This window comes from Dromaius novaehollandiae, chromosome 11 (genome assembly GCF_036370855.1).
Source record: "Dromaius novaehollandiae isolate bDroNov1 chromosome 11, bDroNov1.hap1, whole genome shotgun sequence".
Taxonomy (NCBI): domain Eukaryota; kingdom Metazoa; phylum Chordata; class Aves; order Casuariiformes; family Dromaiidae; genus Dromaius; species Dromaius novaehollandiae.
Window position 1 is genome coordinate 14,696,977 of NC_088108.1, and position 139,400 is coordinate 14,836,376.

Here is a 139,400-nt window from a genome sequence, read left to right on the forward strand (position 1 = left end):
TGCTTTTTTCACCCCAAAACGTCCCAGCCCGAACTCTGCAAGGCAATGTTCACACCACGGCCAAGAGGAGAGGGTTTCCGCTTGGAGACGAAGCAGAGGGGAGCAGGCATGCAGCGAAACCGGACTGCACTCCCGCCTGTGCAGAGAAGGTTCGATGCTTGCTGCAGCAGAGACGGGACATTTGGCCCCACGGTCCGTGCTGGGCCCTGAGCGTCGGGGTACCTGAGCCCCCAAATTCAACAGAGCTCCTCAGGGAGATGCGAGGTGCCTGCCGCCCCTGGGGCGGTGCTCCCTGCCCCACTGGCTCTCCTAGGCTTTCCGTGGCCGGGAGTAGAAAAAAAGCTTCCCCTGCGGCCAGCGAGGCTGCCCCTGGCAGGCCCCACGCTCGGGGTGCTGCGGGCAGGCAGCTCAGCCCCCCGGTCCCTGAGCTAGAGCGGCAGCTGGGGATGCAAAAGGAAGGAAAATAGCAAATGGTCCCTGCCGAAGCTGCGTCGTCGGCGACTCAATGCCCCGTCCAAACGCAGGCCAGGCCGGCGCGGCTCCGGGCGCAATTTGTCGGTGGAGGCCCTGCCTGCCCCTCTCCATCTGCGGCAGCCGCGGCGCTGGAGGGGGCACGGCGCGAGCCCGGCCCTCATTACCGTCCCCATTTGCTCCTCATTTGGGCCGGGAGTCTTACAACAACAAACCCCGCGGCGGGCGAGCGGGGGGGACGGGGGCACTTCCCTGCCTGCCAAGCCCCACGGTCCGCAGTGGGTTCCCGTGCTCGGCGCTGCTCTGCTTCGCTCCAGCCCACCTCCTCTGCCCGTCGTCCCCCCACACTGCACAGGCCCCCCAGCCTCCTCCCCAAGCCCCGCAAGCACACACCTGGCTGGGGCATTAATGCAAAACAGGGCATTGCAGCTCCTCAGTCCCTCCCGACCCCGAAAGGGTTTAATTCTGCTCCGCGATAAGCCTCTGATCCAGGCTAAGATTTGTGCATGGATTTTGCAAAGCTGCAGCCAGCAGTTCGCAGCCCTTCCTCCCTCGGGCCGGGCCCCCTCGCCGCCTCCCTGGCCGGAACGGCCCATGTCGGCGACTCGGGCACCCCTCGGCCGCCCTCAGCCCGGCGCCGCATCTCCGGCCACCGCCGTAAGTACAGCAAAGCACAGGGCACCTCCGCATGTCACCCCGAGCGGCGCCCGCCGCGTGCAGCTTTGCACCCGTAGCAGCGCCACAGGACGGGGCAGCAGGGCCCCGGTCCCGGCTGGGGTTTGGGGAAGGAGAGGAAAAGTCGGGAGAGTTGGGCACCAAGCGAGTGAGGTGCCGTGGCAGGGGCAGGAGAGGGGGCAGAGCCCGGGGAGGCGCAGCTGGTGCTTTCCCGGGGAGCGAGCCCGGCGGCCTGGCGCTGCCAGCGTTAATGTGGGCCGGTTTCGCAAGACACTGCGGGATGGGAAATTTTGAAACAAGGGGATGGGAAAAGCAAACCGCCCTGCTCAGCAGCGCATGCCAAAGCTCGGCCGCCCGGGGCAGCGGGGCCCAAGTGCGGCGGGGGAGCTGGGCCCCGCATGCCCACTTGGACATAGCTCTGCCCCCCGCAGACCTCCGGGCTTTCCTGGAGAAGCGGCCATGGCTGGCACGTGCCGTCCCTGCCGACATCGTCCCCAGTGGCACAGGCAGGGCGACGGCTACGTCCCGTCTCAGGCAGGCGCCTCCCTTTCCAGCAGCCCAGCGGGATCCCCTGCAGCTTGTGGGGCAGGTTGGGTGGCAATGCAACGTCCTGGGTGAGCCCAGCACGGGGACGGGGAGCAATCGTCCTCCTCCAGCTCTCCGGGGAAGCTCTGGGGCCACCACCCACAATTACCTCCAGCCAGTTCTGCACGAGCAGCACACAGCAGTAATTTCGCCTCTCCTGCCAGAGGGCATAGCGGAAAATGCGAGGTTAGCTGGCTTCTCAAAGGCAGCCTGATGAAATCACAGCAGTGAAGGAGCATTTCCACGAAACGCAGCGCTACAACGCGCGGGTGCTGCTAACACCCAGCCGCCGGCGCTGGGCACAGTGACGTCCCGCGGCTCCCCGTGTGCCAGGGCGGCAGCGGGCCCCTCCACGGCGCGGGGGCTGCCGGCGCTTGGCTAGCGGGGCCGGCTCAGCCCCTTCCCGCGCCCGGCAGCGGCCCGGCGCAGAGGAGGGCCCTGGCGGTCTGGCACCCTTCCCGGGCAGCGCCGCACTGCCTCTGAAGTGCAGCGGGAAGATAGCGGAGGTGAAAGGGCGCTTGGCATTTCTCCGGAGGCTCGGGTCAATCGTTAATCAGGGAGGGATCGCTTTTCACTCTTCCAGGTAACCTCTCCTCCCCCGGCTCCCACCCACGCGCCGCTGCCCGCACAAAAGCAGCGCCCCCGGGAGCGGGGTGCAGAGGAGCCGCCGGCCGGGCCATGGGAAGGTAGGCGCGCGCGGGAGAGCTGCCAGCGAGCCGGGCGAGAGGCAGTGGCACCGCGAGCCCCGGGGAGGTGACACGTGCGCCGACATGGTCTCCACGGGGCTCCAGCTGGTGGGCTACACCGTGGCCTTCCTGGGCTACGTCGGCACGCTGACGACCACGCTGCTGCCCACCTGGAAGATCAGCTCCTACATCGGCTCCAGCATCGTGACGGCCGTGGGCTTCACCAAGGGGCTGTGGATGGAGTGCGCCACGTACAGCACGGGCATCACCCAGTGCGACATCTACAGCTCCCTGCTCAACCTGCCCGCCGACGTCCAGGCGGCCCAGGCCCTGATGGTGAGCTCCAGCGCCGTCTCCTCCCTCGCCTGCCTCATCGCCATCATGGGCATGAGGTGCACCATCTTCATGCAAGGCTCGCCAGCCAAGGACAGGGTGGCAGTGACGGGCGGCGCGGTCTTTGTGCTCGGGGGGCTGCTCTGCTTCATCCCCGTGGTCTGGAACATCCACGTGGTGCTGCGGGATTTCTACAACCCCCTGCTCCCCGACAGCACCAAGTACGAGATGGGTGAGGCGCTCTACCTGGGCATCATCTCCTCGCTGCTCTCCCTCATCGGTGGCTTCATCCTCTGCGCCTCCTGCCCTCCCCGGGACTCGCCAGACACCTACCACAGCACCTACCAGCCCCGGCTGCTGGGGGGCAAGAGCCCCCAGCCCTCCACCAGCCAGACGCAGAAGACCAAGAGCGAGTTCGGCTCCTACAAACTGACGGGATACGTGTAGGGGGGCCCCGCAGCTGCCCCAACGGCAAGGTGGGAACCTGGCCAGCAGCTGCCCTGGCTCTGCAAAACTTCTGGGCTGGTGCAAAGGGCAGCCAGTAAGAGGAGAGGCCACAGCAGTGTCTCTCCTGCTCAGCCCTCTTGCTCGCGCACATGCGTTTGGGGGGGGGGGGGTTCAATCCGCCCTCCCTGCCATTCCCCTGAGAGCCTTGCTACTGTTTTAGAGATCCCAGCTGATTACCCAAGGTGGTGAAAGTCCCCAGATTCGACTACCGTTACGTGCTTTGGGCAGCGCAGCGCCGTCAGCTCACGGGGAGCACCACTCACCAGCCTCGACGGGAAGAGAAGCAGCAATGCCACAGCCCGGGCACGGCAGCCGCGCAGCACGGAGACCGCAGCCGCGCGGTGACAGCAGCCTCGGCAAGCGTGCCGGCCCCCGGCCACCTCCGGGGGTGCCCCCAGGGCTAACGCGCGGGGCCACCGTGTGTACCGCGTCGTGGGGCCGAGCGGAGGCATCGCGGGGCAGCGGGGCGTCCGCGCCGGCCCGCTGCAGGTCAGGAGGCACCAGCCCAGGGTCGGGTGCCGGTTTCAAACCAGTGTTGCAATAAAGCTGTGTTTCTAGCTGGGCTGTGTCTGAGCTTTCCTGCGGCACCGAGGGCCCGGGGGCCTCCCTGCACTGCAGGGGAGCCCGGCGGGGGGGAATGCTCCAGCGGGACAGGGCGACCACGTGCCCACGCACCGGCTGATCCCACCGCAGCCGCTGCTGCACCGGGGCACGATGGTGCTGGAGAAGGGAAGGGAGCAGGGCGAGGAGGCAGCACCGGTCCAATGTTGGCCCTGCCTATGCACTGGGCAGGTGAAGCAGGGGGGAGCGGGGCAGTCCTGCCTGCAGGGTACATGCCTGCGCAGAGGCTGGCATCACCGCGGCCGTGGTCCGGGGCTGCCTGCCCCCAGCAGCACTTCTCACTGGGGCCCCGGGGAGGACAGGCACGTGGGGGGCAGGGGCAGTCCCTGCCTGGCTGGTCCTGGGAGGCTGCTGGGTGGTGGCAAATGTGGCTCTCCCGGGCACTGGCAGCAGGGCGACGGTCCCCTTGTGCCCTCTCACTCCCCAAGCGCCTGCAAGGACCGGGCGAGCTCAGCTTCATCCTGCACCCGACCTGGCCCTCCCTCTGGAAACCCCGACGCCCCTTCACCAAACCCACCGTCTCCCCCCATCCCACCCCACGCTCGAATGCGCTGGCCACGTGCAGGTGCCCCGAGGCGCAGGGCAGAGGACCTGCCACCCCCAGGTCTCCGTGCTGCACGGCAAGGTCCCGGCCCCTGGCCCCCGCCCCGGGCTGGGCGCAGAGGCAGGCATAAAACGAGGGGAAAAAAAGAAAAGGAAAAACATTACCGAGGGAGCAGGGGCAGCTTCAGGTCGTGGTTGCAAAGGGCTCCTGGCTGCGGGGATAACGGGATGTGGGACCAACGAAACCTTCTCCCCTCGCCCCATGGCAGCCCCAGGCTGCTGCAGCGGGAGGGTGCTGCGGGCAGGCGGCAGCGGGCAGGACCCCAGCACCCAGTGTCCCCGTCCCAGCGGGGCCCGCGTCAGAGGGGTCCTGCCCTGCCCCGGGAGCAGCAGGGCCTCGGCCCCTCCGCCGGCCCCTCATAAAGCAATTTAGATTAGGTGCCGGAAAGGAGGGCATCAGGTTCCCGGGTCAGGCGTCACCGTTTCCATCATTAACCTTGCCCAGGTGAAATCATGCTTACTCGCTGTGCTAACGCTCCTGATAATGGTGTGAGTCACGCTTTCTCCCCTCTTTGCTGGGGGAGAGGCCACCCAGCCACCCCCCCCTCAACAACAGGGACACTCCTGAGCAGGGGCCACCAGGGACTTCCAGGCAAAGGCTGGCCACCCACCTTCTGCAGCGCCAGGCTGAAGCCCGATGCATCGCTGGGCATTGCTCCCGTGGGGAGACACCGGGCCAGCGAGGCCGGGACACGAGGAGGGCAACACCGCGGCACGGGCCGCCTGCCCCGGGAGCCGGGGCACGGCTTCAGACCCGGGCCCCGGAGGTCACTCCAGTCCTTCAGCTGTGAATGTTTTGCTTCTTGGCAGATGACGCAGAGAGGAGGCTTGAAAGTATTTGGCAACAGCCGTGCTGCCTCCGCGTGTCAGGAATGCCTGCGCCGGGCCCTCGCCCCTCGCCTCCCCCCGGGGCGCGGGCCGGCGGGGGCCGCGGGGCCGGCACAGCGCTGCCTGTGTCCGCGCGAGGCTTCCCGAATTGAACAAAGGGGCACTTGAAATGCGCCGTGCGGAGTTTTGCGGCTGCTGCTTTTATTAATGCTTTAATTCAAGCACCATGAAAATTCCCATTTTTAAGAGAGTCGGCACATACTGCCGTGGGGGGGGGGAGGCTGTGGCCAGGGTGAGAGGCACGGGTCAATGAAGCAAAAGCTCCCATGGGAGAAGGCCCTCGGTGCAGGACACGGCTGCGGGGCCGGGGAAAGCAGGGGGCTGGAGGCGTTGGGGAGCGTGCTGCCCCGGCGGAGGCTCTCCAAGGGGGGCGGGCGCCTTCGGGAGAAGCAGCCTCCGCAAGCACGCTCCTGCCCGCTCCGAGAGCTCGGCTCAGCCAAGCGTGCTTAGGGTCTCGCTCTGCCTTTAAACCAAACATTTGGCAAGAGCAGATGCCCCTGACCTCGGCAGCCGGCACGGGGCCGGCGTGCTGCACCTGCACCGCTGCTGCGACGGTGAAACCGGAGCCGGGGGAAAGGCAGCAATGAAATGCCCTGGGGGCAGCGCGGGCCCCGGGGGTGCGGGGTGCTGCAGCGAGGTGGGTGCTGGCACCTCTTGCTTAAAGGCAAGCCAGAGGCCAGGGAAAGGCACCGGGTGCATGAAAGCAGGTTATCCCCGCCTCTCGCCATCGCCCTGTTTCCTGTTACTGAGATAAACCAGGTCCTTGAGGGCAGGTCGGAGGGGGCCCAGCTGCAGGCTGGAGAGGACGGGAAGCCCAGGCTGACCCGGGAGCGGCTTCCCTCCCGCGGGGCTCCGGCTCCTCATTGCAGGTTGAACATCACCAGAGCCCCGCGTTTGGGTGGCCGTGCTGAGCCCGGCCAGAGCGATGGAGCTAGCCCCTCCGGGCAGCACCGGCCGCGGCCCCGTGCCGTGGGGAGACGCCGTCACGCTCCTTGCCGGCACCACGGGGAGGGCTGGCGCCCCTCGGCCCCCGCGCTTTCCTGGGGCCAGCTGGGCACGGGGGCAAACGGGTGCCCAGCACCTTCCCAGCAGGAGAGCCACGGCGGAGTGGGGTCCCAGGCGGGACATGCGGGATGCAAGCAGGACACGGGGAGGGAAGCAGAGCGGAGCCACCACCTTGCAGGGCAGCATCCTCGTAGCCGGGGAGTCTCAGCCCCGCTCAGGAGGGCCGGGGCCTCGCTCCAGTGACTAATTCCCTATCGTGGGGAACGAGTCCTTCCCCGTGCACCTCCTTGTGCCAAACTATGTCACAGATGAAAAGAGGGGGCAATAAAATATTAACATGTCCTTATCTTCAAAAGCAATAGAGGTACTATAAACTTGCCCAGCACACAGAAACCCGCGGCCGCACCTGGGCCAGGGGCTGCAACCTCATCGTACATCTGCGAGAGCTGCATTTCGGTCACGTCACCCCCTTTCAGCACCTACGCGCCAGGCTAAAATGTGCTGGTCTCCAAGCCTTTCGCAGCCAGCCCTGTTCCCCACTGCTGCCCCCGGGACCTCCCCAGCTCCTTGCTGCCTCCCCAGCCCAGCACTGTGGTGGCTGCCCACTCCCCTGCCCTGCCTCTCACAAGGGAGCACACGATGCCCATCTTCCGCAGGACACCCCACACCCCGGGACATCCCACGGAAGAGGGCAGAAGCTCAGCCTCAGCCCCAGCCCCAGCCCCAGCCCCAGCCCCAGCCCGACCATGCGCTTCCCTGCCAACCATACCAGGCCAGCGGAGTTCAGCCCTTTCGGCACGCTAGAGCTCTGCCTCCTTTCTCAGCCCAGGACCGCTGACCAGAGGCAGCGGTGACACAGCTGAGAGAGCTCTCACAGGAGGAGCAGGCGAGGCACTGGCAGGGACCATCTCTGCCCGCAGCCCTCAGTGCAGCCTGGGGGAGGCACTTGGGCGTGCAAGGCAGGAGGGGAAAGACAATTCAGGCCAAGTTCCTTGTGGACCAAGGCACTTGGAAACAGCCTCCGCATTCCTCCACCCTCTGCCTTTCTCCCAGCCACAGCCCAGAGCAAGCTCCCAGTTCCCTCCCTCGCTGCACCCAGGAGCTTCCCAGCCCCTTGGCAAACCAGGGCTGCCCTTTCAGAGGGGTCTGCGAGCAAGCAAGAAGGCAGCATCAGAAGGAGGTACATGAGTACCCTGGGAGCAAGGCATCGTCCCCTTCCCTGGACACAAACCAAAGCCAAAGATACAACCTTGCATCCTCCTCTCTAGGTGCTCTGAATCACCACTGGCCCATCCATAACTAGCACCCTCTGGAGACGTTGGGGAAGGACAACCTCCTCCTACCCCAGAGAGCTTCTAAAGCAGCTGCTTGCAGGAGCAGAGGATACTCAACAGGTCACACTATGGAGATGGGCTGCTCTCAAGCTCTTTAAATCATAACTCCCAAGCTGCAGTAGGCAATAATCCAAGTCATGTCCTGTGCCGGTGGGAAATGGAGGTATACCTCAACCCTAACCATGCCCCAGACCCCGATCTAACACCAGTCCTGGTGGCCATGCTCTAGCCCAGAAAACAGGAGCCACATGGTTTCATCTCAGGGTGTCTATGCATGCTGCTCGGTTGGCAACTACATTTATCCTTTATTTCCACAACTTTCCTGCTGTCACAGAAACCTGGGGACAATTTGTCTTGACTCACACAGCTGGGACACTGAGGCAAAACTGTCAGTGACCAATTATTCTGGTTTTAATGGGAGGCTTTGCGAAGGAGGTGAGGTAGCGAGAAAGCAGCAAAAGGGACCAGGGCTTGGAACCTGGAAAGAAATCATTGCCCTCTCCTACAAGTGGCAAGGAGGCGAGGAGCCAAGGGAGGACCCTGGGACAGGCTGGGGGATCTGGCAGTGATGCAGGAATATGAAGCCAAAAGACCGTGCTGCCAAGACTGCAGTAACCACAGCCACTGTACAACCAGAGCACCCTGCAGCTGGGGAAAGCAAGTTGCGGGAATGAAGACTTAAGATGCCAACAGCAAATAGCAGCAGCAGCAAAAGTCACCTGGTATTTGGGAGCACTGGGAATCCCACAGGACATCACACCGAATCACCAGCAACTCCTCTGTCCCCACGGTCAGGCATGAGAAGAAACAGCCATGGCACCTTCATCCAAGGGACCACTTGGAGCAGGGCTGCAGGAAAGAAAAAGCAGCAGCAGCTCAAGAACACAGAAAACAAGGAGGGAGGAAGATCTTTAAAGAAAAATATGAGGGAAATAGGGCAGAATGAACTGCACAGCGCAGCAGGGGAAAGGGACCTTTAGGTACAACAGAGGAGATTGCTAGAAAGTGCCTTCCTAGCTGGATTGGAACGACAGCTCAGAAAGCTATTGGGAGAATTACAAAAACTATTTGTCTTAGAAACCCACATGTTGTGCCTGTGAGGAAGACAGGGAGGTTTGATCTTCAAGGCAGCACATTAACTTCACAATCATATTTCCCTGTAATTTGAGTCTAATCTACACTAAAGGAGTTTCAGGTTAGAGATTTTGGCAAACCTAACACACACGCACTCTATGGCAGCAAGAACAGGCTTTATCAGTAGAGCCAACACCAATTCAGCAAGTAAAATAAGCTATATCAGCAAGAAACACTTTTGTAGTGGTGTAAAATAAGCTACACCATTGATTTTAGAAATATTCATAAAAGTGGACCATTCACCTCTAGTGAAAATCTGTCCTGCAGAACCAGGAAGAACAGAGAGAATGGAGGATTAATTGCACTGCACCCTCAACAACTCCACCATCAACCTCTGGTTAAACAGCAGTGCACCACAAGATAGAGGTCAAGACCAGAGAATCCTAAAGACAAATCCATGAACAAAATGAGCCACAACCACATTAAACAGTTCACAGAGTCACTCCAAGCAATCCAATTTACCTCCTCTTTTCTCTCCATGCTCAGGGTATGTGGGGACACTTGAGGGCTACAATCCAGGAGCACTAACTCTTTGGGAACTGCTAACCTAAATTCACATCTGCAAGATATTTAGGCCCAAGATAAAGCACGGCTCCGTAGAAGAGCTTGCCATTGCACATCTAGAAACTGCCAGTTGATTTCTTGGAGCTTATTCTGTTGAGCCAGATCTTTAGAGACTAGAGGACCCAGAGAAGGCACTACCGGGCACCTCCGCACAGGCCACGAGAGGATCCCATGGATGTGCTAGCAAAGTAGTTTTGGGTCTTTCATGTCTGGAAAGGACTAAAACCAGGCCAAGACACACATCGCAAATAGCGTGATTGCATTAAACTCGCTTCTTTGGAAAACCTATCTCTAGGTATCTCAGATCATCAGAGCAAAGTCCCAGAACTCATTATACCTGGATGGCTCCTAAGATGGCTTTGACAGATGTTTTTTCTTCACCCAAACTTTTAGCCCTTTCCTTTCCAGGGAGAGGAGAACGAGAATGCATCTTAGCACTGGGGCCAAAAGCAGCTCCACCCTTCGGTCTATTTTCCAAGCCATACAGAAGCTCAGGGAGTTTGTGGGCATTACAGACCAGGTCAGACCTTCGCCATTGCTGGCTCAATGGCCCTGGTGCCCCTGTGTCCTTTGAGCTATTCCTCTACAATATTACAAGCAAGACCATGGTGCTCTTACTTAGCCTTTGGATTTTCCCCTGGCCCTGGTGGAGGCAGAGCCCGAGTAGGAGACCAGGCAATTAATCCCTGCTCAGTCCTATCTTCCTTAAGATTGTGGGCTTCCTCATTGATGTTCTCCACTCCCCAACATACCTCATGTCAGCGCGGTTTCCAGATGGCAATCCAGCAAGTCAGGTCACCCGGGCCATGGCTGCTGGCCCATCCCCATCTCCACACAGGCAGAGGAGTCACAGCAGATAAGAGGCAGCATTTAGCAAAAAGCCCAGTTCCCTGTTATTGAGGCAAGGAGAGCGAACCCGTCAGGACTGGAGGCGTTCTTCAATGAGGGGAAGGACCTCGGCGCCCCAAGGCAAAGCGAAGGAAGAGGCAAGCGGCTCACAGCACAAAGCCCCTTCTCTCAGCACTACGGGACAAGGCAAAGAACTGCTTCGGGGGGGGGGGGGGTCTGTTAGCACAAATTAAGTCTCCCCAGGCAGAGCTGTCGATGTGAGGTCTTTGTGGGGCCATGCAGTCAACGGCCCAGGGCCTGCTCACATACAAGGGTCTTGCTGTGAATTATGGCCTGCTTCCTAAAACTGGAATATCACATCTCCCAGGAATGTTATAGTGGCTAGCATCACATATATGTCCCAGGCGCTGATTCTGGTTCACATATTTTAAATTTACAACTGAAAATAGGTTAGTGTTACTGTACAGACAAATCCAGCTAATTCTCCCAAATTCAGCATTGCTACCAAATAAAAGCCTCATTGAGGGAATAAACATGGCCACACACGCACACTAAAGGCAGCTCAGTCTTGCAGGAAGAGACAAGTTTATCCTCCACCGTCCCCAAGCACAGCTACCCTTTCCAGCAGAGGGCTGAGCTCCCACCTTTTCCTATGGGAAATCTCTGTAAAATGGGAACACCTGCCTGCAAAACACCATGCCGAAACTTCCAGCTCACCTGTGGGGAGGAAAAACCCACACTGCTTGCACTGCTCTCCTGGCTGAATTAGGCTCTTCCCCGGCTCCTCGTGCTGCCTGTCTGTGCTGAGGCTGCAACGGGACACTTGCATGCTTTGTGTGCAACATTGAGAAGCAGAAAATTGTAAACAGGTTTAAAAACAAACAAACAAAAACCCCACAAAACAAGCCAGGTTTCCCTCCCAAGCCAGGGCTGCCTGCTGCAGTCCCAAGCCTTTATGAGAGACAGCGTGGTACTGACTGCGGAGTAGCCGAGAGCTCCAGGAGGAAAAAGCTTTGCCAAACAGGGTTATCTTGGAGATCCTTTTCTGACTTCCTCATCTGCAGTAAGTATTTATCTTCGATATACAACTTAATCTGCCCAAACTACTATGATACCAGCCTGTCTTGGCATGGGCACTAGTGAGTAAGCTTTGCAAGATGTAGGAGAGAAGTGCCAAGTTTAAAAAACAGGTACTTTGATACCAGCTTATCTAAGGAAAATAAATAACTGTACTGTTTGCCAAGCTACATTCATTTAGGAAATGTTCCATCACACAACTGTTTCTGTTACTTCTTTATGCTGCCATTTCTTAAGCTGATTTATTTTTCTCAGGGACCCTGTATTAGTGTGGAGAGCATATATTTTGCCTTGTTGGTAATGCAAGACACAGAGGCGAGTATGAAACCTGCTAACTGCTCACAATCTGTTACACACTTGTGAAGGCTCCCGGATCAGCCCCTATCAATGCTTGCATCAAAGCTGCCCTTTGCTCGCCACCTCCTCACTCAGCACAGCTCATTCCTATCGCTAACATTGGCTTTTTCCTGTGCATCAGGCGAATGTGTCATCCTTTCCCCGGGGTGCAGGAATTAAAACAGGAGGAGCTTCGAGCTGCACAGCCCCTGCAGACGGTCCCCTCCGCGGCAGCCGGGTTGCTGGCAAGGGGCATGGCCCAGGGAGGCTGCAGCGACGCACCAGACCCCTGCCAGCCCCGCTGCTATTGGGTCTTGGAAGTGCTGCTGCGTTTTGGCTTCTGCTCCTTAGAGGATTGTTAATCCCCCCAATCTGGTTCCTCTTCCCTGGCAAGCACCCTACCTGCCATCGAAGACCACACGGTGACGTTTTGAAGGGTCCTGTGCAGACGCAAACGTGCTGCTCCCCGCGAGCGCTCACCTCCGTCCCTGCCCAAGAAAAACTGCAAATGTCCAGCAGAGCTGCGGCACAAACGCCTTTGCAGAGAAGCAGCAAAGAGGAACTTAACTCCTTGGATGCAAAGTCTACTCCAAAAGAAATTAACTACCTGGATGATACAGAGAAGCTGACAGAGGTCTCTGAGATCCCACCATGACAGCCACGCTGGCAAAGTATGAGGAAAGCAGCTTTTAGTTTCCATTTATAAAACAAAGCACAGGCTGATAAGATCAGTTACCAAAGCTATATAACTTTAACAACCTTTGCTAATTTTTCAAGCAATGACTCAAGAGTGTCGTGGTTGTGTTGAAAAACAGGCAGAGTGTGAAAAAATGAGAAACATTGGAAGTGTCTGGAAATAATCTTTCAAAAAATAAGGTCAAGAAGTATTAGGGATAAACTTCACATCTCAGAGCTCTAATGGGATGGAATAAACAAGATGCAAAGAAGAAAAGCAACAGCTGAGGTGACTAGCTTAACATATATGCGCTGAGAAGACCACTGAGACCGAGCCTGAAGGAGATGTGCACATTTCTTTCTTTAGCAGCAGCTTTAGAGAAGAAAATAAGGTTCTGTCTCTTCCCTTACCAAAGGTAGATGATTCAAAGGAGGACTGGCATACGGCATAAAAATCCCAGCACAGTCAGAATGGTGGCAGCACCCCACAATAGCTAGCTATTTTGCACCTTGGAAATTGTATTTCATGCAATTGTAAAATGAGTGTAGAAGTGTCCCAACCATTGTGAAAGGGAACTTCAACTCCTCAGCATTTTCCTGATGGAGATTCAATCTCCTCAACAGCTCTGTTGAAAATTAAATGCCATGAGGGCACAGTATAAACAGCCCCACAGTTTGAGGACCAGCTGGTGAACTGCCAAGGGGAGGGGGGGAAGCGTGAATGGAGATAGGAAGTGCTACCTTCAGACCATGAACGGAGATAAGGGAGCTAACTTTCAAACTCAAGTATTACCACATGTGATACTGACCTGAAAACACAATAAACAACATCTGAAAACATCAGGAGAGGCCACAGAAACAGCTCTGAGATCTAGAAATATGAACTGAAAACAAAATAGGATTCAACCAGAAAAACAGGAGGAACAGAAGTCAGAAACGGCAGACAGAGACAGCATCTACAGACTGCAGAAAAGCCACTGTTGTGGCTCAGCTCCTCTAAGCCAGTCATTCTATACCCGTAAGAAAGCGCATTTAATTTAAAAAGCTTCCAAGCTAGAGAAATAACTAAAGGCTTGAACGATATTGAGGATATATAATATTCACTTTTCCCGGTTCTTCAACTCCTTCCCATGAACCATGCTGGAGGCAGGACATGGAACTACAGCCCCCCTTGGTCTGAGCATGGCCATCCTTCTGGGTCATGTCCGGCTACTCTTGAGCTCCTCATCTGCCCCCAAACACCCCAAGTTCCTCTACATTCCCATTCCTGAGAGGGTGGCCGTGCTGCTGGCTATAAAGAAGCTAAGAAAATAAGCCTAACAAGAAAGTTGAATGGGAGAAGCTCCCACGCAGGACAGCACCTGCTCAACCACACTAGCCAGGGCCTTGCAGCAGAGCTGACTGCACACCCTGACGTCACTGTACCAACCAACGGTTCCCATAGCTACACGGGAAGATAAAATTAGCTCAAAGAACCTTCTCTCGCTCCATTATTTAACAAACAAACAAAGATGCACTTAAGAGTAAAATGCAGGCAGGGACCCAGTTTAGCTGCTGCCTAAGCTCATCAGGCCTGTAACTGGGGATGGCCACCTGGAAAACCAGGGTCCAGCTCCTGAGCCCCACCACTGTGCTGCTGTAAACGGGACAGAGCCAGCCAGCCATGCTAGTCACAAGAGAACTCTGCCCAGCGGCACAGCGTGTCCAGGCTGCGCTCCCCTGGGATGCTTCTTGTATCAGGTGCTGTACAGCCACTGCCAGGTTTCCCTGCCTCTCCACTACTCAGTCCAGAGCGCTGAGGAGCACAGAGGCCTTCAGCAGTGTCCGCTGGCCAGGCAGGACACAGGCCGGCTGCGCAGAGCCGTGCCCATGCTGCGGTCCCCACTGCTCCCATCACCACTGGATTTTCGCTGCCTGGGGAACCCCACCCCCCAGCCACGGAAGCAAAGAGCTGTGCCAGTCCTGCAGACCAGGGCAAGGCAAGAAAGGAAAACCCGTGCCCCACCAGAATGATGGCCTAGAGCACAAGTAAATAAACCAGGGGTTTATTAATGATACTGTACAAAAGGCACAGTGGCAGGAGAGAACAGACTACTCCAACATGCGGTTTGTCTCCAGTACGGTCTGCAAGATCTCATCCACCTGATCCGACTCAAAGTTAATCTCCTGGAGCTCCAAGTGGGGGAGGACCAATGAGAGAAGCCAACTCACATTCATACGCAGGTTCTTAAGTTTCTCCATAACTCTGTGGGCAAAAGAAAAGCCAAGAGACGAGTCAGTGGCATAAGCCTGGATCCGATACCTCCTGTCACACACTCAGCTGCTGTCCTCCTTCCTACCAGGAGTACCATGTGCCCCAGGGGGTTCCCTGCTCCACCCCGCTCGTCTCCACTACAGACCTGACACTGTGCGAGTGATTCAGCAAGAACATGTCACAGTGTAGGATAGACCAGAATAGACAAAGCACCTTTTTTGTATGGTGTTTTTGAAGCCTGATCAATTACTTGGATTCATCTGTTGATTCCACCCCCTCACAACAGCAAGATCTTCAGTTATAATCCAGTCACCAGGGTGATGGATACCAGGGTAGCGGTGTCCTATGGAAATGGCAGCCCACAGTTACTCCTGACCTCTCCCCCACTTGAGAGCCAACATGGACAGCCAACCCAAGTTCTGACCTCTTCACGTCTCCTCTCTCCGGACCCCTGCAGGAAACTTGTGCCTCCCTGAGCACCTCTAAGTGCATCTCTGTCGCCTTGAGTCTCTCCATCAGCTCAGCCTTCTCCTCTATGGACCTTTCCAGCTTTGCCTTCAGCTCCTGCACTTCAGCTTGGCGGTAACCCATATGTTTCTTGCTCCAGTACAAGCCTTCAGTCTCCTGAGCTCTGAGCACTGCCAGTTCCTGCTGGCTTTTCAAGAACTCTGTTTTCAGATAACACTTCTCATGCTCTATTTCCTCCACCTGAAATGGGAGAGGAAGGTACATGCACAGGAATGACACCAAACAGCAAAATAAAAAGAGCTTTGCCAGGCCTGAAGGAGAAATGAAGAGTCAGCAGATAAAGAAAGAAGCCTACTACCTTCTTTATGGAAACATCTCTCTTGCTCAACCCACTTTGACCAGCCCTCTCCAGTACCTTCCTAATCTGCTGGGATGCACAGCCACAAATTAGTTACCTTGCACCGGAGCAAATCCCGCTCTGCTGAAATAGTCTTCAGTTCCACAGAGATATTCTCCATTGCTCTTCTCATGTCCTCCTGCTCCGTTATATCCTCCTGCTCCCCTGTGTTCAAAACTTGTAATTCTCCTCCTCTGTCTCCAGTCCTGAGGCATGGGGCCTTCCCCATCTTTGGCCTGTCAAGTCTCTCCTTCCAGTCAAAAGGGAAGAGCTGAATAGGAGCTTCATCACCTGCAGCAGCCTTTGAAACACCAACCACTGCCACAAAGGGTCTCTTGTCCATGTCCTTTGTGCTCCTGTACGTGTTCACACAAACGCTCAAGTCTGCAGCCTGTCTTTCTGCTATTAAGTTTGGCATTTGGTCTTCCAACTCTTCCTGGACCATGCCAGTCTCCTTATGATCTCCTGCTGAGCTACTGGGCGATGCTGGAGTCTCCTCCCTGAGGCAGCATCCATCCCAGCGCAACGCACTGTTAGCATGGCTGGTGCTGCTGAGGGTGCCCGGCAGCCCTTTGAGCAGATAGGTGTGCAAGCTGCCACCTACATTTGTCTCCTGTTTTATGCACACAAGGTCTTCCCTGTTTCGGTAAGGTACTGCAAAACTCTTCTGAAGGGGAAAAGGAGGGAGGCTGGGACAAGTCAGATCTGGGGGTGAAACCTCCATCTGCTCCTCATGCTTTTCCAGTAGCTCTTTTACGGTCAAGCTGGGCTTGCTATAAAAAGAGAGAGAGGCGGGGTGAGCAGGCAGGAGTGCCCCAAATCCACAGCACAGACAACCTCATCTACCAGGCAATTTCTGTTCACTGCCTGCCGAGGGAGAGAAAAAACAGCAGTCTCCTAGGACCAGAGGGATTACAGTGGGACACAGCCTGCTGCGGGGGACAGCCCCTTGCCAAAGCTGCCATTGGGGTGGAGGGAAGAAAGAGTTTGTCACGGGGCTGGTACTGGCACTGACTGACAGAGAAAGGACACTGGCTGAGCTGAAACTGGGAGTACTTAAAAATACCAACTTGCAAGGGTTTCTGTTCCTCCCTCTCTCCCACCCTGCTCCACTTACCTGTCTGGATATGAGAGGGTGAAAGAGCATTTGAGTCCCACAAACCCCTCTCAAACAGAGAGGATGGGGAAAAAGACCAAAGACAGATCTACTGGCTTTGGTCAGTGCTCCTTCCACCAAACCGCATCTCACCAAGCCTTTCCACACTGGCCTTGTACAGACCCAGACACGGGGACAGAGCATGATAAAGGCACAGAACAGGAGCCTGCAACCTACCACCTACCCTGCTGTCAAGGGGGTGTTTGGTTCCTGAGGTCCAGTTCCTGTCTGGCTTGCAGTGATCTTTCTGAGAAGAGGGGGAGAGGCAGCAGTCCCATCAGCAATCTTTTCCTCAGGCTCCAGCTTCACAGTGCAGGTGAAACTGCTGGTCTGAGCAGGCCAGGGCACTGATGCAGGGGACGACGCCTGGGGAAGAAAGAAGCATTTAAAAAAGGTAAGACAACAGCCTACAATATGCCAGCTGCACCATGGGAAACCAAGCCTTAGCCAAGAGGAAAGAGGCACGAGAAGACAACTGAGCCCCTTTTGAGCAGGTTCCACCAGCCAGGTATTAAATCGAGATGCCCTAACCAATAAACATCCTTGGGAAGCAACCAGTTGAGATCAGTTCCCAGTCCCTCAGACCGTGCCCTCTAGCATCCATTTCACCAGCAGGGACTGGCCCCGGTCCCAGTTGCCACACTCCAGGGAGCTCTGCCACCTGCGAGCCCAGCACAGTCCTCCTTGAGATTAACCAGTTCACACCTAATATTCACTGATGCTGTCCCCAGAACAAACAGTGTTCCCTTCACACCCCACTATCTTATACCACAGGTGGCACAGTTCGTGTTTCAGGCTGCAAGTGTGTCTCCTTGATTTGGGGGATGGTGCTTTAGTTCCTCCGTGCTTCGACGAGGCACTTGTTGCTGTGCAGCAAGAGCTTTCATGCTTGTTATAGATAAACATGCAACAGACAAACCAACTCTCTTTCTACATACATGCACCTGGGATAACATGAGATGATCATGTCATGGAGGAAAAATGAGCAATGAAGAGGAGAGAAGAGACATTGATGCTACTACATCATGGAAGAGATGACAAACGTGAGCGAGGACAGAGTTACTCCCAGAGAGCCTCCAAGGCTCAAGCCAGAGCAGATTCTCTGTGACAGTTATCAAACTCTCATTTACTTACGTGCACTGCAATAGGCAGGTTTATTAGAGAGGGCTCATAGGAGAAAAAAGGTGTGCGTAGGGGGTGAGGAATCCCCTGTCCTTACCAGGTTTGTCCTTTCCAACGCGCTGAGAAAAAGACTAGTCTACCATGCGACATGAAGGTATCTTTGGGAAGAGGGCATGCAGAGAGACTAGGCTGGGGTTGGAGGGCCATGGGAAGACATCTGAACACCATGGTGAGTGTTGGGAGGGAACTGTCCCTAATGAACGGCCAACCTGATCACACGCTGCAGTGTCCAGAGCTGCCCGGAGAACTCATCCTGGGCAGCCGTGTCCGAAAGACATTCTCCTGAAAATTCAAAACATCAGAGTCTTTATACAACTGGTTAACCTGAAAAAGGGGAAGGAGGCCACACTGAATCAGCCCTGCAAACCCAGGAGAGGAAGCAGGGAGCTCGCCACATCCTCTTCCAGCTAGATGAGACGGTATTGAACTCACTGGGACTAAGCAGGACAGGGTCAGGATGTGCACAGGGGCTGGGACTGCCCTGATCCTTGCTACTGTTAAGATTTTGAAGCATGTTCAAGCTGTGCATAAACAAGAATTGTTGTCTCATTTTATGTGGTGCTCCATCATCGTCACATGTTGGCTTCTCTCTCAGCAGAAGGAGGGAAGGAGAACAACAGCGAGGCAAGGATGAGAATCTGCCAAGACCTGCAGCACCGAGCAGGCTCTCCCCATGCTGGCTCCCACCTGTCTCACCTGCTGTTCCATGCTCTCCCCTGACGACAAGGATGACGACCTCCTCCTCTCCCTCTCTGCACTCAGCTCCCTAGACCATGGAAGGGAGAAACAGAGCAAGTGTGCTGTCATACTGAGAGGTAAGACGTTCCCTCTGCCAGGAGATGGAGCCTGGGATGCAGGAGAAAAGCAGCAGACATCTTCTGCACCAGCAGTGACCATGCAGGAGGTGCCACTGCTTGGCAAGGAGATACCTGACTTCCCTCTTGCCTCCTCGCTCCAGGTAGCTGGACAGCAAGATGGAACTGGACATCCTCACCCTTTCCTGCATTTCTGGTTGTAGCTGGGGCTCTTCTCCTCACCACTGGCTTCCTGTTCCTCAGGTGCCAAGCAGCTTCTACAACAAGAGCAGTCCACCACATCTCAATATGTGAAAGAACAGTTTGGCCCCCCTTCCCACAAAAAATCTCCATGGTTTGGGCATCTGTCCAGTGTCTCTGCTCTCTTAGGATTTCAGATAAGGTAAGGCCACAGAAACAGCTGAAGAGTCAAACATTGCATTTAAGGGCAGAGGGAGAAAAAGAACCACTTGACTCTCAAAATAACATAGATGAAGAGCAATGAAGTACAAACCATAAGACCAGAATTCAGCACATAGCATGCCAGCCATTCCTGTTTCAGTTTTGAGTTGACTGAGAAATGCATCATAGCCAACGTGGAGAGCGCAGACCACTAATACCAGCTGCTTCAAAGAAAAGAAACTATCACAGTGATTAATTACATGGCAACAGCCTACAGGAGAAGTTCTCTCTTATATGTTTGCAGCCATGTCCTGAAGCACATGGTACAAATCCCTCACATAGGAGTTTAAAAATAAATGTAAGCATTACTGTGGATCTGTCTCAAGCTGCTAAGTCTCCATCACAACTGCTCATTCACAGTCACAGCTATCTTTACATCACATCCCACCTACTTGCACTTCCTCTCCTCTGCCAGAAGTGCTGCTCTACTTCTCAGGATTTGCACAGACCACCGTCACTCTTTTTAACCTGGCTGCCCACATCTGAGGAAAGCATTACAAGTATGGCTGTACCACGGACTCTGGATAGAAAGTTTCTAATATTCTCTAGCCTTTAAATAAACCTACTATCCTTACAAGTAACTTCTTGATGGGTTTATCTTTGCTTTTCTGACAGCCACAAGTACTGCACAAATTTCCACTGAAATGTCCAAAATATTCTTAGGCCTCCCTCCTCAGATGATACTGCTACCTTAGAAACTATCTGTATACCTAGGCAATCCCAATTATTCCTTTTAGAGTGCATTACTTGTCTACACTGCTCTTCCATTACCTTGCTGTCTGGTTGTTCAGTTGAAGCAGATCAGTCTGAAGATACTCACAAGTCCCACAGTCTGTTTGTCTGGCCTGACACAGAACTCTCTCTCATCTGTAGTTTCTTTTGCTTCCTCTTCCAGATCACTGACTTTTTAATGCATCAGATAACTTTAAATTCAGGCAGTCCTATATTAACTTCCTTCTCTGTTGAAAAGTGGCTTTATGATCTAGTTTCTAGGCCATACAAGCTTCCCCCTCTCACCCCAAAGCCAAATGATTTCCTTAATGGTTTGTTATGAAGAATGTTTTATTACAGACTTTGTGGAACTCCAAACTTTAGTGGATAAAGGCAATTCAGACATTTAAATTGTTTGCTGGAACTTGTTAAAAAGAGAAAAGGATTTTCAGTAAAATCTACCTGGTTGGTCTCAGTCACAAGTCCTTGTATCAGTTCTTTCCACTTAGCAGTTCAGTTGATGCTCTTGGTAGGGGAATTTTTTTTAAATTCTCCAACAGGTCAGCAGATTTCAACAAGAAATCATAGTTTGTTATTAGCAGTTTTGCCCCAGGACAGTTAGTCAATTGGCACATTTAACTAAAACCCATCAAATCCTTCATATATCCTATAATTTAAACGGCCAGTTTCTTCCAGCTCAGAGTCTGCTATTTTAAGTGTATGAGGAAAAAGAGGTCAGGCACGACCAAAGCAAGCACGTACTAAAGCAGTGCTATAAATGCTGGCTTCTGTTTAAGGGGGAGACAGAATGTGAACATACTAAGTACGAAGAAGAATGGGAACAAGCTAGCAACAACTTTTTCGGTAGGATACTTGTTTTCACTCCATACCTTTATCTTCCAAGGAGAGACTGGAGAAATGCCAGTAGAGACCTGGCTCGTACAATATCCTGTTTTAAGGAATCTCTGTACTCATAAGTGCATGGACAGTTAGCAGGAACCCACACATTTGACACAAACCATTTGTATTTCAAGGATGTGGGATGGCAGCGAGAAAAGTCACCCAGGACTCTATCCGTGAGTCCCTACCTGTATTTGGGGAGGGGATGGAGATAGCAAAACCACTTTTCTGGTAACGATGCGAGATCAACCTGGTCAGGGAGTTTCCTCCATTTCAGACACTCCTCACACTGCACCCATGTCTGGTCTGGTCTCTCTCTGCAAAAACCAACACACAGTCTAAATATCTCAGGTGCAGGGCAAATGCTGGGAAAGGCTGGTCAGTGCAAGCGCTGCCACCCAACCCCAAGGTGGTCCCAGCCCATTCAGCACAGCACGTGGGATAGTCTGGGGCACTGATGTCCATCTGCTCTCCCAGGAACACCCTGCCCATGGTGTGGCATCCCTCCCACTAATCATGGGGCCAAACTCCATGAGTTCAAAGCTTGGCTCCCAAAATGAAGGAGGGATACAGTCACCTGTTTGCTGCCTCTGACCCTCCAAGTGGCACATCCCTACCCCACCTTGGCTGAGGGAAATGCCCAGGCTGTTAGTGCTGACAAAGATCAGAGCTGGCTCTCACGCTACTATGCAGGCTGCATCCGCACTTCCCAAATTCATCTGGGCCATCTTCACCTTCCAGTAGGCATTGAGTTTCTGCCCCAGCACAGTGACTGTCCGTCTGGAAGGGAAAACACAGTGAGAAACCAGGCAAACCCCACCAAACACCACAAGGGGCAGCATGGGGAACAGCCAGGGCAAACAAACCTCTCCCCCAAGAGCTCAACTCAGACTTGCAATTGCAGGTTTTAGATTGGCACCTAAGCAGCCCCACCATAGCACCCACCCCACAGCGGCAAAAAACATGCCAATATCATCATAAAGCATTCAGACTGTCTCCTCCGCTCTCCAAGGGCAACTCTGCTGTCTCAGACGCTCCCTCACCTTTCTGGAGCGGCACTGCTTGGACGTTCAGAGTTACATACACCTCCCTTCCAAACCAGGGCAAACCCAAGGCCTCGCAGGGGATCCAAGGGCCAGCCAGCACACAGGAAACCACTCACCCTGGACACAAATGCAGGTGTAGCATGAAAATATGCTAGACTGCATCAAATGGCCACGTAGACTCAGATCAAACCTTTGTGGCTAACAAGCTGACTAGCCCTACCCCAATTAGCTCTGCACAGGCTCAAGCTCTCCTCCCCTCAGACCCCAAAGAGAGGCCATCAGCTCCTTGGGTATTCTGTTACTGAACACATATTACAGCACTAGGTCACACCAACGAGAGCCAGGGCAGCAGAGACCGCCCAGCCATGGCTCTGTGTTCAGAGAGACCCTGGCCACCCTCAGCACCAAACACGCAACCCAGACCTCACAACGCTCTCGCTGTGACTGTCTGTGGCAGAGCACAGGGTGCTGGAGGCAGGACCTCATGTCCTTCCCTTCATCAGTCCAGGGGGCATTTCCTTGTACATCCTTTTGCTTATCAGCAAATTCCTGGGGTTGGGCTGAGAAAGACCTCCACCAACCAGCAGCACAACCCTGCTACACCTCGAAAAGTCACAGATAACCACCAAACTCCAATGTTAGCAAAATCTGGCGGGGGGGGGGAGAAGAGATGTCCACAAATATCGCACCTCACGGCCCTCACTTCCTGCTGAGGAAAGGGCCCTGCAAACTCGGTCACTAAAGCTCTGTGTTATTTAGTCTAATTTAAGAATAGTTCTCTAGCAGCATAGCAAAAATCAATTGCTCTGATCTACTCTGTCCCAGGTAGAAACGGAACCCCCTCCCCGGGTTTCAGTTTGCCAGAATTAACTTTCCCAAGAGCAGCCTGCCCCAACATGTGGAGCACAGCACCCCGGGAGGCAGGGCTAGCACCCAGAAGGAGAGTACTGCTCGCTTCTGCTGTGCTCCTTAGCTGGAGGCTCCCTGAGAGCATTTGACCTTCCCTGCTGGCTTTGAGGGACTGTTCCCAGCTCGGACAGCTCTGCGTTGTCAGCACGTCGTGAAGCGTACACAAACGCAGACACCCTTTCATTTTGGAGGGGTTTCCTTAGGGCTGGATTCTTGTGGGGGGAACATGCCTGGATGCCAGGGCTGGATGAACACACAGACTGTGTCCACGCTTCAACTCAGAGCTCTAGGTTTGCACCCAGCTTCCCAAGCATGCAGTTCTCCTTGCTCTCTAAGGGCATCAGAGATGGAAGAAAATGGCCCGGTCTGGAGCTACTTCAGAATAAACAGAGCTAAGAACACATCAGAGCGAAGGCTGCATCATAGCAAACCCCCCCCCCCCCCCCCCAAGCAGCAGCCTGGGGCACAGGCCTCTCTTACCGGTACTCCTTGCTTTCTTCAAAGTCCTGTTTGTTCTGTGCTGGTTTCAAGAAGTTGCATTCAATTACCCCAACGACACCCACGCCTTCTCCCTGCATTGGGGGACAGCAGTGAAGGGAAAGATTGGCTGTTTTAGCCAATTCTGCTCACAACAGAAAAGAAAGCAGTCCTCTGGGGAGAGCTGGCACCCTCCTCACCCCCTAGTACAGATGTTGCAGGCAAACCCATGACTCGTGCCTTGCTCACCAACATATGAGCTGCACTTGGCTGGCAGCACTCGCTAGCCCCGCTGACAAAAATCCCTGCAGGGGTATTTTTGGTACGTACTGAAGCTTTCTCTTCCAGAACACAGAGCACTGGCTGGCTTAAGTAACAGGCCAGAATTATCTGTGGCTGAAGGTGTGCCACAGCTCCGAGATACTCCCACAAGATAATGGCTGGAAGCAACTGCTTCAGAGCCAGCTTCCCATCAGAGCCAAGGCTGTCTTGCCAGAGCAGATCCACCTGGATCACCCTGGGGGAGAGGCCAGCTGCCTGTCCTCTCACAGCTCCTCCAACCACAGCAGCATTACACACCAGCTGGACACCTCTAGTTCCCAAAAGCCAGATAGGAACCCACTGTGGAGATGTACACGCTGACCTGACCCTCGGGGCATAGCCTCAGAAACACCAGGTCTCCGGGCTCAACTCTGGCCACTGTGCAATAGGGAAGCAAAGACCTACAACAAGGTTGTTTTTTGCAAAGTCCTATTCTCTCCTCTCCCAAATAAAAAAGAGAGAGAGACCACTCCAGTCACTCACCTTCCTTTGGCAGCCCACTTTCTCATAGGACTTGATGAGCCGGTTGTTGTGGTACATCATGATCCCATAGTGGTTTTTCTTCTTGCAGTTGAATCCAAAGGTGATCTTCACTCTTTCGTTCTGCGGAAAAGCTCATCAAAGGAATAATAAACCAGGAGCTGGGGGGTAAAGGGGGGACGGAGCCCAACGTCTGGGGGAGGCCGCGGCACCAAGCGGTCCCCGCTGCCCTCCTCAGCAGAGAAATAGTGTGCAGCCTTGGCCCACTTTGAACAACCACCCCAGGCACGCAGCCAACAGTCACAGATAACGGCAAGCACAGCCGACTGGAAGTGAGCCGGACACAGCCCTACCGAGCGCAGCCAGCCTGCTACTGCCAAGTCAAAACACGCGTCGGTGAGATCTCCCATAAAGGCTCTGATCCTCATTTATATTACACTGATAACAGAAGAGTCACGATTTGGCCAAAGAAACAGCCTCAAAGCGTATCACAAACAAGATAACTAATGACTAAATATTGCTTGTGATTAAAAGATACAATGGCTAATGTTTACAAAACTAAAACAAACACAAGTCAAGGCTGAAGAAACCTTAACAACTAGTAATAACACCAAGGTCCAGCACAGAAGAACGAACTCGCTTCAGCACACTCCTGTTTCACAAATTCAGTTCTGGACAGACTGTTATTAGACGGGGAACTGCGGTTTTAGGATTAAAGTATTTAATTAATCACTTACTGTTTAAAGATATTTTTAATTTGCTTAATTTCTTAAAGTCAGAGCTCATGTATTTGCCATGTTCATAGACACTGCATGCCTTCCACTACATGCAACTGCATATAACAGACATTATCCTCCAGATCTCAAGGAGCTATTATTTCATGCACACTCACTATGAAAAGTCAAGGCATCTTTGACAGCAAATGGAAATCCACTGCCACTACAGTTTTCTAACCTCCAGCCTACTGCACTTCTGCAACTCATCTCAAAAAATAGTGGCTCAGCAGTTGCCCTGAAAAGGACAACTAGCGTGCAAAATCTTAACTACTGGTAAGCTACAAAAGCAGGAGAGGGCTTATGTTTTCATTCTCCAATTCCTGACTCAGTAAATAGGGATGGAATTTAAGCAAATAACATTTTTTCACATTTGATGCAGACACTGATATAAGCACAGAAACTTGGGACACAAAACTACCTTTAAGCATGTGAGAGGAGGGGGAAAAAGATGCTCAGATGTAGTTCAAAACAGCTTAAGCAAAGTTCTTTCTGGAAGCCACTTGAACAGATTTGATGGCCATATTGTTCTTTGCACTTGGCTTTGACCTGGAGACACTCCTCTCCAAAAGGATGTGTCAGCAGGTAAGCCAGGAAAGCCAATCTTATTCCCAAACACCCAGTGGGGGGTGGGGGGGAGAACATGAACAGGCTCTAAGAACTCAAATTAGCAACTTCTAGTCAGTCAGGAAAAGTAAGCTGTTGAGGAATGGGACAGAAAGGCAGAAAGGCTTTTCTGGTCTCTGCCCTCACTTTTGATAGTGTTTTTTTTCCACTGAAATGAAATAACATTGACGTTTAAAATACATTTCAGAAAGTATTTTCCCAAGCAAAACTGACCAGTCAGCAAAAGCCTTAAGTCCGTCTCCACCCCATCCTCCCTGGGCACAGCACATCAGTCTCAGGGCATGGCAAGAACTGGCTCAAGTTCAGCGTGAGCCATGGCACGCCCTGCTCCAGCAGGAGCAGCCTTGAGGGATCCTTTCTACCTTCACATCAAGACTTGGCTTCTCAAAGGTGACCAGAAGACAGGAAGGAGAAGATAATTCAGCCCGTATATTCATTTAAATCCTGTATTTCTCTATGCACCGAGAGCAGACCTAAACCTAGCCGCAAGGCTGACCTGGACCTTACAGAGTGCTGAGGCCGCTGTGGGAGCAGAGCACTGAGAGGCTGCCAGGAAGGATACGGCAAAGGTGGGCTTGTATACATCATATTCGATGTTGGCCAAGCTCTTGCAGATCAGCTGAGTGTTCACCTTCTTCTGTCGCAGGACGATCTGCATGCGAGGCTTCAGGTACAAGATACTGCAAAATGCCTGGGAAAGGGGACAGCACAACAGAACAGGAGGGAGAAATTCCAGATATGGGAAAGACATCAGACACTCAATCGGTCCCATGTAGTCATTTTCAGGACAACCCAAAATTTGCTTTGGATTCCACATCCTTCATCCACTACAAGGCACCAGAAGAGGGTGGTCCACCATAACATGACACTAGAGGGACAGGTCACCCACGCTGCCTGCCTGGGAAGCATGGAGCAAGCCTGGGGAAGGGCCACCCAGCTCCCTTTCAGCCTTCAGTAAACTCACCCGTAAAGAGTACTCTGTCTCCGGGGCAGGAAACTCTTGGACCACCTCCTGACAGGGCAGAAACTTTTTGCCAGGAATCTCCGCATCCTCTGCGAGGAAGTCCGCTAACCGAATATCATACTCATCCGTATCAAAATCCAGCTCTGGCTTTCCATCTTTATTTCTGAAAAACAACAGACACAAAAATAAGAACAACCTCTCCCATTCATCCCACACCAGGATCCAAAGTGGAAGCAGCTTTAATGCAATCACACAAGAGTCTCACACCTGGACAGACAACAACTTAGCGGGATTCCACTATCGGGAAATCAACGACTAAAACTGTCCCTTTGCTCTTGACCCTGGTGCCAGGAGACACAACTTCCCCTGAGCAGTCTGCTCTTCTGTATCAAGGTCCCAAGAGAATAGCAGATAAAGCAGTGTCTTCCACACAGCCCACAGATCTCATTAGTCAATCATTTAATTACAGGGGTTTCTATGCAGAACACCAAAGTAGTAGAACATTTCACAACTGTCTTGATACACAGAAATATGGAAGTTTTCTCTTGCATGGAGGGGAAAAAGGAACAAGTTTCTAACAGGCAGAAGAAGATCAAACTCTCCCAAGTCCCAGGGCAGCATCCCAAGCACTTGGTCACACAGGCTGGGGGGGGGGGGGGGGGAATCCCTGCGCTCATTCCTCCAGCACTTCCCACGGAGACATGCTGAAGGAGGTGGTGGCAATACCCCTGCCCATAGCATGAATGCTCCTACAACACAAGCAGTGCTCTGGTGGCTACAGTCACAGGAGGGGAAGGGAGGAAAACGAGCCAAACTCAACATAACATTGAGCCCCCTCTATCAGCAAAATCCCCTCGGCTCACAGCTACTCTCCACACACATTCTACAGCAAAAGACAGCTTCTTCTGGTGGTCCGAGATAATTAGGCCCTTGTGCAACCTCAGTGCCCACCGCACAAGTGCTGCCAGGGAAACCTCATGTGCTGAAAGACCCCAGCCCCCTTCCCACAAGCAGGCTGGCTGCAGAGCTCGGGCAGCGAGCAGCAACAGCACGCAGCCCATCCCCAGCCTGGTCTCCATCAGGAAGCAGGCAACTGTTTCACATAAGAAGTGGTTGCGCTGGATGAGATTGGGCTTCAACCCCCCCAGGCCAGGGACTGTGCTGAAGCTGCCTGTGCTACAAGCTCTGCCCACCTCGGTCGGGGCACAGCCGCCCCCCACCCGCCTGGCCGCCCCTCCTCCCCATACCTGCGGATGTTCCAGATGAGGATGCGCGTGCCCTTCTTGCCTGGGATAGCATCAAACTGTGCCAGCAGCTCCTCCGTGGTGTTGAAGAGGGTATGCTCCAGGATGGCCTCCAGGCTGGGCACAGAGTCTTCAGTAACAATTATCTTTTCTAGAAGCCACAGAGTCAAGGAGAACAGGGCTGCCCGGTCCCCCTTCAAAAAGGGGCAAAAAACCTACCCCAGCTACAAGGACCCAGCCCCAGGCCCAACATCCCGGAGAAGCACAACCCACTACAGTCCATCAGAGGATGGTCTCAAAGAAAGACTGAGCCAGGACAGGCATGACAACAGGGTGTTTTGCAGAAAAATACTCATTGAGCTAGGTAGGGAGAGCGGATGCAAGGCAGCAACGTCATGCCAGTCAATAACGAAAGGGGCTGTGCGAGCAGCGCTGTGGAGTGGCACGTCTTTGGCTCCCTTGGCACGATGGCAACACAGCCTGAAGGTATTCCAGCACGCTAGGGCAACACCGAGGGCTGTTCCTGGTGCAGAAAGGCAGCATAGAGCAGAGCTGCTGGGCTGGGGAGGCACACGTGAGCCTGCATGGGGAAAAAGGGACGGAAACAGGTAGCGCACAGGTCAGTGGCATGACTGCAGAGGCTTTCAGGATCCAGCCTGGCCTTGATCAGCAACAGATAGGCCCACCAGATGCACAAGTGACAGCAGCATGCTGAAAGCACGACCTGCTGCAGAGATGCTCCAGGTGCAGCACCAATTACAGTTATTCCCACTCTTTCCAAGTATCATGCTGTGTGCGGGGGCCTAGGGGCAGGCATTTACCCCTCAGCACCAGGCCCCCCAGGCCCTTTGGAGCTGGGCGGGCAGCTCAGCCGCTTGGCTGTTTAAGGATACTGTTCTGCTGGTTGAACGGCACCAGGGGGACAGTCGCTGCCTCCGCATGGACACGTTCCAGGTAGGTCTGGGAAAGCAACCCCACGCTGAGGGCCCCGCCATTCTTGGTGAAGACGATGGCATCCTTCCCCAGCCGCATGGAGCCAGACTTGAAGCCATTTCCGTACACCCCAATGCCTCGGTGGTTTCTCTTCAGAGCCTTCTCCGTGAAACCAAAGCTGAAAATAGGCAAAGTGGAAAGAGACTGGAAATGGGGAGAGCCTGCTGCACTCCAAGCCCAGGTCCGCATTTCTGCCCAAAGCACTTGGCAAAGGGAGCTCAACTCCCGTCCAGCAGGCAGAAAAGCAAAGACTTAGGCTGGAAAGAGGTTTCTCTGCTGCAATACCACCCACAGCATTGCAGCGCATGTAAAGGAGCCAGATCTCCTACCTGCCAGTCCTACACTCCCTCTACAATGCACTGAAAACCACACTGAGGGAGGGGATGTGCTATCCACAGTGAGGGAGCCCAGGCCCAAAGCACCTCTACAATGTTTTTATGTTAACAGACAAGGAAATCAAGAGGCAGAGGAGTAAGGAAACCTGCAGCTCTGCACACCCAGGCTGCCAGCCAGCCGGGGAGACCTCGTGTGCCTGTTCTTCCTAACCCTGCACCAAGCTCCATCTCTGGTCTCCTCTGTGAACGTCTGCACCAGTGTGGGGATGGCCTGCTCCCCCACTGCACACTAGCGTGGGAAGCGGCAATAGGGGAAAGAAGAAGCATTGTTTTGTGGTTTTGCTATGTTTCAGCCTAACCTGTTTTGAATTAGGCCCAGAGCAGCTTACAATGCATTGCATCCCTCCCCGCCACCTCCCCATCACCCTCTTCTTGTCCTCTCGTACCACCACAGGGGAAGGATTTTGCAGTGAGCTTCCAGCTGCCACTGCAGTATCGCACCGGGGCTTCCCTGAGCTCTCGGTCTGTCACCCTCCCACTTCGATCCACAGACGCGCTGGGGTCAGTAAGAGAACAAGTGCAAAGCCCAGGGCACCTCCTTCCTGTCGCAGCACAGGCAGGAAGGGGTCAGGGCTTCTGGTTTTCACTTCCTGAACCCCTCTCGCTTTTCTGAAGAGCTGTGGTTTTGCACTTGCTACAATTAAAGAAATTATAGTTTTTCTGCTTTTCTCCCCCACCTTTTCATTTCTATCAAATAAAACAGTCAGACAAGAACAAAACTAAGCCCCGAGCCCTTCACTTCCATTCTGGAAATGACTGGGCTTTGCAACAGCCAGCTAGAAAAGGATCAACTCATGAAGCAAAACTGAAGCCTGGACATTTCGCAGCAGCGGGAGTTCTGGAAGAGGAACAGCCAGGGTCGGAGCGAGGAGCAGCCCCAGCCAGGATCCATCCCTGCCCACACAGGCACTGCTGGTGGGAAGAGCGAGGCTGGCAACAGCAAGAAGGGAGACCTTGGCGGCAGGCTGCAAGCAGCTTAGCACCTGCAAGCAACAGAGTGGTCTCCTAGAAGCATGAAAGAGGCAGGTTACAGGAAGAAACACCTTTCTGCTCTGTTCTGTGACTTCAGAGAAATTTATCAGTCACTTGACAGTGTTTCCTCACTGAAAGTGGCACCTAATGTCCTGAAACTGAAATGTGTCACCACACAATGTCACACTTCAAATCTCTGCCATTAGCCTGTTTCATTCTCTCTCAGCGCTATCAGAAAAGCCTTCCTTACATCATAGAGAAAGATTAATGCGATATAAACACAGTCTCTAAAGCCACAACTCACTTCAGCATCCACGGGCGAGGGCAGATGAGAGGGGAAACTCCTCTCTAACATGAGTCTGCAGAAAAGGACTCCTGGTTTGATTTCAGGCACATATTCATTTTTAAACAGATCTTATCTGTGTCCCCGACTGAAAGCACCTTCTCTGCTCACCGCATGGTTTGCGCAACATGGCTCCAAATGGCTTACGGCAGGGTGTTTAACAAGCAGAAAGCTGGCTGCAAGTCCCTAGACTACCTGTTGCATGTTGAGGCAGACTGCACACGTGCATAAGAGTAGTTATCTTAAATCTCTGCATGCTGGGAGAATGAGGAAGGAGTAAGTAGGGAGAGATGTATGCATTAACATTGGATGCCCGTGATCTGGGGGCCAAAAGCGTCACCGCTTGCAGGTGCGAGGCGAGCCCAGGGTGGCCGTGGGGCACGGGCAGGCACGTAGCTCATACCTGAGCATGCGGTGCAGCTTGTGAGGGGTCATTCCTGCCCCGTTATCCGTAAAAGTTAAACAAAGGTGACCCTTGAGCTCCACGACGTCGATGCAGAAAAGCTTCGCCGTGACGCTGGGATCCGAAGCGTTGTCTGCAGGAGGAGTGAGACCGGGCAGTCAGAAACGCCCTGTCACCCTCAGTCCCCCCCCAGTCCCCTTTGCTCCATGCTCAATTCTGGGGAGCAAGAGCAGTTTCCCAAACCCTTTTTTCCCTCCAAACGCAAGGGCGCGCCTGGAGGAAGCAGTACCGGGCTTGCTCAGCCCGCTGGCGACGAGGCAAGGAGCGGGGACGCCGCCGGGATGCTCCGCGGCGCCGGCAGCAATCCCTGCGGGCGGCCGCCGACACGGCCGTGCGCGGACATGAAACCACCCCGGGGGCAGCCAGCCCTCCCGCCCGGCCCGGCCCCGCGGGCGGCGCCCCCCGCCGGGACACGGCGGGCAGCCGCGGCAGCGGCCCCGCCCGGCGCCCCGCGCTTACCGAGCAGCTCGGCCACGGCGCTGAAGGGCCGCGCGTGGCTGGTGCTGTTGCTCTGCAGGTAGCGGGGGCTCATCTGCAGGGACAGAGACAGCGGCGGTCAGGGCGGCACGGCGGCGGGGCGCGGCCGCCCGGCCCGGCCCGCACTTACGGCGCCGAGGCGGACGCCCTGCTCGCCGCCCGGCCGGCGGGACATAGCGGCGCCCTCCGCTGCCCGCCGCCTGCCACAAGATGGCAGCTCCCGCGCGGCGGCGGCGCTGCCGTACGGCACGATGGCGGCTCCCACGCGGCCGCTCGGCCTCACGCGGGGCGGCTTCGAGCGCTAACGCCCCTCCTCGCGGCGCGACACGGCGGCGCCTGGCGCCGTACAACATGGCCGCGCCCCGCAGCGCCCTCCCCCAGAGGCGCCCTTTCTGCGGCCCTCCCCGTCCCTCGCGGAGGTGCCCTGAGGCCCTCCGCGGCCTCCCGGCCCTCCGCCCCCCTCCACCGCTCCCTCCCGCCCCGTGCCCCTCGGGCAGGGCGATCCATCGAACCGTCCTTCCCCCCTTTTCCAAATTCGCCATTGACCCTCGTGGGCAATCCCCAACTTCCCACCTTGTTGGCAGGGGGCCCCTGAACCACAGGTCCCCGGCTTGGCCCTGGGCTCATCCCTCCATCCCCAGGCTGTCCCACTGCCACCTCTCTGCCCCAGCCCCACAGCCTGGGCCGCTCTCACTCCCACGTGCCCCAGGCAAGGGGCTCCCAGCTGGCAGGCGCACAGCGAGCGGGGCTGCCGCAGAGGGCCCCGCCCAAGGTAGCGGGCGATGCAGGCCCAGCCAAGCGCCCAGCTGGAGCCGGGAGGCACCACTGCAAGGCCACGGCCTCCCCACAAGCTGCAAGCTCGCCAAAAAGCAGATGCCGGTGCTCAAGGCCGGTGCTTTGCCCTCTGGAGATGGTGGGGTGACTTTCTGGGGGAAGGAAATGGAGGAGTCCCTCGGGACGTACCTGTGGCACAGGCCCTGTGCCTGCCTGCCAGGCCATGGTGGAAGGCGCTGTGTGCCACGGCTTCACGCTCCAGGTGCAGGGCCACAGAACCCTCCCCATGGAGACGCACAATGGTGTCTCCACAGGAACACCGGTCCTCCGGCCACAGCCACTCCGCAGCCCCCGCCACGGCTGCTGTCCCAAACCGCCTCCAGGCATTTTGCATGTTGCATGGCTCTTGGGCCTCCAAACTTTGAAAGGGCAAAGTGTGCCAGCACCAGGGCAAAGATGGTTTGCTCAGTGCCTGTCAGGGCTGGGCAAAGCTAACGCCTTTCTTCTCTGTTTTGATTTTTCAGTTTGCTCCAAAACTGAATGCTTTCCTCCCCACTAGATCAAGTCTTTGCACCGTGCAGCCTTGGCCAGCATCCAGATCCATATCTGTGCTTTTTACAACTTGCACATTTACAAGGACAACTGCAAAAGGAGTCAAGCACACTGGAAGGGGAGATGGCATCAGGGAGAAAAAAACAGCTATTCTTGGGAATGTTTCTCTCTTCTCTGCGTGGCTATATTTAAGATTGCAGAGAAAATCTGCAACTCAATTCTGTTGGGAAAGACTTGGTTCCCTGAATCGGCATCAACAAGAGCTTGAATGTTACTCTCCCAGGAATGGTAGAAAAATGTGGGAAGCATATGACATCAGCTTGCCTTGTTCACAAAGAGAGCTAAAACAGCTCATGAGATCAACCATGGCATCTGCTGCAATGGTTCCTTATGAGCGCTACCATCCTCCGAGCTACAGGGCTTTAAGAGGTCACTACTGAGAAGTCAACAAAAGAGGCATCATTTTCCCTTCTCTCAAAGCACTGTGTATCTGCTGCTGTCAGAGACAGGACAGCAGCCTCACCAGACACTGCACCAGTAAGGAACTCCAGCTCCCAACACAGAGGCCAGGAACTGAACTCTGCTGACACAATCCTGCATCACAGAAGTGCAGCACACTTGGCTCTAGAAGGACTTGCACTGGACAAAGGCAAATAAATACATACTAAGAAAATACCAAATAAGTGCATTTATTCATGTGGTTTCCTCTCTCCCTTCTTCCCACAAAGGGCTGAGAGGGCAGATACCAAAGTGTAGACCAGGAGGAAAAAGCCAGTAACTGTATACAGAAGGGCAAACACAGATCGCAGGTCCTCACATAACACTTAAAGATCCTCAGGTGCCCTCAAACCAGAGTCAAGCCACACTGCACTGGGAGAGGCCACATTTTCCCCATCACTCTGAGCTTCCCCACTGGCTCAGGCTAGGAAGGAGCTCTTTCTCCCACATCACTCAAAGAACCTAGTCCCTTGCTCTCTCCCTTCCCCACTTTGAGATTTATAGACCTGCATGTTAACTTCCAACAGTCCTTTACTGTCCCAGTTCTGACCAAGGAGTTCCCATGGCCCGTGCAAATCCGCAAAGTCCCCAGATTATCCATCCCTTACTTGGCAGGGGGGTTCTCTCCAGTACAGGAGGAGGGAGTGGCAGAGTCAGCCTCTGATGAATGCCCCTTGCTTTTCCCAAATTCGATAACCAGTGGCTTCCCCTGCAGATTGTACCCATTCACCAGCTGCATTGCGTTCTGTGCTGCCTGAGTATCTGCAACAAGAGAGTAAAATGGGCTCAGGTTATAGGTCACCAGCCTCAACACAAACTCAGCAAGTTCTGGCACAGACACATGTGATGTTGGCACAGACATTCCTGGCTCACAGACCCTCGATCAGCACCACGATCGAGTGCAGGGCTGCAATTGCCCAGCCAGAGTGACAGTGAATACAGCCTGTAACAGACTGCATGCCCTGTGTCTTGATGGACATCTCAGTCCAGGGGAAAGGTTGCTGGCATGATATAAAGGCAAGGGACTGAATTCAGCTCCTGCTCCGTGGAGCGTTGGCCTTGCACCAGCCCAGTGCCCTGTAGAGCAGAGGTGGCACTTTCCTGAGTCAGGAAATAACTGTGAGGCACGAAGGAGCAACTCACCAGGGAAGGTAATGAAAGCCTGACCCCTCATCCGGCCGCTCAGCAGGCGAAACTGGACTGGTGGACTGTTCTCCTTCTGGAACCGAGCAAACAAGGATACTAGGTCCTTCATTGTCACTCGAGGGCCCAAGTTCTTCAAATACAGCACCTATTCCCAAGAGAGAGGGTCAGCTGGCCTGTGCCATGCAAACGGATTGCCTTTCAGCTCAGTCCCAGCCAGCAAACCTCACATCGATGAATTAGTTCAGCCCCTCTGCCACCCCAGAGCCCATCCTTCCCCTTGACAGTGACAGTGGAGTTTGGAAGATAGAGGTGGGTGTGTAGAGACAGGCAGCACTGGACTCGAGGAATCATCATGCTATCTCTGTGCAAGTTGCTGATGGCTCCAGTTATTTATAAAACATCACAAGCTCCAGGTAGCAGTTAAACACAGTTTGAATAAAGTCATGGCTGGTCTCAGTAGAGGACATTTTGTCTAGAGATTCCCCAGAGCCAGGAAGGACTGGGGTCTAAAGTGCAGCTTATCTGCCACGCAGGGTGACTTCCTGCTGTGGTCAAAGGGCCCCTTCTCTCCCACAGCAGAGGCTGCTCCTTTTGGCAGAGAGGATCAGCCAGGCACCCTCCAGGCAACAGCAGATCAATACCAAAGAGGAATCTCTGCCTGCTGAAGGGGCTTTAGGACATGTTAGCTTAGGTTACATCTCAACATACCTTGCTGGGCTCCCCAGGATGGTAGGAGGCAAACCTGGGGATACTCCGGAGCTCTTCCTCTGAGAGCCGGTTCTTACAGATCTCCTCTTCTGGGACAAACTCCACAGGCTCTTTTATAGTCACAGGCCTTGGCGGGGACTGGTGGGGCTTTGTTAAAGGAAGGCTGGGACTTGTTTCCAGCTCTGCCTGCTCTGGAAGCGATGCCTCCTCTAACACAGGCCCCTCTGGGGCCACAGAAAGGGGCAAGCATGGATCACTCTTTGTAGGCTGGAGCTCCTCAGGCAACTGCTTGCTCAGCAACTCTTGATAAACAGTCTCCAGGTGAACCATGGGGTCCTTTTCATTTGCTGTCTTCTTCTGAGTGTCATCTAACCCGCCACAGAAAAATGTGATAAAGTTACTACCACCATCAACCTGGAAAATGAAGACTTCAGGAAGAAACAGGCAGGACCCCAAAACAAGAAAAGCCCTGTTCTAGGCAAACATCCATCCATCTGCCATCCAGGACCCACAGACTACTAAAAATAGGAAGAACAGCCCCAACAGCCAGCAAGTGTCAGTATACCAACTCAGGAGAGACCTGCAGCTCCACCAGTGCTTTTTACAGAGCTCATTTTTCTACAGATGATCTCATTAGCTTATCTGCAACCACATTTCAGCACAGTCTAGTAATTCCTTCTCCCTCCTCCTCCATGACCAGCATGTACCATGCTGATTTAACTTGGTATTTTGCTTCCAGGGACACCATCAGTTTAAACTAATTGATTTAAAGAAGGTCCATATCAGGGATGTACTAAAGACATGTCCTCTGCTGTATTTAATGGAAGCGAGGACAGAAAGGAAAGGGGCCTCCCTCAGCCTACCAGCCTCAACTTTGCTGCCTCTTGGTTTTCCTAATTGCAGCAACACTGATGTAGCACCAGAAGGGGGAGTAGGGACCAGAGGATGTTGGAGTCAGCTGTATGTTAAACCTGGAACAGCATCAACCCTAACCAGAGCAGTGTTCTTCCTCACCTTGTCATCTATTTAACCCTGTCTTATGCACAAAACCGGTCTGGGGCAGGAGCTTCACCTCTGCATGTTCTCCAGCTAAAGCAGAAGGAGCAGTTTATAACATCTCTGGGCAATACTAGACTGTCCATCCAAAAAGTCACATTAAACCAGAGGCTAGGGGAAAGCACCGCTGGGGTGAGAGGTGGTGTCATCCCATGGACAGTGCACTCATCCGGGAATCAGCAAGTAGGCTCTATTTCCACCTCTGCTACTGATTTACTGGGGGGGGCCTTTAACAAGTCATTATTTGCTTTGTGTCTTTGCTTCCCTCCCACTTTTGCCAGACTGCTGTTAAGCCACAGAAGGGACAATCTCTAGTCCTTCACGGCCCCCTTGTTTCACTCAGTGCGGCTCTGTTCTCAGTGAGGACCTCCAGGCTCTACAACACCAGAACACCGGCTATTATTCCAGGTACTGCGCTGGGCTCTGCAGTACTCACAGCACATCAACAAGATTCATGGCACAACTCTCCAACCATGCAGATGGCTATATTAAAGGGGGAGAGAGGGGGGTCTGAAGGGTTTGTCTCCTCCCACACAGCGCTAAAACAGAATGATGTCTACAGGGGCAGAAGGCCAGACAGAAATATGTTGGATTCCCACACACCTCAGCTCTCCCTGCTGGAGCAGAGGCAGGAACAGCTTCAGGACCACATACCTTGGTGGTAGAGTGCCCGGAGGAAAGAATGACGGTCTGTTCCCTGAAAGAGTGCATTTTCAATCTCCATCTCCCGCCGGCTCAGCTGCTTGCTGCCAGCAAACCTCTGCGGTAGGGAGAGTATGCGCTGACGCTCTTCCATCTTCTCCTGGATGGCATGGAGTCGGTCCTGTGTGGCCTCAGGGGCCGCTCCCAGCCCTGAGCCCTAGAAGACAGGCACAGCTCTGCTCAGATGCAGCACATGCCTCCCTTCAGAGGCTTGGCTAGCAGTCAAACTTCACATCCTCCAACTCTGAAGTGGGTGCACCCAGGAAGCATCTGAAGGGCGTTTGTTTTTCACCGTCAATCTTTTTCAGAATCCAGAGAACACATTGTTGTCTAGGGCTGTAGGTGGATTTTCTTTTCTCAGATGCAGTTCTTTCAGAATTACTGTGGCAGATCCCTCTGCCTCAGGCAAGAAATCAGGCTTTCTCTGGCCGCAGATCACAGTCTAACAGATTTTCCCAAGGGTATCTTTCCCTTCCCTCCTGACTGCATTGGCCTACATCTGCCCTGCTTCTATTCACCGTTTCACAGCTTCCCTGGAGCACAAAGGGCTGTTTATGCGGGAAAAGCAATTCTACGAAATCATTTGTAGCACCTTGTTTTCAAAAGAGCTGCAATTCAGCAGCTGAAAATAAGAAAAGCCTGCACTGATACCTTGCTGAGAGCTCCACAGGCAATCTGGAGTCCTCTTTGTCTCTGCTGATTCCTCTTTGATGGAATTTTTCACTTGGGGCCCTCCACATACAAAGTTGCACATCTCTGCTAGACTTGAGCTTTCTCTCTAAATATTATTCTCCTTTCGTGAGCTGCAGGAAATATACCCTAATGTCACTGACTCTTTCTATCAGAAAAGTGTTTGCCATTCTAATTTCTAAATATCTCTGGACTGATTTTGTACCAAATTTAACAGATTGTGCTGTTAGCATTAATTCTCACTTTAAAGGAACACCACCTCCCTCCTTAACCCAACCTGAATACAGGCTACACCAGGGCTGGGTTTGCATTTAAATACTGAAGTAACAATTTCAGTTGAAGAGAGGCAAACCCATGATTACCACTGACTTACTGCTTCCTTCCACACAAAGATCCTGCTCAGCAAGAGGAGGTGGAGTTGGAGGGAAGCCAAGTCTCAGCTCAAGGCCTGTTTTGTACCTTCTGCTTCACCAAATTAAGAGAAGGACGCTCCAGAGCACTTGACACAGACTGACCCCAACAGCCCCTTTTCTCTGAAATGTGAAAGAAATGGGAGGGAAAGGGGGAAGCTGCTTCCCCTGCCTACTTTGGCACTGCTCTGCTACAAACTGCACCCCAAGAGGAATATGTCACTGCAGTAGCATATTTGGTCAAACAGCTCTGCACTGCTATTTTTATTGTTCCCTGAAGAATCTGCAAGCCTCTGAGGAGCACGTACAAAACTCTCCTTACAAACAGCTATCCCAAGCCTGCCATGGGATCCAGGGAAGCGTCAGAACACAGAAAGGAGTTTTTGGTGCTTTGGAATGTTTCCTCCTTCTCCTCCTCCAGCTTTTAATACCTTCTTTCAAGGATATAAAGAGGTGAAATGATTTGCTCAAGGTCGTCAAGGTGCTCTGTGACAGAGGCAGGAATATAACCAGGTCCTCTTGTGCTCCCAAGGACCACCTTTCCTGTCCATCGTAGTTTTGGCACAGATCCTTTAACCAAAGAAAATAGGCCAGAAGAAATGTCTGACCTTGATGGTCTAAAGGCAAGAGATCACAAGGAGTGGCTACTCCTTACTTGAGGGATTACACAGCACTTGAATTTTCTACAAAGGTGCGGCAGGCTTTGATGTTGCAGAGACTTGTACACATACAGGTCACAGAGTAGAACACCTCTCACCTTCTCTGTTGAAGCCCGGTTCTTCCAGAGCAGGATCTCTGAGTCCGAGAGCCCCAGTTCCCGGAGAGAAGCAATTTCTTTGTCGCTCTCTTGCAGGGCCTGGAACTGTGACAAGGTCAAAGCCCCTGCAGCCTCCTCCCCAAAAGGCTTGTAAAAAGCTGCAGGGGCAAAGCATCTCCGCTTCGATTTGCACCTGTAACCCAAAGCAACATAACAGCAGAAACTCCTTTGTGCTGAGAAATAGCGGGGAGTGGGAAGGGGCTGGCCTCTCCCACCAGCCACCCTTTGCCCTGCCCCATCCAGGAGGAGACTGTGTTTCTGAAACGCAATCCAGCCACGTTCCCCGGACACCTGCCTGAGCTCCTGCCTCAACCTGTTTTTCTCTGAGGCAAGTGGCCTACTAGGTCAAAATAAATTGCTGATGGCATTTATCCCAGAAGATCAGGAGTGTTTATCTCCTGTTGGAAACATCTGGACAAGATATACTAGAGAGGAAGCAGGATTTGTGCAGCTGTTTTGGCTTACATGACTCACTGCACAAAACATCTTCCTGGTTAGGAGGCCCCAGGCCCAGGGCCCTAGGCTCTGCTGGCCAGATCACGACTTACTGTTCAATGGAGACACTGGTATCAAGCTGGTGGTGAAGGAGGCTCTTCAGCTGCCTCTCTCCTTCTGTCTCCAAGTCTTCCAGGAGGAGGTCATCACTGGACAGGCTGGTGTTGACTCTGGGGAACACAAAGGCAACACGGAGGTGGTCAGTAAGGCAACAGGAAAAAACACTTACAATCCATTACCATTAGAGTCTCTCCACCTCCTTGAGACTTGGAGGGGGGATTTAAAGTGCACAAAGAACCAAAACTAGCGTGACCAAAAAAACTCCCACTAATGTTAACTAAAAAAGTAAACAGATTTGGGACTATTTTGAGAACATACCTCAGAAAGGTGGGGTTTATTTATTTATTTAATTACACATACAATCTTGCCATTTTTATTCCTGGAAGGTTGGTTTTTATTATTTAAATAAATATTGCCTAGTTTCAAGTAACTCAAAAAAAAGAAACCGCAAAACTATGCGAGAGAAAAAAAAGAAACTGGGAATTTCAGCAGCATATGCACATATGCTAAGTTCAGTTTGCCCTTCCTAGGGACACCTAGTTCCACGCACAGACACCGCCTCCTGCTTGTCACCCGCTACAAAACAAACCCTGGCAGGAGCATTTTCGTGTCTCACCATGGGGCTTGAGGGACCTGCTGCTTCCTCTCTCGGACACCATCCTCCCACACTTCTGGAGGCACCGTGCGTTTCTGCCAAAACTTTCAGCAATGCAGAATCACGCTGTTAGCGAGATCTCCGATCAACCTTTTGTGGGAATGAAAGGGGAAACCCACACCTCTCCTGGGGAGCTATTTCAAGCTGTCTCAAAACTAGAAAGGGAAGCAGGTATCAGGCAAGACGTGGGCAAGCAGCCCAGTTTCAGGTAAAAGTTCTTGTTGCCACCTTCAGAACCAGAAACTTTTTTCAGTGAAAGCATGGGCTACACCTGCAGGTAGAGAAGCGCTCATCCAAGGCACCGATCCCATCTGAGCCTTCTATTAAGTAAGAGGCTTTGCTTTTCAGGCCTCTTCCTTGTCGTTTTCCAACGGCTTTGGGCAAGGAGCTACACAAACGCAGCGGATGGGGATGGCACAGAGCGTGGCCCAGGCAGGCAGTACCGCAGAAGCCCTCAGCTGCCTGCGCTCCCAGCAGCGAGCCTGAACTCCTGCACCGCTGGCAGATAAAACCTGCCCCTGAGGAAGGAGCTGCCTGGAAGGACCGACTGCAGCACACCTGAAGGGTTTTGTTTTTCAGCTCCTCCCCACAAAACACAGCTTTCAAATGTCAGGAAACCTGCAGAAACTGCACATGCCGTTAGGCACTTAGTGACTGCTCAGGCCATAGCAAGAGCTTCAGGCTAATAAAATGCAGTAGTTTTATCCTAGTTAGGTTTGGAAACAGCATCAGCTGTCAGAGCATCTGCCCCGGCCGGCGAGAGCGAGAGGCAGCGGGTTTGGCGCGACAGCCCCGCTCGTCCCGCGGGTGCCTCGCGCTCGCCAGGCGCCGAGCGAAGGCGCAGCGCGGGGGTGGGCTGGCGCCGCAGGAGCTGCTCCCTACTGAGCGTGGGGCACCCCCACGCTGTCTCCCCCACATGCAGGTCGCGCGCCCCACAGCATCCCCACAACCCCCACATACCTACCCCACAGCATCCCCACGACCTCACAGCACCTGCGTCCCCTACATACACACCCCGCGGCAACGCTGCAGCCCCACAGCACCCGCGTCCCCTACCTACACACCCCGCGGCAACCCTGCAGCCCCACAGCACCCGCGTCCCCTACATACACACCCCGCGGCAACGCTGCAGCCCCACAGCACCCGCGTCCCCCATGTACCCACCCCACAGCAACGCTGCAGCCCCACAGCACCCGCGTCCCCTACCTACACACCCCGCGGCAACCCTGCAGCCCCACAGCACCCGCGTCCCCCATGTACCCACCCCACGGCAACCCCAGAGCACCCCCATACGCGCCCCACACCACCCCCAACACACCCCCTCGGCCCCACACCCCCCGCCCGGGCCCCCCTCACCTCCGCATGGCCGCGGCCGCTCCCAGGCCCTCGGCTGCCGCCCGCCCGCGCCTCCAACTCCCAGCAGCGCCCGCGAGCGGCGCTCCGCCCGGCGGGGGGGGGGGGGGGGGGGGGGGGGGGCGGCCGCCGCGGGGGCTGCCGGGACGCGTAGTGCGGAAGGCCGCGGGGCCCGGGGGAGGCGCACCCCGGCACGGCGCGGCGGCGGGAGCCCGGCCCCCCTTGCAAGCCGCTGGTAAGGGCGAGCTACTGCTGCCAGTCACTGACGGAATGAAATAGCTCCAGTCGCGGTCAGGAGCGAGCATGGAGCCCTCGAGCATGGCTTCCCCCATCCACCTCCTCCGCCCTCGCCTCTCTCTGGAGCATATGAAGATGTGGAACACGCAAGACGACATTCCTCCTTTCCTGCAAGGGAGCAGCACTCCTTCCTGCATGCAAGTGTTAAAGAACTCACAAGAGGTCACACCATTAAAAAAATCAGTGAAGTATTACAATAATTGGGCCCTTTCCTTTTTCCAGGGGGACAGTACATAGAGAAATGGGGGCAGGGGGGTAAATGAAGAATAAAAGACATTATTTGTATCAGTTCATAGCATTCAGCAGAATCAGGCCTATATATGGAGTAAGTCAGAATCAAGGATTAGCACAGTTCTGCTAAAGAAAGTGGTTATTTTCCCATATTAGTAAAAATATACTAGAATGTGCATTAAAATAACAATCAAAAAACCAATGACATTACTATATCTCTTTAAAGTCTTCACAGACTGTTCAATACATTTTCCTATACCCTTATGACTGAACAAGCTCCACAACCCATCACAACAGAAATACCAGTTTTCTACTTGCACATCTAATATTTTTTAATCACAAATTCTGCTTACATCCACGTGCTTCAGAAACACTTGAAGGTACAAGCACAAAAGCAGTTTATTGCCAAAAGACACAGGAAACGAGCCCCACTTTCAGAATTGGAAGCGTACCCAATTTAAACATGTGTATGTCAGCTTATGACACTAGGCATCTGCATTTGTCCAACTTCTACAGTTCTTTGGAAGGACACCTGTTCATCAAGCCTTCTCATAAGAAGCTGAATAAAAGCTTATGAGGATTTGATTAAAAATATCTACGTTATTTAAGCATAACAGAGCTCAAGAGCTCAGCTGTGAAGTCACAGGTATTAAGTCCCTTAAAGTCAGCATTTTCATATCTACTCAGTTTGCATGCACTTACAAAGATTAGAGAACAAAAGCACATAATTTCAGCACAAATTTTATGCAGTCTCTCAGACTGGACTCACTGAATTCCAGTATGACACTGGAAAGACTAGCTTTGGAATAAAAAAACAAAGCAAACTTTTTGAAATAAAAAACAAAAATACAAATCCAGATCACAATTTTAAATCCAGGTCCCCACCAACCTCAGTTTTCTATGTAGATGAGACTTTAGCTTAATATTCTAACACCATTGAAGTCTTTCAATCAAATGTGATTCTAAAACTGCGCTCTTGCTCCTTGCGGCGGCTCTCACAAACCTTTGTCACCTCTTCTACCTTTCTCTGCAACAGGGCTGGGGGAGGAAAGAAAAAAAGTGACAAATCAGCCTAAAATACAATCTTGCAGAGTTTAGCCTGCAGAGGGAAATTTTCAACGCATTTTCAATTTTGACATTTGCTCAGGTTTGACATTGCACAGAAAAAGAGGAAAACCCAACAAAAAACACTGCTAGATCAAAAAGATTGTTCCAAAAAGTATTATGTGGCATTCAGGGACTAGCAAGCAGATTAAGAGCCCTGGAACATGCCATGACACTTCACCAAGCCAGTTTCAGGCTGTTGTAGTTTCAGCACACAGCATTAGATAGCAGAGCAAACCCTTCCTGAATAGTAACAGTAGCTGGCCTTCAACTTGAGAAAAATTGCTGTATTGAAGTTTTTCCTACCCAGCTAATGCTAAACTAGTTTTGAATTTTGCAAGTTACAGGTTAACTACAATTTGTTAGAACTATATATACTTTCTTGCAGAATATCAGTTAAACAAGCTTTTAACTGTAAATACATAAAAGTGCAATCACACCAAAAAGCTGCAGATCACTTGCAGTCACATTACTGATCATCTGTTACCTGCAGATCACTGATTTGGCAATATATAGGCAACTAAGTTATTACAACTTTAAATACTTTAACCATTGCAATACACAATATTTGGCATAAACTAGAATAATTTAATTTCATGGAACCTTATCAGATGTTATTCAACAGGTCTATGGCATCACGTCAGTTTGCAGCTTGGAGATATTTCACTTTTATTTGGTTTGGCACAAGAGAAGCTGAACAAATAAATTCACATCAATTTGATTAAAGTGCTAAAGTTGCATATAATTCTGAAGTCAGACACGTTAATAGCCAAATAGAAATGTATGCTTAGAAAAAGCTCATTTGCTTTTGTGAAACAGCCCTGGAGATGTCTCATAGGAAACAATTTGTAACATTATGTACAGTGCAGATATCTTACATCTTTTAAATCAAGAAGTATTAGAAATGCATCCTTCCCAGGCCTACTCCTAAATTACTAATGGCAAGGGCTATTTTGGTTACTGCAGAATCCCATATTCTTCTGCAATGTAGCATTTAAGTGCATATAGCAGGAATACTTCCTTGCCATAAACTCCATAGACACAATGAGTCACATGAATCATTACTTAAAAAAAATATATAGTTTGAGGTTTATTACTTCCTTCTTGTTTGAAGGACTTTCTCTAGAGACACTGAAGCTGAAGCATTTCTTTAAAAGATGCAGTTCCCAGTAAAGATAATGAGTAACTATTAGCTGACAAAAGAATTACTTCTAGCACAAGAGGACTGAAAAAAACTGCTCTCCTTTCCAGTAAGTTTTTAAAAGGAAAGAAGTTAACTTGTAAAGACTGCTATTTTCAAATTCATTCTGTAAGTAGAGTCAATTCCGATACCACAGGATACATACCAACACCTATCAATCTCAAGATGAAATGCATGCTTAGCATACAGAAGTCAGCACAGATCTTCTGGAACACCAAATTCAATCCTGACATAAGCCAATATTATTTAAAAATCAATGGAAGTGTGCCTGCTTTCATCCAAGATTGATTACATTGATGTGAGCACTTTGACAGTACTGAGCACTTTCTTAGTGCTGGTGAGAGCTGCACCACTTTAGTCAACAGTGCCTCCTTGTGGCTGCTAACATCAGTTAAAAATAGAAAAACAGGTAAAATTTGAATGCTTAACAAAGGGAGAGCTCCTAGGAGAATAGCAAAGAGTTCAGGGGATTTTTTTTTTTTGGTTAAGTGCTGAGCTCTGAAAGCACCCTGGTATAGCAGTGAATCCAGGATAAGAAACAACAGTAACTACACTATCAATTTTCCACCACGATGTGCAGGTTCTGGTCTGCATTACCTTTTCAAGTTATTACTGCTGTGACACTTTCACACCATTATACTCAGTAATTACTGCCCTTGCAGACAAACAAATGGTGTTCAGAATCTTACCTGAGCTTGGCTTTCCTACAGTTTGCAGTAGGAGGCTGATAGCATTAACACCCCCCACACCCAGAATCTAACTGTCATATGCCAAAGGGAAACACAGGAACATTTCAGAAGATTACATGTTTAATTGTATTCTGATAGAAGAAACAATAAGATTTAAGTCCTCAGCTTTGCACTGATGCATTTCAGGCAGCGCTTTTGGTGAAACATTAGCAGTGTACCAGGAATCACTTCTCGATAGCACTGTTTCATATAGCTCAGAAGGAGATTTCAAGCAAGGAAGTGAAAAGTGTACTTGGAGGCAAGATTCCTCAGTGATCCTAAGGAATTCATTTATGTTCAAGAAACACTTCCACACACATGCACACACAACATGCTTCCTATTTTATTCCTAGAAGGCTGCAAGACGACTCTCACCTGAGTTCTGGTCAATCCACTGCAATGAATCCATATGTGCATTCAAAATTTTACAGATCTGCTGAAGCTGAAGAGAAAGAGAAGGTGCAAGGTATTTGTTACAGTACATAAAAACCATGAACAGCAAAAGACAGCCTGTCCCTGCAACTTGAAACGGAAGCTGTCAAATTTCTCACATGTACAGCTTCACTAACAGTTATTTTCCCAAAGTCTGTGCAGCAACTATGTTACATTGCTGCTTTTCCAGCAAGACAACAGATGTGTCTGCAGTATATGCCTGTGCCTCGGTCTTACTCAAATTCAGACCTCAGATACATGGCAAATTAATCAGTCAACATGGCAAGAATAAATGAGAACAAAATTCAGTCTGCAAAACTACTGAAAAGGAAATTTTTACTAGGAAAAAAGAAAAACTTACCAGTAAAAATTCATAAGGAGTATTAATATGTAATAAAGAGCTTGTAATTCAGATCTCATTTTCTTCAGGACACAAATGTACTAGTAGGAAAGTAAAAAAAATGAGCAGCAACAGCTACTGCATTTTGTACAGAACTCAGATTTACCACAAGAAAGATGCAAGTGTCAGAGAAGGCAGCAACGTCAAAGCTCTGAACTGCCTCCAAAACAAGTTGCTATCTTATCTAGGCAAGAAGTAGACAAGAAAAAAATAACTGGACTTCATGCTAGAATGAGATATTCTGAAATATTCTGAAAATTCTTAACAGAGATTCCAAAGTAATCTCATGAGAGCCAGGCTGGCTTGCGCTGTGGTAAAATGACTTACTAGAAGAGAGCTGGCTTAAGGACAAAAACAAAAGACTCTTCCAAGGTTGAAATGCCAAGCAGCAGAGTATCCACAAATGGACAGGTGAAGAGTTAGAACTGTTAAAGTCTTCTGTTTCTCTTTACCAACATGCAAACGAAACTTGGACTTACCGGGTCACTAGTGTCTGCTGGGCCTCCTGATGTATTCAAGTGCTCAATGATGTCCTTGAGATCTTGTGCCATACGCTTTAACTGAGCATCTATGTTTTCAGCCAGTTTATATCTGCAAAATGCATGGGAACCAATGTCAGAGTATTTACAGTGAACCTCAGAAGACCTGCTCCCAGTTGCATTATCTTCAGGTAATCAAATTAGCACCCATACCTTTCAACCAAGACATGGCAGACACCTGGGAACTGCCCCATGACAGGCATTCTATTACACAGATTAGGTAACGCCTAATGTCTTTGCTCTCATGATAATCTATGGAAACAGATGGCCAATACTACCAAAGGCTTTCTAGGTTAACACCATGCTTACATGTAACATCCTTACTAGGATGCTTGAGCTGCACAGAGTACTTTCTGCTCTCATCACTTCTGCCATTAATCGCTTTCTTTAAAGGAATTATTTAAGAATTAGCAACCTTTTCTAAAACAGCTAGTTAGACCCACATCTAAAGAGCTTTTCATGCAGATTAAAGGGGCTTCCAGTTGCAATTCCCCCATTTCTAATGTGTAAAATGGGAACTGTAATGCATAAAACAAGATTACATATTTGAAAGGGGCTATTGATGCTTCAGTGTTGTCATGCATCCCAATTCTACTTCCAATTGAGCATCACCACGCTAGTCTGTTGATCAGACATTCAAAGCAAGTTTCTCACGTTCTCTCCCTTTCTTCATCTGCATGCTGCAAGTAGATAGTCCCGCTCTGTTCCTTCACAGACTCCTCCAGAGGAGTCAACAAGTCTTCCAGCTCTTTCTGTTGTGACAGAATAAAGTCTAGTTCCTGATCCAGTCTGAAAAGAAAAGAAACATTACCCACTGAACACAATTTAGATCAGGTTTAGATGTGGTATACATTCTAGGACTTCGACACAAGACCACAAAAAGATGCAAATAAAGCCATCTCAAGTGTGCATAGTTTCTTACCTCTTCTGATCAAGTTTCACCTTCTCTACTTCTCTGTGCAATGAAGTAATCTAGAAACAAAACACATTTAATAATGATAGTAGGAAAATTCAGAGATCACCTGGTAAAAGAGTGGAGGAACTGAGGAAACAAGCAAATACATATTACATGCAAATATATATTAGAAACGGGGAACAGACATGTTTATAGAGGGGAAAATATTTAATAAAGCTCTGGTTTTGAAAGCTTAGCTAAGATAACTTGTTCACATAACTCAAAACAGATTTTCAAGCTTTGATGCCTAAAAATCAAGACAGACATACAGTCAGGTTTTTCAAAGTATCCACACAAAACTGACATCCTATCTTTAAAAAAAAGGAGACCCTCTAGACGGCTGGCTGCATCTAACACTTAAAAATTTAAGTAAACAAAATCAGGTTATACCAGATGTCACCTTACCTTTTCTCCATTTTCTATCAATGTCCGATCCCAGGCATTAACTTGCGTAGCTTGATGAAGGAAGTGTTTCTCCTGATCTTCAAGTTCTAGACTCCACTTGTTTATCAAGCTCTCAAGCTGGGCATAAGTCATCACTGGAGGTGCGCTGAGAAGCATGAGACAGTACAGCACACAAGATCAAAAATCAAGGTATAAACATGACTAACAGCACCCATTTCCCCTTCCTCCAGACACTAACATTGCTATTGCCCAAATTAAAAATCGTTACAAAAACCCCACTCACCTGGCTGTTGCTGTGGTTACAGTAGCTGTAGAAGTCACAGCTCCAATGGTACCAGTGGTAGTTAATGGCTTAATATTCAAAGCAAAGCTAACACCAGGAGCAGAGGAAGAGCCTGGAAGAAAAGACTCATGTTAAACAACTGAAGAGGACACATCTAAGATCAAGAACAGATCCAATTTACAATTCTAACCCCAATGCTGTATGATGTCAAACGTGTCCCTTCTAACAAAAAGGGAACACCATTTGAGATAAGCAGGCAACGATGCACATCTTGACACTATTAATAGCAATGCACTATAAGTACCTGTAAATAGGTCTAGTAGAATGTGGGACTGACAGCCTGCACTTCTCCTGGGCATCATTCAAAGAAATACAACATTAGCATAGCCCACACCCCTCAGTCTCCAGTTATTTTAATACTAGACCTAATAACTCTACCAGCAGACCCAGTTCCTGCCTCGCATGATTGCTGCTACAGTGCATTTTGCAGAATGATTTCTGAATTTTTGCAAAGCTAAAGACGGTCAGTACTGTCAGACAGTTATACGGCACCATTAATCTCAAATCCTTCAGTCACCCCAGAAACAAGCTTTAAAAAGTTCCTGAAAGCTGAGCAGCATCCATGTTACAACACTGAAAACAGAAAACTGCAGCCAGAAAAGGATGCTCAGTCCTGAATCCCAACACTGTGCAACAGCAAAGTTCACTGTCAGTTTCCACATGAGAGTTGCCATTTAAATACAGCACTTCTCTGCATTTTTAGTGATATCCTACACTCAGACAACATGGAAGAAACAGAATGGAAACAGAGGAAACTAAGGAAAGACACAGCTCTCCCTAACCCTCCCACAAGTCTTTGGGAGGGACCTCCCACCTCTCCCTTCCATCATAAAGGCATCTCTCCCTAGCCTCTTAAATCAATTCCACAACTACACAGGAGGGCTATAGCAGCAACTAATCTATTTTACTTTACTTACTCCAAACTAGAACAAAGCCCTAAAGATCCCCACCCAAGGTCTCTTTACTATGGACATAGACTCTCAAAAGTTGTAACTGAATTTGGGGGATGGAAAAGGAAGATCAAAACCAAACAAATATTGTGCTATTTTCAGTTACTGGAAGGAATCAGAACTGCTGTGCTGCTACATCAGCATGGCCCTTTACTACCACAGAGCACTGAAGTCACTGTTTATTTACAGCACTTAGTTCTTACTAGTCACAGTGCTTGTTGCTGCAGCTGTTGTCCCAGGAACTTTTAATCCAAATCCAAGAGTTCCAAGAGTGGCTGTAGCAGTGGAAGTGGCACCAACTGTAAACAGAAAACAGGAAGAGTTTGAGTACCCCATTACATAAGGGTTCCCTTTGAAAAGTTATACTCTTCCCTGCCTGTCCACCCATCTCCCCTCAATCTTTATTTGCATTAGCAATGAGCACCATTTAGGTGAGGGAACATCCCAGCACTACAGGAAGAAAAGCAGACTGAAACTATAAAATAGCCAGAGTACTCGGTGATCCTTTCAGGAAATTGTTAACTCAGGTGCCAAGCTACCACCATTTCTCTTCACTTATTTTGAAATATCCAACAATTATTCTTCCAATATATAAATTCTGTATATTGTGACTTACGTGAGAGGCCTGTGGATGTGGAAGACGTTGGTGCTGAGGAACTTGCTATAGATGCAAACAGCGTAGGCCCAGTTGAACCAAGAAGGGAAGGTGTGGTGCTAGTAGCAGTTGTAGAAGCTGTGGATGTTACTAGAAACAGAACAGGCAAGTCTCATACAAGCAGATCCTTGTCAAGCTCTAACACATTTCAGAAGAGCCAAGTTGAGAATGCGATGCGAGTCTGCCAGTTTATACCAGGTTTTTTTAATGGGTGCAAGAGAATTCTGAACTTTTTCCTGTACTCTTCCTCTATTCTCTTTTCCTATGTACCCTTTGCACTTGCTTGTGCTTCTGTTCCATAACGCCCTGCAAAGAACTGCAGAACACAATTCCGCACACAGGACAGTACAAGATCTAGTATATTAGTAACACAGTTGAGTGAACTTTCACAGACTACTGATGCCACTGTAAATTCAGACTAACAAATACATCCAGCCCATTTCTAGACTCAGGCAGAGAAAACTAAATTGAGAAGGACAGGAGGTTCTCTATGCTTTTAATCATTATTTCCTAAATCATCTCCTACCTCCAAGTTTGGCTCCAAAAGAGAGAGCGGGCGCCTGGCTTGTACTAGTGGTCAACGTTCCTGTAGGTGCACTAGTGGCTGCTGTTGAAGTCAATGATCCAAAGTTTAGACCTGGAGCAAGTAGTAGCATAAGTAAAAAAAACAAGAAAAGATGAACCTGTTGCTATGGAGAAACTGATCACTGCATTATTCAAGTTAGTAGAGATAAGAATATCTATTAGGAAAACATTAATTTCAATCTAAGAAATACTCTGCACTATCAAGGAAATTAACTGGAGCTAACAAGATCCTTTGTTAGAATTGTTCTTTAAAGCTTTTTATGTAACACAGACTCACAGACTAATAACAATTCTAACTTCAGCCCTCACTGCAGACCACTGATTCTTCCTGAGGCCTGCACTATCACCAACACCGAAACTGAAAGTTGCAGTCTGAGTTCTTGCTGGACTCCATAGAAACAGACAGGTTTGTTGCCTGGGTTCAGCAACAGTTCAGCATCCTGGGCAGGGCACTCCCCTTCCTCACCACTCCCATCCCTGCCTCTATACCCCCACCCCAAATCCACCAAAGACACTCTCCAAGCACTTCAAATGCAACTCTGACACTTCTCTTCAGTGGCAGAATTATTTCAGCCTCAGCCTCCAAACCCCTTCAGTAATACTTCTCAAACACCACTCAGCTTAGGAATCCCCATCCCTAATGATGAAGACCCCCACCCCCACCAGCCCAAAAAGTACTGACAGCAAAGCCATTCAAAATCCTGCAAGGCACATTCAAACACGAGAGCATCCCACTGTTATCTCGGCAGTCACTTGCCTTCTGGGCCATTTTACACTGTACTTGTCTTCCTTTATCACCTCCGGTTTCAAATTCACACATACACAGTCACAAAATAAAGACTGGCCATTCAGAATGTAAGGAGGCAAGACTACAGGCTACTTCATCTCAGCATTAAGCTCAAATATCACAAGAAACAGCTAAGCCAAGAGATGCTGTTCTGAGAAACTTCCCCACATAAACAGATGCTTTGCTTCAGACTGACCTAGCCAGGTGGCAAACTCACTAATTCAGACACACATACAAGTTCTGCCAATTGCTGTAATGTTAAGAAACAAACGGATACATGCATATCCGCTTGGGCCCTAATGGGTGCACTTTTGTGTCTGTAACTAGAGACCCTGGATAAATAGGGAAAAAAAGAAAGCATGTATTACGACCACGAGTTTCACTTCACACCAGCAAAAGCTGAAGGAGGCTTCAGAACTTCACACACCACCCCCAGGTGCCCTCCATGTCGGCAGGCTTCCCAATTACAGCCCACATTCCCAGCCCAGGCACTCACCTGAGCACTGTCCCCCAAGGCTGAAGGCAGTTGCTGGCTGTGTTGTTGCTCCTAGGGTGGCAGCAGTGGTGGCAGCGGCAGCAGGCGCTGCTCCAAAGGTCAACCCCGCGGGCGCTGCTTGCGGGGCCGCACTGCTTACGGTGCTGATACTGAAGCTGGGTGTTGCTGCCTGGGTTGCACTACCACTGGAAAAAGTAAACCCTCCAGTTGTCCCAGACTGAGTGGTAGTGGCGGTGGTACCAGCAGAGCCAAAAACAAAGCCAGAGGGGGCTGCTGCTTGACTTGAGGGCGCACTAGCCGGTACAGAGCCGCCGAACCCAAAGCCTCCTGTGATACCTGCAGCTTGAGTTGTGCTACTGCCTCCCAAGTTTAATTTGGGTGCATTTCCCCTAGGAAAAAAAAAAAAAAAGTAAGGTAATCTGAGACATATATCCAGTGAACTACTAAGAATCAGCTTTCTTACAAAGTATTTACTGACAGCAGAGAACATCTTAATTTCAGAGATGTGCACTTCAGGTTCCTACTTCAAGCTAACCGCAGCCCAGTTTTGACACAGATCGCACTACAATTCCTGTCATACAGACTCCACCAAGTCCACTTTTACTGACTCCTCCTTAATTACCTCCTCCCACCAAGGTATTTACATCACCATGAATAAGTTTCAGAATAAGTTTCTTCTCTCAGACCTTACACATCCTTGTCACCTCCTCTGCTTCAAACTAACACAAGACTTTCTTCCAGCTGCCTTCCCACTGCTAGCCTCCATCCAACTCCCTTTCCACCGTTCTCAGGTGGAAAAGTTATTTTAAATTTAACAAACAAAAACAGTACGATGATGACAAAAGGCCTTCCTGAGCAGCAGCTGCATATTTGGAAGAAAGAAGGAAAGAACATAAGCTAAGAAGGAAAGAGTGTATTTTTTGAAAAAGTGAAGCCATTCTTTCGTATGATTTTCCACTAGTATAACTGCCCCAGGGACCCTCAGAAATGGCACTATTCTGTAAAGTAAAACTGAAAAGCAAAAATGCCAATAACCTCAATTACTTACCAGCTCCAGTCTCTCCCCTTTCCCAGCCACAAGGCAGATGACAAAGTAAAACTACAGCTCGCACCTGCCTAACACCTCTTTTCCATTGCTATCAATAAGATGCTGGTTCTTGGTAACCTTCATTCTACCTTACTAACATGACCTGAGGAGCACTGCTCGGGCAAAAGCTGAGCAAGCAGGATTTCCCTGGGCTGTTTCATCACATTTTTCCACTTCAGAAGTGGGACTATCTGGAAAGACAAATGATTCTACCAATTCCCATTCCAGGGTTTACAGTGTCTTAAAAGGACTGAAGTCCTGCTTGGGAAAGGACAGATTCTGAGCACCCCAAGTTTTAATCACAACAGAACAGGCGCACCATGCAAAAGCTCAAATTCTCCTTTTTCTTAACCAGCATGGACTCATGTCTCCAAAGCAGCAGCATAAACATACAACTTTCAGCAGTGGAATAAGTCACAGGATTGACTGGTCTTGATAGCCCGTGGAAAAGTGAATGGAGAGAAAGAACAGGCCCCAGTAAACACCTACGGATGTGCTGCACTGCAGCACAGGTTCACCCCGCAACAGCAGCGGCCTCGCTCTGTTCTGAGGTACTTTCCCAGGCGCCTCCAAAGCAGCAGGCCGCTCGGCAGCGCCGCCACCTCCCCCCCCGCCCCCCCGCGGCGGCGGGCGCTGGGCCGCGGGACTCACCCCAGCGAGAACACGGCCCCGGCCGGCGCCGCCGTGGCGGCGGGCTGCGTGCCGAAGCTGAAGCCGGCGGGCTGCGCGGTGCTGGCCGGCGTGCTGAGGGAGAAGAGCCCGGCCGGCTGGCTGCTGGCGGGCGTCTGCGCCGCCGTGCCGAAGCTGAAGCCTCCCGAGGCGGCGGAGGTGGAGAAGGAGAAGCCCGTCGCGGCCGTGGTGGCGGCGGCCGTCTTCGGCACGCCGAAGGTGAAGCCGCCTCCCGCCGCGCCCGACCCGAAGCTGAACTGGTTCATGGCTGCCGGCGGCCTGCGAGAGAAGGGGCGCGCCGCCGTCAGCCCTCGGGGGCGGGGGGGCGCCCCACGGCCCCGGCCCGCGGCTGAAGCGACGTGCGGGGGCGCGGCTCGCCGCCCACCGGGGCTGCGGCACCGGCCGAGGGCAGGGCAGGGCAGGGCAGGGCGACGGGGGCGGGGCGGCGGCCCCGAGCACCTACCGGACCGACGGCGACAGCCCCTCCCCGCCGCCAGCTCCCGCTCCCTGCACGGCGCGCGCGCCCGCTGAGGACGCTTTTTACGTTGCTTCCGGCCGGTAGACAGTGACGCAACTGCTCTGCGCCCGCCCCTCGCCCCGCCGCCCAGGCGCCGGCCGGGCTCTCACCGCTCCGAAAAACTATTGGCTCTCCCTGCCGCCGCTCATCGGACACCACGCCGCATTGGCTCACGGGGCGAGGCGGAGCGGCGGGCTCCTCGTTACTGTGGCAACGGAGGACGCGGCCGGTGCCGGGTGACGGTTGCAGGCGGCGGTTGCAGGCGGCGGTACGGCCGGGGCCGGGGCGCCCTGGCGCCCGCTGAGGCGGCTGCTCGCTGCGTGGCGTGGCGTGGCGTGGCGTGGCGTGGGCCGGGCGGCCGCGGGAGGCCGGGGCCTGGGGCGGGGTCTCCGGGGCGGTGTGCGGCTGGAAGCGGCCGGGGCACCGCGGGCTTCTGTCGACGCAGAGCGGTGCAGGCCGTGGCGCTTCCAGAACGTTCCGTGGAGGCGGGAGGCTGCACCGGGCACATGCTGCTGCGGGACCGCTGCTGCAGGGGAGGTGTTCGACCCGGAGCTGCTGGCAGCTCCCTGCGGTGGCCGGGGAGAGCTGTCCTTCCCTCGCCCCTCCTCCCTTTCTCTCCCGCCCCCGGCTTCCCCCTCTAGGCCCGTCGTTGGGTTTTGTGTTTTGCAGCAGGTTATTTGGTGGTTTCAGCGCTCTGTATGACGGGGATGGTTAAATTGCCCACTCTCAGAGTTGTCTGGTCGGGATGAGTGAAGCTGTGCTTTAAAGACGTTAAGATGCTACATGAATGGGACTATATGGTTATATGTAAATTCACTGAGTTAATTGCTAAGTCCAATCTCCGTTCCTGGATAGCGAGAACCTGGGCTAAAGGAGGAAGACAATGCTAGATAATACAGTACTACTGGTTACAAAGCAAAGCTGTTTTCCATGGGGGCAGCTTAGATCTCTCTGCACCTCACTTCCCTGTGCTTTAGGTTGTTGGAGGGCGTACCGACTTGCCTGGGGCACTGTGCAAAGGCCCAAGACAGCTTGGACCTAGAGCTGGGCCTCTCCTAAGCCTCCCTGGAACAAGGAGGCCAGAGAACCTGGCGTGGAGACCCCTGCCTGGCTCCTCAGGGAGACAAATATAGTCCAGAATGCCAAATCGAAACCTGCAACAAGAAATTCTGCTGCCCTCAACCTGGCCACAGGAGCAGAAAATCCATGTTTGGATGGAGCTGTGCCAGAGCTAATAAGCACTGTTAGACTTGAGCAGGCTCCACAACAAGTGCTTGTGGAGCAAAAGAGTCAATAACTTGGTTACGGACAGGGGAACATTGATTATATTCCACTGTACACGTTGGCATCTCATGTAAGTTTTTGGGCAAAGTTTATCCTTCTAGAGCACAGCAGGAAAATTGTTTGCATTTGAGGAAGGACAGTATAGAAAAGGTGGTGTTCTTTCTTCATCTGTCACTTGTTTTTTCTGCGCAGGTAAGCTATGGATATGGATATAGATAGTATTTCCTCAGTCTCTTCTCTGCAGTCCCTTGCCAAGCTACTTAGTGATGCTCAAGAAGAAGATGACGACGACGACGACGGGGTGAGTCTTCCACAAGAAATGCTGCTGCTTCTACATGTTGTACCACAGTCTCACCTTGTTAACTAAGAAGCAAATTTGGCTTTTCCCAGGGTGAGTAAAGAAAGCCTTATGCAGCTTTGGACTGACTGAAACAGCTAGAAGGTATTTGTAGGGTAAGAAGCTCCTGAGGGAGAAAGTAAGGAAGATGCCCCAGGAATAGGAGGCGAGATTGTGAGCATGGAATGGGAGGAAGATTTATTTTCTCAGCCTAAAGGAAATGAGAACATGCAGTTGAAAGAGTGTTAGATACTTCAGACTTCCCCCTACTTTTCCCTGAAGTCTGCCAGAGATGAAGGCAATTACAACTAGATACAAAGGACTTCATATGAAGGAAAAAGTTGCTGCTTAACTTCTGAGTAGAGACTAAAATATCCAGAGGCAACTGAGTGTGCTAATTCTGCATGTCAGACACTGAAGAACTGTAGAGATAATTGATCACTGAAGTACAATATTATCCCTTATCCCTTCTTCTTTATGTCATTTCTTTTACAGACGCTTACTGTAGAAACAGTTGTCAGACAGGAAAGAATAGAAGAGCTGAAAGGCTCGGTATCACATTGCAAGTCCCTGGATACCTCATTTTAATTTCTGGCAATGGTTTCCTTCAGGTTTGAGTAGATCCAGAAAGTTTTGTTTACCTAACACATACACATGCTTGTTCTCCAGCGGCTTAGCAAAAAACTAAGTATTGAAACTCTTCAGATATTGTTCCAAAAATTCTATTCAGTTATTACTTCTATACAACACCTAACTAAAAAAAAAAAAAAACAAAGAAAAAAAAGAAAAAGTTTAAGTAGAACTGATTCAGTTGTTTTAAAGTACTGGGTTTTGTGCAGAGAAACATCAAATCAACCCCGAGGGCACAGCTATACTAGGATCATTTTGACACTATTTCTACAGCAGCATTTTCTTCCCCAAAGTAAACTATACAAGAGAGAAAACGTTGCACACAGGTCTCCCCAATAGACGTGGCCAGCAGGGCTGAATTAATCAAGGCAGGAAGACTGCAACGTCCAATGTCACTAGCCCAGAAAAAGCCCTCAGAAGAAAGGCCAAAAGTTGAATAAAACGGAGCTTTGAACGATAGGCAGGCTCTTTCAGATTCGACGCCGACAAACAATAATCAAAACCCAGTCTGCAAATTGTTTCACGACATCACCTTGACAGCTAAACATCTGTCCAAAGGGTCATTCAAATGACAGAAACTCCCATGCGAGCTTCAGGAAAACATCCTCTTGCTGTAAGAGAACTGTTCAGTCTAATCTCAATGTCCTGATTTCCAAACATCTCATTCCTGAGTTTAAATATTAAATATTTCATTTAATTGAAAATAGTTGCTCATTCTAACATACCAAGAGTGTGAGGACATTTTTCAGGCAATGTTTTTTTCAATTCTGTATTGTGAATTCTTTGCCACCAGGCGGAAGTGCAGCAACATAGCTCATCACAGGTCGGATTTTTCTTTCCCCAAGACATCCAGTTTCAGAGCACCTTCAAAACTGTTACTAAATATTTAGTGTCAGGTGTATTTCTTTATTTGTCCACTTTTCAGTTTGTCTCAGTTCAGGTTTCGCAACCTTGCCTTCTAAATCCTATCCATCTAACCATGCAAGTGCATCTAGAGACTGATACTTGAGTATGTAAGACTCTACTACTATGGCTTTCTATGAAGATTTCCTCTGTGCAAGGAAATGATTGCTGCCATATGCCTATCCGATGATGCCAAAATCTCTTGTCGTAATTCACCATTTCCAGTGTTGGCTTCCAGCCTCATCGGCTTTCTTAGTAATAAGGTGTGTACATAGTCGTAGTTTAAGAGAGAAGAATCAGGTGGGTCTGTGCGCGTCTAGATGAAAAAGTACGTATGTATGTATGCAGCTATACTGCCATCTGGCAGTATTTGGGAATGATGACACACAGGCAACTGTGGGACTCAGGATGGCGCGGCCCATGGAAGAGGGGTTTGCGCTGGGGTGCTCCCCAAGAGTTAAGGAACCCCGGTGCACCACGGCCGGAGTCACCACACTGTGGGGTTGCTGTAGCCCTCCAGCGACCCCTGAGTGCTGAGCAAACCTAGTCAGCAAAGGAGAAGTGACACTGCGGACTCGCCCTGTAAGCCTCTGGGTAGCGTGGAACTGGGTTATCTGTTGAGTACGCATACTGTTGGGTGTTGAACATGCGTACTGTTATCTGTTGCCCAGCCTCTTGACCACACTGTTATTGGCTGAGGCCGTCGGTTCTGCTGTGTGACTGTGGTCTGGCACTGTTCGAATGGGCAAGGAACTAAGCCCGGGAAGGATAAAAGAGAGTAAGCTACCTACCTCTGTGTGGACTCAGACTCGCCCTCAGTTGGCCTGCAGACCAGACAACCCACCGATCAGCGGGGACGCCACTGATGGCGACCGCCAGGGAGAACCTGAATCATCCCGGCACAGCCCGAGCGTGGTGAGAAGAGTCTGGGGAAAACTGTACCGGAGGGGTGGCCCGTAAGTACAAGGAAAGGGTGAGAATGGTCACTGTACCGCGCATCCGAGAAAAGTCACTGTACTGAGCATCCGTGGCTTAACCAGGGAGCTCTAATATGTGTATTCTATTTTCAGTTCTATTGTATTTCTAGCTTTACTATACTTTTCAGCTTTGTTATACTTGTAGATGGTTTGGTGTTAATTGTTTAGTGTTGTCATATGTAACTTCTTATACCTGCCAAATGATGATCTCTGAAGTTCAGCGCGCTAACCCAGGAATCTGACAGAATCTCAGCTGCTCCCCTGTTGGCGCATCACAGTTGTGCAGGAGCTGGTAGGCTTCGAGTCTGGATTTGCTGGGAGCTGAATCAGGTCACAGCTGTGCGGGAAAGGGGCTTTGCAGCAGTTGCCACCGCTTGCGCCTGTCAGGGTGCGCGGAGCAGCAGAGGAGGGCAGCAGGCTGCCCGAGCACCGCTGGGGCGCAGGCAGTGGCTGTGGCGGGGAGGGGGCTTTGCTGCACGGGGCAGCGGGACAGAGCGCCCGCCGCCTCCAGCCCCGGCGCCGCAGCCGGGCTCCGGCTGTGCCCGCACGGCTGCTGCCGAGGCCCCGAGGCCTGGCCACCGGGACACTCTGCAGCCCCGCATTGGAAAGCCCCATTACTTGGATTTAGAAATCCTAGTTAGTGGGATTTAACCCATTCAAGAGTGCCACCGGCACAGCCGCGGAGCGCAGACAGGCCGCGAGCCGCCGGCAGGGTGGCAGCGCTTCCCGGCCCTGGTGGGTGGGCACGAGTGCGGCGTGCCCGGGAGCCAGCGTGAAAGCGCGGGGAGCGAGCGCGGGGCTGCCGGCCTGCGGGGCTGTGAGGGGCTCTCGTAGCCGGCGTCCCCCGCGCTGCCGCTCGCCCAGGAGCGCTCCTGGCCAAAGCCCTCGGGCCCGGCCATGTTGGCACTGGAGCGCGTGCGAGTGGAGGAGCTCTGTGCCCCAAGGCCTGTGGGTGGGAGAGATCCCCCCCACCCCCGGCCCCCGCGAGCTGCTCTAAGGAAACACCACTCTGGCGCTGCGTGAGCTCTGCCTCCTCTCCGTCTTTATTGCCCAGGGGCCTCCTCGTGCAGGTGGCCGGGCGCGATGATGGCACCGGCCCGAGACGGAGGAGCACGGTGCGGGCAGGCTGGGCGGAGGGACGGTGCCGTGGCCTGGTGTCGGTGCCCAGCCCGAGATGCCACCCGTTCAGGCCTTGTCGCCGGTTGGTGCTTCGAGCCTGCCCGTGCCAGGCGCGCCTGCGTCTGCGGTGTTCTCCTCCTGCGTGGTGGCACTGAAATGGAAGCCGGGGTTGTGTGCAGTAGCTCTCTGAAGGGCACACTGGCCAGCCCCAAGGGAAAGGGAGCAGGAGAATACGCCCTTAAGCTGCCCCCAGAGGCCCCAAAGCAAGCCCGCCCTTGAAAGGGGCGCAGCGTAGCCTGAGCAAGGTGTCTTCTGCTTTTGTGGTGGCGATTACCTGTCACTGGAAGAGCTTCTGCTGAACTCTCCCATGCCCGGTGTAGGAGGCAGGGATGGGAGAAGGCCGCCATACGGATTGTCGTCTTCATTGCCCCAGATGTTGCAGAGCTCTAGGCTTGCTGCGCTCGGAGAAGCACACCTGGAGCAGGTACACTGCAGGCTGCTGTGAAGCTGGAAATAACACATTAGCAGATGAGCTTTGTGTTGGTGCGAGTTTGAAGAGGGGAAGGTTTGAAGGGACTTGCTCGGATGGAGCTTTTTGTCCTGGAGGCAGGACAGAACTCACCTCTCCGCAGTGGCAGCGGTAGTGGCAAGCGGATGCCTCGGCATCGTCCTCTGGAGACCTAGGAATCGTACCGAGAGGTATGGTAAAGGATTTTTAGTTGTCCTTTTGAAAGGAAGCGCGCTCCCTAGGAGGGAACTTGTGCTCTGTTCCATTTGCCAGGGAAAGGGTTAAAATGCCGGCCTGGGAGCTTTCTGGGAAGCCTTGAGAGTACCTGTGGGCTTCAGGTAAGCACTTTGTGCAGCTGTGTAATGGCTGCCTTGCAGGTGTGCTGTTCTTGTTGCCATGCCCACATTGGGAGCTGCTGTGCAAGGTGTATCACTTTGCAAGGGGTGTGAATTTCAAACATTACCTTTCTTTCCTGGTCTTGAGTCGGTAGTAGAGCCAAACGCAGAACGCAAAGAACAACGTCAAGATGACGAGCGTCAAAGTGTTGGCGACGATGACGACAACAGTTCTGCGTTTTGGAGGGCTGGGGTCAGCCTCTGCAGAACCCTTGGGGGAGAGTACTGCAAAACAGTGGCCAGAGATCAGCGTTTAATATAAACGTGCATGCTGTGGTAGGTGAAAGGTAGGAAGGGGAGGGCTGAAGCGTGAAGAGCCCAAGCGCAGCGGCACACGCATCACAGCCGTGGGGACGTGGCATCCCAGCACGTGCGGGATGCCATGTGGTATCCTAGTTTGGTGCCGTGCATTGAGAAAACGCCCCATTCTTCTCTTCTCCCCCCTGCTCCTTTTGGTGCGTTTTGCTCCTCCTCTCTCCCTCCTTCCTGCGCTGGGAGAAAGGGAAGCAGGAGCCTGCTGTCACGAGCGAGACCCACTTCTGTGCTGGGCCGAGGCTCGGCAGATGCTTGTGTGTGCCCAGGGTGGGCAGCGCAGGAGGGCGGCGCAGAAGGCTGTGGAAAGCCGCGTCTCTGCAGAAAAGCTCCTCCTCAAGTGTTCTCAGCTTTGGAAGGGAGCCCCCTATTCTGCCTGTGCCCCCAGGTGCTGGTAGGGGCCCGTGGGAGCGCTGCCTTGCCCCTGGAGATTCACCCTTAGACAATGTTAGTGGGGGAGAGGAGGTCTTGCGTCGGAGTACGTACCTTCAGACAGCACCGAAGCCTCTCTTTCCCCAGGTATGGGGACCCCGTGTACAAGGAGAGTACACAGGAGAAGGCACACCAAGGCAGAGCAGCCAGCCATGTCTGCTGGTACTCCCAAAGCTGTGTGCGCAAATGAGGCCTGCCCGGCAACGGGGCCCTGGGTTGCCCTGGCGGTGCTGTGACATCGCCGGCGGGCGTGCAGACCTTGTGAAGGTGTCAGGAGCTCCTCACAATGGGCCGCTGAGCGTGCGCGCGGCCTGCCAGCTCCTTCCCAGTCACCCTGCACAGGCGTGACCTCAGTGCCACCGGCTGTTTGTTGTAGGCCGTGCTTCTCCTGAGCGCCGTTTGGCGGGGAGGCGGTCTTTCACGGAGCCGGGCAGGCTGTGCAGACGAGCCTCTGCAGGGCCTGACGAAAGCTAGGGAGGATGCGCAGGAGCAGGCTGGGAGACTGTCTGGCTCCGTGCATTTCCCCACAGTAAAACAGTAGCCACAGGAAAACACTAGGCACGTTAAGGGAGTGTTTAAATGGGTACGTCTGCTTTAGACCCCACGACAGGCAGGGGCTTTCCTTTCCCCGAAGAAAGGAAGGCGGCTGTGACCCCCCCCCCCCCCCCCTTGCTCTCGGGCTGACACACTGCCCCGGCAAGGCAGCAAAAGCCACATTCCAAAATTCATTTTCGGGGTGCCGTGCTCCCTGGTATTGCTACCTTAGTATAATCCTTGCACTCCAGTTGGAAATAGCGTGTGGGCTGTGGCCCCATAATGCTGATATACAAGCCATGGAAGCAGTTACCCAGCGAGGGCAGTTGACCTGGAAAAAACAATAGTGAATCTGTAACCACAGAAGTGATAGAAAACACACCCATCGATGCCTTAACGCTTTTAAATGAAGACATACACAATATTGGCCAAACTACTGTACAGAATCATTTCACACTTGACTGTTTGCTAGCCTCTCAAGGAGCAGTGTGTGCCTTAACTAATGACAGTTGCTGTTTTTATGTTAACCATTTCCATCAGATTACTACTGATGTATATCAGATAGCCAACCGCACTAAAGTTTTGCATATCGTTGGGGAGGACCTCCAGTGACCCCTGAGTGCTGAGCAAACCTAGTCAGCAAAGGAGAAGTGACACTGCAGACTCGCCCTGTAAGCCTCTGGGTAGCGTGGAACTGGGTTGTCTGTTGACCACCCTGTTGGTATCCATCCTGTTACCGGCTGAGGCCATCGCTTCTGTTGTGTAACCGTGGTCTGGCACTGTTTGATTGGATGAAAAACCCTAAGCCTCTGAAGGACAGAAGAAAGCCACATACCTCTGTGTGGACTCAGTCTCACCCTCACTTGGCCTGCACACCCAGCAACCCACCCATCAGCAGGGACACCCCGATGGCAACTGCCAGGGAGAACCTGAATCATCCCAGCATAGCTTGAGCACGCTGAGAACAATCTGGGGAAAACCGTACTGGAGAGGTGGTCCATAAGGACAAGGAAAGGCTGAGAACGGTCACTGTACCGTGCATCTGTGGCTTAACCACAGAGCTCTGATATGTGCATTCTGTTTTCAGTTCTTTACTTTTTAGCTTTGTTAGACTTGTAGATGGTCTGGTGTAAGTTGTTCAGTGTTGTCCAGTGTCCGTCGTATGTGTGTAACTGCTTAGCTCTAGTAAATTCTTACACTTGACAAATGATGATCTCTTGAGTTCAGTGCAACTAACCCGAATCTGAAAGAATCTCCGACGCCCCTCTATTGGCGCGTCACAGTCAACAAAACCACCTTGGATAAAACAGTGAGTAGGCTACACCCTGCTTACGGAATATAGTCCTTGTCTCAAACAGGCCCGCAAGTTTCACTGTTAAAGTGAAACAGGTTTGTTGCCTGGGTTCAGCAACAGTTCAGCATCCTGGGCAGGGCACTCCCCTTCCTCACCACTCCCATCCCTGCCTCTATACCCCCACCCCAAATCCACCAAAGACACTCTCCAAGCACTTCAAATGCAACTCTGACACTTCTCTTCAGTGGCAGAATTATTTCAGCCTCAGCCTCCAAACCCCTTCAGTAATACTTCTCAAACACCACTCAGCTTAGGAATCCCCATCCCTAATGATGAAGACCCCCACCCCCACCAGCCCAAAAAGTACTGACAGCAAAGCCATTCAAAATCCTGCAAGGCACATTCAAACACGAGAGCATCCCACTGTTATCTCGGCAGTCACTTGCCTTCTGGGCCATTTTACACTGTACTTGTCTTCCTTTATCACCTCCGGTTTCAAATTCACACATACACAGTCACAAAATAAAGACTGGCCATTCAGAATGTAAGGAGGCAAGACTACAGGCTACTTCATCTCAGCATTAAGCTCAAATATCACAAGAAACAGCTAAGCCAAGAGATGCTGTTCTGAGAAACTTCCCCACATAAACAGATGCTTTGCTTCAGACTGACCTAGCCAGGTGGCAAACTCACTAATTCAGACACACATACAAGTTCTGCCAATTGCTGTAATGTTAAGAAACAAACGGATACATGCATATCCGCTTGGGCCCTAATGGGTGCACTTTTGCGTCTGTAACTAGAGACCCTGGATAAATAGGGAAAAAAAGAAAGCATGTATTACGACCACGAGTTTCACTTCACACCAGCAAAAGCTGAAGGAGGCTTCAGAACTTCACACACCACCCCCAGGTGCCCTCCATGTCGGCAGGCTTCCCAATTACAGCCCACATTCCCAGCCCAGGCACTCACCTGAGCACTGTCCCCCAAGGCTGAAGGCAGTTGCTGGCTGTGTTGTTTGTTGCTCCTAGGGTGGCAGCAGCGGTGGCAGCGGCAGCAGGCGCTGCTCCAAAGGTCAGCCCCGCGGGCGCTGCTTGCGGGGCCGCACTGCTTACGGTGCTGATACTGAAGCTGGGTGTTGCTGCCTGGGTTGCACTACCACTGGAAAAAGTAAACCCTCCAGTTGTCCCAGACCGAGTGGTAGTGGCGGTGGTACCAGCAGAGCCAAAAACAAAGCCAGAGGGGGCTGCTGCTTGCCTTGAGGGCGCACTAGCCGGTACAGAGCCGCCGAACCCAAAGCCTCCTGTGATACCTGCAGCTTGAGTTGTGCTACTGCCTCCCAAGTGTAATTTGGGTGCCTTTCCCCTAGGAAAAAAAAAAAAAAAAAAAAAGTAAGGTAATCTGAGACATATATCCAGTGAACTACTAAGAATCAGCTTTCTTACAAAGTATTTACTGACAGCAGAGAACATCTTAATTTCAGAGATGTGCACTTCAGGTTCCTACTTCAAGCTAACCGCAGCCCAGTTTTGACACAGATCGCACTACAATTCCTGTCATATAGACTCCACCAAGTCCACTTTTACTGACTCCTCCTTAATTACCTCCTCCCACCAAGGTATTTACATCACCATGAATGTTTCAGAATAAGTTTCTTCTCTCAGACCTTACACATCCTTGTCACCTCCTCTGCTTCAAACTAACACAAGACTTTCTTCCAGCTGCCTTCCCACTGCTAGCCTCCATCCAACTCCCTTTCCACCGTTCTCGGGTGGAAAAGTTATTTTAAATTTAACAAACAAAAACAGTACGATGATGACAAAAGGCCTTCCTGAGCAGCAGCTGCATATTTGGAAGAAAGAAGGAAAGAACATAAGCTAAGAAGGAAAGAGTGTATTTTTTGAAAAAGTGAAGCCATTCTTTCGTATGATTTTCCACTAGTATAACTGCCCCAGGGACCCTCAGAAATGGCACTATTCTGTAAAGTAAAACTGAAAAGCAAAAATGCCAATAACCTCAATTACTTACCAGCTCCAGTCTCTCCCCTTTCCCAGCCACAAGGCAGATGACAAAGTAAAACTACAGCTCGCACCTGCCTAACACCTCTTTTCCATTGCTATCAATAAGATGCTGGTTCTTGGTAACCTTCATTCTACCTTACTAACATGACCTGAGGAGCACTGCTCGGGCAAAAGCTGAGCAAGCAGGATTTCCCTGGGCTGTTTCATCACATTTTTCCACTTCAGAAGTGGGACTATCTGGAAAGACAAATGATTCTACCAATTCCCATTCCAGGGTTTACAGTGTCTTAAAAGGACTGAAGTCCTGCTTGGGAAAGGACAGATTCTGAGCACCCCAAGTTTTAATCACAACAGAACAGGCGCACCATGCAAAAGCTCAAATTCTCCTTTTTCTTAACCAGCATGGACTCATGTCTCCAAAGCAGCAGCATAAACATACAACTTTCAGCAGTGGAATAAGTCACAGGATTGACTGGTCTTGATAGCCCGTGGAAAAGTGAATGGAGAGAAAGAACAGGCCCCAGTAAACACCTACGGATGTGCTGCACTGCAGCACAGGCTCACCCCGCAACAGCAGCGGCCTCGCTCTGTTCTGAGGTACTTTCCCAGGCGCCTCCAAAGCAGCAGGCCGCTCGGCAGCGCCGCCACCTCCCCCCCCGCCCCCCCGCGGCGGCGGGCGCTGGGCCGCGGGACTCACCCCAGCGAGAACACGGCCCCGGCCGGCGCCGCCGTGGCGGCGGGCTGCGTGCCGAAGCTGAAGCCGGCGGGCTGCGCGGTGCTGGCCGGCGTGCTGAGGGAGAAGAGCCCGGCCGGCTGGCTGCTGGCGGGCGTCTGCGCCGCCGTGCCGAAGCTGAAGCCTCCCGAGGCGGCGGAGGTGGAGAAGGAGAAGCCCGTCGCGGCCGTGGTGGCGGCGGCCGTCTTCGGCACGCCGAAGGTGAAGCCGCCTCCCGCCGCGCCCGACCCGAAGCTGAACTGGTTCATGGCTGCCGGCGGCCTGCGAGAGAAGGGGCGCGCCGCCGTCAGCCCTCGGGGGCGGGGGGGCGCCCCACGGCCCCGGCCCGCGGCTGAAGCGACGTGCGGGGGCGCGGCTCGCCGCCCACCGGGGCTGCGGCACCGGCCGAGGGCAGGGCAGGGCAGGGCAGGGCGACGGGGGCGGGGCGGCGGCCCCGAGCACCTACCGGACCGACGGCGACGGCGACAGCCCCTCCCCGCCGCCAGCTCCCGCTCCCTGCACGGCGCGCGCGCCCGCTGAGGACGCTTTTTACGTTGCTTCCGGCCGGTAGACAGTGACGCAACTGCTCTGCGCCCGCCCCTCGCCCCGCCGCCCAGGCGCCGGCCGGGCTCTCACCGCTCCGAAAAACTATTGGCTCTCCCTGCCGCCGCTCATCGGACACCACGCCGCATTGGCTCACGGGGCGAGGCGGAGCGGCGGGCTCCTCGTTACTGTGGCAACGGAGGACGCGGCCGGTGCCGGGTGACGGTTGCAGGCGGCGGTTGCAGGCGGCGGTACGGCCGGGGCCGGGGCGCCCTGGCGCCCGCTGAGGCGGCTGCTCGCTGCGTGGCGTGGCGTGGCGTGGCGTGGCGTGGGCCGGGCGGCCGCGGGAGGCCGGGGCCTGGGGCGGGGTCTCCGGGGCGGTGTGCGGCTGGAAGCGGCCGGGGCACGGCGGGCTTCTGTCGACGCAGAGCGGTGCAGGCCGTGGCGCTTCCAGAACGTTCCGTGGAGGCGGGAGGCTGCACCGGGCACATGCTGCTGCGGGACCGCTGCTGCAGGGGAGGTGTTCGACCCGGAGCTGCTGGCAGCTCCCTGCGGTGGCCGGGGAGAGCTGTCCTTCCCTCGCCCCTCCTCCCTTTCTCTCCCGCCCCCGGCTTCCCCCTCTAGGCCCGTCGTTGGGTTTTGTGTTTTGCAGCAGGTTATTTGGTGGTTTCAGCGCTCTGTATGACGGGGATGGTTAAATTGCCCACTCTCAGAGTTGTCTGGTCGGGATGAGTGAAGCTGTGCTTTAAAGACGTTAAGATGCTACATGAATGGGACTATATGGTTATATGTAAATTCACTGAGTTAATTGCTAAGTCCAATCTCCGTTCCTGGATAGCGAGAACCTGGGCTAAAGGAGGAAGACAATGCTAGATAATACAGTACTACTGGTTACAAAGCAAAGCTGTTTTCCATGGGGGCAGCTTAGATCTCTCTGCACCTCACTTCCCTGTGCTTTAGGTTGTTGGAGGGCGTACCGACTTGCCTGGGGCACTGTGCAAAGGCCCAAGACAGCTTGGACCTAGAGCTGGGCCTCTCCTAAGCCTCCCTGGAACAAGGAGGCCAGAGAACCTGGCGTGGAGACCCCTGCCTGGCTCCTCAGGGAGACAAATATAGTCCAGAATGCCAAATCGAAACCTGCAACAAGAAATTCTGCTGCCCTCAACCTGGCCACAGGAGCAGAAAATCCATGTTTGGATGGAGCTGTGCCAGAGCTAATAAGCACTGTTAGACTTGAGCAGGCTCCACAACAAGTGCTTGTGGAGCAAAAGAGTCAATAACTTGGTTACGGACAGGGGAACATTGATTATATTCCACTGTACACGTTGGCATCTCATGTAAGTTTTTGGGCAAAGTTTATCCTTCTAGAGCACAGCAGGAAAATTGTTTGCATTTGAGGAAGGACAGTATAGAAAAGGTGGTGTTCTTTCTTCATCTGTCACTTGTTTTTTCTGCGCAGGTAAGCTATGGATATGGATATAGATAGTATTTCCTCAGTCTCTTCTCTGCAGTCCCTTGCCAAGCTACTCAGTGATGCTCAAGAAGAAGATGACGACGACGACGACGACGACGGGGTGAGTCTTCCACAAGAAATGCTGCTGCTTCTACATGTTGTACCACAGTCTCACCTTGTTAACTAAGAAGCAAATTTGGCTTTTCCCAGGGTGAGTAAAGAAAGCCTTATGCAGCTTTGGACTGACTGAAACAGCTAGAAGGTATTTGTAGGGTAAGAAGCTCCTGAGGGAGAAAGTAAGGAAGATGCCCCAGGAATAGGAGGCGAGATTGTGAGCATGGAATGGGAGGAAGATTTATTTTCTCAGCCTAAAGGAAATGAGAACATGCAGTTGAAAGAGTGTTAGATACTTCAGACTTCCCCCTACTTTTCCCTGAAGTCTGCCAGAGATGAAGGCAATTACAACTAGATACAAAGGACTTCATATGAAGGAAAAAGTTGCTGCTGTGCTAATTCTGCATGTCAGACACTGAAGAACTGTAGAGATAATTGATCACTGAAGTACAATATTATCCCTTATCCCTTCTTCTTTATGTCATTTCTTTTACAGACGCTTACTGTAGAAACAGTTGTCAGACAGGAAAGAATAGAAGAGCTGAAAGGCTCGGTATCACATTGCAAGTCCCTGGATACCTCATTTTAATTTCTGGCAATGGTTTCCTTCAGGTTTGAGTAGATCCAGAAAGTTTTGTTTACCTAACACATACACATGCTTGTTCTCCAGCGGCTTAGCAAAAAACTAAGTATTGAAACTCTTCAGATATTGTTCCAAAAATTCTATTCAGTTATTACTTCTATACAACACCTAACTAAAAAAAAAAAAAAAAAGAAAAAGAAAAAAAAGAAAAAGTTTAAGTAGAACTGATTCAGTTGTTTTAAAGTACTGGGTTTTGTGCAGAGAAACATCAAATCAACCCCGAGGGCACAGCTATACTAGGATCATTTTGACACTATTTCTACAGCAGCATTTTCTTCCCCAAAGTAAACTATACAAGAGAGAAAACGTTGCACACAGGTCTCCCCAATAGACGTGGCCAGCAGGGCTGAATTAATCAAGGCAGGAAGACTGCAACGTCCAATGTCACTAGCCCAGAAAAAGCCCTCAGAAGAAAGGCCAAAAGTTGAATAAAACGGAGCTTTGAACGATAGGCAGGCTCTTTCAGATTCGACGCCGACAAACAATAATCAAAACCCAGTCTGCAAATTGTTTCACGACATCACCTTGACAGCTAAACATCTGTCCAAAGGGTCATTCAAATGACAGAAACTCCCATGCGAGCTTCAGGAAAACATCCTCTTGCTGTAAGAGAACTGTTCAGTCTAATCTCAATGTCCTGATTTCCAAACATCTCATTCCTGAGTTTAAATATTAAATATTTCATTTAATTGAAAATAGTTGCTCATTCTAACATACCAAGAGTGTGAGGACATTTTTCAGGCAATGTTTTTTTCAATTCTGTATTGTGAATTCTTTGCCACCAGGCGGAAGTGCAGCAACATAGCTCATCACAGGTCGGATTTTTCTTTCCCCAAGACATCCAGTTTCAGAGCACCTTCAAAACTGTTACTAAATATTTAGTGTCAGGTGTATTTCTTTATTTGTCCACTTTTCAGTTTGTCTCAGTTCAGGTTTCGCAACCTTGCCTTCTAAATCCTATCCATCTAACCATGCAAGTGCATCTAGAGACTGATACTTGAGTATGTAAGACTCTACTACTATGGCTTTCTATGAAGATTTCCTCTGTGCAAGGAAATGATTGCTGCCATATGCCTATCCGATGATGCCAAAATCTCTTGTCGTAATTCACCATTTCCAGTGTTGGCTTCCAGCCTCATCGGCTTTCTTAGTAATAAGGTGTGTACATAGTCGTAGTTTAAGAGAGAAGAATCAGGTGGGTCTGTGCGTGTCTAGATGAAAAAGTACGTATGTATGTATGCAGCTATACTGCCATCTGGCAGTATTTGGGAATGATGACACACAGGCAACTGTGGGACTCAGGATGGCGCGGCCCATGGAAGAGGGGTTTGCGCTGGGGTGCTCCCCAAGAGTTAAGGAACCCCGGTGCACCACGGCCGGAGTCACCACACTGTGGGGTTGCTGTAGCCCTCCAGCGACCCCTGAGTGCTGAGCAAACCTAGTCAGCAAAGGAGAAGTGACACTGCGGACTCGCCCTGTAAGCCTCTGGGTAGCGTGGAACTGGGTTATCTGTTGAGTACGCATACTGTTGGGTGTTGAACATGCGTACTGTTATCTGTTGCCCAGCCTCTTGACCACACTGTTATTGGCTGAGGCCGTCGGTTCTGCTGTGTGACTGTGGTCTGGCACTGTTCGAATGGGCAAGGAACTAAGCCCGGGAAGGATAAAAGAGAGTAAGCTACCTACCTCTGTGTGGACTCAGACTCGCCCTCAGTTGGCCTGCAGACCAGACAACCCACCGATCAGCGGGGACGCCACTGATGGCGACCGCCAGGGAGAACCTGAATCATCCCGGCACAGCCCGAGCGTGGTGAGAAGAGTCTGGGGAAAACTGTACCGGAGGGGTGGCCCGTAAGTACAAGGAAAGGGTGAGAATGGTCACTGTACCGCGCATCCGAGAAAAGTCACTGTACTGAGCATCCGTGGCTTAACCAGGGAGCTCTAATATGTGTATTCTATTTTCAGTTCTATTGTATTTCTAGCTTTACTATACTTTTCAGCTTTGTTATACTTGTAGATGGTTTGGTGTTAATTGTTTAGTGTTGTCATATGTAACTTCTTATACCTGCCAAATGATGATCTCTGAAGTTCAGCGCGCTAACCCAGGAATCTGACAGAATCTCAGCTGCTCCCCTGTTGGCGCATCACAGTTGTGCAGGAGCTGGTAGGCTTCGAGTCTGGATTTGCTGGGAGCTGAATCAGGTCACAGCTGTGCGGGAAAGGGGCTTTGCAGCAGTTGCCACCACTTGCGCCTGTCAGGGCGCGCGGAGCAGCAGAGGAGGGCAGCAGGCTGCCCGAGCACCGCTGGGGCGCAGGCAGTGGCTGTGGCGGGGAGGGGGCTTTGCTGCACGGGGCAGCGGGACAGAGCGCCCGCCGCCTCCAGCCCCGGCGCCGCAGCCGGGCTCCGGCTGTGCCCGCACGGCTGCTGCCGAGGCCCCGAGGCCTGGCCACCGGGACACTCTGCAGCCCCGCATTGGAAAGCCCCATTACTTGGATTTAGAAATCCTAGTTAGTGGGATTTAACCCATTCAAGAGTGCCACCGGCACAGCCGCGGAGCGCAGACAGGCCGCGAGCCGCCGGCAGGGTGGCAGCGCTTCCCGGCCCTGGTGGGTGGGCACGAGTGCGGCGTGCCCGGGAGCCAGCGTGAAAGCGCGGGGAGCGAGCGCGGGGCTGCCGGCCTGCGGGGCTGTGAGGGGCTCTCGTAGCCGGCGTCCCCCGCGCTGCCGCTCGCCCAGGAGCGCTCCTGGCCAAAGCCCTCGGGCCCGGCCATGTTGGCACTGGAGCGCGTGCGAGTGGAGGAGCTCTGTGCCCCAAGGCCTGTGGGTGGGAGAGATCCCCCCCACCCCCGGCCCCCGCGAGCTGCTCTAAGGAAACACCACTCTGGCGCTGCGTGAGCTCTGCCTCCTCTCCGTCTTTATTGCCCAGGGGCCTCCTCGTGCAGGTGGCCGGGCGCGATGATGGCACCGGCCCGAGACGGAGGAGCACGGTGCGGGCAGGCTGGGCGGAGGGACGGTGCCGTGGCCTGGTGTCGGTGCCCAGCCCGAGATGCCACCCGTTCAGGCCTTGTCGCCGGTTGGTGCTTCGAGCCTGCCCGTGCCAGGCGCGCCTGCGTCTGCGGTGTTCTCCTCCTGCGTGGTGGCACTGAAATGGAAGCCGGGGTTGTGTGCAGTAGCTCTCTGAAGGGCACACTGGCCAGCCCCAAGGGAAAGGGAGCAGGAGAATACGCCCTTAAGCTGCCCCCAGAGGCCCCAAAGCAAGCCCGCCCTTGAAAGGGGCGCAGCGTAGCCTGAGCAAGGTGTCTTCTGCTTTTGTGGTGGCGATTACCTGTCACTGGAAGAGCTTCTGCTGAACTCTCCCATGCCCGGTGTAGGAGGCAGGGATGGGAGAAGGCCGCCATACGGATTGTCGTCTTCATTGCCCCAGATGTTGCAGAGCTCTAGGCTTGCTGCGCTCGGAGAAGCACACCTGGAGCAGGTACACTGCAGGCTGCTGTGAAGCTGGAAATAACACATTAGCAGATGAGCTTTGTGTTGGTGCGAGTTTGAAGAGGGGAAGGTTTGAAGGGACTTGCTCGGATGGAGCTTTTTGTCCTGGAGGCAGGACAGAACTCACCTCTCCGCAGTGGCAGCGGTAGTGGCAAGCGGATGCCTCGGCATCGTCCTCTGGAGACCTAGGAATCGTACCGAGAGGTATGGTAAAGGATTTTTAGTTGTCCTTTTGAAAGGAAGCGCGCTCCCTAGGAGGGAACTTGTGCTCTGTTCCATTTGCCAGGGAAAGGGTTAAAATGCCGGCCTGGGAGCTTTCTGGGAAGCCTTGAGAGTACCTGTGGGCTTCAGGTAAGCACTTTGTGCAGCTGTGTAATGGCTGCCTTGCAGGTGTGCTGTTCTTGTTGCCATGCCCACATTGGAAGCTGCTGTGCAAGGTGTATCACTTTGCAAGGGGTGTGAATTTCAAACATTACCTTTCTTTCCTGGTCTTGAGTCGGTAGTAGAGCCAAACGCAGAACGCAAAGAACAACGTCAAGATGACGAGCGTCAAAGTGTTGGCGACGATGACGACAACAGTTCTGCGTTTTGGAGGGCTGGGGTCAGCCTCTGCAGAACCCTTGGGGGAGAGTACTGCAAAACAGTGGCCAGAGATCAGCGTTTAATATAAACGTGCATGCTGTGGTAGGTGAAAGGTAGGAAGGGGAGGGCTGAAGCGTGAAGAGCCCAAGCGCAGCGGCACACGCATCACAGCCGTGGGGACGTGGCATCCCAGCACGTGCGGGATGCCATGTGGTATCCTAGTTTGGTGCCGTGCATTGAGAAAACGCCCCATTCTTCTCTTCTCCCCCCTGCTCCTTTTGGTGCGTTTTGCTCCTCCTCTCTCCCTCCTTCCTGCGCTGGGAGAAAGGGAAGCAGGAGCCTGCTGTCACGAGCGAGACCCGCTCTTGTGCTGGGCCGAGGCTCGGCAGATGCTTGTGTGTGCCCAGGGCGGGCAGCGCAGGAGGGCGGCGCAGAAGGCTGTGGAAAGCCGCGTCTCTGCAGAAGAGCTCCTCCTCAAGTGTTCTCAGCTTTGGAAGGGAGCCCCCTATTCTGCCTGTGCCCCCAGGTGCTGGTAGGGGCCCGTGGGAGCGCTGCCTTGCCCCTGGAGATTCACCCTTAGACAATGTTAGTGGGGGAGAGGAGGTCTTGCGTCGGAGTACGTACCTTCAGACAGCACCGAAGCCTCTCTTTCCCCAGGTATGGGGACCCCGTGTACAAGAAGAGTACACAGGAGAAGGCACACCAAGGCAGAGCAGCCAGCCATGTCTGCTGGTACTCCCAAAGCTGTGTGCGCAAATGAGGCCTGCCCGGCAACGGGGCCCTGGGTTGCCCTGGCGGTGCTGTGACATCGCCGGCGGGCGTGCAGACCTTGTGAAGGTGTCAGGAGCTCCTCACAATGGGCCGCTGAGCGTGCGCGCGGCCTGCCAGCTCCTTCCCAGTCACCCTGCACAGGCGTGACCTCAGTGCCACCGGCTGTTTGTTGTAGGCCGTGCTTCTCCTGAGCGCCGTTTGGCGGGGAGGCGGTCTTTCACGGAGCCGGGCAGGCTGTGCAGACGAGCCTCTGCAGGGCCTGACGAAAGCTAGGGAGGATGCGCAGGAGCAGGCTGGGAGACTGTCTGGCTCCGTGCATTTCCCCACAGTAAAACAGTAGCCACAGGAAAACACTAGGCACGTTAAGGGAGTGTTTAAATGGGTACGTCTGCTTTAGACCCCACGACAGGCAGGGGCTTTCCTTTCCCCGAAGAAAGGAAGGCGGCTGTGACCCCCCCCCCCACCCCTTGCTCTCGGGCTGACACACTGCCCCGGCAAGGCAGCAAAAGCCACATTCCAAAATTCATTTTCGGGGTGCCGTGCTCCCTGGTATTGCTACCTTAGTATAATCCTTGCACTCCAGTTGGAAATAGCGTGTGGGCTGTGGCCCCATAATGCTGATATACAAGCCATGGAAGCAGTTACCCAGCGAGGGCAGTTGACCTGGAAAAAACAATAGTGAATCTGTAACCACAGAAGTGATAGAAAACACACCCATCGATGCCTTAACGCTTTTAAATGAAGACATACACAATATTGGCCAAATTACTGTACAGAATCATTTCACACTTGACTGTTTGCTAGCCTCTCAAGGAGCAGTGTGTGCCTTAACTAATGACAGTTGCTGTTTTTATGTTAACCATTTCCATCAGATTACTACTGATGTATATCAGATAGCCAACCGCACTAAAGTTTTGCATATCGTTGGGGAGGACCTCCAGTGACCCCTGAGTGCTGAGCAAACCTAGTCAGCAAAGGAGAAGTGACACTGCAGACTCGCCCTGTAAGCCTCTGGGTAGCGTGGAACTGGGTTGTCTGTTGACCACCCTGTTGGTATCCATCCTGTTACCGGCTGAGGCCATCGCTTCTGTTGTGTAACCGTGGTCTGGCACTGTTTGATTGGATGAAAAACCCTAAGCCTCTGAAGGACAGAAGAAAGCCACATACCTCTGTGTGGACTCAGTCTCACCCTCACTTGGCCTGCACACCCAGCAACCCACCCATCAGCAGGGACACCCCGATGGCAACTGCCAGGGAGAACCTGAATCATCCCAGCATAGCTTGAGCACGCTGAGAACAATCTGGGGAAAACCGTACTGGAGAGGTGGTCCATAAGGACAAGGAAAGGCTGAGAACGGTCACTGTACCGTGCATCTGTGGCTTAACCACAGAGCTCTGATATGTGCATTCTGTTTTCAGTTCTTTACTTTTTAGCTTTGTTAGACTTGTAGATGGTCTGGTGTAAGTTGTTCAGTGTTGTCCAGTGTCCGTCGTATGTGTGTAACTGCTTAGCTCTAGTAAATTCTTACACTTGACAAATGATGATCTCTTGAGTTCAGTGCAACTAACCCGAATCTGAAAGAATCTCCGACGCCCCTCTATTGGCGCGTCACAGTCAACAAAACCACCTTGGATAAAACAGTGAGTAGGCTACACCCTGCTTACGGAATATAGTCCTTGTCTCAAACAGGCCCGCAAGTTTCACTGTTAAAGTGAAACAGGTTTGTTGCCTGGGTTCAGCAACAGTTCAGCATCCTGGGCAGGGCACTCCCCTTCCTCACCACTCCCATCCCTGCCTCTATACCCCCACCCCAAATCCACCAAAGACACTCTCCAAGCACTTCAAATGCAACTCTGACACTTCTCTTCAGTGGCAGAATTATTTCAGCCTCAGCCTCCAAACCCCTTCAGTAATACTTCTCAAACACCACTCAGCTTAGGAATCCCCATCCCTAATGATGAAGACCCCCACCCCCACCAGCCCAAAAAGTACTGACAGCAAAGCCATTCAAAATCCTGCAAGGCACATTCAAACACGAGAGCATCCCACTGTTATCTCGGCAGTCACTTGCCTTCTGGGCCATTTTACACTGTACTTGTCTTCCTTTATCACCTCCGGTTTCAAATTCACACATACACAGTCACAAAATAAAGACTGGCCATTCAGAATGTAAGGAGGCAAGACTACAGGCTACTTCATCTCAGCATTAAGCTCAAATATCACAAGAAACAGCTAAGCCAAGAGATGCTGTTCTGAGAAACTTCCCCACATAAACAGATGCTTTGCTTCAGACTGACCTAGCCAGGTGGCAAACTCACTAATTCAGACACACATACAAGTTCTGCCAATTGCTGTAATGTTAAGAAACAAACGGATACATGCATATCCGCTTGGGCCCTAATGGGTGCACTTTTGCGTCTGTAACTAGAGACCCTGGATAAATAGGGAAAAAAAGAAAGCATGTATTACGACCACGAGTTTCACTTCACACCAGCAAAAGCTGAAGGAGGCTTCAGAACTTCACACACCACCCCCAGGTGCCCTCCATGTCGGCAGGCTTCCCAATTACAGCCCACATTCCCAGCCCAGGCACTCACCTGAGCACTGTCCCCCAAGGCTGAAGGCAGTTGCTGGCTGTGTTGTTTGTTGCTCCTAGGGTGGCAGCAGCGGTGGCAGCGGCAGCAGGCGCTGCTCCAAAGGTCAACCCCGCGGGCGCTGCTTGCGGGGCCGCACTGCTTACGGTGCTGATACTGAAGCTGGGTGTTGCTGCCTGGGTTGCACTACCACTGGAAAAAGTAAACCCTCCAGTTGTCCCAGACCGAGTGGTAGTGGCGGTGGTACCAGCAGAGCCAAAAACAAAGCCAGAGGGGGCTGCTGCTTGCCTTGAGGGCGCACTAGCCGGTACAGAGCCGCCGAACCCAAAGCCTCCTGTGATACCTGCAGCTTGAGTTGTGCTACTGCCTCCCAAGTTTAATTTGGGTGCCTTTCCCCTAGGAAAAAAAAAAAAAAAAAAAAAAGTAAGGTAATCTGAGACATATATCCAGTGAACTACTAAGAATCAGCTTTCTTACAAAGTATTTACTGACAGCAGAGAACATCTTAATTTCAGAGATGTGCACTTCAGGTTCCTACTTCAAGCTAACTGCAGCCCAGTTTTGACACAGATCGCACTACAATTCCTGTCATACAGACTCCACCAAGTCCACTTTTACTGACTCCTCCTTAATTACCTCCTCCCACCAAGGTATTTACATCACCATGAATGTTTCAGAATAAGTTTCTTCTCTCAGACCTTACACATCCTTGTCACCTCCTCTGCTTCAAACTAACACAAGACTTTCTTCCAGCTGCCTTCCCACTGCTAGCCTCCATCCAACTCCCTTTCCACCGTTCTCGGGTGGAAAAGTTATTTTAAATTTAACAAACAAAAACAGTACGATGATGACAAAAGGCCTTCCTGAGCAGCAGCTGCATATTTGGAAGAAAGAAGGAAAGAACATAAGCTAAGAAGGAAAGAGTGTATTTTTTGAAAAAGTGAAGCCATTCTTTCGTATGATTTTCCACTAGTATAACTGCCCCAGGGACCCTCAGAAATGGCACTATTCTGTAAAGTAAAACTGAAAAGCAAAAATGCCAATAACCTCAATTACTTACCAGCTCCAGTCTCTCCCCTTTCCCAGCCACAAGGCAGATGACAAAGTAAAACTACAGCTCGCACCTGCCTAACACCTCTTTTCCATTGCTATCAATAAGATGCTGGTTCTTGGTAACCTTCATTCTACCTTACTAACATGACCTGAGGAGCACTGCTCGGGCAAAAGCAGAGCAAGCAGGATTTCCCTGGGCTGTTTCATCACATTTTTCCACTTCAGAAGTGGGACTATCTGGAAAGACAAATGATTCTACCAATTCCCATTCCAGGGTTTACAGTGTCTTAAAAGGACTGAAGTCCTGCTTGGGAAAGGACAGATTCTGAGCACCCCAAGTTTTAATCACAACAGAACAGGCGCACCATGCAAAAGCTCAAATTCTCCTTTTTCTTAACCAGCATGGACTCATGTCTCCAAAGCAGCAGCATAAACATACAACTTTCAGCAGTGGAATAAGTCACAGGATTGACTGGTCTTGATAGCCCGTGGAAAAGTGAATGGAGAGAAAGAACAGGCCCCAGTAAACACCTACGGATGTGCTGCACTGCAGCACAGGCTCACCCCGCAACAGCAGCGGCCTCGCTCTGTTCTGAGGTACTTTCCCAGGCGCCTCCAAAGCAGCAGGCCGCTCGGCAGCGCCGCCACCTCCCCCCCCGCCCCCCCGCGGCGGCGGGCGCTGGGCCGCGGGACTCACCCCAGCGAGAACACGGCCCCGGCCGGCGCCGCCGTGGCGGCGGGCTGCGTGCCGAAGCTGAAGCCGGCGGGCTGCGCGGTGCTGGCCGGCGTGCTGAGGGAGAAGAGCCCGGCCGGCTGGCTGCTGGCGGGCGTCTGCGCCGCCGTGCCGAAGCTGAAGCCTCCCGAGGCGGCGGAGGTGGAGAAGGAGAAGCCCGTCGCGGCCGTGGTGGCGGCGGCCGTCTTCGGCACGCCGAAGGTGAAGCCGCCTCCCGCCGCGCCCGACCCGAAGCTGAACTGGTTCATGGCTGCCGGCGGCCTGCGAGAGAAGGGGCGCGCCGCCGTCAGCCCTCGGGGGCGGGGGGGCGCCCCACGGCCCCGGCCCGCGGCTGAAGCGACGTGCGGGGGCGCGGCTCGCCGCCCACCGGGGCTGCGGCACCGGCCGAGGGCAGGGCAGGGCAGGGCGACGGGGCCGGGGCGGCGGCCCCGAGCACCTACCGGACCGACGGCGACGGCGACAGCCCCTCCCCGCCGCCAGCTCCCGCTCCCTGCACGGCGCGCGCGCCCGCTGAGGACGCTTTTTACGTTGCTTCCGGCCGGTAGACAGTGACGCAACTGCTCTGCGCCCGCCCCTCGCCCCGCCGCCCAGGCGCCGGCCGGGCTCTCACCGCTCCGAAAAACTATTGGCTCTCCCTGCCGCCGCTCATCGGACACCACGCCGCATTGGCTCACGGGGCGAGGCGGAGCGGCGGGCTCCTCGTTACTGTGGCAACGGAGGACGCGGCCGGTGCCGGGTGACGGTTGCAGGCGGCGGTACGGCCGGGGCCGGGGCCGGGGCCGGGGCCGGGGCCGGGGCCGGGGCCGGGGCGCCCTGGCGCCCGCTGAGGCGGCTGCTCGCTGCGTGGCGTGGCGTGGCGTGGCGTGGCGTGGGCCGGGCGGCCGCGGGAGGCCGGGGCCTGGGGCGGGGTCTCCGGGGCGGTGTCTCCGGGGCGGTGTGCGGCTGGAAGCGGCCGGGGCACCGCGGGCTTCTGTCGACGCAGAGCGGTGCAGGCCGTGGCGCTTCCAGAACGTTCCGTGGAGGCGGGAGGCTGCACCGGGCACATGCTGCTGCGGGACCGCTGCTGCAGGGGAGGTGTTCGACCCGGAGCTGCTGGCAGCTCCCTGCGGTGGCCGGGGAGAGCTGTCCTTCCCTCGCCCCTCCTCCCTTTCTCTCCCGCCCCCGGCTTCCCCCTCTAGGCCCGTCGTTGGGTTTTGTGTTTTGCAGCAGGTTATTTGGTGGTTTCAGCGCTCTGTATGACGGGGATGGTTAAATTGCCCACTCTCAGAGCTGTCTGGTCGGGATGAGTGAAGCTGTGCTTTAAAGACGTTAAGATGCTACATGAATGGGACTATATGGTTATATGTAAATTCACTGAGTTAATTGCTAAGTCCAATCTCCGTTCCTGGATAGCGAGAACCTGGGCTAAAGGAGGAAGACAATGCTAGATAATACAGTACTACTGGTTACAAAGCAAAGCTGTTTTCCATGGGGGCAGCTTAGATCTCTCTGCACCTCACTTCCCTGTGCTTTAGGTTGTTGGAGGGCGTACCGACTTGCCTGGGGCACTGTGCAAAGGCCCAAGACAGCTTGGACCTAGAGCTGGGCCTCTCCTAAGCCTCCCTGGAACAAGGAGGCCAGAGAACCTGGCGTGGAGACCCCTGCCTGGCTCCTCAGGGAGACAAATATAGTCCAGAATGCCAAATCGAAACCTGCAACAAGAAATTCTGCTGCCCTCAACCTGGCCACAGGAGCAGAAAATCCATGTTTGGATGGAGCTGTGCCAGAGCTAATAAGCACTGTTAGACTTGAGCAGGCTCCACAACAAGTGCTTGTGGAGCAAAAGAGTCAATAACTTGGTTACGGACAGGGGAACATTGATTATATTCCACTGTACACGTTGGCATCTCATGTAAGTTTTTGGGCAAAGTTTATCCTTCTAGAGCACAGCAGGAAAATTGTTTGCATTTGAGGAAGGACAGTATAGAAAAGGTGGTGTTCTTTCTTCATCTGTCACTTGTTTTTTCTGCGCAGGTAAGCTATGGATATGGATATAGATAGTATTTCCTCAGTCTCTTCTCTGCAGTCCCTTGCCAAGCTACTTAGTGATGCTCAAGAAGAAGATGACGACGACGACGACGGGGTGAGTCTTCCACAAGAAATGCTGCTGCTTCTACATGTTGTACCACAGTCTCACCTTGTTAACTAAGAAGCAAATTTGGCTTTTCCCAGGGTGAGTAAAGAAAGCCTTATGCAGCTTTGGACTGACTGAAACAGCTAGAAGGTATTTGTAGGGTAAGAAGCTCCTGAGGGAGAAAGTAAGGAAGATGCCCCAGGAATAGGAGGCGAGATTGTGAGCATGGAATGGGAGGAAGATTTATTTTCTCAGCCTAAAGGAAATGAGAACATGCAGTTGAAAGAGTGTTAGATACTTCAGACTTCCCCCTACTTTTCCCTGAAGTCTGCCAGAGATGAAGGCAATTACAACTAGATACAAAGGACTTCATATGAAGGAAAAAGTTGCTGCTTAACTTCTGAGTAGAGACTAAAATATCCAGAGGCAACTGAGTGTGCTAATTCTGCATGTCAGACACTGAAGAACTGTAGAGATAATTGATCACTGAAGTACAATATTATCCCTTATCCCTTCTTCTTTATGTCATTTCTTTTACAGACGCTTACTGTAGAAACAGTTGTCAGACAGGAAAGAATAGAAGAGCTGAAAGGCTCGGTATCACATTGCAAGTCCCTGGATACCTCATTTTAATTTCTGGCAATGGTTTCCTTCAGGTTTGAGTAGATCCAGAAAGTTTTGTTTACCTAACACATACACATGCTTGTTCTCCAGCGGCTTAGCAAAAAACTAAGTATTGAAACTCTTCAGATATTGTTCCAAAAATTCTATTCAGTTATTACTTCTATACAACACCTAACTAAAAAAAAAAAAAAACAAAGAAAAAAAAGAAAAAGTTTAAGTAGAACTGATTCAGTTGTTTTAAAGTACTGGGTTTTGTGCAGAGAAACATCAAATCAACCCCGAGGGCACAGCTATACTAGGATCATTTTGACACTATTTCTACAGCAGCATTTTCTTCCCCAAAGTAAACTATACAAGAGAGAAAACGTTGCACACAGGTCTCCCCAATAGACGTGGCCAGCAGGGCTGAATTAATCAAGGCAGGAAGACTGCAACGTCCAATGTCACTAGCCCAGAAAAAGCCCTCAGAAGAAAGGCCAAAAGTTGAATAAAACGGAGCTTTGAACGATAGGCAGGCTCTTTCAGATTCGACGCCGACAAACAATAATCAAAACCCAGTCTGCAAATTGTTTCACGACATCACCTTGACAGCTAAACATCTGTCCAAAGGGTCATTCAAATGACAGAAACTCCCATGCGAGCTTCAGGAAAACATCCTCTTGCTGTAAGAGAACTGTTCAGTCTAATCTCAATGTCCTGATTTCCAAACATCTCATTCCTGAGTTTAAATATTAAATATTTCATTTAATTGAAAATAGTTGCTCATTCTAACATACCAAGAGTGTGAGGACATTTTTCAGGCAATGTTTTTTTCAATTCTGTATTGTGAATTCTTTGCCACCAGGCGGAAGTGCAGCAACACAGCTCATCACAGGTCGGATTTTTCTTTCCCCAAGACATCCAGTTTCAGAGCACCTTCAAAACTGTTACTAAATATTTAGTGTCAGGTGTATTTCTTTATTTGTCCACTTTTCAGTTTGTCTCAGTTCAGGTTTCGCAACCTTGCCTTCTAAATCCTATCCATCTAACCATGCAAGTGCATCTAGAGACTGATACTTGAGTATGTAAGACTCTACTACTATGGCTTTCTATGAAGATTTCCTCTGTGCAAGGAAATGATTGCTGCCATATGCCTATCCGATGATGCCAAAATCTCTTGTCGTAATTCACCATTTCCAGTGTTGGCTTCCAGCCTCATCGGCTTTCTTAGTAATAAGGTGTGTACATAGTCGTAGTTTAAGAGAGAAGAATCAGGTGGGTCTGTGCGCGTCTAGATGAAAAAGTACGTATGTATGTATGCAGCTATACTGCCATCTGGCAGTATTTGGGAATGATGACACACAGGCAACTGTGGGACTCAGGATGGCGCGGCCCATGGAAGAGGGGTTTGCGCTGGGGTGCTCCCCAAGAGTTAAGGAACCCCGGTGCACCACGGCCGGAGTCACCACACTGTGGGGTTGCTGTAGCCCTCCAGCGACCCCTGAGTGCTGAGCAAACCTAGTCAGCAAAGGAGAAGTGACACTGCGGACTCGCCCTGTAAGCCTCTGGGTAGCGTGGAACTGGGTTATCTGTTGAGTACGCATACTGTTGGGTGTTGAACATGCGTACTGTTATCTGTTGCCCAGCCTCTTGACCACACTGTTATTGGCTGAGGCCGTCGGTTCTGCTGTGTGACTGTGGTCTGGCACTGTTCGAATGGGCAAGGAACTAAGCCCGGGAAGGATAAAAGAGAGTAAGCTACCTACCTCTGTGTGGACTCAGACTCGCCCTCAGTTGGCCTGCAGACCAGACAACCCACCGATCAGCGGGGACGCCACTGATGGCGACCGCCAGGGAGAACCTGAATCATCCCGGCACAGCCCGAGCGTGGTGAGAAGAGTCTGGGGAAAACTGTACCGGAGGGGTGGCCCGTAAGTACAAGGAAAGGGTGAGAATGGTCACTGTACCGCGCATCCGAGAAAAGTCACTGTACTGAGCATCCGTGGCTTAACCAGGGAGCTCTAATATGTGTATTCTATTTTCAGTTCTATTGTATTTCTAGCTTTACTATACTTTTCAGCTTTGTTATACTTGTAGATGGTTTGGTGTTAATTGTTTAGTGTTGTCATATGTAACTTCTTATACCTGCCAAATGATGATCTCTGAAGTTCAGCGCGCTAACCCAGGAATCTGACAGAATCTCAGCTGCTCCCCTGTTGGCGCATCACAGTTGTGCAGGAGCTGGTAGGCTTCGAGTCTGGATTTGCTGGGAGCTGAATCAGGTCACAGCTGTGCGGGAAAGGGGCTTTGCAGCAGTTGCCACCGCTTGCGCCTGTCAGGGCGCGCGGAGCAGCAGAGGAGGGCAGCAGGCTGCCCGAGCACCGCTGGGGCGCAGGCAGTGGCTGTGGCGGGGAGGGGGCTTTGCTGCACGGGGCAGCGGGACAGAGCGCCCGCCGCCTCCAGCCCCGGCGCCGCAGCCGGGCTCCGGCTGTGCCCGCACGGCTGCTGCCGAGGCCTGGCCACCGGGACACTCTGCAGCCCCGCATTGGAAAGCCCCATTACTTGGATTTAGAAATCCTAGTTAGTGGGATTTAACCCATTCAAGAGTGCCACCGGCACAGCCGCGGAGCGCAGACAGGCCGCGAGCCGCCGGCAGGGTGGCAGCGCTTCCCGGCCCTGGTGGGTGGGCACGAGTGCGGCGTGCCCGGGAGCCAGCGTGAAAGCGCGGGGAGCGAGCGCGGGGCTGCCGGCCTGCGGGGCTGTGAGGGGCTCTCGTAGCCGGCGTCCCCCGCGCTGCCGCTCGCCCAGGAGCGCTCCTGGCCAAAGCCCTCGGGCCCGGCCATGTTGGCACTGGAGCGCGTGCGAGTGGAGGAGCTCTGTGCCCCAAGGCCTGTGGGTGGGAGAGATCCCCCCCACCCCCGGCCCCCACGAGCTGCTCTAAGGAAACACCACTCTGGCGCTGCGTGAGCTCTGCCTCCTCTCCGTCTTTATTGCCCAGGGGCCTCCTCGTGCAGGTGGCCGGGCGCGATGATGGCACCGGCCCGAGACGGAGGAGCACGGTGCGGGCAGGCTGGGCGGAGGGACGGTGCCGTGGCCTGGTGTCGGTGCCCAGCCCGAGATGCCACCCATTCAGGCCTTGTCGCCGGTTGGTGCTTCGAGCCTGCCCGTGCCAGGCGCGCCTGCGTCTGCGGTGTTCTCCTCCTGCGTGGTGGCACTGAAATGGAAGCCGGGGTTGTGTGCAGTAGCTCTCTGAAGGGCACACTGGCCAGCCCCAAGGGAAAGGGAGCAGGAGAATACGCCCTTAAGCTGCCCCCAGAGGCCCCAAAGCAAGCCCGCCCTTGAAAGGGGCGCAGCGTAGCCTGAGCAAGGTGTCTTCTGCTTTTGTGGTGGCGATTACCTGTCACTGGAAGAGCTTCTGCTGAACTCTCCCATGCCCGGTGTAGGAGGCAGGGATGGGAGAAGGCCGCCATACGGATTGTCGTCTTCATTGCCCCAGATGTTGCAGAGCTCTAGGCTTGCTGCACTCGGAGAAGCACACCTGGAGCAGGTACACTGCAGGCTGCTGTGAAGCTGGAAATAACACATTAGCAGATGAGCTTTGCATTGGTGCGAGTTTGAAGAGGGGAAGGTTTGAAGGGACTTGCTCGGATGGAGCTTTTTGTCCTGGAGGCAGGACAGAACTCACCTCTCCGCAGTGGCAGCGGTAGTGGCAAGCGGATGCCTCGGCATCGTCCTCTGGAGACCTAGGAATCGTACCGAGAGGTATGGTAAAGGATTTTTAGTTGTCCTTTTGAAAGGAAGCGCGCTCCCTAGGAGGGAACTTGTGCTCTGTTCCATTTGCCAGGGAAAGGGTTAAAATGCCGGCCTGGGAGCTTTCTGGGAAGCCTTGAGAGTACCTGTGGGCTTCAGGTAAGCACTTTGTGCAGCTGTGTAATGGCTGCCTTGCAGGTGTGCTGTTCTTGTTGCCATGCCCACATTGGAAGCTGCTGTGCAAGGTGTATCACTTTGCAAGGGGTGTGAATTTCAAACATTACCTTTCTTTCCTGGTCTTGAGTCGGTAGTAGAGCCAAACGCAGAACGCAAAGAACAACGTCAAGATGACGAGCGTCAAAGTGTTGGCGACGATGACGACAACAGTTCTGCGTTTTGGAGGGCTGGGGTCAGCCTCTGCAGAACCCTTGGGGGAGAGTACTGCAAAACAGTGGCCAGAGATCAGCGTTTAATATAAACGTGCATGCTGTGGTAGGTGAAAGGTAGGAAGGGGAGGGCTGAAGCGTGAAGAGCCCAAGCGCAGCGGCACACGCATCACAGCCGTGGGGACGTGGCATCCCAGCACGTGCGGGATGCCATGTGGTATCCTAGTTTGGTGCCGTGCATTGAGAAAACGCCCCATTCTTCTCTTCTCCCCCCTGCTCCTTTTGGTGCGTTTTGCTCCTCCTCTCTCCCTCCTTCCTGCGCTGGGAGAAAGGGAAGCAGGAGCCTGCTGTCACGAGCGAGACCCGCTCTTGTGCTGGGCCGAGGCTCGGCAGATGCTTGTGTGTGCCCAGGGCGGGCAGCGCAGGAGGGCGGCGCAGAAGGCTGTGGAAAGCCGCGTCTCTGCAGAAGAGCTCCTCCTCAAGTGTTCTCAGCTTTGGAAGGGAGCCCCCTATTCTGCCTGTGCCCCCAGGTGCTGGTAGGGGCCCGTGGGAGCGCTGCCTTGCCCCTGGAGATTCACCCTTAGACAATGTTAGTGGGGGAGAGGAGGTCTTGCGTTGGAGTACGTACCTTCAGACAGCACCGAAGCCTCTCTTTCCCCAGGTATGGGGACCCCGTGTACAAGAAGAGTACACAGGAGAAGGCACACCAAGGCAGAGCAGCCAGCCATGTCTGCTGGTACTCCCAAAGCTGTGTGCGCAAATGAGGCCTGCCCGGCAACGGGGCCCTGGGTTGCCCTGGCGGTGCTGTGACATCGCCGGCGGGCGTGCAGACCTTGTGAAGGTGTCAGGAGCTCCTCACAATGGGCCGCTGAGCGTGCGCGCGGCCTGCCAGCTCCTTCCCAGTCACCCTGCACAGGCGTGACCTCAGTGCCACCGGCTGTTTGTTGTAGGCCGTGCTTCTCCTGAGCGCCGTTTGGCGGGGAGGCGGTCTTTCACGGAGCCGGGCAGGCTGTGCAGACGAGCCTCTGCAGGGCCTGACGAAAGCTAGGGAGGATGCGCAGGAGCAGGCTGGGAGACTGTCTGGCTCCGTGCATTTCCCCACAGTAAAACAGTAGCCACAGGAAAACACTAGGCACGTTAAGGGAGTGTTTAAATGGGTACGTCTGCTTTAGACCCCACGACAGGCAGGGGCTTTCCTTTCCCCGAAGAAAGGAAGGCGGCTGTGACCCCCCCCCCACCCCTTGCTCTCGGGCTGACACACTGCCCCGGCAAGGCAGCAAAAGCCACATTCCAAAATTCATTTTCGGGGTGCCGTGCTCCCTGGTATTGCTACCTTAGTATAATCCTTGCACTCCAGTTGGAAATAGCGTGTGGGCTGTGGCCCCATAATGCTGATATACAAGCCATGGAAGCAGTTACCCAGCGAGGGCAGTTGACCTGGAAAAAACAATAGTGAATCTGTAACCACAGAAGTGATAGAAAACACACCCATCGATGCCTTAACGCTTTTAAATGAAGACATACACAATATTGGCCAAATTACTGTACAGAATCATTTCACACTTGACTGTTTGCTAGCCTCTCAAGGAGCAGTGTGTGCCTTAACTAATGACAGTTGCTGTTTTTATGTTAACCATTTCCATCAGATTACTACTGATGTATATCAGATAGCCAACCGCACTAAAGTTTTGCATATCGTTGGGGAGGACCTCCAGTGACCCCTGAGTGCTGAGCAAACCTAGTCAGCAAAGGAGAAGTGACACTGCAGACTCGCCCTGTAAGCCTCTGGGTAGCGTGGAACTGGGTTGTCTGTTGACCACCCTGTTGGTATCCATCCTGTTACCGGCTGAGGCCATCGCTTCTGTTGTGTAACCGTGGTCTGGCACTGTTTGATTGGATGAAAAACCCTAAGCCTCTGAAGGACAGAAGAAAGCCACATACCTCTGTGTGGACTCAGTCTCACCCTCACTTGGCCTGCACACCCAGCAACCCACCCATCAGCAGGGACACCCCGATGGCAACTGCCAGGGAGAACCTGAATCATCCCAGCATAGCTTGAGCACGCTGAGAACAATCTGGGGAAAACCGTACTGGAGAGGTGGTCCATAAGGACAAGGAAAGGCTGAGAACGGTCACTGTACCGTGCATCTGTGGCTTAACCACAGAGCTCTGATATGTGCATTCTGTTTTCAGTTCTTTACTTTTTAGCTTTGTTAGACTTGTAGATGGTCTGGTGTAAATTGTTCAGTGTTGTCCAGTGTCCGTCGTATGTGTGTAACTGCTTAGCTCTAGTAAATTCTTACACTTGACAAATGATGATCTCTTGAGTTCAGTGCAACTAACCCGAATCTGAAAGAATCTCCGACGCCCCTCTATTGGCGCGTCACAGTCAACAAAACCACCTTGGATAAAACAGTGAGTAGGCTACACCCTGCTTACGGAATATAGTCCTTGTCTCAAACAGGCCCGCAAGTTTCACTGTTAAAGTGAAACAGGTTTGTTGCCTGGGTTCAGCAACAGTTCAGCATCCTGGGCAGGGCACTCCCCTTCCTCACCACTCCCATCCCTGCCTCTATACCCCCACCCCAAATCCACCAAAGACACTCTCCAAGCACTTCAAATGCAACTCTGACACTTCTCTTCAGTGGCAGAATTATTTCAGCCTCAGCCTCCAAACCCCTTCAGTAATACTTCTCAAACACCACTCAGCTTAGGAATCCCCATCCCTAATGATGAAGACCCCCACCCCCACCAGCCCAAAAAGTACTGACAGCAAAGCCATTCAAAATCCTGCAAGGCACATTCAAACACGAGAGCATCCCACTGTTATCTCGGCAGTCACTTGCCTTCTGGGCCATTTTACACTGTACTTGTCTTCCTTTATCACCTCCGGTTTCAAATTCACACATACACAGTCACAAAATAAAGACTGGCCATTCAGAATGTAAGGAGGCAAGACTACAGGCTACTTCATCTCAGCATTAAGCTCAAATATCACAAGAAACAGCTAAGCCAAGAGATGCTGTTCTGAGAAACTTCCCCACATAAACAGATGCTTTGCTTCAGACTGACCTAGCCAGGTGGCAAACTCACTAATTCAGACACACATACAAGTTCTGCCAATTGCTGTAATGTTAAGAAACAAACGGATACATGCATATCCGCTTGGGCCCTAATGGGTGCACTTTTGCGTCTGTAACTAGAGACCCTGGATAAATAGGGAAAAAAAGAAAGCATGTATTACGACCACGAGTTTCACTTCACACCAGCAAAAGCTGAAGGAGGCTTCAGAACTTCACACACCACCCCCAGGTGCCCTCCATGTCGGCAGGCTTCCCAATTACAGCCCACATTCCCAGCCCAGGCACTCACCTGAGCACTGTCCCCCAAGGCTGAAGGCAGTTGCTGGCTGTGTTGTTTGTTGCTCCTAGGGTGGCAGCAGCGGTGGCAGCGGCAGCAGGCGCTGCTCCAAAGGTCAACCCCGCGGGCGCTGCTTGCGGGGCCGCACTGCTTACGGTGCTGATACTGAAGCTGGGTGTTGCTGCCTGGGTTGCACTACCACTGGAAAAAGTAAACCCTCCAGTTGTCCCAGACCGAGTGGTAGTGGCGGTGGTACCAGCAGAGCCAAAAACAAAGCCAGAGGGGGCTGCTGCTTGCCTTGAGGGCGCACTAGCCGGTACAGAGCCGCCGAACCCAAAGCCTCCTGTGATACCTGCAGCTTGAGTTGTGCTACTGCCTCCCAAGTGTAATTTGGGTGCCTTTCCCCTAGGGGAAAAAAAAAAAAAAAAGTAAGGTAATCTGAGACATATATCCAGTGAACTACTAAGAATCAGCTTTCTTACAAAGTATTTACTGACAGCAGAGAACATCTTAATTTCAGAGATGTGCACTTCAGGTTCCTACTTCAAGCTAACTGCAGCCCAGTTTTGACACAGATCGCACTACAATTCCTGTCATACAGACTCCACCAAGTCCACTTTTACTGACTCCTCCTTAATTACCTCCTCCCACCAAGGTATTTACATCACCATGAATGTTTCAGAATAAGTTTCTTCTCTCAGACCTTACACATCCTTGTCACCTCCTCTGCTTCAAACTAACACAAGACTTTCTTCCAGCTGCCTTCCCACTGCTAGCCTCCATCCAACTCCCTTTCCACCGTTCTCGGGTGGAAAAGTTATTTTAAATTTAACAAACAAAAACAGTACGATGATGACAAAAGGCCTTCCTGAGCAGCAGCTGCATATTTGGAAGAAAGAAGGAAAGAACATAAGCTAAGAAGGAAAGAGTGTATTTTTTGAAAGTGAAGCCATTCTTTCGTATGATTTTCCACTAGTATAACTGCCCCAGGGACCCTCAGAAATGGCACTATTCTGTAAAGTAAAACTGAAAAGCAAAAATGCCAATAACCTCAATTACTTACCAGCTCCAGTCTCTCCCCTTTCCCAGCCACAAGGCAGATGACAAAGTAAAACTACAGCTCGCACCTGCCTAACACCTCTTTTCCATTGCTATCAATAAGATGCTGGTTCTTGGTAACCTTCATTCTACCTTACTAACATGACCTGAGGAGCACTGCTCGGGCAAAAGCAGAGCAAGCAGGATTTCCCTGGGCTGTTTCATCACATTTTTCCACTTCAGAAGTGGGACTATCTGGAAAGACAAATGATTCTACCAATTCCCATTCCAGGGTTTACAGTGTCTTAAAAGGACTGAAGTCCTGCTTGGGAAAGGACAGATTCTGAGCACCCCAAGTTTTAATCACAACAGAACAGGCGCACCATGCAAAAGCTCAAATTCTCCTTTTTCTTAACCAGCATGGACTCATGTCTCCAAAGCAGCAGCATAAACATACAACTTTCAGCAGTGGAATAAGTCACAGGATTGACTGGTCTTGATAGCCCGTGGAAAAGTGAATGGAGAGAAAGAACAGGCCCCAGTAAACACCTACGGATGTGCTGCACTGCAGCACAGGTTCACCCCGCAACAGCAGCGGCCTCGCTCTGTTCTGAGGTACTTTCCCAGGCGCCTCCAAAGCAGCAGGCCGCTCGGCAGCGCCGCCACCTCCCCCCCCGCCCCCCCGCGGCGGCGGGCGCTGGGCCGCGGGACTCACCCCAGCGAGAACACGGCCCCGGCCGGCGCCGCCGTGGCGGCGGGCTGCGTGCCGAAGCTGAAGCCGGCGGGCTGCGCGGTGCTGGCCGGCGTGCTGAGGGAGAAGAGCCCGGCCGGCTGGCTGCTGGCGGGCGTCTGCGCCGCCGTGCCGAAGCTGAAGCCTCCCGAGGCGGCGGAGGTGGAGAAGGAGAAGCCCGTCGCGGCCGTGGTGGCGGCGGCCGTCTTCGGCACGCCGAAGGTGAAGCCGCCTCCCGCCGCGCCCGACCCGAAGCTGAACTGGTTCATGGCTGCCGGCGGCCTGCGAGAGAAGGGGCGCGCCGCCGTCAGCCCTCGGGGGCGGGGGGGCGCCCCACGGCCCCGGCCCGCGGCTGAAGCGACGTGCGGGGGCGCGGCTCGCCGCCCACCGGGGCTGCGGCACCGGCCGAGGGCAGGGCAGGGCAGGGCGACGGGGGCGGGGCGGCGGCCCCGAGCACCTACCGGACCGACGGCGACGGCGACAGCCCCTCCCCGCCGCCAGCTCCCGCTCCCTGCACGGCGCGCGCGCCCGCTGAGGACGCTTTTTACGTTGCTTCCGGCCGGTAGACAGTGACGCAACTGCTCTGCGCCCGCCCCTCGCCCCGCCGCCCAGGCGCCGGCCGGGCTCTCACCGCTCCGAAAAACTATTGGCTCTCCCTGCCGCCGCTCATCGGACACCACGCCGCATTGGCTCACGGGGCGAGGCGGAGCGGCGGGCTCCTCGTTACTGTGGCAACGGAGGACGCGGCCGGTGCCGGGTGACGGTTGCAGGCGGCGGTACGGCCGGGGCCGGGGCGCCCTGGCGCCCGCTGAGGCGGCTGCTCGCTGCGTGGCGTGGCGTGGCGTGGCGTGGCGTGGCGTGGCGTGGCGTGGCGTGGCGTGGGCCGGGCGGCCGCGGGAGGCCGGGGCCTGGGGCGGGGTCTCCGGGGCGGTGTGCGGCTGGAAGCGGCCGGGGCACGGCGGGCTTCTGTCGACGCAGAGCGGTGCAGGCCGTGGCGCTTCCAGAACGTTCCGTGGAGGCGGGAGGCTGCACCGGGCACATGCTGCTGCGGGACCGCTGCTGCAGGGGAGGTGTTCGACCCGGAGCTGCTGGCAGCTCCCTGCGGTGGCCGGGGAGAGCTGTCCTTCCCTCGCCCCTCCTCCCTTTCTCTCCCGCCCCCGGCTTCCCCCTCTAGGCCCGTCGTTGGGTTTTGTGTTTTGCAGCAGGTTATTTGGTGGTTTCAGCGCTCTGTATGACGGGGATGGTTAAATTGCCCACTCTCAGAGTTGTCTGGTCGGGATGAGTGAAGCTGTGCTTTAAAGACGTTAAGATGCTACATGAATGGGACTATATGGTTATATGTAAATTCACTGAGTTAATTGCTAAGTCCAATCTCCGTTCCTGGATAGCGAGAACCTGGGCTAAAGGAGGAAGACAATGCTAGATAATACAGTACTACTGGTTACAAAGCAAAGCTGTTTTCCATGGGGGCAGCTTAGATCTCTCTGCACCTCACTTCCCTGTGCTTTAGGTTGTTGGAGGGCGTACCGACTTGCCTGGGGCACTGTGCAAAGGCCCAAGACAGCTTGGACCTAGAGCTGGGCCTCTCCTAAGCCTCCCTGGAACAAGGAGGCCAGAGAACCTGGCGTGGAGACCCCTGCCTGGCTCCTCAGGGAGACAAATATAGTCCAGAATGCCAAATCGAAACCTGCAACAAGAAATTCTGCTGCCCTCAACCTGGCCACAGGAGCAGAAAATCCATGTTTGGATGGAGCTGTGCCAGAGCTAATAAGCACTGTTAGACTTGAGCAGGCTCCACAACAAGTGCTTGTGGAGCAAAAGAGTCAATAACTTGGTTACGGACAGGGGAACATTGATTATATTCCACTGTACACGTTGGCATCTCATGTAAGTTTTTGGGCAAAGTTTATCCTTCTAGAGCACAGCAGGAAAATTGTTTGCATTTGAGGAAGGACAGTATAGAAAAGGTGGTGTTCTTTCTTCATCTGTCACTTGTTTTTTCTGCGCAGGTAAGCTATGGATATGGATATAGATAGTATTTCCTCAGTCTCTTCTCTGCAGTCCCTTGCCAAGCTACTCAGTGATGCTCAAGAAGAAGATGACGACGACGACGACGACGACGGGGTGAGTCTTCCACAAGAAATGCTGCTGCTTCTACATGTTGTACCACAGTCTCACCTTGTTAACTAAGAAGCAAATTTGGCTTTTCCCAGGGTGAGTAAAGAAAGCCTTATGCAGCTTTGGACTGACTGAAACAGCTAGAAGGTATTTGTAGGGTAAGAAGCTCCTGAGGGAGAAAGTAAGGAAGATGCCCCAGGAATAGGAGGCGAGATTGTGAGCATGGAATGGGAGGAAGATTTATTTTCTCAGCCTAAAGGAAATGAGAACATGCAGTTGAAAGAGTGTTAGATACTTCAGACTTCCCCCTACTTTTCCCTGAAGTCTGCCAGAGATGAAGGCAATTACAACTAGATACAAAGGACTTCATATGAAGGAAAAAGTTGCTGCTTAACTTCTGAGTAGAGACTAAAATATCCAGAGGCAACTGAGTGTGCTAATTCTGCATGTCAGACACTGAAGAACTGTAGAGATAATTGATCACTGAAGTACAATATTATCCCTTATCCCTTCTTCTTTATGTCATTTCTTTTACAGACGCTTACTGTAGAAACAGTTGTCAGACAGGAAAGAATAGAAGAGCTGAAAGGCTCGGTATCACATTGCAAGTCCCTGGATACCTCATTTTAATTTCTGGCAATGGTTTCCTTCAGGTTTGAGTAGATCCAGAAAGTTTTGTTTACCTAACACATACACATGCTTGTTCTCCAGCGGCTTAGCAAAAAACTAAGTATTGAAACTCTTCAGATATTGTTCCAAAAATTCTATTCAGTTATTACTTCTATACAACACCTAACTAAAAAAAAAAAAAAACAAAGAAAAAAAAGAAAAAGTTTAAGTAGAACTGATTCAGTTGTTTTAAAGTACTGGGTTTTGTGCAGAGAAACATCAAATCAACCCCGAGGGCACAGCTATACTAGGATCATTTTGACACTATTTCTACAGCAGCATTTTCTTCCCCAAAGTAAACTATACAAGAGAGAAAACGTTGCACACAGGTCTCCCCAATAGACGTGGCCAGCAGGGCTGAATTAATCAAGGCAGGAAGACTGCAACGTCCAATGTCACTAGCCCAGAAAAAGCCCTCAGAAGAAAGGCCAAAAGTTGAATAAAACGGAGCTTTGAACGATAGGCAGGCTCTTTCAGATTCGACGCCGACAAACAATAATCAAAACCCAGTCTGCAAATTGTTTCACGACATCACCTTGACAGCTAAACATCTGTCCAAAGGGTCATTCAAATGACAGAAACTCCCATGCGAGCTTCAGGAAAACATCCTCTTGCTGTAAGAGAACTGTTCAGTCTAATCTCAATGTCCTGATTTCCAAACATCTCATTCCTGAGTTTAAATATTAAATATTTCATTTAATTGAAAATAGTTGCTCATTCTAACATACCAAGAGTGTGAGGACATTTTTCAGGCAATGTTTTTTTCAATTCTGTATTGTGAATTCTTTGCCACCAGGCGGAAGTGCAGCAACACAGCTCATCACAGGTCGGATTTTTCTTTCCCCAAGACATCCAGTTTCAGAGCACCTTCAAAACTGTTACTAAATATTTAGTGTCAGGTGTATTTCTTTATTTGTCCACTTTTCAGTTTGTCTCAGTTCAGGTTTCGCAACCTTGCCTTCTAAATCCTATCCATCTAACCATGCAAGTGCATCTAGAGACTGATACTTGAGTATGTAAGACTCTACTACTATGGCTTTCTATGAAGATTTCCTCTGTGCAAGGAAATGATTGCTGCCATATGCCTATCCGATGATGCCAAAATCTCTTGTCGTAATTCACCATTTCCAGTGTTGGCTTCCAGCCTCATCGGCTTTCTTAGTAATAAGGTGTGTACATAGTCGTAGTTTAAGAGAGAAGAATCAGGTGGGTCTGTGCGCGTCTAGATGAAAAAGTACGTATGTATGTATGCAGCTATACTGCCATCTGGCAGTATTTGGGAATGATGACACACAGGCAACTGTGGGACTCAGGATGGCGCGGCCCATGGAAGAGGGGTTTGCGCTGGGGTGCTCCCCAAGAGTTAAGGAACCCCGGTGCACCACGGCCGGAGTCACCACACTGTGGGGTTGCTGTAGCCCTCCAGCGACCCCTGAGTGCTGAGCAAACCTAGTCAGCAAAGGAGAAGTGACACTGCGGACTCGCCCTGTAAGCCTCTGGGTAGCGTGGAACTGGGTTATCTGTTGAGTACGCATACTGTTGGGTGTTGAACATGCGTACTGTTATCTGTTGCCCAGCCTCTTGACCACACTGTTATTGGCTGAGGCCGTCGGTTCTGCTGTGTGACTGTGGTCTGGCACTGTTCGAATGGGCAAGGAACTAAGCCCGGGAAGGATAAAAGAGAGTAAGCTACCTACCTCTGTGTGGACTCAGACTCGCCCTCAGTTGGCCTGCAGACCAGACAACCCACCGATCAGCGGGGACGCCACTGATGGCGACCGCCAGGGAGAACCTGAATCATCCCGGCACAGCCCGAGCGTGGTGAGAAGAGTCTGGGGAAAACTGTACCGGAGGGGTGGCCCGTAAGTACAAGGAAAGGGTGAGAATGGTCACTGTACCGCGCATCCGAGAAAAGTCACTGTACTGAGCATCCGTGGCTTAACCAGGGAGCTCTAATATGTGTATTCTATTTTCAGTTCTATTGTATTTCTAGCTTTACTATACTTTTCAGCTTTGTTATACTTGTAGATGGTTTGGTGTTAATTGTTTAGTGTTGTCATATGTAACTTCTTATACCTGCCAAATGATGATCTCTGAAGTTCAGCGCGCTAACCCAGGAATCTGACAGAATCTCAGCTGCTCCCCTGTTGGCGCATCACAGTTGTGCAGGAGCTGGTAGGCTTCGAGTCTGGATTTGCTGGGAGCTGAATCAGGTCACAGCTGTGCGGGAAAGGGGCTTTGCAGCAGTTGCCACCGCTTGCGCCTGTCAGGGCGCGCGGAGCAGCAGAGGAGGGCAGCAGGCTGCCCGAGCACCGCTGGGGCGCAGGCAGTGGCTGTGGCGGGGAGGGGGCTTTGCTGCACGGGGCAGCGGGACAGAGCGCCCGCCGCCTCCAGCCCCGGCGCCGCAGCCGGGCTCCGGCTGTGCCCGCACGGCTGCTGCCGAGGCCTGGCCACCGGGACACTCTGCAGCCCCGCATTGGAAAGCCCCATTACTTGGATTTAGAAATCCTAGTTAGTGGGATTTAACCCATTCAAGAGTGCCACCGGCACAGCCGCGGAGCGCAGACAGGCCGCGAGCCGCCGGCAGGGTGGCAGCGCTTCCCGGCCCTGGTGGGTGGGCACGAGTGCGGCGTGCCCGGGAGCCAGCGTGAAAGCGCGGGGAGCGAGCGCGGGGCTGCCGGCCTGCGGGGCTGTGAGGGGCTCTCGTAGCCGGCGTCCCCCGCGCTGCCGCTCGCCCAGGAGCGCTCCTGGCCAAAGCCCTCGGGCCCGGCCATGTTGGCACTGGAGCGCGTGCGAGTGGAGGAGCTCTGTGCCCCAAGGCCTGTGGGTGGGAGAGATCCCCCCCACCCCCGGCCCCCACGAGCTGCTCTAAGGAAACACCACTCTGGCGCTGCGTGAGCTCTGCCTCCTCTCCGTCTTTATTGCCCAGGGGCCTCCTCGTGCAGGTGGCCGGGCGCGATGATGGCACCGGCCCGAGACGGAGGAGCACGGTGCGGGCAGGCTGGGCGGAGGGACGGTGCCGTGGCCTGGTGTCGGTGCCCAGCCCGAGATGCCACCCATTCAGGCCTTGTCGCCGGTTGGTGCTTCGAGCCTGCCCGTGCCAGGCGCGCCTGCGTCTGCGGTGTTCTCCTCCTGCGTGGTGGCACTGAAATGGAAGCCGGGGTTGTGTGCAGTAGCTCTCTGAAGGGCACACTGGCCAGCCCCAAGGGAAAGGGAGCAGGAGAATACGCCCTTAAGCTGCCCCCAGAGGCCCCAAAGCAAGCCCGCCCTTGAAAGGGGCGCAGCGTAGCCTGAGCAAGGTGTCTTCTGCTTTTGTGGTGGCGATTACCTGTCACTGGAAGAGCTTCTGCTGAACTCTCCCATGCCCGGTGTAGGAGGCAGGGATGGGAGAAGGCCGCCATACGGATTGTCGTCTTCATTGCCCCAGATGTTGCAGAGCTCTAGGCTTGCTGCACTCGGAGAAGCACACCTGGAGCAGGTACACTGCAGGCTGCTGTGAAGCTGGAAATAACACATTAGCAGATGAGCTTTGCATTGGTGCGAGTTTGAAGAGGGGAAGGTTTGAAGGGACTTGCTCGGATGGAGCTTTTTGTCCTGGAGGCAGGACAGAACTCACCTCTCCGCAGTGGCAGCGGTAGTGGCAAGCGGATGCCTCGGCATCGTCCTCTGGAGACCTAGGAATCGTACCGAGAGGTATGGTAAAGGATTTTTAGTTGTCCTTTTGAAAGGAAGCGCGCTCCCTAGGAGGGAACTTGTGCTCTGTTCCATTTGCCAGGGAAAGGGTTAAAATGCCGGCCTGGGAGCTTTCTGGGAAGCCTTGAGAGTACCTGTGGGCTTCAGGTAAGCACTTTGTGCAGCTGTGTAATGGCTGCCTTGCAGGTGTGCTGTTCTTGTTGCCATGCCCACATTGGAAGCTGCTGTGCAAGGTGTATCACTTTGCAAGGGGTGTGAATTTCAAACATTACCTTTCTTTCCTGGTCTTGAGTCGGTAGTAGAGCCAAACGCAGAACGCAAAGAACAACGTCAAGATGACGAGCGTCAAAGTGTTGGCGACGATGACGACAACAGTTCTGCGTTTTGGAGGGCTGGGGTCAGCCTCTGCAGAACCCTTGGGGGAGAGTACTGCAAAACAGTGGCCAGAGATCAGCGTTTAATATAAACGTGCATGCTGTGGTAGGTGAAAGGTAGGAAGGGGAGGGCTGAAGCGTGAAGAGCCCAAGCGCAGCGGCACACGCATCACAGCCGTGGGGACGTGGCATCCCAGCACGTGCGGGATGCCATGTGGTATCCTAGTTTGGTGCCGTGCATTGAGAAAACGCCCCATTCTTCTCTTCTCCCCCCTGCTCCTTTTGGTGCGTTTTGCTCCTCCTCTCTCCCTCCTTCCTGCGCTGGGAGAAAGGGAAGCAGGAGCCTGCTGTCACGAGCGAGACCCGCTCTTGTGCTGGGCCGAGGCTCGGCAGATGCTTGTGTGTGCCCAGGGCGGGCAGCGCAGGAGGGCGGCGCAGAAGGCTGTGGAAAGCCGCGTCTCTGCAGAAGAGCTCCTCCTCAAGTGTTCTCAGCTTTGGAAGGGAGCCCCCTATTCTGCCTGTGCCCCCAGGTGCTGGTAGGGGCCCGTGGGAGCGCTGCCTTGCCCCTGGAGATTCACCCTTAGACAATGTTAGTGGGGGAGAGGAGGTCTTGCGTTGGAGTACGTACCTTCAGACAGCACCGAAGCCTCTCTTTCCCCAGGTATGGGGACCCCGTGTACAAGAAGAGTACACAGGAGAAGGCACACCAAGGCAGAGCAGCCAGCCATGTCTGCTGGTACTCCCAAAGCTGTGTGCGCAAATGAGGCCTGCCCGGCAACGGGGCCCTGGGTTGCCCTGGCGGTGCTGTGACATCGCCGGCGGGCGTGCAGACCTTGTGAAGGTGTCAGGAGCTCCTCACAATGGGCCGCTGAGCGTGCGCGCGGCCTGCCAGCTCCTTCCCAGTCACCCTGCACAGGCGTGACCTCAGTGCCACCGGCTGTTTGTTGTAGGCCGTGCTTCTCCTGAGCGCCGTTTGGCGGGGAGGCGGTCTTTCACGGAGCCGGGCAGGCTGTGCAGACGAGCCTCTGCAGGGCCTGACGAAAGCTAGGGAGGATGCGCAGGAGCAGGCTGGGAGACTGTCTGGCTCCGTGCATTTCCCCACAGTAAAACAGTAGCCACAGGAAAACACTAGGCACGTTAAGGGAGTGTTTAAATGGGTACGTCTGCTTTAGACCCCACGACAGGCAGGGGCTTTCCTTTCCCCGAAGAAAGGAAGGCGGCTGTGACCCCCCCCCCACCCCTTGCTCTCGGGCTGACACACTGCCCCGGCAAGGCAGCAAAAGCCACATTCCAAAATTCATTTTCGGGGTGCCGTGCTCCCTGGTATTGCTACCTTAGTATAATCCTTGCACTCCAGTTGGAAATAGCGTGTGGGCTGTGGCCCCATAATGCTGATATACAAGCCATGGAAGCAGTTACCCAGCGAGGGCAGTTGACCTGGAAAAAACAATAGTGAATCTGTAACCACAGAAGTGATAGAAAACACACCCATCGATGCCTTAACGCTTTTAAATGAAGACATACACAATATTGGCCAAATTACTGTACAGAATCATTTCACACTTGACTGTTTGCTAGCCTCTCAAGGAGCAGTGTGTGCCTTAACTAATGACAGTTGCTGTTTTTATGTTAACCATTTCCATCAGATTACTACTGATGTATATCAGATAGCCAACCGCACTAAAGTTTTGCATATCGTTGGGGAGGACCTCCAGTGACCCCTGAGTGCTGAGCAAACCTAGTCAGCAAAGGAGAAGTGACACTGCAGACTCGCCCTGTAAGCCTCTGGGTAGCGTGGAACTGGGTTGTCTGTTGACCACCCTGTTGGTATCCATCCTGTTACCGGCTGAGGCCATCGCTTCTGTTGTGTAACCGTGGTCTGGCACTGTTTGATTGGATGAAAAACCCTAAGCCTCTGAAGGACAGAAGAAAGCCACATACCTCTGTGTGGACTCAGTCTCACCCTCACTTGGCCTGCACACCCAGCAACCCACCCATCAGCAGGGACACCCCGATGGCAACTGCCAGGGAGAACCTGAATCATCCCAGCATAGCTTGAGCACGCTGAGAACAATCTGGGGAAAACCGTACTGGAGAGGTGGTCCATAAGGACAAGGAAAGGCTGAGAACGGTCACTGTACCGTGCATCTGTGGCTTAACCACAGAGCTCTGATATGTGCATTCTGTTTTCAGTTCTTTACTTTTTAGCTTTGTTAGACTTGTAGATGGTCTGGTGTAAATTGTTCAGTGTTGTCCAGTGTCCGTCGTATGTGTGTAACTGCTTAGCTCTAGTAAATTCTTACACTTGACAAATGATGATCTCTTGAGTTCAGTGCAACTAACCCGAATCTGAAAGAATCTCCGACGCCCCTCTATTGGCGCGTCACAGTCAACAAAACCACCTTGGATAAAACAGTGAGTAGGCTACACCCTGCTTACGGAATATAGTCCTTGTCTCAAACAGGCCCGCAAGTTTCACTGTTAAAGTGAAACAGGTTTGTTGCCTGGGTTCAGCAACAGTTCAGCATCCTGGGCAGGGCACTCCCCTTCCTCACCACTCCCATCCCTGCCTCTATACCCCCACCCCAAATCCACCAAAGACACTCTCCAAGCACTTCAAATGCAACTCTGACACTTCTCTTCAGTGGCAGAATTATTTCAGCCTCAGCCTCCAAACCCCTTCAGTAATACTTCTCAAACACCACTCAGCTTAGGAATCCCCATCCCTAATGATGAAGACCCCCACCCCCACCAGCCCAAAAAGTACTGACAGCAAAGCCATTCAAAATCCTGCAAGGCACATTCAAACACGAGAGCATCCCACTGTTATCTCGGCAGTCACTTGCCTTCTGGGCCATTTTACACTGTACTTGTCTTCCTTTATCACCTCCGGTTTCAAATTCACACATACACAGTCACAAAATAAAGACTGGCCATTCAGAATGTAAGGAGGCAAGACTACAGGCTACTTCATCTCAGCATTAAGCTCAAATATCACAAGAAACAGCTAAGCCAAGAGATGCTGTTCTGAGAAACTTCCCCACATAAACAGATGCTTTGCTTCAGACTGACCTAGCCAGGTGGCAAACTCACTAATTCAGACACACATACAAGTTCTGCCAATTGCTGTAATGTTAAGAAACAAACGGATACATGCATATCCGCTTGGGCCCTAATGGGTGCACTTTTGCGTCTGTAACTAGAGACCCTGGATAAATAGGGAAAAAAAGAAAGCATGTATTACGACCACGAGTTTCACTTCACACCAGCAAAAGCTGAAGGAGGCTTCAGAACTTCACACACCACCCCCAGGTGCCCTCCATGTCGGCAGGCTTCCCAATTACAGCCCACATTCCCAGCCCAGGCACTCACCTGAGCACTGTCCCCCAAGGCTGAAGGCAGTTGCTGGCTGTGTTGTTTGTTGCTCCTAGGGTGGCAGCAGCGGTGGCAGCGGCAGCAGGCGCTGCTCCAAAGGTCAACCCCGCGGGCGCTGCTTGCGGGGCCGCACTGCTTACGGTGCTGATACTGAAGCTGGGTGTTGCTGCCTGGGTTGCACTACCACTGGAAAAAGTAAACCCTCCAGTTGTCCCAGACCGAGTGGTAGTGGCGGTGGTACCAGCAGAGCCAAAAACAAAGCCAGAGGGGGCTGCTGCTTGCCTTGAGGGCGCACTAGCCGGTACAGAGCCGCCGAACCCAAAGCCTCCTGTGATACCTGCAGCTTGAGTTGTGCTACTGCCTCCCAAGTTTAATTTGGGTGCCTTTCCCCTAGGGAAAAAAAAAAAAAAAAAAAAAAAAAGTAAGGTAATCTGAGACATATATCCAGTGAACTACTAAGAATCAGCTTTCTTACAAAGTATTTACTGACAGCAGAGAACATCTTAATTTCAGAGATGTGCACTTCAGGTTCCTACTTCAAGCTAACTGCAGCCCAGTTTTGACACAGATCGCACTACAATTCCTGTCATACAGACTCCACCAAGTCCACTTTTACTGACTCCTCCTTAATTACCTCCTCCCACCAAGGTATTTACATCACCATGAATGTTTCAGAATAAGTTTCTTCTCTCAGACCTTACACATCCTTGTCACCTCCTCTGCTTCAAACTAACACAAGACTTTCTTCCAGCTGCCTTCCCACTGCTAGCCTCCATCCAACTCCCTTTCCACCGTTCTCGGGTGGAAAAGTTATTTTAAATTTAACAAACAAAAACAGTACGATGATGACAAAAGGCCTTCCTGAGCAGCAGCTGCATATTTGGAAGAAAGAAGGAAAGAACATAAGCTAAGAAGGAAAGAGTGTATTTTTTGAAAGTGAAGCCATTCTTTCGTATGATTTTCCACTAGTATAACTGCCCCAGGGACCCTCAGAAATGGCACTATTCTGTAAAGTAAAACTGAAAAGCAAAAATGCCAATAACCTCAATTACTTACCAGCTCCAGTCTCTCCCCTTTCCCAGCCACAAGGCAGATGACAAAGTAAAACTACAGCTCGCACCTGCCTAACACCTCTTTTCCATTGCTATCAATAAGATGCTGGTTCTTGGTAACCTTCATTCTACCTTACTAACATGACCTGAGGAGCACTGCTCGGGCAAAAGCAGAGCAAGCAGGATTTCCCTGGGCTGTTTCATCACATTTTTCCACTTCAGAAGTGGGACTATCTGGAAAGACAAATGATTCTACCAATTCCCATTCCAGGGTTTACAGTGTCTTAAAAGGACTGAAGTCCTGCTTGGGAAAGGACAGATTCTGAGCACCCCAAGTTTTAATCACAACAGAACAGGCGCACCATGCAAAAGCTCAAATTCTCCTTTTTCTTAACCAGCATGGACTCATGTCTCCAAAGCAGCAGCATAAACATACAACTTTCAGCAGTGGAATAAGTCACAGGATTGACTGGTCTTGATAGCCCGTGGAAAAGTGAATGGAGAGAAAGAACAGGCCCCAGTAAACACCTACGGATGTGCTGCACTGCAGCACAGGTTCACCCCGCAACAGCAGCGGCCTCGCTCTGTTCTGAGGTACTTTCCCAGGCGCCTCCAAAGCAGCAGGCCGCTCGGCAGCGCCGCCACCTCCCCCCCCGCCCCCCCGCGGCGGCGGGCGCTGGGCCGCGGGACTCACCCCAGCGAGAACACGGCCCCGGCCGGCGCCGCCGTGGCGGCGGGCTGCGTGCCGAAGCTGAAGCCGGCGGGCTGCGCGGTGCTGGCCGGCGTGCTGAGGGAGAAGAGCCCGGCCGGCTGGCTGCTGGCGGGCGTCTGCGCCGCCGTGCCGAAGCTGAAGCCTCCCGAGGCGGCGGAGGTGGAGAAGGAGAAGCCCGTCGCGGCCGTGGTGGCGGCGGCCGTCTTCGGCACGCCGAAGGTGAAGCCGCCTCCCGCCGCGCCCGACCCGAAGCTGAACTGGTTCATGGCTGCCGGCGGCCTGCGAGAGAAGGGGCGCGCCGCCGTCAGCCCTCGGGGGCGGGGGGGCGCCCCACGGCCCCGGCCCGCGGCTGAAGCGACGTGCGGGGGCGCGGCTCGCCGCCCACCGGGGCTGCGGCACCGGCCGAGGGCAGGGCAGGGCAGGGCGACGGGGGCGGGGCGGCGGCCCCGAGCACCTACCGGACCGACGGCGACGGCGACAGCCCCTCCCCGCCGCCAGCTCCCGCTCCCTGCACGGCGCGCGCGCCCGCTGAGGACGCTTTTTACGTTGCTTCCGGCCGGTAGACAGTGACGCAACTGCTCTGCGCCCGCCCCTCGCCCCGCCGCCCAGGCGCCGGCCGGGCTCTCACCGCTCCGAAAAACTATTGGCTCTCCCTGCCGCCGCTCATCGGACACCACGCCGCATTGGCTCACGGGGCGAGGCGGAGCGGCGGGCTCCTCGTTACTGTGGCAACGGAGGACGCGGCCGGTGCCGGGTGACGGTTGCAGGCGGCGGTACGGCCGGGGCCGGGGCGCCCTGGCGCCCGCTGAGGCGGCTGCTCGCTGCGTGGCGTGGCGTGGCGTGGCGTGGCGTGGCGTGGCGTGGCGTGGCGTGGCGTGGGCCGGGCGGCCGCGGGAGGCCGGGGCCTGGGGCGGGGTCTCCGGGGCGGTGTGCGGCTGGAAGCGGCCGGGGCACGGCGGGCTTCTGTCGACGCAGAGCGGTGCAGGCCGTGGCGCTTCCAGAACGTTCCGTGGAGGCGGGAGGCTGCACCGGGCACATGCTGCTGCGGGACCGCTGCTGCAGGGGAGGTGTTCGACCCGGAGCTGCTGGCAGCTCCCTGCGGTGGCCGGGGAGAGCTGTCCTTCCCTCGCCCCTCCTCCCTTTCTCTCCCGCCCCCGGCTTCCCCCTCTAGGCCCGTCGTTGGGTTTTGTGTTTTGCAGCAGGTTATTTGGTGGTTTCAGCGCTCTGTATGACGGGGATGGTTAAATTGCCCACTCTCAGAGTTGTCTGGTCGGGATGAGTGAAGCTGTGCTTTAAAGACGTTAAGATGCTACATGAATGGGACTATATGGTTATATGTAAATTCACTGAGTTAATTGCTAAGTCCAATCTCCGTTCCTGGATAGCGAGAACCTGGGCTAAAGGAGGAAGACAATGCTAGATAATACAGTACTACTGGTTACAAAGCAAAGCTGTTTTCCATGGGGGCAGCTTAGATCTCTCTGCACCTCACTTCCCTGTGCTTTAGGTTGTTGGAGGGCGTACCGACTTGCCTGGGGCACTGTGCAAAGGCCCAAGACAGCTTGGACCTAGAGCTGGGCCTCTCCTAAGCCTCCCTGGAACAAGGAGGCCAGAGAACCTGGCGTGGAGACCCCTGCCTGGCTCCTCAGGGAGACAAATATAGTCCAGAATGCCAAATCGAAACCTGCAACAAGAAATTCTGCTGCCCTCAACCTGGCCACAGGAGCAGAAAATCCATGTTTGGATGGAGCTGTGCCAGAGCTAATAAGCACTGTTAGACTTGAGCAGGCTCCACAACAAGTGCTTGTGGAGCAAAAGAGTCAATAACTTGGTTACGGACAGGGGAACATTGATTATATTCCACTGTACACGTTGGCATCTCATGTAAGTTTTTGGGCAAAGTTTATCCTTCTAGAGCACAGCAGGAAAATTGTTTGCATTTGAGGAAGGACAGTATAGAAAAGGTGGTGTTCTTTCTTCATCTGTCACTTGTTTTTTCTGCGCAGGTAAGCTATGGATATGGATATAGATAGTATTTCCTCAGTCTCTTCTCTGCAGTCCCTTGCCAAGCTACTCAGTGATGCTCAAGAAGAAGATGACGACGACGACGACGACGACGGGGTGAGTCTTCCACAAGAAATGCTGCTGCTTCTACATGTTGTACCACAGTCTCACCTTGTTAACTAAGAAGCAAATTTGGCTTTTCCCAGGGTGAGTAAAGAAAGCCTTATGCAGCTTTGGACTGACTGAAACAGCTAGAAGGTATTTGTAGGGTAAGAAGCTCCTGAGGGAGAAAGTAAGGAAGATGCCCCAGGAATAGGAGGCGAGATTGTGAGCATGGAATGGGAGGAAGATTTATTTTCTCAGCCTAAAGGAAATGAGAACATGCAGTTGAAAGAGTGTTAGATACTTCAGACTTCCCCCTACTTTTCCCTGAAGTCTGCCAGAGATGAAGGCAATTACAACTAGATACAAAGGACTTCATATGAAGGAAAAAGTTGCTGCTTAACTTCTGAGTAGAGACTAAAATATCCAGAGGCAACTGAGTGTGCTAATTCTGCATGTCAGACACTGAAGAACTGTAGAGATAATTGATCACTGAAGTACAATATTATCCCTTATCCCTTCTTCTTTATGTCATTTCTTTTACAGACGCTTACTGTAGAAACAGTTGTCAGACAGGAAAGAATAGAAGAGCTGAAAGGCTCGGTATCACATTGCAAGTCCCTGGATACCTCATTTTAATTTCTGGCAATGGTTTCCTTCAGGTTTGAGTAGATCCAGAAAGTTTTGTTTACCTAACACATACACATGCTTGTTCTCCAGCGGCTTAGCAAAAAACTAAGTATTGAAACTCTTCAGATATTGTTCCAAAAATTCTATTCAGTTATTACTTCTATACAACACCTAACTAAAAAAAAAAAAAAACAAAGAAAAAAAAGAAAAAGTTTAAGTAGAACTGATTCAGTTGTTTTAAAGTACTGGGTTTTGTGCAGAGAAACATCAAATCAACCCCGAGGGCACAGCTATACTAGGATCATTTTGACACTATTTCTACAGCAGCATTTTCTTCCCCAAAGTAAACTATACAAGAGAGAAAACGTTGCACACAGGTCTCCCCAATAGACGTGGCCAGCAGGGCTGAATTAATCAAGGCAGGAAGACTGCAACGTCCAATGTCACTAGCCCAGAAAAAGCCCTCAGAAGAAAGGCCAAAAGTTGAATAAAACGGAGCTTTGAACGATAGGCAGGCTCTTTCAGATTCGACGCCGACAAACAATAATCAAAACCCAGTCTGCAAATTGTTTCACGACATCACCTTGACAGCTAAACATCTGTCCAAAGGGTCATTCAAATGACAGAAACTCCCATGCGAGCTTCAGGAAAACATCCTCTTGCTGTAAGAGAACTGTTCAGTCTAATCTCAATGTCCTGATTTCCAAACATCTCATTCCTGAGTTTAAATATTAAATATTTCATTTAATTGAAAATAGTTGCTCATTCTAACATACCAAGAGTGTGAGGACATTTTTAAGGCAATGTTTTTTTCAATTCTGTATTGTGAATTCTTTGCCACCAGGCGGAAGTGCAGCAACACAGCTCATCACAGGTCGGATTTTTCTTTCCCCAAGACATCCAGTTTCAGAGCACCTTCAAAACTGTTACTAAATATTTAGTGTCAGGTGTATTTCTTTATTTGTCCACTTTTCAGTTTGTCTCAGTTCAGGTTTCGCAACCTTGCCTTCTAAATCCTATCCATCTAACCATGCAAGTGCATCTAGAGACTGATACTTGAGTATGTAAGACTCTACTACTATGGCTTTCTATGAAGATTTCCTCTGTGCAAGGAAATGATTGCTGCCATATGCCTATCCGATGATGCCAAAATCTCTTGTCGTAATTCACCATTTCCAGTGTTGGCTTCCAGCCTCATCGGCTTTCTTAGTAATAAGGTGTGTACATAGTCGTAGTTTAAGAGAGAAGAATCAGGTGGGTCTGTGCGCGTCTAGATGAAAAAGTACGTATGTATGTATGCAGCTATACTGCCATCTGGCAGTATTTGGGAATGATGACACACAGGCAACTGTGGGACTCAGGATGGCGCGGCCCATGGAAGAGGGGTTTGCTCTGGGGTGCTCCCCAAGAGTTAAGGAACCCCGGTGCACCACGGCCGGAGTCACCACACTGTGGGGTTGCTGTAGCCCTCCAGCGACCCCTGAGTGCTGAGCAAACCTAGTCAGCAAAGGAGAAGTGACACTGCGGACTCGCCCTGTAAGCCTCTGGGTAGCGTGGAACTGGGTTATCTGTTGAGTACGCATACTGTTGGGTGTTGAACATGCGTACTGTTATCTGTTGCCCAGCCTCTTGACCACACTGTTATTGGCTGAGGCCGTCGGTTCTGCTGTGTGACTGTGGTCTGGCACTGTTCGAATGGGCAAGGAACTAAGCCCGGGAAGGATAAAAGAGAGTAAGCTACCTACCTCTGTGTGGACTCAGACTCGCCCTCAGTTGGCCTGCAGACCAGACAACCCACCGATCAGCGGGGACGCCACTGATGGCGACCGCCAGGGAGAACCTGAATCATCCCGGCACAGCCCGAGCGTGGTGAGAAGAGTCTGGGGAAAACTGTACCGGAGGGGTGGCCCGTAAGTACAAGGAAAGGGTGAGAATGGTCACTGTACCGCGCATCCGAGAAAAGTCACTGTACTGAGCATCCGTGGCTTAACCAGGGAGCTCTAATATGTGTATTCTATTTTCAGTTCTATTGTATTTCTAGCTTTACTATACTTTTCAGCTTTGTTATACTTGTAGATGGTTTGGTGTTAATTGTTTAGTGTTGTCATATGTAACTTCTTATACCTGCCAAATGATGATCTCTGAAGTTCAGCGCGCTAACCCAGGAATCTGACAGAATCTCAGCTGCTCCCCTGTTGGCGCATCACAGTTGTGCAGGAGCTGGTAGGCTTCGAGTCTGGATTTGCTGGGAGCTGAATCAGGTCACAGCTGTGCGGGAAAGGGGCTTTGCAGCAGTTGCCACCGCTTGCGCCTGTCAGGGCGCGCGGAGCAGCAGAGGAGGGCAGCAGGCTGCCCGAGCACCGCTGGGGCGCAGGCAGTGGCTGTGGCGGGGAGGGGGCTTTGCTGCACGGGGCAGCGGGACAGAGCGCCCGCCGCCTCCAGCCCCGGCGCCGCAGCCGGGCTCCGGCTGTGCCCGCACGGCTGCTGCCGAGGCCTGGCCACCGGGACACTCTGCAGCCCCGCATTGGAAAGCCCCATTACTTGGATTTAGAAATCCTAGTTAGTGGGATTTAACCCATTCAAGAGTGCCACCGGCACAGCCGCGGAGCGCAGACAGGCCGCGAGCCGCCGGCAGGGTGGCAGCGCTTCCCGGCCCTGGTGGGTGGGCACGAGTGCGGCGTGCCCGGGAGCCAGCGTGAAAGCGCGGGGAGCGAGCGCGGGGCTGCCGGCCTGCGGGGCTGTGAGGGGCTCTCGTAGCCGGCGTCCCCCGCGCTGCCGCTCGCCCAGGAGCGCTCCTGGCCAAAGCCCTCGGGCCCGGCCATGTTGGCACTGGAGCGCGTGCGAGTGGAGGAGCTCTGTGCCCCAAGGCCTGTGGGTGGGAGAGATCCCCCCCACCCCCGGCCCCCACGAGCTGCTCTAAGGAAACACCACTCTGGCGCTGCGTGAGCTCTGCCTCCTCTCCGTCTTTATTGCCCAGGGGCCTCCTCGTGCAGGTGGCCGGGCGCGATGATGGCACCGGCCCAAGACGGAGGAGCACGGTGCGGGCAGGCTGGGCGGAGGGACGGTGCCGTGGCCTGGTGTCGGTGCCCAGCCCGAGATGCCACCCATTCAGGCCTTGTCGCCGGTTGGTGCTTCGAGCCTGCCCGTGCCAGGCGCGCCTGCGTCTGCGGTGTTCTCCTCCTGCGTGGTGGCACTGAAATGGAAGCCGGGGTTGTGTGCAGTAGCTCTCTGAAGGGCACACTGGCCAGCCCCAAGGGAAAGGGAGCAGGAGAATACGCCCTTAAGCTGCCCCCAGAGGCCCCAAAGCAAGCCCGCCCTTGAAAGGGGCGCAGCGTAGCCTGAGCAAGGTGTCTTCTGCTTTTGTGGTGGCGATTACCTGTCACTGGAAGAGCTTCTGCTGAACTCTCCCATGCCCGGTGTAGGAGGCAGGGATGGGAGAAGGCCGCCATACGGATTGTCGTCTTCATTGCCCCAGATGTTGCAGAGCTCTAGGCTTGCTGCACTCGGAGAAGCACACCTGGAGCAGGTACACTGCAGGCTGCTGTGAAGCTGGAAATAACACATTAGCAGATGAGCTTTGCATTGGTGCGAGTTTGAAGAGGGGAAGGTTTGAAGGGACTTGCTCGGATGGAGCTTTTTGTCCTGGAGGCAGGACAGAACTCACCTCTCCGCAGTGGCAGCGGTAGTGGCAAGCGGATGCCTCGGCATCGTCCTCTGGAGACCTAGGAATCGTACCGAGAGGTATGGTAAAGGATTTTTAGTTGTCCTTTTGAAAGGAAGCACGCTCCCTAGGAGGGAACTTGTGCTCTGTTCCATTTGCCAGGGAAAGGGTTAAAATGCCGGCCTGGGAGCTTTCTGGGAAGCCTTGAGAGTACCTGTGGGCTTCAGGTAAGCACTTTGTGCAGCTGTGTAATGGCTGCCTTGCAGGTGTGCTGTTCTTGTTGCCATGCCCACATTGGAAGCTGCTGTGCAAGGTGTATCACTTTGCAAGGGGTGTGAATTTCAAACATTACCTTTCTTTCCTGGTCTTGAGTCGGTAGTAGAGCCAAACGCAGAACGCAAAGAACAACGTCAAGATGACGAGCGTCAAAGTGTTGGCGACGATGACGACAACAGTTCTGCGTTTTGGAGGGCTGGGGTCAGCCTCTGCAGAACCCTTGGGGGAGAGTACTGCAAAACAGTGGCCAGAGATCAGCGTTTAATATAAACGTGCATGCTGTGGTAGGTGAAAGGTAGGAAGGGGAGGGCTGAAGCGTGAAGAGCCCAAGCGCAGCGGCACACGCATCACAGCCGTGGGGACGTGGCATCCCAGCACGTGCGGGATGCCATGTGGTATCCTAGTTTGGTGCCGTGCATTGAGAAAACGCCCCATTCTTCTCTTCTCCCCCCTGCTCCTTTTGGTGCGTTTTGCTCCTCCTCTCTCCCTCCTTCCTGCGCTGGGAGAAAGGGAAGCAGGAGCCTGCTGTCACGAGCGAGACCCGCTCTTGTGCTGGGCCGAGGCTCGGCAGATGCTTGTGTGTGCCCAGGGCGGGCAGCGCAGGAGGGCGGCGCAGAAGGCTGTGGAAAGCCGCGTCTCTGCAGAAGAGCTCCTCCTCAAGTGTTCTCAGCTTTGGAAGGGAGCCCCCTATTCTGCCTGTGCCCCCAGGTGCTGGTAGGGGCCCGTGGGAGCGCTGCCTTGCCCCTGGAGATTCACCCTTAGACAATGTTAGTGGGGGAGAGGAGGTCTTGCGTTGGAGTACGTACCTTCAGACAGCACCGAAGCCTCTCTTTCCCCAGGTATGGGGACCCCGTGTACAAGAAGAGTACACAGGAGAAGGCACACCAAGGCAGAGCAGCCAGCCATGTCTGCTGGTACTCCCAAAGCTGTGTGCGCAAATGAGGCCTGCCCGGCAACGGGGCCCTGGGTTGCCCTGGCGGTGCTGTGACATCGCCGGCGGGCGTGCAGACCTTGTGAAGGTGTCAGGAGCTCCTCACAATGGGCCGCTGAGCATGCGCGCGGCCTGCCAGCTCCTTCCCAGTCACCCTGCACAGGCGTGACCTCAGTGCCACCGGCTGTTTGTTGTAGGCCGTGCTTCTCCTGAGCGCCGTTTGGCGGGGAGGCGGTCTTTCACGGAGCCGGGCAGGCTGTGCAGACGAGCCTCTGCAGGGCCTGACGAAAGCTAGGGAGGATGCGCAGGAGCAGGCTGGGAGACTGTCTGGCTCCGTGCATTTCCCCACAGTAAAACAGTAGCCACAGGAAAACACTAGGCACGTTAAGGGAGTGTTTAAATGGGTACGTCTGCTTTAGACCCCACGACAGGCAGGGGCTTTCCTTTCCCCGAAGAAAGGAAGGCGGCTGTGACCCCCCCCCCCACCCCTTGCTCTCGGGCTGACACACTGCCCCGGCAAGGCAGCAAAAGCCACATTCCAAAATTCATTTTCGGGGTGCCGTGCTCCCTGGTATTGCTACCTTAGTATAATCCTTGCACTCCAGTTGGAAATAGCGTGTGGGCTGTGGCCCCATAATGCTGATATACAAGCCATGGAAGCAGTTACCCAGCGAGGGCAGTTGACCTGGAAAAAACAATAGTGAATCTGTAACCACAGAAGTGATAGAAAACACACCCATCGATGCCTTAACGCTTTTAAATGAAGACATACACAATATTGGCCAAATTACTGTACAGAATCATTTCACACTTGACTGTTTGCTAGCCTCTCAAGGAGCAGTGTGTGCCTTAACTAATGACAGTTGCTGTTTTTATGTTAACCATTTCCATCAGATTACTACTGATGTATATCAGATAGCCAACCGCACTAAAGTTTTGCATATCGTTGGGGAGGACCTCCAGTGACCCCTGAGTGCTGAGCAAACCTAGTCAGCAAAGGAGAAGTGACACTGCAGACTCGCCCTGTAAGCCTCTGGGTAGCGTGGAACTGGGTTGTCTGTTGACCACCCTGTTGGTATCCATCCTGTTACCGGCTGAGGCCATCGCTTCTGTTGTGTAACCGTGGTCTGGCACTGTTTGATTGGATGAAAAACCCTAAGCCTCTGAAGGACAGAAGAAAGCCACATACCTCTGTGTGGACTCAGTCTCACCCTCACTTGGCCTGCACACCCAGCAACCCACCCATCAGCAGGGACACCCCGATGGCAACTGCCAGGGAGAACCTGAATCATCCCAGCATAGCTTGAGCACGCTGAGAACAATCTGGGGAAAACCGTACTGGAGAGGTGGTCCATAAGGACAAGGAAAGGCTGAGAACGGTCACTGTACCGTGCATCTGTGGCTTAACCACAGAGCTCTGATATGTGCATTCTGTTTTCAGTTCTTTACTTTTTAGCTTTGTTAGACTTGTAGATGGTCTGGTGTAAGTTGTTCAGTGTTGTCCAGTGTCCGTCGTATGTGTGTAACTGCTTAGCTCTAGTAAATTCTTACACTTGACAAATGATGATCTCTTGAGTTCAGTGCAACTAACCCGAATCTGAAAGAATCTCCGACGCCCCTCTATTGGCGCGTCACAGTCAACAAAACCACCTTGGATAAAACAGTGAGTAGGCTACACCCTGCTTACGGAATATAGTCCTTGTCTCAAACAGGCCCGCAAGTTTCACTGTTAAAGTGAAACAGGTTTGTTGCCTGGGTTCAGCAACAGTTCAGCATCCTGGGCAGGGCACTCCCCTTCCTCACCACTCCCATCCCTGCCTCTATACCCCCACCCCAAATCCACCAAAGACACTCTCCAAGCACTTCAAATGCAACTCTGACACTTCTCTTCAGTGGCAGAATTATTTCAGCCTCAGCCTCCAAACCCCTTCAGTAATACTTCTCAAACACCACTCAGCTTAGGAATCCCCATCCCTAATGATGAAGACCCCCACCCCCACCAGCCCAAAAAGTACTGACAGCAAAGCCATTCAAAATCCTGCAAGGCACATTCAAACACGAGAGCATCCCACTGTTATCTCGGCAGTCACTTGCCTTCTGGGCCATTTTACACTGTACTTGTCTTCCTTTATCACCTCCGGTTTCAAATTCACACATACACAGTCACAAAATAAAGACTGGCCATTCAGAATGTAAGGAGGCAAGACTACAGGCTACTTCATCTCAGCATTAAGCTCAAATATCACAAGAAACAGCTAAGCCAAGAGATGCTGTTCTGAGAAACTTCCCCACATAAACAGATGCTTTGCTTCAGACTGACCTAGCCAGGTGGCAAACTCACTAATTCAGACACACATACAAGTTCTGCCAATTGCTGTAATGTTAAGAAACAAACGGATACATGCATATCTGCTTGGGCCCTAATGGGTGCACTTTTGCGTCTGTAACTAGAGACCCTGGATAAATAGGGAAAAAAAGAAAGCATGTATTACGACCACGAGTTTCACTTCACACCAGCAAAAGCTGAAGGAGGCTTCAGAACTTCACACACCACCCCCAGGTGCCCTCCATGTCGGCAGGCTTCCCAATTACAGCCCACATTCCCAGCCCAGGCACTCACCTGAGCACTGTCCCCCAAGGCTGAAGGCAGTTGCTGGCTGTGTTGTTTGTTGCTCCTAGGGTGGCAGCAGCGGTGGCAGCGGCAGCAGGCGCTGCTCCAAAGGTCAACCCCGCGGGCGCTGCTTGCGGGGCCGCACTGCTTACGGTGCTGATACTGAAGCTGGGTGTTGCTGCCTGGGTTGCACTACCACTGGAAAAAGTAAACCCTCCAGTTGTCCCAGACCGAGTGGTAGTGGCGGTGGTACCAGCAGAGCCAAAAACAAAGCCAGAGGGGGCTGCTGCTTGCCTTGAGGGCGCACTAGCCGGTACAGAGCCGCCGAACCCAAAGCCTCCTGTGATACCTGCAGCTTGAGTTGTGCTACTGCCTCCCAAGTGTAATTTGGGTGCCTTTCCCCTAGGGAAAAAAAAAAAAAAAAAAAAGTAAGGTAATCTGAGACATATATCCAGTGAACTACTAAGAATCAGCTTTCTTACAAAGTATTTACTGACAGCAGAGAACATCTTAATTTCAGAGATGTGCACTTCAGGTTCCTACTTCAAGCTAACTGCAGCCCAGTTTTGACACAGATCGCACTACAATTCCTGTCATACAGACTCCACCAAGTCCACTTTTACTGACTCCTCCTTAATTACCTCCTCCCACCAAGGTATTTACATCACCATGAATGTTTCAGAATAAGTTTCTTCTCTCAGACCTTACACATCCTTGTCACCTCCTCTGCTTCAAACTAACACAAGACTTTCTTCCAGCTGCCTTCCCACTGCTAGCCTCCATCCAACTCCCTTTCCACCGTTCTCGGGTGGAAAAGTTATTTTAAATTTAACAAACAAAAACAGTACGATGATGACAAAAGGCCTTCCTGAGCAGCAGCTGCATATTTGGAAGAAAGAAGGAAAGAACATAAGCTAAGAAGGAAAGAGTGTATTTTTTGAAAGTGAAGCCATTCTTTCGTATGATTTTCCACTAGTATAACTGCCCCAGGGACCCTCAGAAATGGCACTATTCTGTAAAGTAAAACTGAAAAGCAAAAATGCCAATAACCTCAATTACTTACCAGCTCCAGTCTCTCCCCTTTCCCAGCCACAAGGCAGATGACAAAGTAAAACTACAGCTCGCACCTGCCTAACACCTCTTTTCCATTGCTATCAATAAGATGCTGGTTCTTGGTAACCTTCATTCTACCTTACTAACATGACCTGAGGAGCACTGCTCGGGCAAAAGCAGAGCAAGCAGGATTTCCCTGGGCTGTTTCATCACATTTTTCCACTTCAGAAGTGGGACTATCTGGAAAGACAAATGATTCTACCAATTCCCATTCCAGGGTTTACAGTGTCTTAAAAGGACTGAAGTCCTGCTTGGGAAAGGACAGATTCTGAGCACCCCAAGTTTTAATCACAACAGAACAGGCGCACCATGCAAAAGCTCAAATTCTCCTTTTTCTTAACCAGCATGGACTCATGTCTCCAAAGCAGCAGCATAAACATACAACTTTCAGCAGTGGAATAAGTCACAGGATTGACTGGTCTTGATAGCCCGTGGAAAAGTGAATGGAGAGAAAGAACAGGCCCCAGTAAACACCTACGGATGTGCTGCACTGCAGCACAGGTTCACCCCGCAACAGCAGCGGCCTCGCTCTGTTCTGAGGTACTTTCCCAGGCGCCTCCAAAGCAGCAGGCCGCTCGGCAGCGCCGCCACCTCCCCCCCCGCCCCCCCGCGGCGGCGGGCGCTGGGCCGCGGGACTCACCCCAGCGAGAACACGGCCCCGGCCGGCGCCGCCGTGGCGGCGGGCTGCGTGCCGAAGCTGAAGCCGGCGGGCTGCGCGGTGCTGGCCGGCGTGCTGAGGGAGAAGAGCCCGGCCGGCTGGCTGCTGGCGGGCGTCTGCGCCGCCGTGCCGAAGCTGAAGCCTCCCGAGGCGGCGGAGGTGGAGAAGGAGAAGCCCGTCGCGGCCGTGGTGGCGGCGGCCGTCTTCGGCACGCCGAAGGTGAAGCCGCCTCCCGCCGCGCCCGACCCGAAGCTGAACTGGTTCATGGCTGCCGGCGGCCTGCGAGAGAAGGGGCGCGCCGCCGTCAGCCCTCGGGGGCGGGGGGGCGCCCCACGGCCCCGGCCCGCGGCTGAAGCGACGTGCGGGGGCGCGGCTCGCCGCCCACCGGGGCTGCGGCACCGGCCGAGGGCAGGGCAGGGCAGGGCAGGGCGACGGGGGCGGGGCGGCGGCCCCGAGCACCTACCGGACCGACGGCGACGGCGACAGCCCCTCCCCGCCGCCAGCTCCCGCTCCCTGCACGGCGCGCGCGCCCGCTGAGGACGCTTTTTACGTTGCTTCCGGCCGGTAGACAGTGACGCAACTGCTCTGCGCCCGCCCCTCGCCCCGCCGCCCAGGCGCCGGCCGGGCTCTCACCGCTCCGAAAAACTATTGGCTCTCCCTGCCGCCGCTCATCGGACACCACGCCGCATTGGCTCACGGGGCGAGGCGGAGCGGCGGGCTCCTCGTTACTGTGGCAACGGAGGACGCGGCCGGTGCCGGGTGACGGTTGCAGGCGGCGGTACGGCCGGGGCCGGGGCGCCCTGGCGCCCGCTGAGGCGGCTGCTCGCTGCGTGGCGTGGCGTGGCGTGGCGTGGCGTGGGCCGGGCGGCCGCGGGAGGCCGGGGCCTGGGGCGGGGTCTCCGGGGCGGTGTGCGGCTGGAAGCGGCCGGGGCACCGCGGGCTTCTGTCGACGCAGAGCGGTGCAGGCCGTGGCGCTTCCAGAACGTTCCGTGGAGGCGGGAGGCTGCACCGGGCACATGCTGCTGCGGGACCGCTGCTGCAGGGGAGGTGTTCGACCCGGAGCTGCTGGCAGCTCCCTGCGGTGGCCGGGGAGAGCTGTCCTTCCCTCGCCCCTCCTCCCTTTCTCTCCCGCCCCCGGCTTCCCCCTCTAGGCCCGTCGTTGGGTTTTGTGTTTTGCAGCAGGTTATTTGGTGGTTTCAGCGCTCTGTATGACGGGGATGGTTAAATTGCCCACTCTCAGAGTTGTCTGGTCGGGATGAGTGAAGCTGTGCTTTAAAGACGTTAAGATGCTACATGAATGGGACTATATGGTTATATGTAAATTCACTGAGTTAATTGCTAAGTCCAATCTCCGTTCCTGGATAGCGAGAACCTGGGCTAAAGGAGGAAGACAATGCTAGATAATACAGTACTACTGGTTACAAAGCAAAGCTGTTTTCCATGGGGGCAGCTTAGATCTCTCTGCACCTCACTTCCCTGTGCTTTAGGTTGTTGGAGGGCGTACCGACTTGCCTGGGGCACTGTGCAAAGGCCCAAGACAGCTTGGACCTAGAGCTGGGCCTCTCCTAAGCCTCCCTGGAACAAGGAGGCCAGAGAACCTGGCGTGGAGACCCCTGCCTGGCTCCTCAGGGAGACAAATATAGTCCAGAATGCCAAATCGAAACCTGCAACAAGAAATTCTGCTGCCCTCAACCTGGCCACAGGAGCAGAAAATCCATGTTTGGATGGAGCTGTGCCAGAGCTAATAAGCACTGTTAGACTTGAGCAGGCTCCACAACAAGTGCTTGTGGAGCAAAAGAGTCAATAACTTGGTTACGGACAGGGGAACATTGATTATATTCCACTGTACACGTTGGCATCTCATGTAAGTTTTTGGGCAAAGTTTATCCTTCTAGAGCACAGCAGGAAAATTGTTTGCATTTGAGGAAGGACAGTATAGAAAAGGTGGTGTTCTTTCTTCATCTGTCACTTGTTTTTTCTGCGCAGGTAAGCTATGGATATGGATATAGATAGTATTTCCTCAGTCTCTTCTCTGCAGTCCCTTGCCAAGCTACTTAGTGATGCTCAAGAAGAAGATGACGACGACGACGACGGGGTGAGTCTTCCACAAGAAATGCTGCTGCTTCTACATGTTGTACCACAGTCTCACCTTGTTAACTAAGAAGCAAATTTGGCTTTTCCCAGGGTGAGTAAAGAAAGCCTTATGCAGCTTTGGACTGACTGAAACAGCTAGAAGGTATTTGTAGGGTAAGAAGCTCCTGAGGGAGAAAGTAAGGAAGATGCCCCAGGAATAGGAGGCGAGATTGTGAGCATGGAATGGGAGGAAGATTTATTTTCTCAGCCTAAAGGAAATGAGAACATGCAGTTGAAAGAGTGTTAGATACTTCAGACTTCCCCCTACTTTTCCCTGAAGTCTGCCAGAGATGAAGGCAATTACAACTAGATACAAAGGACTTCATATGAAGGAAAAAGTTGCTGCTTAACTTCTGAGTAGAGACTAAAATATCCAGAGGCAACTGAGTGTGCTAATTCTGCATGTCAGACACTGAAGAACTGTAGAGATAATTGATCACTGAAGTACAATATTATCCCTTATCCCTTCTTCTTTATGTCATTTCTTTTACAGACGCTTACTGTAGAAACAGTTGTCAGACAGGAAAGAATAGAAGAGCTGAAAGGCTCGGTATCACATTGCAAGTCCCTGGATACCTCATTTTAATTTCTGGCAATGGTTTCCTTCAGGTTTGAGTAGATCCAGAAAGTTTTGTTTACCTAACACATACACATGCTTGTTCTCCAGCGGCTTAGCAAAAAACTAAGTATTGAAACTCTTCAGATATTGTTCCAAAAATTCTATTCAGTTATTACTTCTATACAACACCTAACTAAAAAAAAAAAAAAACAAAGAAAAAAAAGAAAAAGTTTAAGTAGAACTGATTCAGTTGTTTTAAAGTACTGGGTTTTGTGCAGAGAAACATCAAATCAACCCCGAGGGCACAGCTATACTAGGATCATTTTGACACTATTTCTACAGCAGCATTTTCTTCCCCAAAGTAAACTATACAAGAGAGAAAACGTTGCACACAGGTCTCCCCAATAGACGTGGCCAGCAGGGCTGAATTAATCAAGGCAGGAAGACTGCAACGTCCAATGTCACTAGCCCAGAAAAAGCCCTCAGAAGAAAGGCCAAAAGTTGAATAAAACGGAGCTTTGAACGATAGGCAGGCTCTTTCAGATTCGACGCCGACAAACAATAATCAAAACCCAGTCTGCAAATTGTTTCACGACATCACCTTGACAGCTAAACATCTGTCCAAAGGGTCATTCAAATGACAGAAACTCCCATGCGAGCTTCAGGAAAACATCCTCTTGCTGTAAGAGAACTGTTCAGTCTAATCTCAATGTCCTGATTTCCAAACATCTCATTCCTGAGTTTAAATATTAAATATTTCATTTAATTGAAAATAGTTGCTCATTCTAACATACCAAGAGTGTGAGGACATTTTTCAGGCAATGTTTTTTTCAATTCTGTATTGTGAATTCTTTGCCACCAGGCGGAAGTGCAGCAACACAGCTCATCACAGGTCGGATTTTTCTTTCCCCAAGACATCCAGTTTCAGAGCACCTTCAAAACTGTTACTAAATATTTAGTGTCAGGTGTATTTCTTTATTTGTCCACTTTTCAGTTTGTCTCAGTTCAGGTTTCGCAACCTTGCCTTCTAAATCCTATCCATCTAACCATGCAAGTGCATCTAGAGACTGATACTTGAGTATGTAAGACTCTACTACTATGGCTTTCTATGAAGATTTCCTCTGTGCAAGGAAATGATTGCTGCCATATGCCTATCCGATGATGCCAAAATCTCTTGTCGTAATTCACCATTTCCAGTGTTGGCTTCCAGCCTCATCGGCTTTCTTAGTAATAAGGTGTGTACATAGTCGTAGTTTAAGAGAGAAGAATCAGGTGGGTCTGTGCGCGTCTAGATGAAAAAGTACGTATGTATGTATGCAGCTATACTGCCATCTGGCAGTATTTGGGAATGATGACACACAGGCAACTGTGGGACTCAGGATGGCGCGGCCCATGGAAGAGGGGTTTGCTCTGGGGTGCTCCCCAAGAGTTAAGGAACCCCGGTGCACCACGGCCGGAGTCACCACACTGTGGGGTTGCTGTAGCCCTCCAGCGACCCCTGAGTGCTGAGCAAACCTAGTCAGCAAAGGAGAAGTGACACTGCGGACTCGCCCTGTAAGCCTCTGGGTAGCGTGGAACTGGGTTATCTGTTGAGTACGCATACTGTTGGGTGTTGAACATGCGTACTGTTATCTGTTGCCCAGCCTCTTGACCACACTGTTATTGGCTGAGGCCGTCGGTTCTGCTGTGTGACTGTGGTCTGGCACTGTTCGAATGGGCAAGGAACTAAGCCCGGGAAGGATAAAAGAGAGTAAGCTACCTACCTCTGTGTGGACTCAGACTCGCCCTCAGTTGGCCTGCAGACCAGACAACCCACCGATCAGCGGGGACGCCACTGATGGCGACCGCCAGGGAGAACCTGAATCATCCCGGCACAGCCCGAGCGTGGTGAGAAGAGTCTGGGGAAAACTGTACCGGAGGGGTGGCCCGTAAGTACAAGGAAAGGGTGAGAATGGTCACTGTACCGCGCATCCGAGAAAAGTCACTGTACTGAGCATCCGTGGCTTAACCAGGGAGCTCTAATATGTGTATTCTATTTTCAGTTCTATTGTATTTCTAGCTTTACTATACTTTTCAGCTTTGTTATACTTGTAGATGGTTTGGTGTTAATTGTTTAGTGTTGTCATATGTAACTTCTTATACCTGCCAAATGATGATCTCTGAAGTTCAGCGCGCTAACCCAGGAATCTGACAGAATCTCAGCTGCTCCCCTGTTGGCGCATCACAGTTGTGCAGGAGCTGGTAGGCTTCGAGTCTGGATTTGCTGGGAGCTGAATCAGGTCACAGCTGTGCGGGAAAGGGGCTTTGCAGCAGTTGCCACCGCTTGCGCCTGTCAGGGCGCGCGGAGCAGCAGAGGAGGGCAGCAGGCTGCCCGAGCACCGCTGGGGCGCAGGCAGTGGCTGTGGCGGGGAGGGGGCTTTGCTGCACGGGGCAGCGGGACAGAGCGCCCGCCGCCTCCAGCCCCGGCGCCGCAGCCGGGCTCCGGCTGTGCCCGCACGGCTGCTGCCGAGGCCTGGCCACCGGGACACTCTGCAGCCCCGCATTGGAAAGCCCCATTACTTGGATTTAGAAATCCTAGTTAGTGGGATTTAACCCATTCAAGAGTGCCACCGGCACAGCCGCGGAGCGCAGACAGGCCGCGAGCCGCCGGCAGGGTGGCAGCGCTTCCCGGCCCTGGTGGGTGGGCACGAGTGCGGCGTGCCCGGGAGCCAGCGTGAAAGCGCGGGGAGCGAGCGCGGGGCTGCCGGCCTGCGGGGCTGTGAGGGGCTCTCGTAGCCGGCGTCCCCCGCGCTGCCGCTCGCCCAGGAGCGCTCCTGGCCAAAGCCCTCGGGCCCGGCCATGTTGGCACTGGAGCGCGTGCGAGTGGAGGAGCTCTGTGCCCCAAGGCCTGTGGGTGGGAGAGATCCCCCCCACCCCCGGCCCCCGCGAGCTGCTCTAAGGAAACACCACTCTGGCGCTGCGTGAGCTCTGCCTCCTCTCCGTCTTTATTGCCCAGGGGCCTCCTCGTGCAGGTGGCCGGGCGCGATGATGGCACCGGCCCAAGACGGAGGAGCACGGTGCGGGCAGGCTGGGCGGAGGGACGGTGCCGTGGCCTGGTGTCGGTGCCCAGCCCGAGATGCCACCCATTCAGGCCTTGTCGCCGGTTGGTGCTTCGAGCCTGCCCGTGCCAGGCGCGCCTGCGTCTGCGGTGTTCTCCTCCTGCGTGGTGGCACTGAAATGGAAGCCGGGGTTGTGTGCAGTAGCTCTCTGAAGGGCACACTGGCCAGCCCCAAGGGAAAGGGAGCAGGAGAATACGCCCTTAAGCTGCCCCCAGAGGCCCCAAAGCAAGCCCGCCCTTGAAAGGGGCGCAGCGTAGCCTGAGCAAGGTGTCTTCTGCTTTTGTGGTGGCGATTACCTGTCACTGGAAGAGCTTCTGCTGAACTCTCCCATGCCCGGTGTAGGAGGCAGGGATGGGAGAAGGCCGCCATACGGATTGTCGTCTTCATTGCCCCAGATGTTGCAGAGCTCTAGGCTTGCTGCACTCGGAGAAGCACACCTGGAGCAGGTACACTGCAGGCTGCTGTGAAGCTGGAAATAACACATTAGCAGATGAGCTTTGCATTGGTGCGAGTTTGAAGAGGGGAAGGTTTGAAGGGACTTGCTCGGATGGAGCTTTTTGTCCTGGAGGCAGGACAGAACTCACCTCTCCGCAGTGGCAGCGGTAGTGGCAAGCGGATGCCTCGGCATCGTCCTCTGGAGACCTAGGAATCGTACCGAGAGGTATGGTAAAGGATTTTTAGTTGTCCTTTTGAAAGGAAGCGCGCTCCCTAGGAGGGAACTTGTGCTCTGTTCCATTTGCCAGGGAAAGGGTTAAAATGCCGGCCTGGGAGCTTTCTGGGAAGCCTTGAGAGTACCTGTGGGCTTCAGGTAAGCACTTTGTGCAGCTGTGTAATGGCTGCCTTGCAGGTGTGCTGTTCTTGTTGCCATGCCCACATTGGAAGCTGCTGTGCAAGGTGTATCACTTTGCAAGGGGTGTGAATTTCAAACATTACCTTTCTTTCCTGGTCTTGAGTCGGTAGTAGAGCCAAACGCAGAACGCAAAGAACAACGTCAAGATGACGAGCGTCAAAGTGTTGGCGACGATGACGACAACAGTTCTGCGTTTTGGAGGGCTGGGGTCAGCCTCTGCAGAACCCTTGGGGGAGAGTACTGCAAAACAGTGGCCAGAGATCAGCGTTTAATATAAACGTGCATGCTGTGGTAGGTGAAAGGTAGGAAGGGGAGGGCTGAAGCGTGAAGAGCCCAAGCGCAGCGGCACACGCATCACAGCCGTGGGGACGTGGCATCCCAGCACGTGCGGGATGCCATGTGGTATCCTAGTTTGGTGCCGTGCATTGAGAAAACGCCCCATTCTTCTCTTCTCCCCCCTGCTCCTTTTGGTGCGTTTTGCTCCTCCTCTCTCCCTCCTTCCTGCGCTGGGAGAAAGGGAAGCAGGAGCCTGCTGTCACGAGCGAGACCCGCTCTTGTGCTGGGCCGAGGCTCGGCAGATGCTTGTGTGTGCCCAGGGTGGGCAGCGCAGGAGGGCGGCGCAGAAGGCTGTGGAAAGCCGCGTCTCTGCAGAAGAGCTCCTCCTCAAGTGTTCTCAGCTTTGGAAGGGAGCCCCCTATTCTGCCTGTGCCCCCAGGTGCTGGTAGGGGCCCGTGGGAGCGCTGCCTTGCCCCTGGAGATTCACCCTTAGACAATGTTAGTGGGGGAGAGGAGGTCTTGCGTCGGAGTACGTACCTTCAGACAGCACCGAAGCCTCTCTTTCCCCAGGTATGGGGACCCCGTGTACAAGAAGAGTACACAGGAGAAGGCACACCAAGGCAGAGCAGCCAGCCATGTCTGCTGGTACTCCCAAAGCTGTGTGCGCAAATGAGGCCTGCCCGGCAACGGGGCCCTGGGTTGCCCTGGCGGTGCTGTGACATCGTCGGCAGGCGTGCAGACCTTGTGAAGGTGTCAGGAGCTCCTCACAATGGGCCGCTGAGCGTGCGCGCGGCCTGCCAGCTCCTTCCCAGTCACCCTGCACAGGCGTGACCTCAGTGCCACCGGCTGTTTGTTGTAGGCCGTGCTTCTCCTGAGCGCCGTTTGGCGGGGAGGCGGTCTTTCACGGAGCCGGGCAGGCTGTGCAGACGAGCCTCTGCAGGGCCTGACGAAAGCTAGGGAGGATGCGCAGGAGCAGGCTGGGAGACTGTCTGGCTCCGTGCATTTCCCCACAGTAAAACAGTAGCCACAGGAAAACACTAGGCACGTTAAGGGAGTGTTTAAATGGGTACGTCTGCTTTAGACCCCACGACAGGCAGGGGCTTTCCTTTCCCCGAAGAAAGGAAGGCGGCTGTGACCCCCCCCCACCCCTTGCTCTCAGGCTGACACACTGCCCCGGCAAGGCAGCAAAAGCCACATTCCAAAATTCATTTTCGGGGTGCCGTGCTCCCTGGTATTGCTACCTTAGTATAATCCTTGCACTCCAGTTGGAAATAGCGTGTGGGCTGTGGCCCCATAATGCTGATATACAAGCCATGGAAGCAGTTACCCAGCGAGGGCAGTTGACCTGGAAAAAACAATAGTGAATCTGTAACCACAGAAGTGATAGAAAACACACCCATCGATGCCTTAACGCTTTTAAATGAAGACATACACAATATTGGCCAAACTACTGTACAGAATCATTTCACACTTGACTGTTTGCTAGCCTCTCAAGGAGCAGTGTGTGCCTTAACTAATGACAGTTGCTGTTTTTATGTTAACCATTTCCATCAGATTACTACTGATGTATATCAGATAGCCAACCGCACTAAAGTTTTGCATATCGTTGGGGAGGACCTCCAGTGACCCCTGAGTGCTGAGCAAACCTAGTCAGCAAAGGAGAAGTGACACTGCAGACTCGCCCTGTAAGCCTCTGGGTAGCGTGGAACTGGGTTGTCTGTTGACCACCCTGTTGGTATCCATCCTGTTACCGGCTGAGGCCATCGGTTCTGTTGTGTAACCGTGGTCTGGCACTGTTTGATTGGATGAAAAACCCTAAGCCTCTGAAGGACAGAAGAAAGCCACATACCTCTGTGTGGACTCAGTCTCACCCTCACTTGGCCTGCACACCCAGCAACCCACCCATCAGCAGGGACACCCCGATGGCAACTGCCAGGGAGAACCTGAATCATCCCAGCATAGCTTGAGCACGCTGAGAACAATCTGGGGAAAACCGTACTGGAGAGGTGGTCCATAAGGACAAGGAAAGGCTGAGAACGGTCACTGTACCGTGCATCTGTGGCTTAACCACAGAGCTCTGATATGTGCATTCTGTTTTCAGTTCTTTACTTTTTAGCTTTGTTAGACTTGTAGATGGTCTGGTGTAAGTTGTTCAGTGTTGTCCAGTGTCCGTCGTATGTGTGTAACTGCTTAGCTCTAGTAAATTCTTACACTTGACAAATGATGATCTCTTGAGTTCAGTGCAACTAACCCGAATCTGAAAGAATCTCCGACGCCCCTCTATTGGCGCGTCACAGTCAACAAAACCACCTTGGATAAAACAGTGAGTAGGCTACACCCTGCTTACGGAATATAGTCCTTGTCTCAAACAGGCCCGCAAGTTTCACTGTTAAAGTGAAACAGGTTTGTTGCCTGGGTTCAGCAACAGTTCAGCATCCTGGGCAGGGCACTCCCCTTCCTCACCACTCCCATCCCTGCCTCTATACCCCCACCCCAAATCCACCAAAGACACTCTCCAAGCACTTCAAATGCAACTCTGACACTTCTCTTCAGTGGCAGAATTATTTCAGCCTCAGCCTCCAAACCCCTTCAGTAATACTTCTCAAACACCACTCAGCTTAGGAATCCCCATCCCTAATGATGAAGACCCCCACCCCCACCAGCCCAAAAAGTACTGACAGCAAAGCCATTCAAAATCCTGCAAGGCACATTCAAACACGAGAGCATCCCACTGTTATCTCGGCAGTCACTTGCCTTCTGGGCCATTTTACACTGTACTTGTCTTCCTTTATCACCTCCGGTTTCAAATTCACACATACACAGTCACAAAATAAAGACTGGCCATTCAGAATGTAAGGAGGCAAGACTACAGGCTACTTCATCTCAGCATTAAGCTCAAATATCACAAGAAACAGCTAAGCCAAGAGATGCTGTTCTGAGAAACTTCCCCACATAAACAGATGCTTTGCTTCAGACTGACCTAGCCAGGTGGCAAACTCACTAATTCAGACACACATACAAGTTCTGCCAATTGCTGTAATGTTAAGAAACAAACGGATACATGCATATCTGCTTGGGCCCTAATGGGTGCACTTTTGTGTCTGTAACTAGAGACCCTGGATAAATAGGGAAAAAAAGAAAGCATGTATTACGACCACGAGTTTCACTTCACACCAGCAAAAGCTGAAGGAGGCTTCAGAACTTCACACACCACCCCCAGGTGCCCTCCATGTCGGCAGGCTTCCCAATTACAGCCCACATTCCCAGCCCAGGCACTCACCTGAGCACTGTCCCCCAAGGCTGAAGGCAGTTGCTGGCTGTGTTGTTTGTTGCTCCTAGGGTGGCAGCAGCGGTGGCAGCGGCAGCAGGCGCTGCTCCAAAGGTCAACCCCGCGGGCGCTGCTTGCGGGGCCGCACTGCTTACGGTGCTGATACTGAAGCTGGGTGTTGCTGCCTGGGTTGCACTACCACTGGAAAAAGTAAACCCTCCAGTTGTCCCAGACCGAGTGGTAGTGGCGGTGGTACCAGCAGAGCCAAAAACAAAGCCAGAGGGGGCTGCTGCTTGCCTTGAGGGCGCACTAGCCGGTACAGAGCCGCCGAACCCAAAGCCTCCTGTGATACCTGCAGCTTGAGTTGTGCTACTGCCTCCCAAGTGTAATTTGGGTGCCTTTCCCCTAGGGGAAAAAAAAAAAAAAAAAAAAAGTAAGGTAATCTGAGACATATATCCAGTGAACTACTAAGAATCAGCTTTCTTACAAAGTATTTACTGACAGCAGAGAACATCTTAATTTCAGAGATGTGCACTTCAGGTTCCTACTTCAAGCTAACCGCAGCCCAGTTTTGACACAGATCGCACTACAATTCCTGTCATACAGACTCCACCAAGTCCACTTTTACTGACTCCTCCTTAATTACCTCCTCCCACCAAGGTATTTACATCACCATGAATGTTTCAGAATAAGTTTCTTCTCTCAGACCTTACACATCCTTGTCACCTCCTCTGCTTCAAACTAACACAAGACTTTCTTCCAGCTGCCTTCCCACTGCTAGCCTCCATCCAACTCCCTTTCCACCGTTCTCGGGTGGAAAAGTTATTTTAAATGTAACAAACAAAAACAGTACGATGATGACAAAAGGCCTTCCTGAGCAGCAGCTGCATATTTGGAAGAAAGAAGGAAAGAACATAAGCTAAGAAGGAAAGAGTGTATTTTTTGAAAAAGTGAAGCCATTCTTTCGTATGATTTTCCACTAGTATAACTGCCCCAGGGACCCTCAGAAATGGCACTATTCTGTAAAGTAAAACTGAAAAGCAAAAATGCCAATAACCTCAATTACTTACCAGCTCCAGTCTCTCCCCTTTCCCAGCCACAAGGCAGATGACAAAGTAAAACTACAGCTCGCACCTGCCTAACACCTCTTTTCCATTGCTATCAATAAGATGCTGGTTCTTGGTAACCTTCATTCTACCTTACTAACATGACCTGAGGAGCACTGCTCGGGCAAAAGCAGAGCAAGCAGGATTTCCCTGGGCTGTTTCATCACATTTTTCCACTTCAGAAGTGGGACTATCTGGAAAGACAAATGATTCTACCAATTCCCATTCCAGGGTTTACAGTGTCTTAAAAGGACTGAAGTCCTGCTTGGGAAAGGACAGATTCTGAGCACCCCAAGTTTTAATCACAACAGAACAGGCGCACCATGCAAAAGCTCAAATTCTCCTTTTTCTTAACCAGCATGGACTCATGTCTCCAAAGCAGCAGCATAAACATACAACTTTCAGCAGTGGAATAAGTCACAGGATTGACTGGTCTTGATAGCCCGTGGAAAAGTGAATGGAGAGAAAGAACAGGCCCCAGTAAACACCTACGGATGTGCTGCACTGCAGCACAGGTTCACCCCGCAACAGCAGCGGCCTCGCTCTGTTCTGAGGTACTTTCCCAGGCGCCTCCAAAGCAGCAGGCCGCTCGGCAGCGCCGCCACCTCCCCCCCCGCCCCCCCGCGGCGGCGGGCGCTGGGCCGCGGGACTCACCCCAGCGAGAACACGGCCCCGGCCGGCGCCGCCGTGGCGGCGGGCTGCGTGCCGAAGCTGAAGCCGGCGGGCTGCGCGGTGCTGGCCGGCGTGCTGAGGGAGAAGAGCCCGGCCGGCTGGCTGCTGGCGGGCGTCTGCGCCGCCGTGCCGAAGCTGAAGCCTCCCGAGGCGGCGGAGGTGGAGAAGGAGAAGCCCGTCGCGGCCGTGGTGGCGGCGGCCGTCTTCGGCACGCCGAAGGTGAAGCCGCCTCCCGCCGCGCCCGACCCGAAGCTGAACTGGTTCATGGCTGCCGGCGGCCTGCGAGAGAAGGGGCGCGCCGCCGTCAGCCCTCGGGGGCGGGGGGGCGCCCCACGGCCCCGGCCCGCGGCTGAAGCGACGTGCGGGGGCGCGGCTCGCCGCCCACCGGGGCTGCGGCACCGGCCGAGGGCAGGGCAGGGCAGGGCAGGGCGACGGGGCCGGGGCGGCGGCCCCGAGCACCTACCGGACCGACGGCGACAGCCCCTCCCCGCCGCCAGCTCCCGCTCCCTGCACGGCGCGCGCGCCCGCTGAGGACGCTTTTTACGTTGCTTCCGGCCGGTAGACAGTGACGCAACTGCTCTGCGCCCGCCCCTCGCCCCGCCGCCCAGGCGCCGGCCGGGCTCTCACCGCTCCGAAAAACTATTGGCTCTCCCTGCCGCCGCTCATCGGACACCACGCCGCATTGGCTCACGGGGCGAGGCGGAGCGGCGGGCTCCTCGTTACTGTGGCAACGGAGGACGCGGCCGGTGCCGGGTGACGGTTGCAGGCGGCGGTACGGCCGGGGCCGGGGCGCCCTGGCGCCCGCTGAGGCGGCTGCTCGCTGCGTGGCGTGGCGTGGCGTGGCGTGGCGTGGGCCGGGCGGCCGCGGGAGGCCGGGGCCTGGGGCGGGGTCTCCGGGGCGGTGTGCGGCTGGAAGCGGCCGGGGCACCGCGGGCTTCTGTCGACGCAGAGCGGTGCAGGCCGTGGCGCTTCCAGAACGTTCCGTGGAGGCGGGAGGCTGCACCGGGCACATGCTGCTGCGGGACCGCTGCTGCAGGGGAGGTGTTCGACCCGGAGCTGCTGGCAGCTCCCTGCGGTGGCCGGGGAGAGCTGTCCTTCCCTCGCCCCTCCTCCCTTTCTCTCCCGCCCCCGGCTTCCCCCTCTAGGCCCGTCGTTGGGTTTTGTGTTTTGCAGCAGGTTATTTGGTGGTTTCAGCGCTCTGTATGACGGGGATGGTTAAATTGCCCACTCTCAGAGTTGTCTGGTCGGGATGAGTGAAGCTGTGCTTTAAAGACGTTAAGATGCTACATGAATGGGACTATATGGTTATATGTAAATTCACTGAGTTAATTGCTAAGTCCAATCTCCGTTCCTGGATAGCGAGAACCTGGGCTAAAGGAGGAAGACAATGCTAGATAATACAGTACTACTGGTTACAAAGCAAAGCTGTTTTCCATGGGGGCAGCTTAGATCTCTCTGCACCTCACTTCCCTGTGCTTTAGGTTGTTGGAGGGCGTACCGACTTGCCTGGGGCACTGTGCAAAGGCCCAAGACAGCTTGGACCTAGAGCTGGGCCTCTCCTAAGCCTCCCTGGAACAAGGAGGCCAGAGAACCTGGCGTGGAGACCCCTGCCTGGCTCCTCAGGGAGACAAATATAGTCCAGAATGCCAAATCGAAACCTGCAACAAGAAATTCTGCTGCCCTCAACCTGGCCACAGGAGCAGAAAATCCATGTTTGGATGGAGCTGTGCCAGAGCTAATAAGCACTGTTAGACTTGAGCAGGCTCCACAACAAGTGCTTGTGGAGCAAAAGAGTCAATAACTTGGTTACGGACAGGGGAACATTGATTATATTCCACTGTACACGTTGGCATCTCATGTAAGTTTTTGGGCAAAGTTTATCCTTCTAGAGCACAGCAGGAAAATTGTTTGCATTTGAGGAAGGACAGTATAGAAAAGGTGGTGTTCTTTCTTCATCTGTCACTTGTTTTTTCTGCGCAGGTAAGCTATGGATATGGATATAGATAGTATTTCCTCAGTCTCTTCTCTGCAGTCCCTTGCCAAGCTACTTAGTGATGCTCAAGAAGAAGATGACGACGACGACGACGGGGTGAGTCTTCCACAAGAAATGCTGCTGCTTCTACATGTTGTACCACAGTCTCACCTTGTTAACTAAGAAGCAAATTTGGCTTTTCCCAGGGTGAGTAAAGAAAGCCTTATGCAGCTTTGGACTGACTGAAACAGCTAGAAGGTATTTGTAGGGTAAGAAGCTCCTGAGGGAGAAAGTAAGGAAGATGCCCCAGGAATAGGAGGCGAGATTGTGAGCATGGAATGGGAGGAAGATTTATTTTCTCAGCCTAAAGGAAATGAGAACATGCAGTTGAAAGAGTGTTAGATACTTCAGACTTCCCCCTACTTTTCCCTGAAGTCTGCCAGAGATGAAGGCAATTACAACTAGATACAAAGGACTTCATATGAAGGAAAAAGTTGCTGCTTAACTTCTGAGTAGAGACTAAAATATCCAGAGGCAACTGAGTGTGCTAATTCTGCATGTCAGACACTGAAGAACTGTAGAGATAATTGATCACTGAAGTACAGTATTATCCCTTATCCCTTCTTCTTTATGTCATTTCTTTTACAGACGCTTACTGTAGAAACAGTTGTCAGACAGGAAAGAATAGAAGAGCTGAAAGGCTCGGTATCACATTGCAAGTCCCTGGATACCTCATTTTAATTTCTGGCAATGGTTTCCTTCAGGTTTGAGTAGATCCAGAAAGTTTTGTTTACCTAACACATACACATGCTTGTTCTCCAGCGGCTTAGCAAAAAACTAAGTATTGAAACTCTTCAGATATTGTTCCAAAAATTCTATTCAGTTATTACTTCTATACAACACCTAACTAAAAAAAAAAAAAAAAAGAAAAAGAAAAAAAAGAAAAAGTTTAAGTAGAACTGATTCAGTTGTTTTAAAGTACTGGGTTTTGTGCAGAGAAACATCAAATCAACCCCGAGGGCACAGCTATACTAGGATCATTTTGACACTATTTCTACAGCAGCATTTTCTTCCCCAAAGTAAACTATACAAGAGAGAAAACGTTGCACACAGGTCTCCCCAATAGACGTGGCCAGCAGGGCTGAATTAATCAAGGCAGGAAGACTGCAACGTCCAATGTCACTAGCCCAGAAAAAGCCCTCAGAAGAAAGGCCAAAAGTTGAATAAAACGGAGCTTTGAACGATAGGCAGGCTCTTTCAGATTCGACGCCGACAAACAATAATCAAAACCCAGTCTGCAAATTGTTTCACGACATCACCTTGACAGCTAAACATCTGTCCAAAGGGTCATTCAAATGACAGAAACTCCCATGCGAGCTTCAGGAAAACATCCTCTTGCTGTAAGAGAACTGTTCAGTCTAATCTCAATGTCCTGATTTCCAAACATCTCATTCCTGAGTTTAAATATTAAATATTTCATTTAATTGAAAATAGTTGCTCATTCTAACATACCAAGAGTGTGAGGACATTTTTCAGGCAATGTTTTTTTCAATTCTGTATTGTGAATTCTTTGCCACCAGGCGGAAGTGCAGCAACATAGCTCATCACAGGTCGGATTTTTCTTTCCCCAAGACATCCAGTTTCAGAGCACCTTCAAAACTGTTACTAAATATTTAGTGTCAGGTGTATTTCTTTATTTGTCCACTTTTCAGTTTGTCTCAGTTCAGGTTTCGCAACCTTGCCTTCTAAATCCTATCCATCTAACCATGCAAGTGCATCTAGAGACTGATACTTGAGTATGTAAGACTCTACTACTATGGCTTTCTATGAAGATTTCCTCTGTGCAAGGAAATGATTGCTGCCATATGCCTATCCGATGATGCCAAAATCTCTTGTCGTAATTCACCATTTCCAGTGTTGGCTTCCAGCCTCATCGGCTTTCTTAGTAATAAGGTGTGTACATAGTCGTAGTTTAAGAGAGAAGAATCAGGTGGGTCTGTGCGCGTCTAGATGAAAAAGTACGTATGTATGTATGCAGCTATACTGCCATCTGGCAGTATTTGGGAATGATGACACACAGGCAACTGTGGGACTCAGGATGGCGCGGCCCATGGAAGAGGGGTTTGCGCTGGGGTGCTCCCCAAGAGTTAAGGAACCCCGGTGCACCACGGCCGGAGTCACCACACTGTGGGGTTGCTGTAGCCCTCCAGCGACCCCTGAGTGCTGAGCAAACCTAGTCAGCAAAGGAGAAGTGACACTGCGGACTCGCCCTGTAAGCCTCTGGGTAGCGTGGAACTGGGTTATCTGTTGAGTACGCATACTGTTGGGTGTTGAACATGCGTACTGTTATCTGTTGCCCAGCCTCTTGACCACACTGTTATTGGCTGAGGCCGTCGGTTCTGCTGTGTGACTGTGGTCTGGCACTGTTCGAATGGGCAAGGAACTAAGCCCGGGAAGGATAAAAGAGAGTAAGCTACCTACCTCTGTGTGGACTCAGACTCGCCCTCAGTTGGCCTGCAGACCAGACAACCCACCGATCAGCGGGGACGCCACTGATGGCGACCGCCAGGGAGAACCTGAATCATCCCGGCACAGCCCGAGCGTGGTGAGAAGAGTCTGGGGAAAACTGTACCGGAGGGGTGGCCCGTAAGTACAAGGAAAGGGTGAGAATGGTCACTGTACCGCGCATCCGAGAAAAGTCACTGTACTGAGCATCCGTGGCTTAACCAGGGAGCTCTAATATGTGTATTCTATTTTCAGTTCTATTGTATTTCTAGCTTTACTATACTTTTCAGCTTTGTTATACTTGTAGATGGTTTGGTGTTAATTGTTTAGTGTTGTCATATGTAACTTCTTATACCTGCCAAATGATGATCTCTGAAGTTCAGCGCGCTAACCCAGGAATCTGACAGAATCTCAGCTGCTCCCCTGTTGGCGCATCACAGTTGTGCAGGAGCTGGTAGGCTTCGAGTCTGGATTTGCTGGGAGCTGAATCAGGTCACAGCTGTGCGGGAAAGGGGCTTTGCAGCAGTTGCCACCACTTGCGCCTGTCAGGGCGCGCGGAGCAGCAGAGGAGGGCAGCAGGCTGCCCGAGCACCGCTGGGGCGCAGGCAGTGGCTGTGGCGGGGAGGGGGCTTTGCTGCACGGGGCAGCGGGACAGAGCGCCCGCCGCCTCCAGCCCCGGCGCCGCAGCCGGGCTCCGGCTGTGCCCGCACGGCTGCTGCCGAGGCCCCGAGGCCTGGCCACCGGGACACTCTGCAGCCCCGCATTGGAAAGCCCCATTACTTGGATTTAGAAATCCTAGTTAGTGGGATTTAACCCATTCAAGAGTGCCACCGGCACAGCCGCGGAGCGCAGACAGGCCGCGAGCCGCCGGCAGGGTGGCAGCGCTTCCCGGCCCTGGTGGGTGGGCACGAGTGCGGCGTGCCCGGGAGCCAGCGTGAAAGCGCGGGGAGCGAGCGCGGGGCTGCCGGCCTGCGGGGCTGTGAGGGGCTCTCGTAGCCGGCGTCCCCCGCGCTGCCGCTCGCCCAGGAGCGCTCCTGGCCAAAGCCCTCGGGCCCGGCCATGTTGGCACTGGAGCGCGTGCGAGTGGAGGAGCTCTGTGCCCCAAGGCCTGTGGGTGGGAGAGATCCCCCCCACCCCCGGCCCCCGCGAGCTGCTCTAAGGAAACACCACTCTGGCGCTGCGTGAGCTCTGCCTCCTCTCCGTCTTTATTGCCCAGGGGCCTCCTCGTGCAGGTGGCCGGGCGCGATGATGGCACCGGCCCGAGACGGAGGAGCACGGTGCGGGCAGGCTGGGCGGAGGGACGGTGCCGTGGCCTGGTGTCGGTGCCCAGCCCGAGATGCCACCCGTTCAGGCCTTGTCGCCGGCTGGTGCTTCGAGCCTGCCTGTGCCAGGCACGCCTGCATCTGCGGTGTTCTCCTCCTGCGTGGTGGCACTGAAATGGAAGCCGGGGTTGTGTGCAGTAGCTCTCTGAAGGGCACACTGGCCAGCCCCAAGGGAAAGGGAGCAGGAGAATACGCCCTTAAGCTGCCCCCAGAGGCCCCAAAGCAAGCCCGCCCTTGAAAGGGGCGCAGCATAGCCTGAGCAAGGTGTCTTCTGCTTTTGTGGTGGCGATTACCTGTCACTGGAAGAGCTTCTGCTGAACTCTCCCATGCCCGGTGTAGGAGGCAGGGATGGGAGAAGGCCGCCATACGGATTGTCGTCTTCATTGCCCCAGATGTTGCAGAGCTCTAGGCTTGCTGCGCTCGGAGAAGCACACCTGGAGCAGGTACACTGCAGGCTGCTGTGAAGCTGGAAATAACACATTAGCAGATGAGCTTTGTGTTGGTGCGAGTTTGAAGAGGGGAAGGTTTGAAGGGACTTGCTCGGATGGAGCTTTTTGTCCTGGAGGCAGGACAGAACTCACCTCTCCGCAGTGGCAGCGGTAGTGGCAAGCGGATGCCTCGGCATCGTCCTCTGGAGACCTAGGAATCGTACCGAGAGGTATGGTAAAGGATTTTTAGTTGTCCTTTTGAAAGGAAGCGCGCTCCCTAGGAGGGAACTTGTGCTCTGTTCCATTTGCCAGGGAAAGGGTTAAAATGCCGGCCTGGGAGCTTTCTGGGAAGCCTTGAGAGTACCTGTGGGCTTCAGGTAAGCACTTTGTGCAGCTGTGTAATGGCTGCCTTGCAGGTGTGCTGTTCTTGTTGCCATGCCCACATTGGAAGCTGCTGTGCAAGGTGTATCACTTTGCAAGGGGTGTGAATTTCAAACATTACCTTTCTTTCCTGGTCTTGAGTCGGTAGTAGAGCCAAACGCAGAACGCAAAGAACAACGTCAAGATGACGAGCGTCAAAGTGTTGGCGACGATGACGACAACAGTTCTGCGTTTTGGAGGGCTGGGGTCAGCCTCTGCAGAACCCTTGGGGGAGAGTACTGCAAAACAGTGGCCAGAGATCAGCGTTTAATATAAACGTGCATGCTGTGGTAGGTGAAAGGTAGGAAGGGGAGGGCTGAAGCGTGAAGAGCCCAAGCGCAGCGGCACACGCATCACAGCCGTGGGGACGTGGCATCCCAGCACGTGCGGGATGCCATGTGGTATCCTAGTTTGGTGCCGTGCATTGAGAAAACGCCCCATTCTTCTCTTCTCCCCCCTGCTCCTTTTGGTGCGTTTTGCTCCTCCTCTCTCCCTCCTTCCTGCGCTGGGAGAAAGGGAAGCAGGAGCCTGCTGTCACGAGCGAGACCCGCTCTTGTGCTGGGCCGAGGCTCGGCAGATGCTTGTGTGTGCCCAGGGCGGGCAGCGCAGGAGGGCGGCGCAGAAGGCTGTGGAAAGCCGCGTCTCTGCAGAAGAGCTCCTCCTCAAGTGTTCTCAGCTTTGGAAGGGAGCCCCCTATTCTGCCTGTGCCCCCAGGTGCTGGTAGGGGCCCGTGGGAGCGCTGCCTTGCCCCTGGAGATTCACCCTTAGACAATGTTAGTGGGGGAGAGGAGGTCTTGCGTCGGAGTACGTACCTTCAGACAGCACCGAAGCCTCTCTTTCCCCAGGTATGGGGACCCCGTGTACAAGAAGAGTACACAGGAGAAGGCACACCAAGGCAGAGCAGCCAGCCATGTCTGCTGGTACTCCCAAAGCTGTGTGCGCAAATGAGGCCTGCCCGGCAACGGGGCCCTGGGTTGCCCTGGCGGTGCTGTGACATCGCCGGCGGGCGTGCAGACCTTGTGAAGGTGTCAGGAGCTCCTCACAATGGGCCGCTGAGCGTGCGCGCGGCCTGCCAGCTCCTTCCCAGTCACCCTGCACAGGCGTGACCTCAGTGCCACCGGCTGTTTGTTGTAGGCCGTGCTTCTCCTGAGCGCCGTTTGGCGGGGAGGCGGTCTTTCACGGAGCCGGGCAGGCTGTGCAGACGAGCCTCTGCAGGGCCTGACGAAAGCTAGGGAGGATGCGCAGGAGCAGGCTGGGAGACTGTCTGGCTCCGTGCATTTCCCCACAGTAAAACAGTAGCCACAGGAAAACACTAGGCACGTTAAGGGAGTGTTTAAATGGGTACGTCTGCTTTAGACCCCACGACAGGCAGGGGCTTTCCTTTCCCCGAAGAAAGGAAGGCGGCTGTGACCCCCCCCCCCACCCCTTGCTCTCGGGCTGACACACTGCCCCGGCAAGGCAGCAAAAGCCACATTCCAAAATTCATTTTCGGGGTGCCGTGCTCCCTGGTATTGCTACCTTAGTATAATCCTTGCACTCCAGTTGGAAATAGCGTGTGGGCTGTGGCCCCATAATGCTGATATACAAGCCATGGAAGCAGTTACCCAGCGAGGGCAGTTGACCTGGAAAAAACAATAGTGAATCTGTAACCACAGAAGTGATAGAAAACACACCCATCGATGCCTTAACGCTTTTAAATGAAGACATACACAATATTGGCCAAATTACTGTACAGAATCATTTCACACTTGACTGTTTGCTAGCCTCTCAAGGAGCAGTGTGTGCCTTAACTAATGACAGTTGCTGTTTTTATGTTAACCATTTCCATCAGATTACTACTGATGTATATCAGATAGCCAACCGCACTAAAGTTTTGCATATCGTTGGGGAGGACCTCCAGTGACCCCTGAGTGCTGAGCAAACCTAGTCAGCAAAGGAGAAGTGACACTGCAGACTCGCCCTGTAAGCCTCTGGGTAGCGTGGAACTGGGTTGTCTGTTGACCACCCTGTTGGTATCCATCCTGTTACCGGCTGAGGCCATCGCTTCTGTTGTGTAACCGTGGTCTGGCACTGTTTGATTGGATGAAAAACCCTAAGCCTCTGAAGGACAGAAGAAAGCCACATACCTCTGTGTGGACTCAGTCTCACCCTCACTTGGCCTGCACACCCAGCAACCCACCCATCAGCAGGGACACCCCGATGGCAACTGCCAGGGAGAACCTGAATCATCCCAGCATAGCTTGAGCACGCTGAGAACAATCTGGGGAAAACCGTACTGGAGAGGTGGTCCATAAGGACAAGGAAAGGCTGAGAACGGTCACTGTACCGTGCATCTGTGGCTTAACCACAGAGCTCTGATATGTGCATTCTGTTTTCAGTTCTTTACTTTTTAGCTTTGTTAGACTTGTAGATGGTCTGGTGTAAGTTGTTCAGTGTTGTCCAGTGTCCGTCGTATGTGTGTAACTGCTTAGCTCTAGTAAATTCTTACACTTGACAAATGATGATCTCTTGAGTTCAGTGCAACTAACCCGAATCTGAAAGAATCTCCGACGCCCCTCTATTGGCGCGTCACAGTCAACAAAACCACCTTGGATAAAACAGTGAGTAGGCTACACCCTGCTTACGGAATATAGTCCTTGTCTCAAACAGGCCCGCAAGTTTCACTGTTAAAGTGAAACAGGTTTGTTGCCTGGGTTCAGCAACAGTTCAGCATCCTGGGCAGGGCACTCCCCTTCCTCACCACTCCCATCCCTGCCTCTATACCCCCACCCCAAATCCACCAAAGACACTCTCCAAGCACTTCAAATGCAACTCTGACACTTCTCTTCAGTGGCAGAATTATTTCAGCCTCAGCCTCCAAACCCCTTCAGTAATACTTCTCAAACACCACTCAGCTTAGGAATCCCCATCCCTAATGATGAAGACCCCCACCCCCACCAGCCCAAAAAGTACTGACAGCAAAGCCATTCAAAATCCTGCAAGGCACATTCAAACACGAGAGCATCCCACTGTTATCTCGGCAGTCACTTGCCTTCTGGGCCATTTTACACTGTACTTGTCTTCCTTTATCACCTCCGGTTTCAAATTCACACATACACAGTCACAAAATAAAGACTGGCCATTCAGAATGTAAGGAGGCAAGACTACAGGCTACTTCATCTCAGCATTAAGCTCAAATATCACAAGAAACAGCTAAGCCAAGAGATGCTGTTCTGAGAAACTTCCCCACATAAACAGATGCTTTGCTTCAGACTGACCTAGCCAGGTGGCAAACTCACTAATTCAGACACACATACAAGTTCTGCCAATTGCTGTAATGTTAAGAAACAAACGGATACATGCATATCCGCTTGGGCCCTAATGGGTGCACTTTTGCGTCTGTAACTAGAGACCCTGGATAAATAGGGAAAAAAAGAAAGCATGTATTACGACCACGAGTTTCACTTCACACCAGCAAAAGCTGAAGGAGGCTTCAGAACTTCACACACCACCCCCAGGTGCCCTCCATGTCGGCAGGCTTCCCAATTACAGCCCACATTCCCAGCCCAGGCACTCACCTGAGCACTGTCCCCCAAGGCTGAAGGCAGTTGCTGGCTGTGTTGTTTGTTGCTCCTAGGGTGGCAGCAGCGGTGGCAGCGGCAGCAGGCGCTGCTCCAAAGGTCAACCCCGCGGGCGCTGCTTGCGGGGCCGCACTGCTTACGGTGCTGATACTGAAGCTGGGTGTTGCTGCCTGGGTTGCACTACCACTGGAAAAAGTAAACCCTCCAGTTGTCCCAGACCGAGTGGTAGTGGCGGTGGTACCAGCAGAGCCAAAAACAAAGCCAGAGGGGGCTGCTGCTTGCCTTGAGGGCGCACTAGCCGGTACAGAGCCGCCGAACCCAAAGCCTCCTGTGATACCTGCAGCTTGAGTTGTGCTACTGCCTCCCAAGTGTAATTTGGGTGCCTTTCCCCTAGGGAAAAAAAAAAAAAAAGTAAGGTAATCTGAGACATATATCCAGTGAACTACTAAGAATCAGCTTTCTTACAAAGTATTTACTGACAGCAGAGAACATCTTAATTTCAGAGATGTGCACTTCAGGTTCCTACTTCAAGCTAACCGCAGCCCAGTTTTGACACAGATCGCACTACAATTCCTGTCATACAGACTCCACCAAGTCCACTTTTACTGACTCCTCCTTAATTACCTCCTCCCACCAAGGTATTTACATCACCATGAATGTTTCAGAATAAGTTTCTTCTCTCAGACCTTACACATCCTTGTCACCTCCTCTGCTTCAAACTAACACAAGACTTTCTTCCAGCTGCCTTCCCACTGCTAGCCTCCATCCAACTCCCTTTCCACCGTTCTCGGGTGGAAAAGTTATTTTAAATGTAACAAACAAAAACAGTACGATGATGACAAAAGGCCTTCCTGAGCAGCAGCTGCATATTTGGAAGAAAGAAGGAAAGAACATAAGCTAAGAAGGAAAGAGTGTATTTTTTGAAAAAGTGAAGCCATTCTTTCGTATGATTTTCCACTAGTATAACTGCCCCAGGGACCCTCAGAAATGGCACTATTCTGTAAAGTAAAACTGAAAAGCAAAAATGCCAATAACCTCAATTACTTACCAGCTCCAGTCTCTCCCCTTTCCCAGCCACAAGGCAGATGACAAAGTAAAACTACAGCTCGCACCTGCCTAACACCTCTTTTCCATTGCTATCAATAAGATGCTGGTTCTTGGTAACCTTCATTCTACCTTACTAACATGACCTGAGGAGCACTGCTCGGGCAAAAGCAGAGCAAGCAGGATTTCCCTGGGCTGTTTCATCACATTTTTCCACTTCAGAAGTGGGACTATCTGGAAAGACAAATGATTCTACCAATTCCCATTCCAGGGTTTACAGTGTCTTAAAAGGACTGAAGTCCTGCTTGGGAAAGGACAGATTCTGAGCACCCCAAGTTTTAATCACAACAGAACAGGCGCACCATGCAAAAGCTCAAATTCTCCTTTTTCTTAACCAGCATGGACTCATGTCTCCAAAGCAGCAGCATAAACATACAACTTTCAGCAGTGGAATAAGTCACAGGATTGACTGGTCTTGATAGCCCGTGGAAAAGTGAATGGAGAGAAAGAACAGGCCCCAGTAAACACCTACGGATGTGCTGCACTGCAGCACAGGTTCACCCCGCAACAGCAGCGGCCTCGCTCTGTTCTGAGGTACTTTCCCAGGCGCCTCCAAAGCAGCAGGCCGCTCGGCAGCGCCGCCACCTCCCCCCCCCGCCCCCCCGCGGCGGCGGGCGCTGGGCCGCGGGACTCACCCCAGCGAGAACACGGCCCCGGCCGGCGCCGCCGTGGCGGCGGGCTGCGTGCCGAAGCTGAAGCCGGCGGGCTGCGCGGTGCTGGCCGGCGTGCTGAGGGAGAAGAGCCCGGCCGGCTGGCTGCTGGCGGGCGTCTGCGCCGCCGTGCCGAAGCTGAAGCCTCCCGAGGCGGCGGAGGTGGAGAAGGAGAAGCCCGTCGCGGCCGTGGTGGCGGCGGCCGTCTTCGGCACGCCGAAGGTGAAGCCGCCTCCCGCCGCGCCCGACCCGAAGCTGAACTGGTTCATGGCTGCCGGCGGCCTGCGAGAGAAGGGGCGCGCCGCCGTCAGCCCTCGGGGGCGGGGGGGCGCCCCACGGCCCCGGCCCGCGGCTGAAGCGACGTGCGGGGGCGCGGCTCGCCGCCCACCGGGGCTGCGGCACCGGCCGAGGGCAGGGCAGGGCAGGGCGACGGGGGCGGGGCGGCGGCCCCGAGCACCTACCGGACCGACGGCGACGGCGACAGCCCCTCCCCGCCGCCAGCTCCCGCTCCCTGCACGGCGCGCGCGCCCGCTGAGGACGCTTTTTACGTTGCTTCCGGCCGGTAGACAGTGACGCAACTGCTCTGCGCCCGCCCCTCGCCCCGCCGCCCAGGCGCCGGCCGGGCTCTCACCGCTCCGAAAAACTATTGGCTCTCCCTGCCGCCGCTCATCGGACACCACGCCGCATTGGCTCACGGGGCGAGGCGGAGCGGCGGGCTCCTCGTTACTGTGGCAACGGAGGACGCGGCCGGTGCCGGGTGACGGTTGCAGGCGGCGGTACGGCCGGGGCCGGGGCCGGGGCCGGGGCCGGGGCCGGGGCCGGGGCGCCCTGGCGCCCGCTGAGGCGGCTGCTCGCTGCGTGGCGTGGCGTGGCGTGGCGTGGCGTGGGCCGGGCGGCCGCGGGAGGCCGGGGCCTGGGGCGGGGTCTCCGGGGCGGTGTGCGGCTGGAAGCGGCCGGGGCACCGCGGGCTTCTGTCGACGCAGAGCGGTGCAGGCCGTGGCGCTTCCAGAACGTTCCGTGGAGGCGGGAGGCTGCACCGGGCACATGCTGCTGCGGGACCGCTGCTGCAGGGGAGGTGTTCGACCCGGAGCTGCTGGCAGCTCCCTGCGGTGGCCGGGGAGAGCTGTCCTTCCCTCGCCCCTCCTCCCTTTCTCTCCCGCCCCCGGCTTCCCCCTCTAGGCCCGTCGTTGGGTTTTGTGTTTTGCAGCAGGTTATTTGGTGGTTTCAGCGCTCTGTATGACGGGGATGGTTAAATTGCCCACTCTCAGAGTTGTCTGGTCGGGATGAGTGAAGCTGTGCTTTAAAGACGTTAAGATGCTACATGAATGGGACTATATGGTTATATGTAAATTCACTGAGTTAATTGCTAAGTCCAATCTCCGTTCCTGGATAGCGAGAACCTGGGCTAAAGGAGGAAGACAATGCTAGATAATACAGCACTACTGGTTACAAAGCAAAGCTGTTTTCCATGGGGGCAGCTTAGATCTCTCTGCACCTCACTTCCCTGTGCTTTAGGTTGTTGGAGGGCGTACCGACTTGCCTGGGGCACTGTGCAAAGGCCCAAGACAGCTTGGACCTAGAGCTGGGCCTCTCCTAAGCCTCCCTGGAACAAGGAGGCCAGAGAACCTGGCGTGGAGACCCCTGCCTGGCTCCTCAGGGAGACAAATATAGTCCAGAATGCCAAATCGAAACCTGCAACAAGAAATTCTGCTGCCCTCAACCTGGCCACAGGAGCAGAAAATCCATGTTTGGATGGAGCTGTGCCAGAGCTAATAAGCACTGTTAGACTTGAGCAGGCTCCACAACAAGTGCTTGTGGAGCAAAAGAGTCAATAACTTGGTTACGGACAGGGGAACATTGATTATATTCCACTGTACACGTTGGCATCTCATGTAAGTTTTTGGGCAAAGTTTATCCTTCTAGAGCACAGCAGGAAAATTGTTTGCATTTGAGGAAGGACAGTATAGAAAAGGTGGTGTTCTTTCTTCATCTGTCACTTGTTTTTTCTGCGCAGGTAAGCTATGGATATGGATATAGATAGTATTTCCTCAGTCTCTTCTCTGCAGTCCCTTGCCAAGCTACTTAGTGATGCTCAAGAAGAAGATGACGACGACGACGACGGGGTGAGTCTTCCACAAGAAATGCTGCTGCTTCTACATGTTGTACCACAGTCTCACCTTGTTAACTAAGAAGCAAATTTGGCTTTTCCCAGGGTGAGTAAAGAAAGCCTTATGCAGCTTTGGACTGACTGAAACAGCTAGAAGGTATTTGTAGGGTAAGAAGCTCCTGAGGGAGAAAGTAAGGAAGATGCCCCAGGAATAGGAGGCGAGATTGTGAGCATGGAATGGGAGGAAGATTTATTTTCTCAGCCTAAAGGAAATGAGAACATGCAGTTGAAAGAGTGTTAGATACTTCAGACTTCCCCCTACTTTTCCCTGAAGTCTGCCAGAGATGAAGGCAATTACAACTAGATACAAAGGACTTCATATGAAGGAAAAAGTTGCTGCTTAACTTCTGAGTAGAGACTAAAATATCCAGAGGCAACTGAGTGTGCTAATTCTGCATGTCAGACACTGAAGAACTGTAGAGATAATTGATCACTGAAGTACAATATTATCCCTTATCCCTTCTTCTTTATG

General features: G+C 52.9%; 4 protein-coding genes and 2 long non-coding RNA genes across 10 annotated transcripts; 1 reads left to right on the top strand and 5 right to left on the bottom strand.

Annotated features, from left to right (window-relative positions):
• The first annotated feature begins 2,358 nt into the window (after positions 1-2,358).
• On the top strand, positions 2,359-3,837 carry CLDN2 (claudin 2). The gene is made up of 2 exons (XM_026112256.2): positions 2,359-3,226; positions 3,418-3,837. The coding sequence occupies exon 1, from the start codon at positions 2,502-2,504 to the stop codon at positions 3,195-3,197; it is 696 nt and encodes a 231-aa protein (XP_025968041.1). The 5' UTR covers positions 2,359-2,501; the 3' UTR covers positions 3,198-3,226; positions 3,418-3,837.
• Positions 3,838-14,372: 10,535 nt separating this feature from the next.
• MORC4 (MORC family CW-type zinc finger 4) lies at positions 14,373-33,722 on the bottom strand. 3 transcript variants are annotated; one of them, XR_010391049.1, is made up of 18 exons: positions 31,282-31,518; positions 31,134-31,206; positions 30,615-30,747; positions 28,402-28,619; positions 27,512-27,659; positions 26,265-26,427; positions 25,863-25,991; positions 23,904-24,023; positions 23,103-23,194; positions 21,349-21,447; positions 20,856-20,984; positions 18,795-18,872; positions 18,497-18,566; positions 16,803-16,984; positions 15,521-16,235; positions 15,022-15,305; positions 14,811-14,940; positions 14,373-14,588 (listed from the first exon to the last, which is right to left on the bottom strand). XR_010391049.1 is itself a non-coding variant. In XM_064518278.1 (17 exons), the coding sequence occupies exons 2-17, from the start codon at positions 31,204-31,206 to the stop codon at positions 14,435-14,437; spliced, it is 2,787 nt and encodes a 928-aa protein (XP_064374348.1). In that variant the 5' UTR covers positions 33,584-33,722; the 3' UTR covers positions 14,373-14,434. The 3 variants fall into 3 exon arrangements, 2 of the variants coding, with proteins under 2 accessions (XP_064374348.1, XP_064374347.1); XM_064518278.1 differs by lacking the exons at positions 14,811-14,940; positions 31,282-31,518 and adding an exon at positions 33,584-33,722; XM_064518277.1 differs by lacking the exon at positions 14,811-14,940 and having other exon boundaries at positions 31,282-31,517.
• On the bottom strand, positions 33,151-41,160 carry RBM41 (RNA binding motif protein 41). Of its 2 annotated transcripts, none has more exons than XM_064518282.1 (7): positions 41,071-41,160; positions 39,053-39,169; positions 38,445-38,637; positions 36,540-36,744; positions 34,830-35,197; positions 34,119-34,194; positions 33,151-33,737 (listed from the first exon to the last, which is right to left on the bottom strand). In XM_064518282.1, exons 1-7 carry the CDS (start codon positions 41,076-41,078, stop codon positions 33,580-33,582), a joined length of 1,125 nt encoding a protein of 374 aa, XP_064374352.1. In that variant the 5' UTR covers positions 41,079-41,160; the 3' UTR covers positions 33,151-33,579. The 2 variants fall into 2 exon arrangements, with proteins under 2 accessions (XP_064374352.1, XP_064374351.1); XM_064518281.1 differs by having other exon boundaries at positions 34,119-34,266.
• A 375-nt stretch (positions 41,161-41,535) lies between these two features.
• NUP62CL (nucleoporin 62 C-terminal like) lies at positions 41,536-65,245 on the bottom strand. 2 transcript variants are annotated; one of them, XM_064518280.1, is made up of 12 exons: positions 64,892-65,245; positions 51,176-51,564; positions 49,834-49,944; positions 49,269-49,397; positions 48,856-48,951; positions 47,643-47,754; positions 47,360-47,504; positions 46,922-46,971; positions 46,654-46,788; positions 45,940-46,051; positions 45,004-45,070; positions 41,536-42,633 (listed from the first exon to the last, which is right to left on the bottom strand). In XM_064518280.1, the coding sequence occupies exons 1-12, from the start codon at positions 65,173-65,175 to the stop codon at positions 42,542-42,544; spliced, it is 1,722 nt and encodes a 573-aa protein (XP_064374350.1). In that variant the 5' UTR covers positions 65,176-65,245; the 3' UTR covers positions 41,536-42,541. The 2 variants fall into 2 exon arrangements, with proteins under 2 accessions (XP_064374350.1, XP_064374349.1); XM_064518279.1 differs by lacking the exon at positions 64,892-65,245 and adding an exon at positions 52,914-53,267.
• Positions 65,246-70,556: 5,311 nt separating this feature from the next.
• On the bottom strand, positions 70,557-77,797 carry LOC135329553 (uncharacterized). Its single transcript, XR_010391050.1, has 2 exons — positions 76,844-77,797; positions 70,557-75,489 (listed from the first exon to the last, which is right to left on the bottom strand). It is a non-coding gene; the product is annotated as an uncharacterized LOC135329553 (long non-coding RNA).
• A 16,749-nt stretch (positions 77,798-94,546) lies between these two features.
• LOC135329554 (uncharacterized) lies at positions 94,547-101,628 on the bottom strand. Its single transcript, XR_010391051.1, has 2 exons — positions 100,835-101,628; positions 94,547-99,478 (listed from the first exon to the last, which is right to left on the bottom strand). It is a non-coding gene; the product is annotated as an uncharacterized LOC135329554 (long non-coding RNA).
• Positions 101,629-139,400: the final 37,772 nt, after the last annotated feature.

What these genes read in the sequence shown, in the direction of transcription:
- RBM41 (XM_064518281.1), bottom strand. An exon ending in CCGGGCACTCTACCACCAAG is followed by an intron (nt 35,198 to 36,539) that starts GTATGTGGTCCT and finishes GTGGCGGGTTAG; the next exon opens with ATGACACTCAGAAGAAGACA. An exon ending in GGCTTTCATTACCTTCCCTG is followed by an intron (nt 33,738 to 34,118) that starts GTGAGTTGCTCC and finishes CTCTTGTTGCAG; the next exon opens with ATACTCAGGCAGCACAGAAC.
- NUP62CL (XM_064518280.1), bottom strand. Translation starts at nt 65,175, where the DNA reads ATGAACCAGTTCAGCTTCGGGTCGGGCGCGGCGGGAGGCGGCTTCACC. An exon ending in CAGCAGACACTAGTGACCCG is followed by an intron (nt 45,071 to 45,939) that starts GTAAGTCCAAGT and finishes CTTTCTCTTCAG; the next exon opens with CTTCAGCAGATCTGTAAAAT. An exon ending in GTGGATTGACCAGAACTCAG is followed by an intron (nt 42,634 to 45,003) that starts GTGAGAGTCGTC and finishes TTCCTCCCCCAG; the next exon opens with CCCTGTTGCAGAGAAAGGTA.
- MORC4 (XM_064518277.1), bottom strand. Translation starts at nt 31,326, where the DNA reads ATGTCCCGCCGGCCGGGCGGCGAGCAGGGCGTCCGCCTCGGCGCC. An exon ending in GAAGAAAGCAAGGAGTACCG is followed by an intron (nt 21,448 to 23,102) that starts GTAAGAGAGGCC and finishes TTTCCCTTCCAG; the next exon opens with ACGGACAGTCACTGTGCTGG. An exon ending in GGGAGAGCATGGAACAGCAG is followed by an intron (nt 16,985 to 18,496) that starts GTGAGACAGGTG and finishes TTTCTTCCCCAG; the next exon opens with GCGTCGTCCCCTGCATCAGT.
- CLDN2 (XM_026112256.2), top strand. Translation starts at nt 2,502, where the DNA reads ATGGTCTCCACGGGGCTCCAGCTGGTGGGCTACACCGTGGCCTTCCTG.